The 144,179-nt window shown below is 35.1% G+C and overlaps 6 protein-coding genes and 1 non-coding gene across 20 annotated transcripts; 2 read left to right on the forward strand and 5 right to left on the reverse strand.

Moving 5' to 3' along the window:
* Positions 1–26,080: 26,080 nt before the first annotated feature.
* Positions 26,081–33,260, reverse strand: NPQ6 (YCF20-like protein (DUF565)). Of its 6 annotated transcripts, XM_020675089.2 has the most exons (4): positions 32,868–33,257; positions 30,732–31,229; positions 27,008–27,460; positions 26,081–26,600 (listed from the first exon to the last, which is right to left on the reverse strand). In XM_020675089.2, exons 2-3 carry the CDS (start codon positions 30,755–30,757, stop codon positions 27,016–27,018), a joined length of 471 nt encoding a protein of 156 aa, XP_020530748.1. In that variant the 5' UTR covers positions 30,758–31,229; positions 32,868–33,257; the 3' UTR covers positions 26,081–26,600; positions 27,008–27,015. The 6 variants fall into 6 exon arrangements, with proteins under 6 accessions (XP_020530748.1, XP_020530747.1, XP_020530746.1 ...); XM_020675088.2 differs by having other exon boundaries at positions 26,081–27,460; positions 32,906–33,260; XM_020675087.2 differs by having other exon boundaries at positions 26,081–27,460.
* Positions 33,261–40,206: 6,946 nt separating this feature from the next.
* On the forward strand, positions 40,207–52,347 carry LOC18446638 (Putative lysine decarboxylase family protein). The gene is made up of 4 exons (XM_088849590.1): positions 40,207–40,554; positions 49,804–49,936; positions 50,493–50,673; positions 51,943–52,347. Exons 1-4 carry the CDS (start codon positions 40,348–40,350, stop codon positions 52,319–52,321), a joined length of 900 nt encoding a protein of 299 aa, XP_088705716.1. The 5' UTR covers positions 40,207–40,347; the 3' UTR covers positions 52,322–52,347.
* A 594-nt stretch (positions 52,348–52,941) lies between these two features.
* On the reverse strand, positions 52,942–53,537 carry LOC148780170 (aspartyl protease family protein 2-like). Its single transcript, XM_088850561.1, has 2 exons — positions 53,294–53,537; positions 52,942–53,228 (listed from the first exon to the last, which is right to left on the reverse strand). Exons 1-2 carry the CDS (start codon positions 53,535–53,537, stop codon positions 52,942–52,944), a joined length of 531 nt encoding a protein of 176 aa, XP_088706687.1.
* A 9,250-nt stretch (positions 53,538–62,787) lies between these two features.
* On the reverse strand, positions 62,788–80,280 carry LOC18446637 (chloroplastic import inner membrane translocase subunit TIM22-2). Its single transcript, XM_006856748.3, has 5 exons — positions 80,026–80,280; positions 63,602–63,666; positions 63,390–63,462; positions 63,256–63,309; positions 62,788–63,150 (listed from the first exon to the last, which is right to left on the reverse strand). Exons 1-5 carry the CDS (start codon positions 80,198–80,200, stop codon positions 62,900–62,902), a joined length of 618 nt encoding a protein of 205 aa, XP_006856810.1. The 5' UTR covers positions 80,201–80,280; the 3' UTR covers positions 62,788–62,899.
* A 17,939-nt stretch (positions 80,281–98,219) lies between these two features.
* On the reverse strand, positions 98,220–118,543 carry LOC18446636 (kinesin-like protein KIN-12C). 4 transcript variants are annotated; one of them, XM_020675108.2, is made up of 15 exons: positions 118,011–118,543; positions 117,747–117,884; positions 116,973–117,056; positions 116,723–116,848; positions 116,585–116,641; positions 116,452–116,505; positions 116,230–116,322; positions 109,663–109,758; positions 107,415–107,563; positions 102,560–102,709; positions 102,348–102,477; positions 101,046–102,203; positions 100,659–100,730; positions 99,441–100,208; positions 98,220–98,805 (listed from the first exon to the last, which is right to left on the reverse strand). In XM_020675108.2, the coding sequence occupies exons 1-15, from the start codon at positions 118,272–118,274 to the stop codon at positions 98,476–98,478; spliced, it is 3,669 nt and encodes a 1,222-aa protein (XP_020530767.1). In that variant the 5' UTR covers positions 118,275–118,543; the 3' UTR covers positions 98,220–98,475. The 4 variants fall into 4 exon arrangements, with proteins under 4 accessions (XP_020530767.1, XP_020530768.1, XP_088705720.1 ...); XM_020675109.2 differs by having other exon boundaries at positions 101,061–102,203; positions 118,011–118,465; XM_088849594.1 differs by having other exon boundaries at positions 98,220–98,808; positions 101,061–102,203; positions 118,011–118,465.
* A 5,804-nt stretch (positions 118,544–124,347) lies between these two features.
* TRNAH-GUG (transfer RNA histidin (anticodon GUG)) lies at positions 124,348–124,419 on the forward strand. Its single transcript has one exon. It is a non-coding gene; the product is annotated as a tRNA-His (tRNA).
* A 5,882-nt stretch (positions 124,420–130,301) lies between these two features.
* On the reverse strand, positions 130,302–139,198 carry LOC18446634 (Acyl-CoA N-acyltransferases (NAT) superfamily protein). Of its 6 annotated transcripts, none has more exons than XR_016042643.1 (7): positions 139,003–139,198; positions 138,684–138,755; positions 137,122–137,209; positions 132,192–132,304; positions 131,413–131,545; positions 130,576–130,614; positions 130,302–130,502 (listed from the first exon to the last, which is right to left on the reverse strand). XR_016042643.1 is itself a non-coding variant. In XM_006856746.4 (6 exons), exons 1-6 carry the CDS (start codon positions 139,181–139,183, stop codon positions 130,422–130,424), a joined length of 594 nt encoding a protein of 197 aa, XP_006856808.2. In that variant the 5' UTR covers positions 139,184–139,198; the 3' UTR covers positions 130,302–130,421. The 6 variants fall into 6 exon arrangements, 2 of the variants coding, with proteins under 2 accessions (XP_006856808.2, XP_020530771.2); XR_016042644.1 differs by having other exon boundaries at positions 131,413–131,577; XR_016042642.1 differs by lacking the exon at positions 132,192–132,304 and having other exon boundaries at positions 131,413–131,577.
* Positions 139,199–144,179: the final 4,981 nt, after the last annotated feature.

The following is a 144,179-nucleotide window of genomic DNA, read 5'->3' on the forward strand; positions in this document are numbered from 1 at the left end:
GTTTTGGGATGCATATATAGGAATTTGGATTTCTATAAATATTTGTACAAAAAAAAAAAAAAAAGGCTAAAATTCAACTATGTAATACAATTTCGATTATCACATTGACCAGATTCAATCCGGTCTGTTGGACTTATACTATTGCATCAGCCCTTAGAGTAATAAAAATTTTTCCTATGGTACAACACATGTGAGGCAGGAGGTGTGAGTTAGTTAAAGTAGAAGGCTTAAAAAAGACAAGGGGTAGGCTCAAAAATACATAGTTGGGGGTAGTGAGAAAAAAATAGAGACTTATGGCCTCACTGAGGGTATGACCCTTAATATAGCAGAATGACAGATCAAGATTCGTGTAGTCGAGACCAATTAGTTGAGAAAAAGTTTTGACGATGAGGAATGTTGATTTTTGTATTAAAAGATAAAAGGTATGTTTATCATATCGAGATTGTCATATTTGAAATATTCACTAAAAGACAATGGCATTCATACTAATAAATGACATAAAACTTCAACCCCATAATTATCCATGTCTTTGAGTGAGAATATCAACAATGTTTTTTTAGTAACAAAAATACCATTTATGAATATTTAATAGTTAAAGGATCAGTTATGGTAATTTTAATGATTTACGCACCTTTCTAAATATTATCTATAGTATTTTATAAGGTCAATAAAAATAGGGTATGATTTGTATAGAGCCGAGGTTCTAAACAATCAAAGTAAAATGCACCTTCAAATAGTGTTGAGAAATGTAGTTTCAATATTGGAAATCTTTATGAAAGCCTTAAAATATATTTTCATCTTTAATCATAAAATTTAAAGCTTAAAAAGTAATGTAGATCGAGCAGATCTATGAAAACTTGAAAATCTTGAAAATCGACAGTCAAAAAATATGTTACAAGATGCACTATTTCCAAAACTTGAAATCCATTTTTTCTCATGTTCATGCATCTTGATATTGAGATGATCAATATAATGATATTTGGGCATCAAAACAACATCTTCTAGTGAAATTTTTGTGGTGAGCTCTAATTTGATTGTTTAGAACCTCGGCCCTATATAAACTTTTTCCATAGAAATATATATAACTAACACTGCCAAAGGGACCCCGAGAATTTTAGGTTGTGACTAGAGGCCACCAAGTCCACATGACTAGTCACGTTCTTTAGATAAGAAATGGATGCTCCAATTTCGTCCATCTAAAAAAGCTAGTAGTAAAAATAATGACACCCCTAGTGTGCTCTTTTGGGAGTATAATGTAGACTTACTCCCGTGACCGGAAGAGCTCCTTTTATTTGAAATTTTGAGATCCATCTAAGAATCAACGGATGATGATTAAAATAAGAAAAAAATTAAGTTTCTAATTCTTAAATACTAAGATTGATCATCCAAAAATCTTACCGTGGTAATATTTTTCTAAACATATATACAATGCGATTGAAATTCCTTTTATTTTGGCTTGAGGTTGGTCACGAGGTCCAAGAAATGATATCCTGGTATTCGATTTTACCACCAAAAGAGTGAATGGAGCAAATGCCCCCGCACGATCAAGATATCTTTTGAAATTTTGAGACTTTGGCTTCATCCGGCTTCCTTATTTGTTCATAAACGTTCGAGTGTTGGTGCCTCTGTAATTGTGACCAAAGACCTATGAGCCGGCAACTTTGGCCCTCGAAAAGGAAGGACACGGTTTCTAATAAGGCGGCGCTCTATGCCCGCATGGAACCTACACGGTCCAATTTAGCTTGACGGTGTAGATTGCATGCACCTTGCCCACATGTGACTGTTTACCTAAAAAGAAACATAGAATTGATTAACAAAAGGGATTGTTTATAAAAAAAAAAAAGATTATTTTTTCTTCTGTATATGGAGGTCGCAATCATTCCGACTCGTCAAATTGGATGGTTTGAGAAGATTTATGAGATCCGATAAAAATTTTGAAACTTTGTATCTATTCAATGACACACTTACAACCACCCAATATGAAATTTAAGGGGCAGAATTATTATTACCTTTTCTGTACAAAAGATAAATAGCCTATTTGTAGACGATCTTTTAATAAAACGGGTAGTGTTAATGGTGAGGTGGCAAGCAAACACCACAAATTCCCCTCTTTAATCATCTTCACGATGGATTGAGGATTGGAAACTTAGAAAAGGGGGCCAGGTCGTGGTGGTAGCATCACCACACCTAGTTACCACACCATGGTATCCATTCCTACCGCTGACACCCCCAATTAACACCTTCAAAATGTAACTCCAACTCAAAACTCAATCTATACAATTGTAAAACTATTTCTGCAGTAAAACAATGGATTTGGACTCCTATGATAGTACAAATCTCACTGATTCGGTGGGCTTTGAAATTGACGGTCTAGATCATACATGCACAGTAAAGTGCCATTCAAAATTGAGCATTTTTAAAGGTCTACATCTGTTTTTTTCCAAGATCTTCATCTCTAAGGGTCAAGAGGATGGATTTTGAGAGGTTTTAGGTCCTCATTCATCCGAAATATGAAATAGTTAGAAGACGTTCTGCCTTTTTCATAGAGGTCCCACCTCACGAATTACTTTGCCACCTGAATATCACAAGTGCCCAGAAAAGAAAAAGGGCAAAATCAGTAGGGATTTGGGCCCTATTTTTTTTGATGAGAATAGAATATGAGACTTCTCATGGGACTCGGTTGTCTTACTGCCAACGGCTCGATCCATTTTCAAAAAAGGTGATTTAGTAGGGATTTAGGCCTTTACCTTTTTAGTAAAAATGGATTATGAAACTTCATCCTAGAGCTCGGCTACACTACAGCCAAAACCACAAGCATTCTCAATAAATATGACAAGTACCCAGGGCATCCAAATAAATGAAAGGATGGGCAACAATGGAGGAAACAACACGCTAACAAGAAGACCAATGTAATGAAATGGTAGACAACTTAACTTTGATGCTTGAATGGGGCAAAAACTTTCTGTTGCGAGTTGACAATCCATTCTCCTGGTCGCTGTTTAGTTTTTCTACCTTGATTACGTTGGGTTACCTAACTCTACACTTGTTTGTTAAGGAAAGTCATTAGTGGATTGGTGTTTTATTTAATTAGTCCTATCCGATTTTTGGAGTATACCTGTTAAATCTTTGGTAGAATTTTATGTTAGGCTTAATCTGAGTAAACTAGGAAATAAAAAAAGAAAAATCCCCAACCATGCAAAAGCAAGGCCTATGACTATTTGAGTGAAGGTACATTTTGCTCTTGGATTATAAATGATTGCACATCCATTTTCGCCTAGGGTTCGTAGATGTTGAGAGCCAAAAGCAGTGCTGATCTAATGATCTTTTAAGCATTAAATTAAACGGTTAAAGAATATCATTTTTAAGGCGTTTTTTTTACATTCATGATCGTGGTGGTTTAGATGATAGAACTTTTAAAATTCTGAATCCAAAATCTATTTCGAAGACTAATTTTGGGAGGTAGATTCACTGTAACAAGTCCCCCCTCAATGTACATAAAACATAACGCCTCCAATATGAGAGTAGCGTATGAATGTTGTCTAAACCTTGCAAATATTGTCGTCTTGTTATTAGTTTGCATTATGGAACTCTGGGTATTTTCAAAAGAACCGAAGTACAATCCATTTTTTTATGGGTATATATATATTATGCTCCAACAGTCGTAAACCGTATGTGTACTATGGTCGGCATAACACCTATTTATGAGGATAAAGCCTCACGTAGTATTAGTGATGCCTCTCTCTAACATTTCAACAAGGACCCTTTCTTTGGGCATACCTCTTTGGTGTGTCAAAGATACATATAACTTTTTTTTAAAATGGAAAAAGACGAGAGACACAGTGATCTTTCTCTTAGAGAGAAAAAGAAGAGAAGTAGGGAGAGAAACACGGAAAAACAAGTGACCGTTTTTTTAAACTTTTTTTTTGTAGAGAGAGACAAGAGGGAGGAGAAAGATTGTATGTTTATGTGAGTTTATCATAGTGCCTCTCAGATAGAAAAGTCTAGGAGAGAAATCAATTCGGACAAAGATAGCCTACGAGAGAAAGAGAACCTAAGATAAGGGAAAACTTAGAGAGAGAAAATCTTTTAGAAGAAATCAGAAAGTTCAAAAAAAACTTATTTTTTTAAAAAAATTTGTAATTATTATTTTAATAGTGAATCTGCCACTTTCTCTCTTTAGGTTTTCAAGGTGCATTGAAATTGACTGTTCACATCACACATACACGTCAGTCACACAAAATTGAGCATTTTGAAGGTTCTGGATCCTTTGTTTTTTCCTTTTCAAGATCTTGATCTTCAGAGTCTAGAGGAAGGAGTCGTGAGATCTTGAGTCATCAATCATCCAAAATGAGTAAATGAGAAGGCACGGGACTTTTCCACAGGGGCCCCACCTAACAAATTACATTCCCACCGTAATGAGTGCCGGGGACACACGAGTGGTGTGCATTCGAGAAAACAATGGAGGACACAACATGCTGACAAGAAGGCCAATGTAATGAAATGACAGAACTTAATTTGGATGCTTGAATGTAGCAAACCTCTCTCCTGCTACTTGACAATCCATTCTTGTGGTCATTGTTGAGTTTATACTACCTTGATTACGTTTGATTAGCTCACTCTACACTTGTTCGCTACCCAAAAGTCCACATAGATCTTGAGTGGATTAATGGTATAGGATTTAACGAGGGAGAAGGTTTATATGAGTCAGCCGACTCATATGTCCACATGCATCCCCTTTCTAAAAATTCATCTTGAATATGAATTTTTTATTTAAATTTTGAAGAATTCATGATCTAGGCTAAGATGATAATGAATATAAAAATAAAAAAATTCCTTAAGATTTAAAATGTACCTTTTTTAGAAATGTTTTTACGCCGTCGATTTCTGGTGGACCTTGTGCAATGTCCATCTTAAAGATAGACATTTGTGGGTGAGCAGGCTCTCGCCCATTGACTCCACACTTTTCCTTTAACGAGTCCCAAGTGATAGGACTGGTATTACATGTGTGAAGACAAATCACACATATAGGTGTTTTATTTGACTTTTCTCTCTTTTATTTTGGGCTATTGGATTGCATTTAATCGAATGGTTCTGATGTTATAGTAACTTTATTCTTTTAAAGGGATTAAAAACCATTTTGTTTCGATAGAGAAAGAGTGAGAAAAAGATAGAGGGATTGAGCTGCAATTGGGTTTTCTCTTGAATGGCGTTTGATGAACTTTCACTACATAGTCTTGGGAATCATCCCTACCACTGACTTCTAACTTCCTGGATTGTGGAATCGCAGGTGAAAATTGGTAGGGTAAAAGCTGGAAACTCTTCTATTTGATAAATTGTGGTGCTGGTAATTTCACCTGTTTGGCAATGGGAAAGCTGAAAAGTGCATGTAATACTGTTTATTATGTATTTCATTGATATGCGTATGCAATGTATTTTTTTTAAAAAAAAATATAATTAAATAAGGTTCCTTCCTTTCATTCAGCTTATTACCAAAAATGTAAAAAAGTATCAATATTTACATAAATATTGAAGAATATTGTCATCAAGTCGATCCTCATATAATGCTCTCTCTCTCTACACCCCCATGTTACATGAAAACTCCAGCATCAGTGACATTTGGGCATGAGACAATTTAAACATATCCAATGTATAAAAGTCATCTGTCCATTTTTTCTTTGAATAATTTTTCAAGCCAGAAAATGAGAGAGTAAAATATATCATTTATTTGAGAAATAGATATTTAAAAGTTTGAAAGCTAACCATTCAATATTGCCACCACACCAGTACATTACAAAACAGATAAGTTTGTATTTTTTGAAATAATAATACGAAAACGATCACTTGAACAAAAAGATAATGAGAGAGATAGAGAGAAACATATATAGACATTTCACGATGCCATAATTTGCGCCCTCAATTGTACCCTAACATTATGGGCAGACCTACTCTGAGAGTTCAAATCCTCAAGTTCATCTTCTTCGGCTTCGTCTTCATCTGATTCAGCTCTATCATCTGATTGAGCGCTATCGCACAACTCGATATCTCTCCTCACCTCGCTAAGAACTTGACGTTGAAATGCTCTCTCTTGATTAGAGCTCTAGGCTGGCTTCATCCAGATATAATTGTGCAAAATAAAAATGGCATTTACAATTTTAACTTGTGTTATAAGTGGATATTGAAATTGGGACCTCAAGATGGGAAACCTTGCTTTCCATACACCAAAAGGTGCGCTCGACGACATTTCTTAATGATGAATGTCGATGATTAAATAGCTCTTATGGAGTCCTTGGAGACCTCCTTCCCTGGGTCGCAACACTGTGCACCACGATGTGGGGTAATGAATCCACATGTAGTAGGGTACATCGGATCCACAAGGTAATACTTCCCCACAACCAATATGTACAATATATTAATATTTTTGTCATACTTACCTAGAAATGTTTAATAGATTAATTTATTTTTTTACCTTGAGGCATTGTTAATAGATGCTTGTCCCGCTCAATAGCATTATGCCGAATTCTAGAGTCTGCTGCAGAACCTTCCCACCCGGTACATATCGAAGTTAATTGCAACCAAAATATTTTGCGATAGTTCCCCCTTTCAATTCCAGTATCGCTTTTGCAGTGTTGGAACCGAAGCTGGAATGTGGGTCCCATCCAATGCTCTAATGCAATTCTAAACATGAAAATTCCTAGATAAGCAATTATAATAAGATCATCATCATTTATTAAATCTAAAATATACATACTGTTCACCTTGAAAAAAGGGAAGAATCTTGGATTCCCTTTGATTTTGCCTAGTGTTTCTGATTATATAGGGATGACAAAATACGGAGCCAATTGCAATATTGCATTTAGGACTCTATTGAAGTAATAGCTAATAGTTTGCCTAGAATGTTGAAACTGAATTTGCATCACCCTATTACGCTCATTGTGTGAGATTGTATTTAGGACTATGGCTACTTGTTCTTCTACCATTATATACCGAGAATTATGAAGAAGATCACATTCCTTTAAAATTCCACACAAGCCTAGATAGGCATATGTATCCATCCACAAAAAATTCAAGCAATTGTTCTCATGAGATTGTATTAAATATAAAACAAATGCGGCACCAGCCAAAAAACATGTGTGAACATGATTCCTTGGTATCAGGTAGCTGTAGTAGTAATAAAAACTTCGACCTTGCAAATCTAAAGGGCTTTCACATCCAGAAAGAAGAAAGATAATCATGTCAATCCAAGCCTTAAGAGATAGGCTCTAAACATCTCACTGAAGTTCAAATTAAGTCCAAATAAAAACTGAAAAATATAACATAAGTTTTGAGCCTACAAATTGCACATCTAGATGGAAAACCGAGAGATCAAGACATGGTTGCAGCCATCAAGAATAAGGAATTGAAGCATAGATTAATTAATTAAAAAAAAATTTAAAAAAAGAAAAAAATATTCTCTAATCATGTTTCTAATGGACAATTCTCATGTCGCTCCAATTGCTTACCTCAAAATGGAGAGCATGCACAGAATAACCAAAAAGCCTTACCCAAGTAAATTTCCAAAAGTAAATTTTCAAAAATGGCAAATCCAAGATATGGTTTATTGGAAATATACAATAAAAAATACTTAGGGTTTTATGGTGATAATACTGTAAAACAATTTACATCTACAATGCCAAGAAAGTGAAAACTTGCTTGGTTGCAAACGAAGTGGGGCGCTCCAATTGTAGAACCACGATGGGAAAGATTGAGGGAGAGAGAGAGGAGCTGGTTGTAGAGAGAAGCTATTCACACCGACAAAACACAGGGAGAGAGTAAAATGAGAAGGGATCGAAAAAACGAGAGTGTGGAGTTTTATAGAGTGGTTGTTGTAGAGAAAGGACTTCGCGAGGTCTCTATAAGCTTCCAGAGGGCAGCACAGAGTGGCTGAGAAAGGGCTTCAAGGGTTAGGATCGCAGAGGGCAGCACAGAGTGGTTGAGAAAGGGCTTCAAGGGTTAAGGTTGTAGAGGACAGCACAGACTAGAGAGAATCTCATGGGTTCACGGGGGCTTCACGTGGCAGCGAAGGCTGTTGTGCACGCTCCCCCATGCACAACAACTTTGTAAGAAGAATAGTGAAAGTGGGAAAATGGGTATTTCGATTTTACCACTTGTATCCGTTATCAAACGGGTGAAACTTGTGACTGGGGTGAAAGTGGCTCACTTTCACCCTTTTACACAATTATCAAACGCTACCTTTAGGATTGCTGTGTGGTCTGTTTAGGAGAGAGAAAGTGAGGAAAATATTGAGCCCATTGTAGGTTTGTTGCCTACCATGTTTTAGCGAGAGAAAGTGTCAAAGATAACCCATTTTTTGATGTTCTTGGTGCCTTGATTTTGGGTTCTGTTTAGAGTGAAAAATGGCTGCTAGAAATTAATGTTTTGAGCTCGATTTCACGTTGCAATCTTCCCAATTCGGTAAGTAAAGCCTCGCTCCATTCTCTCGTGGATGTAGGTCACAGTTTGTGGCTGAACCACATTAAATCTTTGTGCTATGCAAAAGCATTCTACTGGATTTTTTATTCCATATTTTGGCTTTGATATTGTATAGTTTCTATTGCTTGAGTATATTCATATGAATACACAATAGCTGCGAATGTTATAAACCCTTGCTGATTTTTCATCGATTGAACCGAACAACTGGTATCAGAGCCTAAGGTTTGTTCTTCTCTGTGCCTACGAAGAAAGGGTTTTTTCTATTATGGTTATTTGCTATATTTTTCCTTAAAATGGAAACGGTAATGGATTTTGAAAGATTAAATCAAAGCAATTGGCCAATATAAAAAATGATGATGGAAAATTGTCTGGTCGGAAAATAATTAGATAGGTCAATTCTAAGAAAAGAGGTCATACCCAATGGAATGGTAGATCAAGAATGAGATATTCTTGATCGAAAATGTTTGGCAACTATTAGACCATGTATTTCAGATATTTGTCAATGTACAACATCTACAGAGCTTTGATAATATCTAGAGCAATCTTTTGAGCAACCCTCTGGTGCAAATAAAATGCATGCAATGAAAAAAAGGTGTTACAATTAGATCGCATGTGAGTGAATTTAATTCAATTTCTACACAATTGAGGTCTTTGAAAATGAATTTGGATAAAGAAGTTTTATGTTTGCTTTTGCTGAGTTCTTTGCATACCAGTTGTCATACTTTGGTTACCATTGTAGCTAATACAATGGGTAACAAGTTTAATTTAAAAGATGTTATGGCTTCATTGTTGAATGAAGATACTAGAAAGGCATCCACACAAATATTTGTTGAGTCAAATCAATCATTGGAAGAAGGAGATAGAGGAAAAGCCCAACATAGAGATCAACATTATGAATTTAATAAGGGTAAATCTCATAGTAGATGCAGGTCCAAGTCACACAGGGCAAGAAAGTTACGTGCTGGTATTACAAGAAACCTGCTCATATAATAAAAGATTGTTATACTCTGAAGAATAAACAAAAGCCCAAGGGCAAGGATGGTCATGCCTAAGCAAGTACAGTTTCATATGGTGTAGATATGGTCACTTTTAGTGTTACATGCTTATCATTATCTATTGCAAATACTTGAGTTTTAGACTCAAGTGCCTCATTTCATGTTTGCCTAGAAAGATCATATTTTTCATCCTACACTGACATGGATGGTGACTTGGTTTATCTTAGTGATAATCGAGCTTGCAAAATCTCGGGCATTGAAAATGTTATCAGCCAATCAGATGGAGAGAAGCACACATTGATAAATGTGACGCATGTTCCTGAGTTGAAGAAAAATCTTATTTTAGCAGGGCAATTAGATGATTATGGTTTCATAATGACCTTTGGAAATAGGTCATAGAAGATTTTAAGAGGTTGTATGACAATATTGAAAGGGCAAAAAAATGGGAAGCTCTACACTATTCATGGCACAACTCAAAGGAATGATGATATAGAGAAGATCGTTGCTACAGCAAGTAAGAAAGATGATATGTAGGTTTGACATAGTCGATTGAGTCATCTCAGTGAGCATGGTATGAAGGAATTACAAACTCAAAATCTTATTCCTATTTCTAAGCATTCCTTTCTTAATTTTTATGATTATTGTACCATGGATAAGCAGAGTAGAGTTAGTTTTAAAAGAAATGAATCTCATACAAAAACTAAAGCATTAGAATTGATATATTCTGATGTTGGTATCCTTGTTGATGTTAAATGTCTTGGTGAAGCTTCTTAATTTGTCACTTTTTTAGATGATTATTCTAGAAAGTGTTGGTTGTATCCTTTGGCATCTAAGGTTCAAGTTTTCGAAGTTTTCAAAGCTAAGGTTGAAAAAGAGATAGAGATTTATAAAATGCTTGCAAACTAATAATGATAGTGAATATTGCTCGAATGCTTTTGATGCTTTTTGTAGAGAAAATAAACGATGTCATTTTGAGGATGAATAAAACCATCCTTGAAAGAGTAAGAAGCATGATTTCACAATCTGGTCTTGATAAGCAATTTTGGGCTGAAGCTGCTGGTACATCTGTATATTTAATCAATAGATCTCCCTGTGCATCCTTGAATAATGAAATACCTGAAATTCAATGGAGAGGTAAAAATGTGTCATATGAACACTTGAGGACATTTGGGTGTGAAGCTTATATTCAAGTGTCAAGTGAAAGTAGAGACAAGCTGGATGCCAAATCAAGAAGATGTGCTTTCTTTAGATATGTTGGTGATAATAAAGGCTATAAGATTTGTGATCCTATTACAAAGAAGACTATTAGAAATCAGGATATTCTCTTTAATGAAAATGTAATGTTTGTTGAAAAGAAGCAGGAAGAACCAAAACAAGAAACACTTGTTGTGGATATACAAGAACCAAATCCCATTGTTTCACCTCGGCAAGTGTAAGAGAGTCACTCAAGCTCAAGACAGTTTAATGGACACGATACTATTTATGAGGATGACACTGAATTAATTCAAAATGAAAAATGACTTCCAGTTACACCTGAGCTAGAATTGAGAAGATCCACATGCCCTCACCAGCCCACACAAAGATATTCTCCTTCTTTATATTATATTTTGTATACTGATAGTAGTGAACCTGAGTCTTTTTTTAAAGCTATGTATTGCCCTAATGCTGAAATATGCATAAGGCAATGGAGAAGGAGATTGATGTTTTGCATAAAAATGATATGTGCGAGTTGGGGTGGAACTTCCACATGGAAAGAAAGCATTGAAGAATAGGTAGATATATGCTATTAAGTGTGAGGCAACTAGTCTTATGCAATATATGGTCAGTGAAAGGTTATGAAAAAAAGCCAGGTGTTAATTTTAATGAAATTTTTCATTCTATTGTTAAGCATAGCTCTATTAGAGTTATTTTACCTTTAGTTGCTAACTTGAATTTGGAGTTAGAAAAACTTGATATTAAAACTGCCTTCTTGCATGGTGATCTTGATGAAAAATTTTATATATGTCAGTCTAAAGGTTTAGAGAGTAAAACCAATTCTAACTTGGTTTGCAAGTTGGAAAAGAGATTGTACAGTTCAAAACAAGCATCTAGGCATTGACATAAAAAATTTAATAGTTTTATGTTAGGTGTTGGTTATTCTAGATACGAATTTGATCATTGTGTGTACTTCAATGGTTCAACATATAATTTTTTTACTGTTTTGTTGGTTTACATTTTTGATGATATGCTTGTTGATAACAATGATATGAGTGAAATCAATTATTTAAAACTTGATATGTTCATGCATTTTGCCACCATGGATCTTGGACCAGCCAATAAGATTTTGGGCATGCACATCCATATAGATAGAAAACAAGGTAAGTTTTGGTTAAGTCAATCTGAATATGTTTCTAAAGTTATTGAGCGCTTTAATATGAATGACTGTAAATCTATTTGTACCCCATTAGCTATACATTTTAAGATGTCTAAAAAGGACTATCCAATGAATGAGTCTAAGTAAAATGAAGAATGTTTTATATACTTTTGTAGTGGATAATATGACGTATGAGATGGTTTCTACTAGACCTGATGTTGCCCATGCAGTAGGATTTGTTTCCATATTTATGTCTAATCCAGGTTGTGAACATTGATAGGCAGTTAAGTGGATCCTTCGGTATTTGAAGGGGACACAAAATGTAGCTTTGTGTTTTGAAAATTCATCATTGGAATTGTTGGTTATGTAGATGCAGATTATGCAAGATGTCGTGATACTAGAAGGTTTACCACTGAATACAATTTTAATGTTGGTGGTGGTGGTGCAATCAGCTGGATGTCAAGGTTGTAAGATATTGTTGCCTTGTCATCAATTGAAACTGAGTATGTGGCATTGCAGAGGCAATAAAATAAATGATTTGGTTGAGAAGGTTACTTAGCCAGTTTGGGGTGCAATAGGATAAATACGTTATTCATTGTGATAACTAGAGTGCTATTCATTAGACTAATAATACATTTTATCACTCCACGACAAAGCATATAGAGGTCAGATATCATTTTATTTAGTTGCCCCTCGAGAGGATGAGTCCTTCAGGTGGAAAAGGTCCACACTGAAATAACCGTGCTAATATATTGACAAAGGTTGTCTCAATTGAAAAGAATGCGACGTGTAGAAGACTCTTGGGGTTAGAGGAGACGTAACCTCAACTGGATGGAGAGTGGTGCATTGATGATTATTTCAGAGGCTTTATGATTTGTCTTCAAGTGGGATATTGTTAGATATGTGAAGACAAATCACACATATGGATATTGTTAGATATGTGAAGACAAATCACACATATGGGTGTTTTATTTAACTTTTCTCTTTTGTATTTTGGATCATTGGATTGCATCTAATTCAATGGTTATAGTATTGTAGGAACTTTACTCTTTTAAAGGGATTAAAACTTTTTATTTAAAGAAAGAAATAGTAAGAAAAATATAGAGGGATTGGGGTGCAATTGGGTTTTCTCTTGAGGGATGTTGTATGCTCTGATTTAGAGAGAGAGAGTGAGCAAACGCTGTTGTACGTGGAAGATCTAAACCCAAATGGGTTGATTTTTGACAAATAAAGTACGAAAAAAAGAATTGAAAAAAACTACAACAAAAATAAAGCAGGTAATAAACAACAGAAAAAAAACACCAAGATTTATGTGGTTCGTCACAATTGTGACTACATCCACGGGCGAAGACAATCGATATTTTTTTTTACTAAATCAAAGAAAAAAATTTACAAGGCAACTTACTTGAGAACCAGAGATTCAATCTCCTACAAAGCCTTCTTCTCTACAATTTTCTCTCTCTGCAAAACCCCTAAAAGATTATTTCTATTTTTCTCTATGCACTTTTTCTCTCGTAGAGAGATGACAAATCCAAAAGTGCACCTATGTATGGCCCACTTTTCCACATATACTTTCTCTCTCTAAAAAAGCGTCTTTCTATAGAGAGAATAAAGCCCAAAAAAAAAAGTACGTCAAACCAATCTCAACTTTCATAACTTTATCAACAAGAAACTTTATCCCTATCCATGTGGACCTAAGGCTCTATCCTAATCCAAGTACGACTTATTCATAAACTTAGATCCTAAATAATAGGCTCTACCCATGAAACCTAAATTAGAGGAAACCAATCCCTTAAAATTAGGGATTCAAGAAATCAAGATAAATATTAACAAATCTCCACCTTACTAAAAGAAATTCTTATCGACAGTCTTCTCCACACGTGCCTCCACAGGGGCTTACTTGGGCAACACATTAGTCAAGTCCAAGCGTAGCTTGAACTTCTGCAATGGAACCGGCTTTGTCAACATATCTGCGACATTCTCTTTGGTGTCAATTTTCAATAACAAGATATCACCTTCAGCTATGTTCTCACGAATAAAATGGTATCTGACATCAATATGCTTTGTCATTGCATGATATACTTGGTTCTTCGCCAAATGTATTGTACTATGACTGTCACAATAAATGACAGTTTCATCATGTCGTAATCCCAAATTGCGTACAAGTCATCTAAGCCCAATGACTTCTTTTACTGCCTCAGTAACAACCATGTATTCTGCTTCAATCGTAGATAAGACAACAATGGTTTGTAAGATCGACTTCCAACTAGAAATCCACTATCACAATAAAGATTGCAGTTTTGGATTATAAGTGATAATACTTATATCTAAACATCGTAAAAGACCATCATCAATCTTCCTTTCTAAACCCGCTCTCCAGACCGAGCAACATCGTCAATTAACATCTTCTTTTCCACCACAATACTACTATGGGAAAGGTAACCTTGAGATAAACATAGATATTTTTTCTCTTTAGAAGTGGAAGTTAACTAACCCAAAACTTATGGGAATACCGCTTCTCTTTCGGAGGGTATGTCTCTCTCTCTTGGAGACCCATCTCCATATTGGAGATCTATTCTCATAACCCCCAAAGAGGTGATCTTCAAAGGATGGGTATTATATCCTCCTTCACTCTCTTATAAAGATATCACTTTCTTGTATCTCAATATAGTCAATTTTCTATTCCCAAACCCTAATCTTTAGAAGAAAATATGAGTATGGTGATTTAGCTACCCAACAAAATCTTGAGTCCATTATGGGTTTGTTATATGTTATATTTTAGTGAGAGAAAGTGTCAAAGAAAACCAATTTTTGGGTGATTTTGGTGTTTTGTTTTTAGGCTCTATTTAGAGTGAGAAAGGGCTACTAGAAATTGATGATTTGAGCTCGATTTCACCTTGTAATCTTCTCAAATCAGTAAGTACAGCTTCAGGTCATTCTCCTGTAGATGTAGGTCACATTTTGTGGTTGAACCATATTAAATCTTTGTACTCTGTGAATTCATGTTGCTAAATTTTTCATTCCATGTTCTTGTTTTGATATTGTATAATTTACATTACTTGTTTATATTGATATGAATGCACAATAGCTGTGAATGTTATAAACCATTGCTGATTTTTCATCCATCGAACCTAACAACTAGCCCTTTCTATTTTATCTGATTTTTGGAGTATAATTGTTAAATCCTTGGGAGAGTTTTATGTAGGGCTTAATTTGAGCAAATTAGGAATGAAAAAAAAATCCCCAACAACTATGCAAAAGCAAGGCCCATGAACGCACATATTGCTCATGGATTATAACACAAGAAAAGAAAGGATATGGTTTGCTCCCAGAGTCTCTTAAAACCGGAGGCTATCTGCTTCACTTAAAGGTATGCTCCAGTGCCATATATTTATTAGTGGAGCACATGTACACATGCGACTCATTTTTCTTTCTAAATTGTTATTTGAAAATGGATATCGTAAGTTTTGGAGTCAAAGAAATCCCCATAGACAAGTTTCTCCCTAGGACTGAAATTTTGGGGTTAAACGAAACCCTGTAAATACGTTTCTCCCTTTTTGAGTGAAATTTCTAGTGTAGCAGAATGAAAACATTTCCGTTTTATTATTTAGCATTTCTTGTTGTCAAAATGTTGGGACATAGGTAGAAAATGATGTTTTTGCCACATAAAATCACCAAAAATAATTCAAACAAGTTAAGATTCATTCAACTCTAGTCATGAATCACACATTGAGGAAGCAACATCTGTAGCTACTACTGAGTCTTCATTGCTTTTGATAAATATCAGCCCCAAAAAACTTTTTCGACTAAATGATAAAGATTGAACCTCACATTATTAAGATTATTATTTATTTTATGATTTATCATGAAAGTAGGACAATATGATCTAGTACGGTATATATAACTTTTAATTTTTATTTCTTATACTGACTAGAACATGTACAATGGTCCAATTACAATAAATTTATCTCAAAAGAAAAGATTAAATAAATAAATTGATTCTCACTTGCTGCATTTAATTGCAACTTTTTTTTATTGAATGATAAAAAATAACATAAAGCTATGGGAAATAGAAAGTACAAGAAATACGTGGATTGAAAAATATAAAATAAAGATGCCCAAAGATTATATCAGCCAGACTTAAAACACACCACAACGGATCTCCATCCTCCAACAGTGCATGGGATCAATGGGCTTTCTTGGATCTTCTAAATATAAAAAAGCTCTGAATAAACCACTGTACTAAATATGAGAGCAAGAAACTATATGGGTCAAGTCTAGGCTTCAATACCTTAGGCAATATTTCATGAGTGCGACGTGCCCACTTTTTTGGTCCTTTTTGGGGGTTGTGCCCCCTATCTCTCTTATTAGAGAGATGAGACCTTGGAGATAGAGAGAGAAGTATATTCCTGAAGGTGGCGTGCCACCCTAGAGAGCATAGAGAGAGAGAATTTTTCAGTAGAGAATGAGATTGTAAGGGGGCCCCTAGTTATAGACTTTTCAGGGTGAGGGTTTCTTTGAAGATAATCATTCTATAAATTGATCAAGTCCTATTGATCTTAGGAGACAAGTGGGGTGAGAGATTTGAGTCATTCATTTTTTAGATCAGCCATCATGATTCAAAGGATGATGCAGAATCATTCTTAAACCTGTATCCTATCAAATAAAAGATGAGTAAAGTATCATCTCTTTACTTAATTATAGTCCTTTTAGAAGTTGAACTCCTTAAAGCATATCTCTATTAGAAATCCTAATCTCTTTTGGACTCACATAACCTATTTTGTTTTTCACTTGACTTAGTCAACAAGTTAATAGCTTAAAACAAATATCTTCAAAACAAGGCAAAAGAGGACTTCCCTCCTTAAGTAGGGGTGTGCCACCTATGTAACCATGGGTGGGCCCCAGGCTAATCCTAAAAGAGATAATGGTAGGCCCCCATGGACCCTCCATACATGTTTGATATTTGAAAATATAAAATAAACTTTTAGAAGATGTGAAATATATTTTATTTTTTCTCTTAAATATTTAAATATTGAAAATTGAATATTTTTTAATTTTATAATTCATTTTACAAAAATAAAATATCCAAAAATATATAAAACTTTAAATAATCATTCTAAAAATCAATTAATACCAAAATAAATAAAATCAAATTATTTTGATGGGAATAAGATCCTCTATATTTAGGAATTAATAAGTCTGAAGCACGCCATTTTCTAATATGAACTATAATCCACACTTGTTTTCTCAAACTAGCCTAGTAGTTCCCATAACCCATAGACCACTGCAGAAGTTCATGTTTGGGCTACTAAGACCAGCCAATAGATAATGGGACATAATCTTCAACTATGGATTACAAGTTTTTTTTTAAAAACGAACTCATAGTCATCAAGACCGGATGCAACCACAACTCAATGGTACATAAGGGTAATCACTCGCACATGTACAGGTTGAACCTTTAATGGTGTCTTGCTTTCCCGCGATGGCTATCATATTCACATGCCACGTGATGGTTCACTGATGAGGCTTTAGCCCTTGTCTTTAAAGGCCAACCATTACATATAAGGGTCATATAGTCACTTGCTCACTCCTTTGAGCAACTCCGAATCATCAATGGATAACCTATAAACCCTAATCAGTTTTGTTCTATGCCTAGATAATAGAGGTTTTTCAACACGACTGCCCTAGCACGTCAAGCCTAGGCTGAGCATTGGTAAATAGTATTTGCCTATCGTGATTCACAAATGATCGCACTTCTACTTATTTATGTTTAATTGTATCAGATATTTGATTATAAGCTCTCATAAGGTTTTTAATGGCGTTAGAAATCCAACATTTCATGCCCTAAGCTATGGCATGCTCACATATAGAAAGGTTATTGCAATGAAGTTGTAAAGAGTAACAACCACAAAGGGGCATCTAACACCTCTTTTAATCAAGGATACTATACCATGATTCGTGTAGCCCAAGTTGCATGCATTCGCATCCATGCATTATCAAAGGATTAAGCAAAAATCCCTGTAAGAAAGAAATAAACCAAAATATATGTATCGAAATAAACAAAAATATATGTATCATACTGTTTACAATTCTAGTGTTTACAAGTCAACATACTATGATGCAAACAAAAAGAAGGAGAAAACAACATTTAAGGGTCAAAAGCCCATACAAAATCATAAGGCAGCCAAAGTATATGATTTAATAATAGATAATTCAAGTTTTAAATTTTATTTCATTCAGGTACCTCCTATAAATATTTTAAAAATGCTCAATTTGCCTTTATTTAGAGTTTGGAAACCTTGGACATACATGAATATTTTTTTAAAAGCAGGGCTGCTATTGTCATTTGATGGGGACCTCTTATGTAGGTCAATTTGTTGAAATGCCCTAACTTGTTCATGGTTTCCAACCCATGAGCAATTTGGGTACTTTGAAGATACTTTTTGAGGAAGTTTCTCATTGAAAATGAAAAGTAAAAGGTAAACTTGTAATAATTTTGTAAGGGATTTTAACCACCTTTTTTAAATAATGGTAATGTATACAATAGGATTATTTGCTTTTGGTATAAGGAGAGCAAAACCACCTTTAAACATTACTTATGAAATATGGTGGTTGTGGATATGTTATTGACTAGGCCTAAAGTCCAAAACAAAAGTTATCAAGTTTTATGATGCACTTCAATCTATCGAATTTCACATCTAATGGCTAAAAATGATTAAGACTTCCTTATACCAAAAGTAAATGATATTATATTATACAATCTAGTGTAGGAAAAATCGAATAGGAACAACTAACTAGACACGGGGCCGAAGCAGTTACTCGATACTAATTGGCAAACTAGCCTGTTCAATCGGCCTAACCGGGCTTGTCCAGGGCGGTCACAAAAATATTAAAAAAATAAAAAAATAATTTAATAAAATATGAAAAATATATTTAAAGTATTTTTCAACAAAGCAAAAGTTGAAAATTAGTTAAAAGAAGGGATTTTACAAAATGATTTGTGCCCAAGGGTATTTTGGATTTTTTTTAAAAAAAGATGGAAAATGTAGAATAAGTATTAATCGCAAAAACAATTTACAATCTTTACCAAAATAATGAAAAACATTTAAAAATACATTATAAACAAAATCCCTTATTTTTTGATATTTTATATAATTTTTTAAAAAATACCCTACGAGTTCACCAAAACGGGCCAAAACAAGAACCGAACCAATGACTAATTCCGATCTAACTTGGTAGAGAATTTGAACCGCTCGATTTTTCTTACACCGATACCTTTAGAGGGAAACAAAAGAACCAGTTCCCCCGATCTCTCTCTCTTCCCAATTTCTTCCAGCACCATCATCCCTCTTTCTCTCTCAAACCAGGAAAAATTCCAATTTCTTCCAGCACCTTTATCCCTCTTTCTCTCTCATACCAGGAAAAAGTCCAATTTCTTCCAGCATCTTCATCCTCTTTATCTCTCATGGCAGGAAAAAGTCCAATTTCTTCCAGCACCTTCATCCCTCTTGGCCTCTCATACCAGGAAAAAGTCAATAACTTCCTTCAATAATGATTCTCACTCTACAATTTCTGCCACCACCATCATCCCTCTTTCTCTCTCATACCAGAAAAAGGTCAATAACTTCAAGATTTCTCCACGACCACATATGACTCTGTTTTCATGTGGAATTTATTATCGAGCTGCTCCATCATAGAGTTTTAGAACACCCATCTACCATTGAATTTGTTTCCGTATTTAAAGAAATAAAAAAACCCAACACTACTGAAATCTGGGGGATTGGGTTTGAGTCAAATTTCACCTGCGAGTTTTAGAACATCAAAGTTGGAGCCATTGTGGATGACATCTCATTCCATTAAATTAGGGTTTTTCCTTGATGGGAGAAAAATAAATAAATGATGAGAGTCAAAAAGGGCAACTGGGCCTATGGTTCCATATTGTCCATTCCTAGGGTTTTGGGTTAGATTTAAAACAAGAGGAATGTACTATATCGGATTAGGGTTTCAAAGTTCTAGAAGCAATAGTAGTAGTAGGTTGTGTACTGCGTGCACATTTGTAAAAAGTAAGTCAATGTGTGCCTATACAATATCCATCCAACAAAAGAATATCGTGACTTGTCTATGTCACTTGTGTCCAAACGAAATTTTGGACTGAGAAATGTGGGGAAGCGTCAAAAGCGAAGGCAAGAGACGATATCAGCTACGACTCACTCTCGGCTTTCTTGATATTTTGCAGAGAGTCTAAATTATGGGGCACTTAACTTTCTTCATGATTTGGAATACTGACCTTTTTGTTTCCATCAATCAATTCTACTATTCTAAGTCCGGGCCATGGAACGGACCCGCCCCCCCCCCCCCCCCCCGCCGCTGGCCCCGCCACCCCCGCCGCCAACCCACCGCACCCCACCCTGCTCTCAGAAAATAAATAAGGGTTTTCTAGGTTAGGGCCAAGCCACCACAGCCCGATGAAAAGGCTAAATAAGGGTTTTCCAGGTTAGGGCCAAGCCACCGTGGCCCGATGAAAAGGCTAGGTTTGTGCTAGATTTGAACAAGGTAGGGGTGAAAATTGACCCGATCTATATTCGAAAATCGGATTTTAGATCCTATTCGGATCAGGGACCCAAAATTTGGATCCAAAATCCAGATCCATATTGGAATCCAACCAAGTTTTTTTAAATAGTAGTTTTTATTTTATATATATTTTTAAAATAAATATATATAATTCAGATCCATATCTGGATTCGAATCCAATGTGTACTATTCGGATCCAAATCTGGATCTGGATCCGATGTATCCTATTCTAACCTTGATCTAGATTTGAACCTCCAGATCCAATTTGAACCCGGATCTGATTTATACTATTCGGATCTAAATTCAAATCTGGTCAGATCCGATCCCAATCCGACCTGTTCTCACCCCTATTAACAAGAACGGCCCGATTTGGCCTGGCGCAGCCCTGGTAGCATCAGAGCCAAGCCCTGGCCAGGGTCTCTTCGGCCCTGTTAGGGCCGGCCCTATAAGGACTACGGTCGGGCTTAGGGCAAAGGGCAACCAAGTACAGACTCGGCCAGTTCCTACCCTTGTTGTAAAGAAGCCCAAAACTACAACGGTGGGTGAGTTGTTAACTTCTTCCATTTTCTCAAAACCAATGATTAGACCCTAGATATTCTCGGTTATTGACTAATCATGATTTGATATTGTTTTTGAAATTGAAATTGCCTTTAATAATGTCCTTTATTTCTTTGTATTCCAGCAATATGAAGCTCCCAAAAACCTACAATTATTTTGATATTCCCTTTTTGGATTTACTGGAATGCCTCTCATATTTCTCTTTTATTGCTATGATCCTCACTTCTCAATTGTATAATAGTATAATATGGAGATGTACCAAGACTATTTATTTGTGGTATAAGACGGTCACAATTATTATTAGATGTTAAATGTGAAATTGAGCAGTTAAAGATATGTCATTGAGAAGACACAAACTTCAAAATAACATTTTTTGAATGTTATAATACACATTAACCTATCATATTTCACATCCAATGGTAGGTCATTGAATCCTTGTACCAAAAAGGAATGATCTTATAGTATACATTTTCTTTTTAAGGTAATTAATAATAACAAAAAGTGTTTCATACGGGTTTGACCACATTTCTACAATATGCGGTCCAGAGCTAAACTAATGGTCCAAATGTTTTTTTTAATATAATTACTATTTATAATCTTCAAATTATGTATTCTCTAAACTTAGGATCAAATTATATTTTTAATCATATTTATTGCCAAACACGCATTTCTACACTATGTAGGCTCGCTGCGTCCTAATTATAATAAACTAATGTGAACTTTTCACGTGATCTTAATATTATGAAGCCAAAAGATTACACACTTTTACAACAGCAATAGAGTCCATTCGCTCTCTCAAGCCAAACACCATGGAAGAATTTTTCATATCAATTTTGGGTTGGAATTTTATGAACCTAACAATCAACTTCGCAGCAGCAACAACAATAACAATAATAATAATACTAGTAAGAGTAATAATCTTATAAGACCCTCCTACACTCATGTGTGTAGGATCTAAAAGGACCACTATTAAATTTGACATAGATCTCTAAAAAAATCTACTCCTACACCAATGTGATAACTTTTCTAGAGATCTGTACTAAATTTAATGGTGATCCTTTAGAGTCCTACACACATGAATGTGGGAGGGTATCATAGGATCATTACTATAATAATAATAATAATAATAATAACTTGCTAAAGTAATTTGTGGCGTAAAATGCACACATTTTACCTCTTTTCACACCTTTCTTTTCAAAATTCTAGAGAGCATAACAAAGCACTCATCTCTCTCTACTCATTTCTCTCTCTAAATAACTCAAGACTCTGATGCAAAATTTCAGAGAGCATAATAAAGCACTCATCTCTCTCTACTTGTTTTGCACGATTTCTCTCTCTAAACAACTCAAAATTTGAGAGAGCATAACACAACACTCATCTCTCTCTACTCCTTTTTCTCTATTCTCTATCTAAACAACTCACGACTTTGGTGTCTATTGTGGGTTTCAAACTCCCCTTATGTTTTCATGTATCCCTAGAATGAATTGCTTTTACGTATTGAAAGGGGTAAATATCGTCTTGAGATAACGCTCATGCATGGCAAAAATCCAAAAGGAGTCAAGCTTCAATTTTTTTATTTATATTATTTTTTTGCCCCTTTTTTCACCCAACCAACTCCCAACAAATGAGGATAAAAAAAAGAAGTTTAAGTTCTAAAAATAATACATCTTGTAACATGTTATTTGGTCTGTCTATTTTCAAGATTTTCAAGTATTTATACATCTACTCGATTACATCATTATTTGAATCTTAAATTTCATAATTAGGGTTGACTTTCAAGCCTTCCTGACACCAAAACTATAAGCAGCTAAAATATAAAGGTGCACCATATTTATATAATATAAAGTAAGCACCTAAAATATAGAGGTGCGCCTTATTTGTACAATATAAAGTGGCCACCTTATATACGGGCATGCTTTCTATGCTTCCCCTGCAGCATAGAAGTTCAATCCTCCGCCTTATCCAACTGTCCATTTTGAATGGAGGGCTAAGATTGTCTCAATCATAATGTCACGTCTCTACACTATTTTATTTTTATTTTTTTTCTATAAACTATTTTGACACCAACTTTTGGACATCTATTCCTCTATTAAACTCACACTAGCGAAAAATATAAAAAAAATATTTTCAATAAAATAAACTGACCAAAATACCTTTGAAAGCTTTAAGAGGTATTTTGGTCATTATATTTTATCGAAAAATTATTTTTAATTTTTTTTATAGGTGTGCCCCAATGAGAAGATGGCACGTACCAAATTTTATATTCATACAATATGTATAAAGAAAACTAAAAATAAAATACTTTGAAACGTCGAATCTAAGATCAAACAGTGAATGACTCTTTAGATCAAAATTGGACCGCTTGATGATAAAGGGAGGATAGAACTTCTAAGGGAAGAATAGAAACCTTTCCCCTCATGCAAACCCCATCCTTTCTAAGAATTTGTTGTCGAGGCAAAAATAGTACAAATACAACTTGGTATTTTATAGTACATGCATGTACTATCGTCAACTTCCAATGAAAGGATAATGTGCGTCTTTTCTATATTGTCAACATGATAAAGTAAGAAGCGTTTTTGTACTTCCCCTACCGCATTGAAGATATGTGCTTGCCCTTTAATTTAGATCAAGTGAGTTATGACCGTTTGATCTAGATCCATCGCCTTTGAGTAGTTTATTTTTAGTTTTTTTTCTACATATTGTGTGAATATAAAATTTGGTACGTGCCTTCATATCAATGGAATGCACCTAAAAACAAATATTAAAAAGAATTTTTCAATAAAATATAGTGATGAAAATACCACTTCAAACTTTATTATTTTATTTTTTTTACTGCTGCGAATTTAATAGAAGAGTTGAAGCCCAAAATTTGGTGTCAAAATAGTTTGTAGGAAAAAAATTAAAAATAAAATAGTATGGAGACATGACATTATGATTGGGACAATCTCAACCGTCCATCTCAAAATGGACGGTTGGATAGAGAGAAGTATATAAGTTTTATGTTGTAGGGGAACCATGAAAAGCTCGCCCGAGAAAATAACAAACGTCGGATTGCGAGATGTGGTGGATGGTCAAAAGTGCAGGCAAGAGTAAATGGGATAGTGGGCTCATTTTATCAATTAAATTGATTTTGTTCATATTTACCAAGAATGAGGTTTTTGTGTTTTGGGGGGCCTCCAATCAGGGATAGATTCAGGTATGGGTTAAAAAATGGACCCGGCAGGTCGCATTCGAGTTAAAATCTTGGACCCGAATACCATTCGGGTCCAGTTTGGATCTAGGTCAAATCGGGTCCGCATCTGATAATGTTTTTTAGGTTTTAATTTATGAAATATATTTAAATATATAGACATATTAGTTTCTTAGTCAGGTCCAATCGGGTCCGGGTCTTGATCCACATCCAGGTCCCACACTATATTTTTCAGACCCAGCCCCTACCCGTTGCCACCCCTATCTCCAATTATTTCAAAGGCCTTATTGGGTTTGTTCAGATCCCAAAGAGAGAGGAATCAAAGGAAAACTTAGATAAAGGGCATGGTCAGAGTGACGATGAGGAATTGGAAATAGTATGAATTTTTTTTTTTTTTTGATAATTTAGTGGGGATGACGAGGTCTTATTCGTTTTTAAAATTGTTAATAATTTTTGCTCTTATTCATTTTTAAAATTGTTAGTAATTTTTGAAATCGTTAGTGATTTTAGAAAGAGACAAAGAGAGCATGAAAAAAAAAAGAGTTAGAACAAGAGTTAGAGAGAGAAACAGTACAGTTAAAAAAAAAGAGATGAGTTAGAGAGAGAGAAAGCACATTTAGAGAGAAAGGCATTAGGGATAATGAATTATAGAGAAAGGGCATGGTCTTTTTTTTTTTCTTTTTTTTTTTTGACCCGGACCTAACCGGCCAGGCCACCCTTACCTACTAACTCTTTGCCCAAAAGCCCAAAACTGCGCCTCGGGGTCGATTAACACCTGCAATTGATAAATCTTCATTTGATGATCATATTTTTGTTTCGAGGTCAATCACGAATATAATTTTCATTTGTCAATTGTGTCGCAATAATAAAAGGGAAAAGTTTATGTATGGTTGCAACCTTAAAATGTAAGGATGCACCTAACAAATATATTGAAAAAGTTATTTTAATGTTGGAAAACCCTCTATTTGATCATCTTGACATCTAGATGTATAAATATGAAAATAAAAAAGTTTTGAATCTCGTAAATAATGCATCTTGCAACACATTATCTAGACTGTCCATATTCAAGATTTTTATATGTTTATAGATCTCCTTGATTTTAACTATTTTTGGAGTTTAAAATTTTCGAATTAGATATGAAAATAGATTTTAAAATAATCGTAAGATTTGTTTACAACAAAATTACATGTTATGATACAATTTGGAGGTGAACCTTAATTGGACTGTTTAAGGTTGCAACCTTGTAGAAACCGCACCCATAATAAAAATAGGTTGAGGTTTGCATAAAATGCCCACATTATACAAGCAAACGCATCCCTAACTTTTGCCATAAGATATAACTTAGTGTTGGAAACCGCATGCAAAATTCATGTTCAACTCTAATTATGAAATTTAAAATTTCAAAAAAATACGAATTGAGAAGATCTACAAACACTTGAAAACCTTGAAAATAGCTCGTCCAAACTTGTTATAAAATGTACTATTTTTAAGACTTAAAATCCTTCTTGTCTTTATATTCATAAATCTCAAAGTCGAGATGATATGATATTCCAACTTCTTAATATTCTTTTTACTGGATTTTTTATGTGCACCTTACTTCTATAGTACAAGATTGCAACCTTCTATAAATAAAAATATTGTTATAAACTTTTTGAAACTAAAGTTTATATGAAGTGCAAAGTAAGTATATATAAATCCTCTAATTACTTCATAATGATACTTTACTAATTTACTTTTAATTTTTTTTCTTGAATTCTTGATATGCATGTTCTCTTTTTTTTGGGTGAGGATTGTATAAGGCGGCCACCTTATACTATACAAGTAAGCCGACAGTGTAGTTATGATGTCGAAAACCTTATGATGACTTAAAAATCCATGTTCAACTATAATTCTGAAATTAAAAATTAAAATAAAAAGCACAAAACAAGCCTTGTCTACATAAACTTGAAAAGGAACTACCGAAAACTTAAATAAATAAAGCCCCAAATCCTGCTTGATCCTTATCATGAATGTGTTTTCGCATTTGATAACTGCAACCGGCCTACTTTTCGCCTTGTTCTGATGCCTTAAACACACACACAAAATCAATGGAAAAATAGAAGCCATACATATATAGATTTCGATATGAAGTGGGAGGTCTTTCCAAGTTGAAAGAGCTTCTAAGTTCTAACCAACTCCTCTGTAGCCGTGGAATCAATGGACTCGTTTGCTTGCCAATATATGACGAAATTGTCAATATCTCGCTACTAATGTGCATCTCTTCTTATATTCCATGAGTACGTGATAGAGCAAACAAGAGGAGGTGACACCCTTGGAATATAATGTTGCTTTTGGAGACATTCATTGAACAACACAATTTGAACTCCTTTTCTGCAAATAAATTTGACTTCTACACGAGTTCTTGCACTAATGGAAACTTGATTTCCTTGCAGCTTGAATCTTGATCTAAACTTCATGAAATTCTCTCCCAAGACACACAAAAAAAGATGTTACAAAATCGATTTGAGATCAATACAATTCATATGCAAGTTCTTGAGCATTGATTGTATAAACATCTTTTTGTCATAGCAATATTTTACTACAGTGTTTATTAAGCATTGCAATTTATGCACAACATAATGAAGCAGAATAGAAAATATTCACAGACATCTTTAGGGGATGAATAACAAATACAAAGATGAGCATTGACATAAATTACAGTTTTGATACTATAAACTTATGAAGGGAACAATAAAAAATCACGAAGGTAATCTGAAGATGACCTTGAATCAGCCAATAATAGTAAAAACAATGTCCTCAAAAGAGAAATGTTTCCTTTACCCAATAAAATGGAAAAAAATGGCATGTTTCAATATACATAAAGATACTTACTGTATACATCAACTTGCGAGCTTGAAAGCATCGATGAAAAGACCATAGGTGAAACCCATCTTGAAATTGTTCAAAAGAGCCAAAGGGAAGGTGACCTTGGGCCGGCTATAGTAGAATCTCGTTACATATTCGGTGAGGAGCACACAGATAACTGCTGCAATCACATCATTCACACCCAAAGCACCAAAAGAGAGAGAAATTGTTTGGGCCACATAAAAACCACCAAGCAATGAGATACCACCGAACAGTGCCCTCCTAGAGGGACTTCTGAAGTAATTCCTAGAAATGTCTGGAACAAGGCGTATAATATCGACCAACCGACGACGCCCCTCATTGTCTTGTACAGCACGGACCCTAAGAGATCTTGAGGTAGTCCTTAGATATGAGGTGCATCTGTGAGAAAAGTAATTTGGTGCCGGAGTTACAACACTCAGGCAATATGCCATTTGGAGGCTGAAATATTTTGCATCATATAACTGTTAGGGTATATACTAGAGAGCCACCATTCAACCATAAACAGGGGTGATTTCCATTAAAGAGATCAAATAGGTACACTCTGAAATTAGAGATAGGCAGGGCGTTTCAAATTTACGTATTGTATATAGAAATATTTATTAACCAACTAAAGGGAAACCAAAGTAAGGGTTAATAAATGATCATAGACAGAGGGCAAGCTTTACTTCGAGATATTTCAGTATGAAGAAAGGTGCTGCATCTTGAGACGATGCAGTATGCATATAAACAAACACATGACAAATGAAGGCCACTATTTTAATGGCATCTACTGGACTTCTATGAAAATAAAAGCTACATTGATAAGAAAAAGAAAACTCTAAAATTGCATGAATACCAAATATTGCAAATAACTGCAGCCCAAAGTAATTCGAAATCAGGATAGTTAATGAAACAGGAATTAATAACAAGTAAGATTAGAATGGAATCTCATATGTAAGAATCATTCGGTGATAAGCACATGATAATTGATTGACTATATGCTGGCCTTTATTCTCCTCATTGGTGTTTGATAAGAAGGTCTGAACATCATTGAACATAACTCTTCAAAGAATGCCACAAATCAGAGTAGAGTGAACTCTTTCGTTCATGTATCATAACAGAAATTCTTCTTCTATGTGGGCAAGTAGACCGAGAAAAACACATTTTGTGGACTTGTATCTATAATCAGGGAAAACACATTATCCCCTATTGGTGTAGGCGAGTATCATGGAAAACACATCGTATTGATTTTGGATCCAGTTTGCCTCACGTTAATCTCCGGTAACTTTTTCAGCGTAAAACTTTGCCACATCTTTTCATGAATCCTAAACCAATGTTAAATGTTCATGCTAGGTTTTCACTATAAGACTGAGGGAAAGTCCCCTCCTAGAGCACAAGGGTGGAGCAGGATTCGCATAGCCGATCCCAAATAGTTGGGATACAGCACAAATGATGATGATGATGATGAATCTCTGGTAACCGATCGTAAAACACCGCAAAACATGAAGATAAGAAACGGTTGGTGCTGTCCCCTTAAAAATTTTCTAAAAACTTAAAAGCGATAAATGATTGAAGTTCACCCCCAAAAAAACTCACGAAGGACTGATTATTTGAAAAGCACTCATGACAACACCTGTCTAATGAGGCCTGGGAAATTTCATACCCATTATGAGAGCTCTGATTTTGGGCTTTATCGCATCATTTTGCTTAGCAGGATGCACTATCTATTGTAACAGTGCTACTAAGAAATTGACTGTGAACTCCATTCCACTCCTTCGCATTTAACTGGGCAATAACCATATTGTTATGTCTTGAAGGTTATGGCTAGTATATTCTTTAGCCTCAAGAGACAGTCACCAAGAAAGTATACAAAAGGTGTCATAGATATCGATCCGTAAACATCAGAATATATAGTGTTGAAATTCACATGGGATTCTGCTTTTCGTGAAGGAATTCTTTGTTCAGACAACTGGTAACTCTCACAACAATTCATATAATGAGCATCAAGGAACATTAAGAATTGTAGCAGAAAGGTGTCCTGCCTTTCTACTAAAAAGAGCAGATGGCTGCTTGTGGAAGAGAAATAACCCACTGCAAAAGCAACCTCTACATCTTCCTCCCAATCTTTCACCCATGAAGCACATTATGTGAAGGAAAAAGGGTCAAGCGCCAATTTTGGGAATATGTAGTAGGGTTTCAATCATGTAAGTAGATGCTCGAGTCAATGATCCAGGAACTAGAAGATGAACTGAAATGGTGAGTGCAGGTGCAAATATTTCCCACTTCCAGAGCAACTAAACATGTGGTACTTTCAATGTTGTCCAATAGTTTAATGATCTTCTCGAGGTAAGCTTGTACCACTTCCCCAAGCATAATAGACATGAAATTTGTAACTGAGTTTTGTCTTGAAGTTGTTTGCAGCTGTGGAGAAATTGGCAATCTTCCTTCACAAATAATTCTGCTGAAATTGAGGCACCTAGGTCAGTGGAGGGAGAACTTTATGTCGTTGACCTTTGCTTCCCCTCTCTTCAGATGTACCTCCAAAATGGGAAACAGGGGGGGTATTAGGGTTTGTCGTCTACTCATTCGTCATTGCCCTAGTAGGAGAAAGCTTGAAGAAAAGCTTCCCAAGCATGGAGCTGAATGCACTCGATTAGCATCAGTTACCCCAAGTCCGGTTACGACAATCACGTCTGATTGTGACATGATCATGTACATGAAATCCCTTACAATTCACAGAAGGCCAATTAGAAACTGTGTAATTAAGTGAACAAAGAACAAAATGGAACATAATATAACCAAAACAATCATGAACACAGGTATACATATCCATCAATTCTCCTATTTAGGCACATGGAATTGTTGTGTGCTATTTTCCCTTCACAAGAAAGCACAATTTCTGTTATCTTATTCCTTCTGTTATATATGCAGCGGCTGCAGTGAACTCCTTGCACCTTCCATATTTTGGATTCCATGGTCAATTGGTTGCAATCTCATTGATGCATAAAGTGCAGTTAGATATCATGTTTGCTCATGCATTCTTCTTGCAATAGGCTGGGGGATCTGTATCTTGGGAAGATGTTCAGGATGCTGATCCATGTATGTACTCAAGCTGCAAAAGAGTCGTGGTTATGGATCACAAAATTCTGGATTCAGATGCTTTAGGCTGGCTTTTGTTACTGATTTCAATGAAATGGGATTACATACGATCATTGAGCTTTGCTGAGGAGGGAGGGGTATAACTGTAAATAGTTCTAACAGGCAACAATATATTGAACTGGTTCTACATTGCTTTTTACAGGGCAAAAAATTATGCATTTTTACAGGGCTTTTTGGATATTCTTTGTGACCCCACCTTCCAAGATCCATAAAGGCATGTTTCCATAAATTCAGTAGAAATAAGGTTTTTGAAGTAGTACACTTGATTATTCTCTTTCTTCATCAAGAACGGGATCCGTTCAGTTAGCTGTCCCAAAACAACTGCATCAGGCAGTTTTTGAGCAGCAGGGACACGGTGATCCTTAGGAATTCATGAATTAGAGATGCTGTAATATGCTCTTTCACACATAAATATAAATTGAAGGTTCAATTTGCAGTCCATATCACCAACAAATATATCTGAATTGGGGGGTTAACTCAATAGATTCAAGCCAATCACATCTAAGAGATGTACAAACAAAATAATCTTCTAGAGCACCTAATGTGACTGATTTAATTTGAGAAAACTTACAATTCATGCAGATTACCGTATCCCATCAACTTCAGCTGTTCAACTCAATGACATTTACAGTTATCACTGTCTCACAACATCTATTGAAGGGAAAAGCTCCAGATAAAAGGACCACCCACTATTGTGTGTGAGATGAGGATGAAGAAATTGCCCTTCTAGAAGAGGTATGTGGGTCTTTTTGACAACCTCACAATTGACATGAAGGTCAGGAAGAAGTCCTCAATGTTCAGGTCGGTATCCATATCTCTAAAGCAACAAGATTGACGCTGCTTTCCAACAATTACGATTTTCACCTTCAGCAATAAAAGTTCTACTTCCATGTGCAAGGTCACACATTTTCTTCCTCTAGTAAATCTGAAGATGTAACTGGTTCTCTCCCTTGCCTTAAATCTGAAAAGATGTAACTGGTTCTCTCCCATTCCTGAGATTTCTATCTTTCCTTGCTTCCATTTCAGGGCGGACCAAGTAGTAGAATCGTCATTAAGAACACCCCTAATTCTAATGACATTTTCAATTAAACACATATAAGTACCTTTCTCAACTACAAACAATGCATAAGTTGGGTTCATAAACGAAATTAAGGTATTCAAGTGCAAAGCAAGAGGAGATTTACATCGTGGCTTGTCAAAGTGAATCAATAAATAAATGTGAAGCTTCTCTCTTTTTCTTTTTCTTTTTCTATTAGATACGTTTCTGTGGTTTTGGCATCTCAACTATTACCAACCCAATGCATATATGACCTTTGATTGTATAAAAAGTCAATATTGGGCATCTCAGTTATTTGCTTCAATGGGGCAGCCAGATTTCTTCGAGGCTTCCTATTATAAGCATCAAATAAGGGCAATGAGCTCAATCCACAAATTCAAAGGGATCTCCCGCAACATTTATAAGAAAGTTGAGTCTAATTCGAGAGAATCCTTTAAAGTGAAGGCATGTCAGCCAAATTAGCAACTAGTTAGGATGACCAACATCCATGAACAGAAAGTGGGGCATCAGATTCACAATATTATTTGACAGCATTGAACACCACTGAATCACCTATGCAAGGAAAAACCTTAGTTGGCTAGGAATCAAGGAAATAACAAATTGAATCAATTTGTTTATGCAGATTGTACTCACGTTACCCCGTGGTAATTTTTCATCTCCTTTTCTTGATAATAAAAAGGTTGTATACATGATTAAAAGGAAACTAGCCCAATCATATGACCTGCTATAAAAAGTAGGTTTGTGGTCTCATCTTTGTCACTTGTTTCATTAATTGTAACAAGAATTATAAATATCAGAAATTTACATTAATTTGTACACCAATTTCTAAGTTATCTGAATCAGATATTTAATAAGCATAGGAAAAGTATACTGTAATCCAACGGAACATAATATGCGATACTCCCATCCACCCTTCATTCTTGATGATGGACAATTGGAAGCAAATATAGTAGAACCCACGAGAGAGGTACCGTTAATCCTCACAATCCCGTGGGAAACGAAACATAGCTGCCCCTGGGGTATATCATATGCCATAATCCACCACATCACTGTATTTGCCTTGAGCTCTCAAGAACAACAAAAAGAGCTAACAGAGCACATCATAGATAAGCATGGCTTAGAAATTAAAACCAAAATATATATGTTTTTCCTGGAAGCCCCATAGCCTTAACAAAATACAGTTTTTACAGAAAAATGTATTGTATATGAAGTTACAAAAATGACAATAAATAAATAAAAGAAAAAAAAAGCCAGAAGTCCGAATTCAGGCAATAACATGAAAGTACTGACTTTTACCTTGTTTCATTACCACACTTTTACAAATTAAGCATGAGCTCAGCTGATTATACTAAAACAAAAAAATTTAAACTCAAAGTTTGTTTTTCACAAGTTTCTTATAAAAATGATACTTGGTTGGGATGTAATAAGATTGCAATAGAAGTTTATTCAATTAAAAAATGAAAACAGTAAGCAATGCAGACCCCTAATTGTGAAACTGAGCAGAAAAACATAAACCCTAGAACCATTAAAAATTCTGAAGCGCAAATCCAGGAAGCCAAATATTTCAAAATAAAAGTCGGATTAAAAAAACTTCCATCTTTGGGATTTATGTATCCATGATGCAAATGAAAAATAGGAAAAAGTAAGTACGTTGGAAGTAGCTGCTGTCGCTTTTGATTTCCACTTACTTCAGTCTCCTGATTTCTTTCTTGGGAGAGAAGGCGAAGGGGTTATGTTTTTGGAGTTAGCAGAGAGAGAGGTGCATATCACGTTCAAGTTAGCGCCGAGTTGCAGCTTCATCCCCACACCCAGTGACCATTCTTATCGCTGACACCCCCAAAGTCAACCATTTTTTACTGGGAGAAGTTCATAGAGAAGATTGTTTTGAAGTTTATATTGTGGAATTAAAAATCCATCACAAACTATTGTATTAATGGGTGTAGAAAACTATATAATAGAAAACTATACCTCGAGATGCATGAACATGAAAAATAAAAGTTTTAAATCTTAAAAATATTACATTTTGTATTGTATTATTTTGACAATCTACTTTCAAGATTTGTATGTGTTTATAGATATATTTGATTTGAACTATTTTTAGAGTTTAAAATTTTATAAATAAATATATAAATAAATTTTTGGGACATATTAAGAATATTGCGCTCCAAAATACCAAAAAGTTTAGGGCTGCACCTTATTTTGATTGTTTAAGATTGCAACCTTATCCAAGCCTCACTCGTTATGTTATGAAATTAAGATGGGGACATATTAAGAATTTTGAGCTCCAAAAAACCAAAAAGTTTAGGGCTGCACCTTATTTTGATTGTTTAAGATTGCAACTTTATCCAAGCCGCACTCGTTATGTTGTGAAATTAAGAAGAGAGTTGTATATGTTATATTTTAGATAAATTACAAAAAAAAACCCAAAACTAAACTTATTATGCAACCTACCCCCAACCAATCTTCTTTTTTTACAATTTTTTCCTTAAAATAACGCTTTCTAGCAAATACCCCAACCATTCTAAAAATTAAAAAAAAAAAAAAAAAAAAGCAAAACTACTTTTACTTGACCTTTTCCCCGCGCCTTTCTTCCCATACTTTACCCTTTCTCATGCCTCTCTCTCTTAGATCTAATTTTTTATTGCAAGAAGACACACAATCCACAAACGTACTCACGGCCCGAGTTTCGTCCTTCTTTCTTATGCTCTCTCCCAGCCCGAGTTCACTCCTCCCTTTCTCTCTTGGCCCGAGTTCTCTCCATCCCTCTTTCTTTCTTGCGCTCTCTCCCAGCCTGAGTTCTCTCCATCCCTCATTCTTGTGCTCTCTCCCGACCTGAATTCCCTCCCTCTCCCTCCTTGCGCTCTCTCTCGGCCTGAGTTCTCTCCCTCTCCCTCGACCTGAGTTCTCTCCCTCTCCCTCTTTCTTGTGCTCTCTACCAATTTCTTTGGCTCTGCCCAAGCCCCAAAGCTTGAGCTCAATTTTTTGCTCGATTTAATGATGATGGCATTTGGTTTACCTCCCTAAATTGCAACTTTATTGCAAATTACTCCTTATTATTGGCTAACATGTAACACCACCCAAAAGCAAAAAAAAAAAAAAGGTCGAGGGACATGGAGAGAAAAAGATCCAACAGTAGATTGAGCTCTCCGGTACTGTGTAAGTGCGCTCCGATAGTGGAACACTCTGGAGTCACAGGGCGCCGGCACTGTGTAAGTACGCTCTAGCAGTGGAACACTCTGGAATCACAACGCTCAGGCACTTTGTAAGTGCGCTCTAACAGTGGAGCACTTTGAAATCACAACGCTTCGATACTATGTAAGTGCGCTCCAGCAATGAAACACTCTGGAATCACAGCGCTTCAGTATTGTGTAAGTGCGCTCCGACAGTGGAACACTCTGGAATCACAGCGCTCCGACACTATGTAAGTGCAGTCTAACAGTAGAACAACGCTCCGCCACTATGTAAGTGCATTCTGGAGTCACAAGGCTCCGGCACTGTGGAAGTGCAATCGGACAGTGGAACACTTTGGAATCACAATGCTTTGGCACTGTGTAAGTGCGCTCTGACAGTTGCAAAAGGCGGTCCGACAATTAAGTTTCTAGAATATTGGGTTTAACAATTCGATTGTGTGCTCCAGCAATGTGCTACTAAGGTCCAAAAGTTAACGCGAAATCTAGGCAAATTGTGTACGAGGAGGGCATTTCGTCTAAAAAATGAACTTTTTTCCTTGGGGGGATATTTGCATAGAAAGTCTGTTTCTTGGAAAAAAATGAGAAAAAAAACTAGTTTGGGGTTAAGTTGCATAGAAAGTGCAGTCTCGGGGTTTTATTATAATTTCCCCTATATTTTACACTTAGACTTTCGAGTAAATCACTCAAGTTCTAGTTTTTTAAAACCTATACTATATCTTAATTTTACTTTTTAATACATATTATATTAATCTCAAATTTGATATATATATATATATATATACACACACACACTTTTGAAAAAATTTAAAAATTAATAAATAAAAGTTACCCAAGTAATTATAAAGACATATCAAATAAAAAATATCATTTCTAGTAGTAAAATTTTATTTTTTTAACATATTAATGATCTCCATGTTAGATATTATATATACCTAAAAACTTAAATCCAAAATCCATCTAAAAATTGGATCGTGAAGAAGGGCCGCATATTTACATAGGAGTTCTAGAACTCATAAAAACCGTATCGTGTATAAAATAGTGATGTCTTCATTTGTAGTGCAGTAAAGTACATCTTATTTTTTTTGGAAGTTAAAAACAATATCAATAGTTTCATATTTTACATCAGGGTTTTTTCATTTTATTTTCGCTCTTGAAGTTCCACCCCACAGTTTTTGTTCACCTCAACAATTTATTAAGAAGTTACACTTGAAGTACCAGTAAGAGAGATGAATTGCCTTCCTCATATTTTGTTTTGATCTTTTAATTATTTATTTATTTTTTGGAGACGGCACTGAAAGAAGGTGGACCAACACTTAAGAGTGTCGGTTCGACTTCTAGAGAAAAAGTGCCAAAAGTTAGTTCGACACTTGGAGTGTCAGAGCCAATTATTATAGAGATGTCAATACATTACTTCACATGTTGATCAACTTCTAAAAACAAATCATGAAATAGAGTCCAACGCTTCAAGTTCGAGAGCAGGTGTAAAAATGAAAAATTGACAATAAAAGAACCTTGGCATAAAATATGAAAATACTGGTAATGCTTTTTAATTCCAAAAGAAAATAGGCTTTTTACATGGATTGCCCCTAATTTCTATATCATAATCATGGTTTTAAAAACGATCCAAATAAGGAATCATTGATTTAGATCGATTTCGGCAAGGGACCAATGCGGTTCCTTTATGAAATTGAGAATCTGGCTAATTTGGTGGAATCAATTGGTTCTATCAAAGAACATGGTAATTCTGTGAGAAGAATTGATGATTTTCACCCAATTTAATTTTTAATATTTATGCAAAAATCCTAGATAAATTGCAAAGTTGTAATAAAGAAAGCCCCATATTTTTGTATGCCCAAGTCCCTTTTTGCCCTCTTTTTGTATTTCCATTTTGCCCCGGTTCATCCAAATATCCAAACGAAGGTCTTCTATTATTTATTGCAAGAGTAATTTGGACATTGGATATCTGAACCACTTTTTTTATTTATTGAGTTTTTCAAATATCCACAGTCTACACCTATTTCTTCATGTTAAGACATTGGATGCTAGATCTGCTCAATCAACAGAAAAGAAAATGGTTCAAACATCAAATATTCGAAACCGATGGATACTAGTTTGGACATTGAATGCAAGGAGCAAGCTTTCTATATGAATAAAAGAACATGAATCCTCAGTTCCATTCCTAAACCATTAATGTCCCAAAAATTTTCTAATGAAGATGAGGATAGACTGATTATATATTCCAGAATTAAAAACCCAAGAAATTTCTTAAGAGGTTTGAGTTTTCATTCGAAGTATAGAGTACTTATGTTCTTATTTTTATTTACTATTTTTTTAGTTTTAATGGGTAGCAATGGAACCCGAGATGTTACGTTTTGCTAATAAAACGCAATTTCATTAACTACTACTTTACAAGATTAAATGCTTCTCAAGGTCCCGCGCCTTCTAATTCTAGACAAAGGGGTTACCTGTTCGTGTAGTACACAACCCTTGAAAGGTGGTTTATATCAAGAACATTTAAGAACCATTTTGAAGAAGTTTCCATCATACTGGCCCTTCTGCACACTTTCAACCAGACTGAATAGAGCATGATCTATGTTCCATCAAGAACCTTCAAGTGATGCCCATAAATGACAACTTTCTACTTTCTAGATGCATGGCCCTTGCACACTATAATGGTTATTTTAGTACCATTGGTAACAATATTGCTTCTTGAAATGGTAGATTGCTCTCAAAGTTTAACATACATTGGCAACTTGTTTTCGTTTTCGTGTTCTACGACTATTGGAATAGAAACCACATGAGTGCATGATTCCTTGGGTACTATAATTTTCTTTTCTATGTCATTGCAAACTCATTATCAATCGATTCACCATATATACCATTGTATTCATTGTGTTCATGAATCCAAAAAATCCCCGCCAACCATCTACTGTTTCAAAAGTTCCTTTTTTTCTTTAAAATTTTTGAGTGCTCACAGACACAGGGATGTAAGAATCATTATGATTAGCTTTGCATCCATTTTGGAGAAGAAGTATCATCATCTTGACATTGTGCATGTTTTCAGTTTTCCACCCTGAATCAGAAACATTAGGAAAATGCATTTACCTCCATCCAAATTCAACTAACGGAAAAACCATAGATTTCATGAGCAGAAAGAGTGATGTTGGGAGGGTAGCTAACCCGTCATGGGAGCATGAGTGAATATCGGATTTCTATGTTAAAAAGGGAGAAAATTTCCGAAGTTTCTTCATTTCATGCACTCACTTCCTTTTTCCTCTTTCTATCCACAAAATCTAACGTTCCCCCATCAATTAGGTTTGAATTGGGGTAGATGCATTATCTGATGTTTATGGTTCATGGTGAAAAGCAATGTAAAACTAAGGAATGAGCCAAATCGAAATTACCCCTAAAAGAAAATAATATCAATCAGCTCACTTGTCATTTTTGTTGCGAAAGACCAGTCCGAATATCTAATTTCAACCGGTCTTTCATCAAGTAGTTCAGGGTGTCTAACCCAGGATATTCCTTTAGTGAGCGGATCTACTTACAAAAAGTTTGGTTTCAAGATCCAATGTGCAAACCATTATTTTACTTATACTAAAAAATCAATTAGGACACTCGATGTCTAAACATGGGTAATTTTAGAATAAAAATATTTAAAAAATGAGACTTGAGTGTGAAATGTAAAATACTGGGGACTCTTTTTAAATATCATTTTAAGGTATTTTTACGTAAATTTCTCATTATGTTTTCTTGGCCCTAAAGAATTGGGCATCACTTAACTAGAGAACCAATGCGGGACCCAATTACGAGTTTTAAAACACCTCATAAAATCATTGTACATCATTCTTTCTTTTCAGTAGTTTAGCTATAGGGATTGAGCTTAAGATGTAACATTGCTAATGTCAATTGCTAACCAATCAAGCCCAAGCCTTATTCTTAAAAAACATTGAGTATCCTTGCTTAGAATCATGTTAAAGTTATAGCAAATTAGTAATAGATTTTTTATGTTTTATGTGCTAGCCTTCTCTTGTTGGAACTTTTTTTTTTTTTTGCCAAAAATACCTCCATACAAGACCTATTTTTTTGTAACACAACAATGGATACAACACTTCAAGTGCCAAACTCATTATTTCGAGTGAAACACGAGCTTAGTGATTGATCTATCAAACTCATACTTCACTAAAAAAAAAATTTGAAGTATTGTAAGGCTACCTCAAATGCGCAACCCATGATAATAAATTTTGTACCATTGAAATAACTTCATGCTCCTGCTAGAGCACACTATCCATGTGCTCTCTTGGGCAAACCCAACCAAGGGTTGTTTTAGGACTCAAATTTTGGGGATCTATCCTCTTCAACCTAGCAGTCAACTTCAAAATAAAAGGCAAAAAGTAAAATTCAAATTATTCTTTGAGGGTGCAGTTGGCACACAGACGCCTTCGTAGATGTAGAGGTAAGGCGCCTTTCAAATTTTATCATGGTATATAATTTTGATGTAAATGTTATTAGAATTATCTCAAAATCTATTTTTATATCTAATTATAAAATTTTAAATTTAAAAAATTGTTAAAATCTAGTAGATCTATAAACATATGAAAATCTTGAAAATCGACGGTGTAGATAATATGTTGTAAAATGCACTATTTCTGAGACTTAAAATATTTTTATTTTTCATAATCATACATCTCGATATCGAGATGATCAATCAAAGGGTTTTTCAACATTAAAACTACCTATTCCGATGGATTTTTGAGGGGCATCTGTAGTTCTACATTATAAGGTAGCATCCTTATATAGACTTTTTTCTTCTTTGAGACCAAAAATAATATTTTAAAATTGAATATAAACCGTTTAATTTTTTATCGAAGTGTTAAAGAGTTGAAGATTCAAATTATGTAAACAATAATTATCTAGTTATTTTTAAATGAATTCCAAAATTTTAAATTATTTTTACTCAAGGGAGCAAATAAACAACATGCTCTTGCGGGAGCGAGTTAAGTCTCATGCATTGGTTTGGCACTTAACCCATAGAATACATACATTTTTGGGCCGGTACTTCAAGTGGTAAATTGGATGTATTATGAGGACGTCATAATCAAAGTCTTTTTAAAACTAAATGGGTCTCGTCACCCATACTCTCCATAACACTATAAATCCTCATTTGGGGAAAGAAATTCTACAAGAAAAATAGATTTCAAATGTAAAATATAAAAGTTACAAATATGAAAAATTTATGTAGAGCCAAGGCTCTAAACCATCAAATTAAAGCCCACCTCAAAAATTTAACTAAAAGAAGTTGTTTTGATTCCCAAGTATCCTCAAATTGATCATCTTGACATCAAGAGGTATAGACATAAGAAAAAAATTGATTTCAAGTTTTGAAAATAATGCATCTTGCAACGTATTTTTGGACTGTCAATTTTCAAGTTTTCATAGATATGCTCGAACTATATTATTTTTAAAGCTGTAAATTTTATAATTAACGATAAAAATATATTTTAAGGCCATCGCAATGATTTCCATTATTGAAACCACATTTCTCAACATCTTTACTTTGATTGTTTAGAGCCTCGGCTCTATACAAACTGCACCCTATACCAAAAAAAAAAAACCTCTATGTATATAATACTTTTTTAATAAAAAAGATTTAAAAAGGTTTTAGAAAAAAGAAAAACTCACCTCAAAATTTACCAAAATTTGCAATTTTGGCGTTAGAATGAGTTTGCATCTTAGTGGCCGCCCTGACACAAGAAAGAATATACTTTTTGGACTCTTTATTCCTCCTCGTTCTTTATGTGTGGATTGAGAACAAATGACACAACAACCCGAACTAAACAAAACTAAAATTCCTAATAGCTCCCATGACAATACTTGGCTCTCTGTCCCGGTAAAGACTCGCTCTTTGCCGTCATTCGTTCAAACTCTGCACCCCAGCTATGGCGTTTTCCACACTAAAACCATTGGGTTCTCATAATCTGATCAGAAATGGTGTTTTCCAAATCGAGGTGAGTTCTGGGCCCTTGAATTTCAGACATGGAGAAAGCAGAGGTGCCATTCTTTTTGCTTCTTTGAAGCATGTCTCCAGAAGCATCGTGTGCAGAAATGAGCTTAGAGACCACGAAGAACGAAGTAGTGCAAATGAGGTTACACCCATCTCTCTCCTGAGTGGTTGGAAAATGTGATTTTCTCTTAATTCTTGGGCGTCGTATAGATCTTTGCATGTCCTTCCTATAAATCGAGCCCATGAAATTCTATTTTGAGAGAGAGGGAGAGAGAATCAGTTCATAACCATTGGTTTATCTCTTATAAGGAGATAATAATGGTATCAGGGATGCTGATGATTTAGCATACCCTTGTTTTTGTGGACCATGGTCTGAATTTCGACAAGCATGCTTGTATTTTGGAAATATAAAGTGGTGATGTTTTATCCCATTAGGACCTTGTGAATCAAACTGTGTTTGATTGGTTTCAATGTCAATTAACGCCTCCCAGTTTCCAAGCTCATTGCTGACCTACCAAAGAATTGTGAACCTTCATCTTCAATATCATGGCGGTTTCTATGGATAGAAAGGAATATCCAACAGAACTCAGAAGGCCTTCAGAACCTCCAGTTTGTTGCCATGAAAGATACCATCGAACCCAACTGAACTAGGCTTCCTAATAAATATTTTAGGTTGGGGTTGAGGTTGAGCTTGAGATTGAGTAAAAAGGTGAATCCAATGTATACTGGTCCTATGAACTATGGTACTTTAGAAAGTGGGGGCCTAATTAGTCACTCATTCTGGTGTCTACTCTTTGCCCTCCACACTCTTACAACATAGGATCGCAAGAAATAGTGGGGTATATCATGGTTCTTTCAAATGCTAAGTTTTGGAAGCTCAAATTGCCTCTAAGCACTTTGTATCCACTCCTGTCTCTCTACCAATGAACATGCTAGGATTCTAAAGAATTTGGCACCTCAGGCATAACCTTATCTACTTCAAATGTGTCTAACTCCTTATGGATCTCTCTAACTTATAGCTGGTGATCCATTGCCTTTGAGTCTTCTCTATACATCAGACGCTAATTGGGGATTTGGAATCCCCTATGCAGTGGGGAGAATCTTGTGCAGGCTTGCTACTCTCCCGTTGGAAAGTTCCAAGACTATTCTTGGCCCAATTTCTCATTCCAAACGTTAAAAGTTTCCTCTAATCAAAACTTGATCTTGGGATAAAGGAATTCTCGCAGTTGGCCATCAAGATGTAGAGGTCTCCAAGTTCCTAGTTCTAAAGCCCCACGGTACGGAGGTCAACAAACTACTCCTCCCCCTCTTTGCTCAAACTAGTCAGAAAATTTTATGCTTGAGTCTGAATTGTTCTGCAAAAGGTGAGCAGAAGATATGTCAAATGCTTGGTCTCTACAACTCTCTGATCTTAAACTTAATGCCATCTGAAACTGTATCTTAGATTAGTTATATGTCACCCCTCCCAACTCAATAGTAGCATACTACCATTAACAGGTTTCCATTAACCATTTGCAATCTCGGGAAATCCGAAAGCCACTTCCCAATATATCTTTCTGCAGTGAAATTTCTCTAAGAATACCCAATCCACCAGACATATAGTGATCGAAATCCTTCCTGCCTGGGAAAGGTTGAATTTATGAGACTCATTTCCACCCTTTTTGGTAATCTCTCTAGACACAATCACACTCCTCCTTTCCACCTTTTTGGTAGTTGGTAATCTCTCTAGACACAATCACACTTCTTCTCATACAAGTATGTTAGGTACCAAGATACTTGAGAGGGTGGACTTAATAAGCATAATCCTCTCCCTAAAATAAATGCATTGACTCCTCTTTCATATATCCAATCTCCTTTCAAAGTGTTCTATGATTTAGTTCCAAAAATGTCTTTTAAACTCACTGATGCAAGATGGAAGGCTGAGATATTTAACTTAGGGAGGACTGCATCCCAACATTCTCTCAAACACTGAGGAACTTTTCTCAATTTGATTCTCAATCCATATGCAACCTTGAACTTCTAAAAACTAGCCATAGTTTGTGAATCTGTTCAATGGATCCCTTGTAGAAGATAAAGTTGTTTCTGGTGGGCTAGAGATGGGATATCATTGGCCCTCAGGAGTTGACAAAAATAAATAAATTTCAAAACAAACGTTGGAGGCCTTGTTAATCACTCAATTGATAGCCTCCATGAGAGTTAAAAACTCAAAATAGATATAGAGTCTATGGATCTACATAATTGAGATGGCAATCAAGGATCTTCTTGCTGAAGAGCCCTAGAAATGCCAAAACAAACCATGTGATGACCCATTATTCAAAATTAAAAACTGTGAGGATGAGACACTTTTCTACATCTGTCATTTCCATTTTCCCCCCAAATGCATGCTCCCTAGCAAATAGTCTAGGAAGCTCCAGTCAAGTGGTCGTATACATTTTCTATATCCACTTTGCATATTATACACACCTTACCATCTCAAATCGGGAGTTAATACAATCATGGGCAAATTATTCATTAGCCAACTACCCCTAATTAGGGGTAGGGGATGATGTTGAAACAAAACATTCTTTTCAATAAGTTGAAAAAAGACATTCTTAAGTCTTACTGACACAGTCAACTATCTTCCAAAAAAAGTCTTATGATCATGATATTGGCCAAGATTTTTGCGCACTAATGGTCAGACAGATGGTCTAAAATCTTAAATATCACTAGTGCCCTCCACTATCAAAATTAGAGTGATGACAGAGGCATTGTACCCTTACTTATGCCACCTCTCTCTTGTGAAATCCAATAAAAAATCTACATCAAATTGTCCTTCACTATATCCTCGAAATCCTGGAGAGCAGTCAGGTTAAACTCGTCTAGGCATGGTGCACATCTCTATGTGAGAGCCCTATTGCCCCCTACTATTGTAGGAATCCATATGCAGATAAGTTTTTTTTACTGATTCACAACAGTGACTACATATTTAAAATGATTATGGAACATTTGAGAAACATACATAACTATATGTATACACTTTCTCCACAGCAATGATAGGTGGTTTATCAGAAAAGTGAAATGTGTCAAAGTACACTTAAAGTTGAACTATTTAACATGTTAATTGTGATGACGTTCTTAAAATTGCTTGTGATGTAATTTTATATGTTTTCAGAACCCATTTTGATGTGTCTTTTATGGCTATTTGAAATTTAATCAAAAGAATGATGGGCTACTTGAATTTAAAAAGAATATGGATAAGATAGTACTAATTCAAATCTTAGGTGAAGTTTGATAAATTTTCCAGAGAAAACAAACACCAGAGTGTCTTGGATGCCTGCTAACATCCCCAGATTTGTTATTAATGGATGACTTTCTCTATCAAAACATCACACGGCTTTGCGCTTGGCGTTGACTACTTGGTAGAATAGTCATGGCATATTGTTTTCAGGAGAGAATTGTTTTTAGTAGCTATAGAGCTATTTCTCCATAGAAATAATAGCTTCTATTTGTATGGTATATATTAGTTCTCATATTTTCTTCACATCTGAATAACCTTATTGATTCTTATTTAAAGTTGTCATTTTTTCCATTTTTGGGTAAGGCTTTGTTTTTTTTTAATGTATTATAATAAATAAATAAAATATTTCTTAAAGGCATCAAAACTCACTTGTGATGATGGCAGCATTTTCATAGACTATTAGCAACACTGTGTATTACTATTATATACGTTTACTTTTGAAGTGAGAGTAATCAAAGGGACTGCTTACTGGTTTAGCCTCTGATCTTTTGCCTAATGAGCCCATAATTGATTGCCCAGCTTGCCAATCAAATTCTTGGTTAAGGTAGGTGATCATCCATGTAAACTTCTTCAGTTTTCAGCATGTAGGAATGCAATTTTTCACATCAAATTGAAACATGTTCCTCTTCTTTGTAACAATATCGAATATCCATTACAATAGACTCTTGGAGGCCATTTTTATAAATGCCAAAGTATGAGGTGCATGCACATGTATGCAAAAACAAGCAGCAAACACAATAAATGTATAATTTTTTTGATAAAGTCCAATAAATGTATAATTATTTATACATAAATATGTGTAAGGCTCAAAAACGAAGATTTTGTAGTTGCTATAGATGCTACTCCTTGAATTTCTGTACTCGCCTGTAAAAGTAACCTCCTTTTTCTAGAGAGGAAGAGGGGATTACAGCGTGAGATTTTTTGATGTTGGATGAAACCCACAATGCATGGCTTCAAAATGATATAGTGATCATCAACAAAATATTGAGTTTTGTATGTTTTAAAATCCAGTCAAGCACATCATAGGATTTAAATAAATGCATTAATTTACATTCGTTTCCTTGTTCTCTTCGTCCTTTGTGTATCGCTTTAAAACATGATATGACGTATTGAACATTAACTCTTCTTTCCAAACTATTTTCCGCTTGGAAATGTTTCCAAGCATTACATGTTTGGTAGCCCTAATGTGGACCTCTTTGGCTGTTTCCCTATTAGGACCTGAACAACACTGGATTTCTTACCCAGTATGCAACTAAGGATAAATCTTTGAGGGCACGCATATATTGAGTTTGGCCTGTGCCATGCTCACTTTGACCTTCACAACCTTAATAAGCTATAAAGGCAAATGGTAGTGAGCCATTTCATATGTAAGGGAACATTGAGTTGTTGTTGTGTTAAAGTTGTGCAGAATCCTGAAGAAATTGTAGCTTTTGTGGTTCCCCATCAATCGATGTTGCATATGATTGCCCTAGTTAGTTTTTTTTCTTGGGTATTGAGAGAGGTTGCATGATCATGAATGGCTGGTTTCCCTATGTGTATGAGATTAGTGGCCCAAGGGCTGGGTATATTGAGTTAAACTTTGATGGGTTCTTGAGGGATAACCTGCCCCCCTGAGGGAATCCTGGTTATCCTAACGGATGAGCAGGGGAAGATGCTCTTTTATTTTTGGGTGGGGGGAGGGACCTTTAGATACGCTTCTATGTTACAAGATATGGGCAAGTGTTTCCATTTTGGACTTTGGATATGTACATGTTGTGTCAATCATGACTCCTCATAAAGTGGTGTTTTGGACACGACACATCCATACAGGTCTGTACAATGCTTGCATGTCTATATATGATTATATGCAGAATTAGTTTGTGACTTTTTAAAGTAAACTAACTGAAAACATACAAAGCTTGTCCAAGAAATTGGACATGCATGTTGATGTTAGGTGTGCTAAGAGTCACGTGCCTGACACAAATTCCATTAAGACATGCCCGAACGGTGTCTGATGGGGTATCTGGCATGTCAAAGATGCAGGTCATACATGTCAAAATGTACTAAACAGGTGTGTCCCGGTTCTAGGTTGGAATCAGTGTGCGGCCCTGTTATCATCATCATCAGAACCTTTTCCCATCTATTTGGGGTCGGGTACACAAATCTTGGTTAATCAGCCATACCCTCAGTGCAGACCTGTGGTGTAAAAAGTCCCCCTATTGAATTTTTTCAATTTCTTTGCCATTTCTCAAGAGTTTTTGAGAAATTTGAGGAATCTTGTTCGATTTTATTTCTCTCTTAAATTTGTATCGAAGATTTATGAAAAACTCCAAACCAATAAAATCAAAGGTTTGAATTTTGGCTATTTCTTTCCAAGCCTGATCCGCTACTTTTCTAATTCTCTCTTGTTTTTCAATAATTCTTTTATGATGTTAGATGCATTTTGTTCTTTTTTCAACCCTCTATCGATATTTGGATCTGAGTCCAATTGGAAGAAATTGGAGGTATGAATTTTGCGGTCTTTTCCCTTTTGAGATTGTTTTTAATCAATATTTAATTCATTTTTTTATTTGAAATGACTTAAATGATCAAAGAAAATATGAAGATGGGTTTATGCTTATTTTTTCTTGAATCTTTTTATTCATCCGGCCAATCGGGATCAGAATTTGTGGGTGAGCAATCCACTCTACCGATCTCTGTTTTAAAACACCGATTGGAGCAATCTGATTATCACTGAAGGCAATTTCTTCACATTGCACAGAGTTTTGGCATTTTCTCCTCTTGCTATTGTCTCCTTCCGTCATGTATCAGGGAGGCTAACTGCATGGCTGATCTACTTGCCAATAAAGGTGTTTTCCTGCAGGAATTTGTAGTGGAAGAAATGTTATCTTGGCATCTCCTTGATAAAAAGTCTCTTAATTTTGTACTTTGTTTAATTGATAAGATTCTACCATTACTTATCAAGAGAAAATATCACTTGATGAGATACCTTACAGAGACGTTTGGAGCGAAAAAGTGAAATGCAGTCAACTATATGTTTAAATTACAATGCATAAAGGCCTTTACTAGTCTACAACTGGTGAATCATCTCATCACAAGATTGCTGTAATTCATGAGTGTTTGAAACTGATCCTCCCTTCCTAATATTTATTCTTAAAACATGACCAATGTGTCCCTTGTGGAATTGGCAACTTTATTTCATTTGACAGTGTCTTTTGAAGCATAAAATCAGGGAGACATCTCATATAGTTCTTTTCTTAATTGTTTAATTCAAAGTGGAAATATCCCTGTTGGGAATGACCTTATATGTAATATATTTGCACTGCTACAAAAACACTGAATTCTGCATCTTCAAAAACAAACTGTACATATTTACATCGTCCAGGATGTGAGAAAGTTTAGGATTACCAAAATGCCCTTGGTAGTGTTTAATCAGATGCCTATAATTCTTGTGTGTGGCCATTGTATTCTTGATGTTACCTTAATGGTTGGCATGCTGCTACAGAGTGTCCTTGGTGGATATAAAGCATTTGCCTTAGGCACATTGTTGACTCGAGGCAAATATCAGGGACTCAGGGTCCCATATTCATAATCAGCATACAATGCATGTGCAGCTCATTTAAAAGTTGGAAAATGTTTACCAATTATGTTGTTCTTTTTTGGACCAAGATTGACTTTTGTATTGCTGTAACCAAGAAATTACAATTTTCAAATTGCTGTAACTGTGCAAAAACCAGCAATGCTGAAAGCAAAAAGAAAAGTACAAACAAACAACTTTACAGTGTGATAACAAAACTGTCATTTTAAGACTGTAGCCTATTGATTACAAAACCGTTTTCAGTGGCCTGCTCCTTGGCAGGGGCATCAGCCTGCACATCAACCTCTCGCTAAGCATGACTGAATGAGATCTGACTGAAGATTGCTAGATCTCTTCAAAATATCATCCACCAGTTGTTCGACGTGCCAAGGGCAAGGGCCTGCTTGGAGCTCCATCTCATGACATTGATTGAATCTCCAACCACTTCGAATGAGCAACCCTGACCAGACCCATACAGTTTTAGTCCCTCAAGTAGTGCCAAGGCATCAGCCCTGGTACAATCTGAGTACCCATTGAGGTCGGAATACGAGGGCAGGCAATGGCTGAGATGGTTCCTGAATAGGCCTCTCACTAATGAAGTTGATGGGAACTGTTAGAGAAGATGATAAGCAAAATCACCATCCCACAGAAATCCTACAAGTACGGTTAAGATTGGATAAAGAAAATAGAAGTCCAACTAAATTAGGACTCTTGGTTGTATATAGTAAGTTTGAGATGTATATCACATCTATGGGAAGTTTCTTATTCCTATTTGGTATGGGATCTAGCCTTTATATATATGGGATGAGAGGGAAAGAACATGTGTGCCCTATTTGGGGTCATCATATGAGAAAGGTTGCTTCCTCTAGAGAGAAAGTCATCATGTACATTGAGAGGCAAGGCCTTCATATAGAGACAAGTGAGCTTCCTCTAGAGAGAAACACTTGGTGCCTCTTGAAGCGTGAGAGACTGGTTTCTTGTAGAGAAGCGGCTCCCATGGAGATTTTGCGTGGTATCCTCTTTTAGTAAGAGAAACTCTCGGTCTCTCTAAAGGTTCTCTTCTTGGATAGTGGTTTAGCTGTAGAATAGAGATGTGAGATCATCAAGCCATGTCAGTTACGAGAGCTTGTCTAAAAGGGTTGCTTGACTGGGTTTTGTCAAGGATTAGAGAGCTAGCTCTGTATGATTGTATCCCAAAATTTGCGATGCAACTCTCATTAGTATAGTGGACTTTAGTTTGTCATGTCTGTGGATGTAACCTTTTTGGGGTAAACCATGCAAAATCGTTTTGTTCTTGATTTGTTTCTTGTATCAATGTTTGTACTCAATGATTTTTTCTCTAGGCAATTAAGTACACGATATTGCTGGGATCCAACTTTAGGGTTCCTTTTTCCGCATCTAAGACTGTTGTTAAATCATAACAAGAACACACCTCAAAATTGAGTCTGACAACCCCAAAAGGAGGGGGACGTCCATAAACCGCATATGATGATGACTATAGGCCTAGTTTGAATGATGTTCCCGCAATTCTGTGAAAGACAAGAGATGACCAACCACCAAAAGCTTGACATTTTTTAGCCCAGAATATAACAATGGCTCTTGTCTTTTCAAACACAGGGCCTGCACTCTGCTATTGAAAGTTCTAGTATTGCACTGAGCCACAAGGTCCATATAGAGGCTAGTATGATTGCTCACCATAAAAAGAGACCTGCTGCAGGGAATGGAAGCAAGAAATAGGTGGAGAAAAGGGCTTCAATGCTTTCAGGCCATATGACTGGCACTCAGAAAGGCCTAGGGAAGCCCAGACCTGAGCAGTCATCAGGCAGTGCAAAAACAAGTGATCTACATTTTCCTTGGCCTCCTTACATATGGAAAAGTGGTTAGGGATTGGGATACCTTTCATCCGAATTTGATCTATAGTAAAATATTTCCAGGGCATAACAAGCTAATTGAGGGCTCGAGTCTTGCGGGGCTCTGGGGTAATCTGGGCCTTGCTCACCACAGCCACAGAGAGAGTGGCAGTCAGACCAGTATCCATAGATGAGACCGAAAAGATACCTGAAGCTTCTGGGAACCAGATAAGCTCACCCATATGAGGTGGCATAGGTTCAATACGGTCGCCAAATCTGCAATTTCAGTCTCTCGAAAGTTCCTTTTAAACATCAGAATCCAGATACTTTGGCCATCCAGGGTCTCATAGATTGCTCAATAGATACATTCTGGTCCACGGTTAGGAAAAACAGCCTGGGGAAGATGCTGTCCAGGGTACAGTCCCCCAAACCATTAAGTCCCACCACAGCCTGTTACTATAACCGGTCTTTGGCAGCATACATACTCTATTTACAAAATGTCTGCCACACTTGAAATAACCCTCCAAGCACTCAGCGCACAAGCATTTAAGTTATGCTTCATGATGTTCTTGCATTGCATTGTGTATATTATCTGCAAAAATATTTGCCATGTTTATTGCAGGTATCTTGTCCTGAAACAAATTTTTTCCCCTCTTCTCCTTTTCTTTGGCAGTTGTGGTTGATTGATGACTTTTTAGTTTTTCATAGGTGAAAAAGGAGATAATGCGATGCTATGAGATCATACAGAGGCTCGAAAGGGGAGTTGTTTATTTGGGTTCTTCAAGGATGAACTCAGATCACCCATACTTCTTGCAGGCAGTGGAACTGGGAAGAGAGGCAAGTCAATCTTTTTATGAAAATTTTTGTGACATTTTGCAGTTAGGAAGTCTGTTATCACAGGTTAATTCCAAGAGAATTTGTTGGAGATCACAACTTTTCTGTACAGGCATTTTCCAGTAATATATTATATATAATATTGTATAGATGTCACTTTTTATCGGGATTGGACTTCCTAAACCTTGTGTTTGTTTGAGCAGAGGATTTCGAAAGCGGTAACCTTGGGCTCTTTTATGATTATTTTCTCTTGTATTTCATGATTTCTATGTATATTCAATCCATGAAAAGGAGCTACTTTGAAATTAATCAGAATTTAGCATGGATTGTTTGCCCATTTTTTTTTTTATCAAACAATACCAAATATGTTTTTGTTGGCAAAAACTCAAAAAAAACAGAAAAAAAAGAAAAGAGAAAAGCTGTTGACCATATGAATCGCCTTTCTATAGCCACTGCACCTTCGAACTCTACATAAGGATTAATTAAATATTTACAGTTTTCATGCAAACCAATAAATGTATGAACTTGATATTATCTTTGAAATATATCTATTATGCAGGTAGCAATTCTATTAGACTGCACAACGTGGACTGGAGCTGGCCCTGGCCTAATGGACGCAGCTGCTAAAGGAGCTATGGAAGCAGGAAAGCCAGTTGGTGGCTTCAAGATTCGGAAAGAAGCGGGCCAATGGACCTCATCAAATCTCCATCCTTATCTCCCCCCAGAAACATACTTCACATGCAGGTCTAAACATTAGGATCACTTGGTTTATTTTGTTGTTTTCTAGGAAAATATGAAATACAACCTACAGTTGAAAGGTTCAAAAAAAAAAAAAAAAAAAAAAAAAAAAGAATATATATATATATATATATATATATATATATATATATATATATATATATATATCAAATACAACCCAAATCCTTTTTTTATGTAGTATCTTCTTTACTGGTAGTGCTGAATATACTTAGATAAGTTTCCTAGGTATTTCAAAAAAAGAAAAAAGACATGTTTCCTAGGTATTTAAAAAAAAAAACACACATTCACTTCGTTTTTTCAAGAAGAACATGTTTATGCTGTTTAATATATGATACTTTTTCCCACTGGCAACATGTGAGGAAATCTCTGTATAAGCTCCCACTAGTCTTGGGAACTTCAATCTTAATGTTGTCGGAACATGTTCGGGAAAAATTCGACCAAAGATGACTAGGCAAGGTTTTAAAAGCGCTGGGAAGCACCTTAGCCGTCCTGGGGGAGGGAGGGAGTCTGGCCACGTAGGTGGGGCACCTCAGTCTTGAGGCACCGAACCATACATATATGTGCATAGTGCATACACTGTACATAATTACATTTAAAAGCATGTACTAAACTAGTAAATTATATGTTCTATGTATATCAATTGAACATTAAGAATTTGAATGGTAGGAAATATTCCATAGTTTGAGAATCACGTTCACACGTGCAACACAACACAAAAGAGTCAGATAATATAGCATAATTAGCATTCCCAATACCACATGGTTGATGGCACCATGTCCAAGATCATAAACTCCGAAAAAGAAATTTAACCCAATATGACTAACATTTGTCGCCCGATCTCTGATCCTAAGATGTTTTGGATGAATATCGAACTTTAAATCCCCCAAAATATCTTTGTCTCTTCATATTTTGCATTGAATCAAATAAAAAGAAATGGATTTCATATGATTTCCCAAAGTTCTTAGTTCTTTTATCTTAAAAAAAATAAAAACTATTGTTTTCTTTTATAATTTTATTTGTAAACAGACTGTATGTAATGTTTCTTTTTCATGATTTCACAAAAATATGGTTTCTCTGATTTTTTAAACAAAAACAACGACTCCTGGACTATGTTTTCCATAGCCCATTCGACTGCAGTATACTTCAATTAAATCCCTCTGGTTTTGGAAACGTATCAAAATATCCAGTCACAATTTCAGTTTTTTATGCAATTGGCAAGCATCTAATGGTTATGAGAATTACCATGTTAAGCAGGTTCTTCTCTGCAAGAAAGCATGGTTTAGTTGATGCAGCTGTCAGGAATAGGGAGTCAGAAAGGACTGCTGTGATTGTATTTCCAGGTGGGATTGGCACTCTCGATGAAGTATTTGAAATGCTAACTCTGATTCAACTTCAAAGACTAGGATCTGAATTTCCAGTTCCATTTGTTGTCATCAACTATGATGGTTTCTACTCCAAGCTCTTGGGCTTTCTTGAGGACTGTGAGCAATGGGGCACTGTCTCCAAAGGAGAGGTAGAATCGTTGTGGAAAGTGTGTAGCAACAATTTGGAGACATTGAACTACTTGGCAGAGTTTTATGGTGTTCCTCATGGTAAGAGGAATTATAATATCAAAGTGGAAAGGTTACATTAAGCAGTATTATTATTAACTTTCAATAACCATCTCTCTTTCTCTCACAAACACACACATACGCCAACACACAGAAAATAGACTTCAACCCCTAGAGACTGAAATATTGAGATCAGTGTTTTCAAGCTTGGGCCTTGCCCTGTAACCTGGCAGGGCCTGGTCCAGTCACCAGTCAGACTCGATTGAGTCCAATTTGGACTCGGTTGAGCCTTTAAAAGATATAACAACGGAACCTTGGGAACTGATGAAACAGAACGAGTTCCCAGGGCATTTCACTTGACAGAACGAGTTCCCAGGGCATTTCACTTGGACCTGGCATTCTGCCCGGTCAGAGTGACTTGTCCAGGTCCGAGTGACTTGTCCAATTCCGAGTCTGACTCAGCGAGTTTTAAGATACTGCTTGAGACAATCAAAACTGCCAAAAAACCAGCACTCTAAGAAGCCAATGAACATACCAAACTGCATGAGAAATGCTACGCTGTCATTTGGGAAGAAGAACTGAAAAAAAAGAAGTAAGAATTAAAAACCTGACATCCCAATTTTGTACTCCCAAATCATCTACAAGGAAGAGCAGATATACCCCACCGTGAATTTGGCACATCAAATACAAATTTCACGTTTTGCTACTGAAAATTACCCAACACTGATTTCCCTGCTTCAGCAATGCCAAAAGCCAAGCATGAGTTCCCTCCAACTGGATAAACTAGTTGCTGTGAACCAAGATGAAGATCTGCAAATCCAAAATGGAATGTAGCAGTAGGAACCCTAAATTCTTCGACCCCTGAAACCCTAAAACACAGTACGAATGGCTCTGTTGGATCCAAAACCACAAGTCCTTCACCCATCTCCTCCCTAAAGCCATCTACCAATAATCTCAAAACCTCCTTCTCAAGCCTTGATACCACAGTTCCTGAGTCCACCAGACAGTTGCAGAAACGTTAAAGTTCTCAAGCTCAACTGTAACTTCAGTCAAACCAATGGAATATAATGTTGGGCCGAAACCAGAAGATCCACCATTCTTCAATAATGGTGTGAAATTCACATCATAATCCAAAATTTCTGTTTGCCCAAAATGGATGGAACCAGAAGGAATAGTGGATGAAATCGAAGGGAAACAATAAGAGAACACCCCCCCAAATGCCAATTTTGTCTGTGAAGGAAACCCATTGAAGCCTTGGCCCAAGCCCAAAATCTCTGCTGCTCCATCGAACAAACCCATGTTGTTATGGCCACAGCCAAATGTGAAACCAGGGATTTTAATTGGGTCCTCTCCTGGTGAAATTAGAGTTACAGTTTCTGAGGAAGGTCACCTGTGGTTCTGGATTTGTCTGCGTATGTGATGTTGTAGTTGCAGGATGAGTTTAAGGAACATGGAGAGAGGTTATGGAGTTTTGCACATGGGGTGGAGTTGCAGGGTATTGGTAAGTATGAGGAGGAGAGAGAAGGTGCAAACATTGGATCAGATTGATTGTAGCTATTAGGGCATGGGGTGCACTGGATCCAGGTGATGTCACTCCTGTATCAATAGAGAGATGAAGAGAATTTACAGGTATGCCAAAACCTATTTTCACTATGTAATTGCCAGCATCACTTCCCTCTCCTGAAGAGATCCAGCTGATTAAATCAGTGCCACCAATACCAGAGTTGTTCATGAAATTGGTTACGAATGTGTGCTGAAGTTGAAGCCTCAGGCTTAATCCAGAGAGTGAGTTCTTTGTTGGTTTTGTATCTGCCACTGTTGGACTTCGGAATAAATCTTCAGGGTTTATACTCATTGATTCCTTTCTTGTTTCTCTTTGATCTGTACCTTTTTTTGTCGGTGATTGTTGAATTTACGGACATCTTGTTAGTTCTGTCAGCTTCTTGACCTTGGATGTGAGCCGTTAGCATCTCGAAAATCTTCCATTGAATCCTTTATACCCATTTTTGTTGTAGTCTTGATGAAGATACCTTCGATTTCTTTTAAACTTCCCTTCATTTTCATGCTCTCGTTTTCTATTTTCTGAATCAACATTTCTGTTGGTTTTCACCAAAGTACTATCGGTTTTGCCTGTTGGTTTTGCTATTCTTGTAGAAGTACATGGATCCTTGAGACTAGTCTCTTCTGTCCCTGACGAAATTTTGCAGGTTTTTCGTCTGGTTTTCAGATCTTGAAGCAAATGTTCACCATTTCCGGAGTCTGGACATGCAATTTCTTTGTCTTTCATATCCCCTGCCATTCCTGACCTATTGATACTTCTCACTACATTTCCTAAGCAGAAAAACCAATCCTCATAACTTCCTATCTTTGTTTGTGCCTTGTTATCCTGTGTCTTCATTTTACCTGAATTTCTATCATACCTGTTGTATTTCACAGGTTCTGTGCAGTTTTTGCATGCACTCTCTGCTATGCTTAAATGAGCATGTTTACCATGTTTTAGCAGCAAAATAGAAACATTATATCTTTTACCATTTCCATTTTGCAGAAACGAGACCTTGGCATATTGTATAACAGCTGTCCTCGTTTGAAAGGCTGTACAGGGATCTTTACATTCGTGCAATTGCTTATGAGGACTGTCAGGTTGAGCTACAATCTCAACTCTAAACATGACTTTTCACCATCGTTAACTAGTAAGACAACTTTAACTGATCCATTTTCTCCTGCGATTTGTAGCCTTAGACATTCACATTTCCTCTCTTTCTTCCACACCAACAAGGACTCTGGATATTCTTTATGAGTTTCTTTCTTAATTCTCAATGATTTACACAAGTCTCCAACTCCTTCCATTTCTTCCCATTCTTCGGCCTTTCCACCATCTTCAACAGCATTTTGAAACCCTAGATATGCATTGTGAGGTCCACACCTTGCAATTCCAATTGCATAGTTGAAGCCATTCCTGGTTTGGTTCATGAAACCGGTGAATACTTGCCATTTCCATATAGAATGGGGAAAAACTCTATGGCTTTTGTAAGTTGAAGTAGAGCCATGGGAGGAGCAGGAAGTAGGAGAGAATAAGAGACATGGAACGTGCGATGAAAGGAAGATGCTTTGTGTGGTTGTAACCTTTTCCTATAATGCATATTCATAGATGATGATGCAGGTTAGCAGTAATGGTAGTGAAGAGATGTGAGCTTTTTGCTTTTGCTGTTGATGAGATTCTAGGGTTTTCTGAAATTGAAGTATTAAAAGAAAGAAAACGTTTATATAAGGATGCAACCTTATAATGTAGAACTACGGATGCACCTCAAAAATCCATCCGAAAAGGTAATCTTAGTGTTGAAAACCCCTTTTCTCGACATCAAGATGTATGACCATGAAAAATAAAAAGATTTTAAGTCCCAAAAATAGTGCGTTTTACAACATATTATCTACACCGTCCATTTTCAATATTTTCATATATAGATCTATTTGATTTTAACTATTTTTTAAATTTAAAGTTTTATAGTTGGATATAAAAATAGATTTTGAGGTAATTTTAAGAACATTTTACATCAATATTATATACCATGATAAAATTCGAAAGTACACCTTACCTCTACAGCTACGACGGAAGGATCCGTATGCGAACTGCACCCAAAAAAGAAATGGAGTAATTTAATTTTCAAAGTCCTGCAACTCTCTTAACTGCTTTAATCGTCCTTCCTATTCTTACATAAATATGGTACGGTCATATTTATCAATGGATTGGAGATACTATTTTATCCTTAATCTTCAATCTCTCTCTCTCCCCGAGGATGGTGCAATGTCGTGAGATTCACTTTGGAGTTTTTTTCGGTTGGTGAAAAAAATGAAGCAATTCGGTGTTTCGGTAGATTCGGGAGAAAACTTCGAATTTTTTTTGAAATTTAATATAAATAAGTTAAATATTTACATATAAAATATATACAAAAAATTAAAATTATAAATTATAAAATAAATAAATAAATATACTTTTATATAGTATTTTTTTTTGTGGTTGAAGCATATCCAAATTTGACTGAAGCTGCCCGAAAGTGATAGCACCAGGTTTCGCTTCGTTTTGGTTTATACTTAAAATCCTAAAGTTTCGGCAATCATCCTCCCAAGTTGTGAAGGGCTTGTTTGTCATTCGCTAGTTTCAATTTTATAAGTTGACTAATTTTGATAATTTTAAAAAGATAAAAGGGCGGCTGCAAAAGGGGAGCATTTCAAATGTAGCGAGCTCCGAGTAAATATTCCTATTAGCTATGCTACATACATATTAATACCTATATTAATATTTGTATCTGACCCCGAGTGTTAAAAATATAAAAAAGTTAACATTTCGGAGACTATCTTTTTACAATGTTTAAAGAAAAGAGATATATAATTTTAAATGATATAAATTACTTTATAGTAAAAATCTAAGAAATTTTGATATATTTAAGTTTCTAAAGTATGAAAGACATCATTGTGGTGTCCTTAGTGTGTATCCATAGAAAGGTGTCTGTAAGGTGGTGTCCTGGGATGATACTGCGCAATTGGTCTCAGGTGAAAATAGTGTCTTTCACGTGACCAAGTTTTTAACATTTTCTGCCGGCCTTTTCACCGTTAGACCAAATATACCGCTTGGTCCCACAGGACCATCCACTTATCTCTCTCATAGGCACGGGCAAATAGTCCTTAATAGACTCTCAGACGCACTCCTTGTCTGCCAGCTCTCTCTCTCTCTCTCTCTCTGTCTCTCTTAAGCACCACCACCCCCCTCTCTCTCTCCTCTAATACACAAAATGCACCTACTTATCGAACCATACTTTTGGAAGCTTATCCTAGGAAAAAGTACAAAAGGAAAAAAATAAAATCTCACCCCAAAATTCACCAAAAATTATAATTCAATTCTCGGGAAACCTTTAAATCGATCACCTCTCATTATGGTTGTGAAAAACAAAAAAAAAAATTTTGAAGCTCTAAAAAATATAAAATTGTAATACATTATCTAGACCATTTATTTTTACATGATGGTATATCCATACAATCAGCACCATTTTTTGAGCTACAAATTTGATAATGTATGATTAAAATACATTTTAGATACCATTTTTTGACCTATAAATTTGATAATGTATGATTAAAATACATTTTTGAACCATCATAGGGATATTTTATGCCTGAAATGTTAGATCCATCGTAGGGATATTTTATGCCTAAAGTGTTTTCCAAATAAAGATTTTGAGGTGAGGCTTTACTTTTCATAAGGCCTAGGCATTATAGAAACTCGATTTTTATCAAATTATTTAGAAGAAATAATTAAACACTTTGCCCATATATTTTAATTTATTTTTAAGATACCCGTAGAAAAACACATGGTCATGAGTTGAACTAGTTGCAAATAGGCAAAAATATTAAATAGGGTATTTTGATGAATGGTGTAGTTTTGTATAAGGTCGCATACCTTAAACAATCAAAGTAACATTCACCATCAAATTTTATCATAAAATATAAATTAGTGTCAAAATTATTAGGATGGTATGAGAGTCCACTTTTCCCTCTAGTGATAAAAACGTTAGACTCCAAAAATAGTTCAAATCAAGTAAATCTATATACACATAAAAATCTTGAAAATATATAATCTAGATAATATGTTGTAAGACACTATCTTTGGGACTCAAAATCTTTTGTTTTTTTGTCGTATTCATACATCTTGACGTCGAGATGATCGATCATAGAGTTTTCCAACTTCAATACAGCTTTTTATGATGGATTTTTTTAGGTGCACTTTAATTGTACATTTTAAAGTTGGAAACTTATAAAAACTTTTTCATTTATGAACCCCCTTGTTTGTTAACAATAACACAAACTCACTTAAAATCCCCTTTCCTTTCTCTCTTAATATACAAACACGCTTATTATCCCCCCTCCCTGCTTGATAATGGTGGCTTGAAATATGGGAACCCTGCTTGATAAACTGTAGTGCTGTATTTTCACTTGTTTGGTATTTAGAAAGCTGGAAACTGCCTATCTTAACTGTTCATTATGTATTTTATTAATTTGATATATAAAAATGTATATTTTAAATACGTACTTGTTTACAATGAGACTGTTTGCTTTTGATATAAGGAGGTCACAATCATTATTGAAAATTCTCAAATGTTGTGACAACTTTCATTTATTGAAATCCAATGGCTAAAAGGGGTTGTGACTTTCTTGTATAAAAAATAAATGGTCTCATAGCATACAATCCCTTTAAATAATACTTACTTGCTACAACCCAAAAGCACTTAGTACTCCACATCCGCTCATGCTCTCTCGAACTTGGCCCCAAGTACTATGCCACACAAAAAACAATATCCGCTCATGCTCTCTCGAACTTGGCCCCAAGTACTGTGCCACACAAAGACAATATCTGTGTGCATGCTCTCTCGAACTTTAACATGGTATCAGAGCAAAAGAAAAGCTCCAAGTGTCGTGCCACGAAAAAGAAAACCTCCGGCCCCAAATGTAGTGTCGCTCAAAAGAAAAACCTCCTGCCCCAAGTGCCATATAAAACAAAAACATCCGACACACGTGCCACGCAAAAGAAAACCTTTGGCCCAAGTGTCGTGCGGCGTAAAAGAAAACCTCCCGCCCCAAGTATTGTACCACTCCACATCCGACCCACGTGTAACGCAAAAGAAAACCTCTGGCCGCAAGTGTCGTGCGGCGTAAAAGAAAACCTCCGACCCCAAGTGTTGTACCGCACACAAGAACGTCCGGCCCCAAGTGCAATTTTGCTCAAAAAAAAAATACCACCTCTTGCCCCAATGCCATGAAAAAGAAAACCTCTGCCCCAGTGCCGCGTAAAAGAAAACATCCTCCCGAGTACCGTGTAAAAGAAAAAGAAAACCTCTGTGCACGAAAAACCTCAACCCGAGTACCGCATAAACCAAAATTGGTTATTGATGATAAGCTTATATTATTTTCTTTTATCCTAAAATCCATTGTGATTGTCCTACCACATATTTGTATAATTTTTTATTAAAAAATAATAAAAATATAGCCAGTTAAAAATTTAGATCGATAAATATAAAGCTTCGACCTAAACCATATAAATTTGTTGGTGTTGTACCTTTTCTCTTGTTTTTCTATGCACATACAATGTTTATCTACATACTCTCTCACAGATAGCCACACGGTTACTATATCCCCACCTCGCTCCTACATAAATGTTCGAGTGTAGAAAGAGGGCCACGTTTATCTCTATCATAAGGCCACGCTTAGCGATTAATTTTTTTTTTTTGTCGAACATGCAATGATACACAACATTCTTGAAAACTCATGACCATCTCATCATCATCATCATCCAATAAATATATGTATATCATCTCCAATGAATGAATGAATGGGTAAGTGATGGAGAGAATGTAACCGATAAGGACGGACAAGGCGTAACTTAGATGTCCTACTCTCCCCTCCATCAACAAAATTGGAGCTCAGAGAAATTAAGGCCATAACCACACCATATTCTCTGTAGCACTGCGCATTGACACATGTCGACATGTGATCGACAACTGTTTGTATTGCCTACCATCCCAACAACATGCCGTATTAATACTTTCACAGTATGTATTGATGTTTTAGACAGGCAGCGTCCTTTTTGTTGCATAGTGGAAGTGGTGTTATGCGGACTCTGACACGATGTCGAGTCTATTATGAGTATAGCATATCTCGTTCATTGACCCAAAACCCATTACAGCTTCAACATGTCCCTAAATTTATATGCACAGACACACATGCGTAAAACATCTTTGATGCTTACAAAAGTACATCAATTAATTTCAAATTTTTGGGGTGAATAATAATTTTAAATTAGAACCTTGCAAATTCAAATTACATAGAGTAATTTATGTTTTGGATTATAAATCACATTTTATTTTTTATTTTTTTTAAATGGTTATAAATCATATTGAAATTTAATAAATTAAATCATTTATAAAAGATGGTATTTTTTCAAGTCCATATGGACCCATAAAAAATATGGCAATAAATTTATTTATAAGAATATCAATATGGTAATTATAATAATATATTCAAAGAACTCTTTACCATAAAGACTTTCACGCACTAAAGGTCGTGCATAAAGATATGCACTGGTCAATTGTTACTTCTTAATTATTGCTTTCTAGATAATAAATGCACCATTAGGCATTTCTACAATTTCACTTTAGTTAGTAGATACAATTAATCAACATATTAGAAACACATATTCTATAGTTACTTATATTTTAAAGAAAAAATTACAAAAAAAAACCCAAAACTACAATTTACCTCCAACCTAATCTTTTCTTTTACATTTTTTTTTTTTCCCAAAATACACTTTCTATGCATACCCCAACAAAAAATTTTTTTAAAAAAAAAAAAAAAAAAACCTTAACTACCTTCCCTTACTTTTACCTCGACCACACCGCCCGCTCTGGAATTGTGCAAAGTACGATCCAGTAGTAAGGCTCAGGATTGTGTAAAGTGCGGTTCGAAAATTGCACGGAGCGGTGGTCTAAGAGTTGCAAAGGACGGTCTGGCAGTAGAGTTACTGGATTCCATAGCTCCGACACTATGTAAAAGGCGGTCCAGCAGTACTCAATTTCGATCTGGTAGTTGTCTTAAGACAGCCCGACACTCCGACAATGTGATGATGCGCTTTGGTAATGGGCCACTGGGGTCCAAAAGTCAACATCAAATCTGGCTAAAATGATTTGTAGCATTTCTATCTTAAAAAAATAATCTTTTTCTTTTAGAAAATTTGTTTTGAGGGAAAAAGTGAAAAAAAGTTAAGTTGAAGGTAAAATGCATCAAAAGTGTGGTCTTGGGTTTTTTTTTTAATTTCCTTATTTTAAATAGATGGCATGTATCTCAAATAGTCCTAAGTTCAAATCCCATAAATACACTTCCGGTATACAACAAAAAGGATACAGTGTGTCTATAACATCGACACATAATGTGAAAACATATATTGATAGTGCATTTGTGGGACTTAAACCCTGACCATTTGAGGTGGCATTATAACTAATAACCACCATTTCAACCATTTAAAACATAAATAACAATGGAATATATTACTTCTATTTTTATTAATTATATCTACTAACTAAAGTCAAATCCAACAAATGCCTAATGGTGCATTTATTATCTAGAAAGCAATAATTAAAGGGTGTGGAAAGATGTCATTTCAATAATGGAAATCTTTGTAATGGCATGAAAATTTACTTTCATATCTAATTATAAAATTTAAAGTTTAAAAAATAGTTTAGATTGAGCATATCTATAAACACTTGAAATTTTTAAAAATTGACGGTCCAAAATACATTACAAGATTCACTATTTCCAAAACTTGAAATCCTGTTGTGTTCGTACATCTTGAAGTTGAGATGATCAAGTTGAGGAATTTTGGGCATTAAAGCACCTCTTCTAATGAATTTTTCAGATGCGCTTTAATTTGTTTGTTAAGAACCTCCCACTAATATAAACTTTTTCCATAATTAAAAGGAAACAATTAAGGACAGGCATACCTTTATGTGTGCCCTTTATTACATGAAAGTCTTAGTGTAAACAGTTTTTCTAATATATTATTATAATTATTATATGCATATCCTTATGAATTAATTTATTGGCATATTTTATATGGGTGCATATAAACTTTTTAAAAAATACCATCTAACATAAAAATGATTTAATTTATTAAATTAAAATGTGATTGATAATTCCAAAATGTAAATTACTCTATATGCAATTTGAATTGCAAGCTTCTAATTTTAAATTAATTATTCACCGAAAAAAATTGAAAGTAACTGTACTTATGTATCAAATATGTCATACATGTGTGTCTGCACACGTGTATATAAACATATGAACACGTACCGTACTAGATTTTAAGCCAACATACTAGGTACTCGAACTAAATACGACACCGGTGTCCATGTAACGCTGACCATAACAAGAATTTATCTTCTTTTTTGGCGGCTACGCAAACACATAACGTCCCTAATCGCTTATTCCCATTTCTTTGATGTTCAGTGGAGAAAATACACGCCCCACTTAGATGTGGGCCACTAAAATTATTCAAATGCCAATAAGAAACAACACTAGAGACCAGTGATTTTAAAAAAAAAAGATCGGCGACCCGCATGGGGCACACCAAAAATCAGCCCAAATTGGTGAATGGGCACTCCGGATTGCCGTTTAACTGTGCAGAAAAAATAAAAAATAAAGAACCGGCGAAAAACCACTTGAAAAAACACTGAACCAACCAAAAGTAGGTCCAGATCGCCATTTTAGTATAGCAAATCGCCTGCAAAATCGACAATTCCCTTCTAAACTCTCATTTTCCTATATAAACACATAACTGAAATGGAACTGATTCCCGGGTTGGACCAGGTGACTCTGTCCAACCCGACATTTTCCAAATCCCTCCTAGAAACAATTGACCCTCTCTCTCTCTCAACACTAGAATCAACTGAACCCTCTCTCTCTCTCTCTCCCTTAACCAAAACACTAATGCCGAACTCCGTTCAAAGGGGACTTCCAAAACTCTTGTCAATAAGAAAATCGCTCATGAATGTCTTCTCACACTTACAAAGAAATAATTTACAGGTACCACTCGCTCAAAAATCCAATTGTTCTTAAAACCCTCATCAATGGCGACTGCGCTTCTCAGGCTTTGACATAGATTGACAAAAGGAGGAGAAGCCCTCAACGATGTTGTTTGGTAGTGGCAGTGTAAAGGGAGGAAGAACAGGGAGAGTACGAGAGAAGGTATTAGGGATACCTCCATTCCAACCAGTGGAAGGAAGTGCCATTGCAGTTTGTTGTCTATTCAGCCCCTCGATGATACATGAGAAGGCTCCAAATGTGACACAGCTTTGGAGAAGAGCCTGTGGTGCACCTGATGTTAAAAAAAAAAAAGGAGAAGAGATCCACCTGTTAGAGAGAGAGAGAGAGAGAGAGAGAGAGAGAGAGAGAGCACATTAATTCTGGGAAATGCGTTTACCTGGGAAACTAAGAGCAAGACCTGTCATGCATCCCGCTACACCTGCATTGATCACTGTAGATAGGAGAATAAATTATTCCCAGAGCATGATACGTCTTGATGAGAGAGTTCGAAAAGGCAAAAGAGGATCCTACCATCATCCTTTCCTCGCAGCCTTTTCAAGCAGCAAACAACAAGGCTGTGAACTCCTGATAAAACGGCAAAGGTCTACGCATGTACATGCAATGGAGATTTTATTGAACAAGCAGTAAGTTCTTCATCCAATTACAAAAAGATTAATAAGGAGAGCGCCTAATAAAAAGACAACTTCGGAACCAGAAAGATTGCTACAATTTCATCAACTCACCTTGGCAGATGAACCAGCATCTGCAAAGGAGCCTTTCAATCCTTTTTTCTTTAGCAATCCTGAACCTAAAATTCAAAATATAGGAACATCTCAAGAGATCTATGTACAGAAAAGAAACCACAAAAAAGATATCTAGAAGAACCAAAAAAAACTAAATAAAACTCCAAGATAGTCATCTTATCATTTAGTATCAAGAAAAGCATCAAAAATCAAAAAGTGATTTTCCAATGGTGACAAAAACAGACAGATATTCACTTAGATAAAAGTCATACAACCAAATATAAGCATATTGTATCTGATCCAAAAAGATTGCTTATTGTGACACCTGATCAAAATATTGTGAACACAACCTGAATTTTTAGGATTAGTACCTCTGAATTGCCTATGAACCACACAACTCCAGAGTATGTGTGCAACTCTTCAAAGATAATCTCGCTTCTGTCCATCCATTGCATATAACTAGCAAGGATCGCCAGTGCTAGCAGAAAGAGCCTTTTGTCATGACACAGCCAACCAATTAGCACTTTACTGTTTGATTTTTAGCCAACTCATTACAATTAGATCCCCAAGCAATGTTCAAGTAAAAAGGAATCAACAATCTTCAATCCTGATAGTCAGAATGGCAATGATTTTGCTAAGGAAAATTGTTTCATGCGGGCTGGACCACATTTCTACAATATGCGGTCCAAAGGTATAAAGCATCCATCTTAAAGATGGATGCAAATAGGTGATCCACCTAAAAACAAGTGTAACTAATGGTCCTAATGTTTCTTTACTATAATTATTATTTCTAGTTTTCAATTTTATTGTATTTTTCATATGCGAAATGACCTTGTGCGACCCTCCCACACCCATTTGTGTAGGACCCCAAAGGATCACCACTAAATTTGGCACAGATATCAAAGTCAAGTCCCACACCTATGTGATAAATTTTTAGAAATCTATGCCAAATTTACCGGTGATCCTTTGGGGTCCTACAAACATGGGTGTGGGAGGGTCTCATAGGATCATTACTCTTTTCATATTCATGATCTCCATATTAAAGATTATATATTCCCTAAAAATTAAGATCAAATTATATATAAAAAATATATTTATTGCCAAGCCAGCATTTCTACAATATGTGAGCTGGCCGCATAGAAACCGTGTCCTTTTGCTAATATTGGTCTATTGAGTACTTTTTATCACTTCATTGCAACAGACAACATTTACCCTTAATCCACCAATTTTTTCAAAAACAGTGTTCATGCTAATCAATGTTTAAAAATTTGGATCGGCCAGGTGAATCAGCCATCTTGGAAACTGGTTCAAATTAGCAATCTAGATTGGTGGATCGTCGGGATGGGGCCGCCTCGGTCTTAAAAAAGATCAATTTTTTTTTTTAAATTTTCCATGAACATTGTTTTTTGGGTTTCCAAAAAAACAAACATGGGGGTATTGCATTATAGATTTTCATTATTTTGCAAAAATACATGAATATTGAGAGGGAATTTCCTAGTCTAAGAAGTATGAGGACTTTAAACTTTCCCTTAATCCGTCCCATGCCCAAGTGAAGGAACTGGGTTGTGTTAGGTAGGCAACCAACGTAAGACTTTGCCAAAACTCATCACGAATCCTGAACCTACTGTATGTGAGAAAAGATATGGGGACTTATGGCCTCACTGAGGGTATGACCCTTCATAGAGCAAAATGATGGAACAGGATTCGTGTAGCCACCCCAATTAGTTGGGAAAAGGCTTTGACGATGATGATTGAGAGGGCATTTCCAGTTTGAGTATTTGTTGACAATTGCATTCATTCACAATCAAAATAGAGTATACAATTGTCATAATTATGAACACATGATCCAAAATGGAGCAGGAAATTATGAAGTTAAATCCTAATAGCAAAACAAAAGATGACGCTTTCTTCCTCTTTATTACACTGATTTTGTTGATTGAATTGTTGAGACAAATCATTAAGCCAATTGATGTATTAGTCTAGGGGTTTAGACTCGTTAGCATAAGCTAATTATACCCGCTCAAGGGCTTCATCAATGAATCAAGCATGGTAAACCGCTCTACTTGCCAGAAATCCCCAAAGTAGCATCAGAATCATTTTCTCTCCAATCACATCCCCCCCCCCCCGGTTCCATCTCCTTCCCCCTCTATCCTCAACAAGTACATACCGCTTATATCTCCTATGAATCGCACAAATACTGGTGGGTCACCTCCTCCTCCCTACTCGTCCACACCTTCTTCAACATCTTCCTCAACAATTGCCTCAAGGAATGCTCTTTCACTTACCATTGGCTTCTCCTCTTCCACCAGCCACTCCTCAGCATATCTACGACAAATATTGCATATAGGTCGATTAGGTCATAGTCCTCAAATTTCCTATTTACTTGTCGCTTGCAGAGGTTCAAATTGTACTATGCAATCACTTGAATCAGCTGATTCCACTTAGGAGTATGCAATCACTAGCATGTACTCCAGTTTCGCTCACACCAAATAGCTCAACATGTCTAAAAAAGCACCTTGATTATTATCTTCCTTAATTAAGTTATGTCACAAGCATTTATTGCCAACATTCAGCTGAAATAAAACCCAAAGGGCCTGGTAAGAAAGGATCAAAAAATCTTATAATCTGAAAGTGTGAAAGAACGCATAATTAGTTAAGAGATAACCTGGATCCATTGCATTGCTAGAAGACTTAGCAAGTCTAGTTGTGAAATACCTTTCGTATCCCTAAGAAAAACAAGCTTTAGCGCTTCAAAGAAAACTCACAAATGTACTCAATATATGAAATTCCTTAACTCTTACCTCCCTCAGTGCCTCTAGTTGGCTCCTATGGCTTCTCTCCAATCTTCCAATAATGTATCTCACACCCTTATATGACCTTGTTGGGAGTAATAAGCGTCGAATATAAATATTTGGGGTGGAAATAAAAACTTAGACAACACGAAGATAGAGAGACCATTTTTCCTCACAATGATGACACATTCAAATATTTAAACTTCTAAATGTATAAATAAGTATTTACCTACACAGTGAACTGGTTTGCCTAACTGCTCATTCCACATTCTCTCAACGATCTCCACCACTTTGTTTGCAAAATTGAACTTCTCTCGAATAGCCGCCTATTTGCCCTTTCAATCCATTCATAGAGGACCTTCATGGTGGCTTTCTTGTCAGCATCCACCATCCTCAACAATGCCACAAAAGCAGTTGTAGCCTCCATGGTGTTGGCACACCTAGACTAGACCCTCTTATCAATGACCATGCCCTCTAATTTCACTCCCTCGGGGAACCTTGAGAGGCAGTCTTTCCCCCACTCTTCAAAAGTAAACAACCTCTTCAAAGCGATTTGCAACTGCAAAATAGACTCCACAGCCAAGTAGTTTGTTGCAAAGTGGGTAGGAGGTGTCTGATCCAACTATTTTAGGTCCAAATTCTGTGTAAAAAAGGCATATTGAAGCATAACACATTACGAACGCATAACACATTGTCCATCCATAGTCCATACACTCCATACTCCATACACTGTAAAAAAATGCATATTGAGGTCTATGCAGTGTATTGTGCATGATGTTCAAAAGATATGAGGGTGTAGCCCATGCGCAACAAATTCGTGGCAACAACATTAGGAGCAGCATTATCTGTGACTACCTGTATAACATGCTGCTCCCCAACCTCCTTGATGCCCTTATCAAGCATTTTAAATATGCACATAGCACCATGGCTATTATTTGAGGCATCAAAAAACCTAAAAAAACAATCCCTAAAGAACAACTCACCAACAAATTCATTAGACTTCTTCCCTTCTTGTCATTCCAAGTGTCAATCATAATAAACTCCCTATACTGAGCTCATGCATCCTGCAACTCCACAATCTCCTTCGTGACCTGCGCCTCTTTTGAAAGCTCATATGGGGTTGGGACTTCAACCCAGGCCCAAATTGGTCAATTGCCTCCATCAAGGTGTAGAAGCAGCTTACACGTACGGCAATGAAAAGAATGCCCGCCTCACAAAACTACCGAGTAATATACTAAGCAATTCTCTCTATCCTCTCTTTCTTGGTTCTATTTTCAATGCTTGTTTGCTTTTTGGTTTTCCCAATTGCAACCTCAAGGTCGGGCAGAGTAAAAAAAATATCCATAGGCTCCTAAGCCAAGGTCTCTTAAGCCCCCCCCCATCCAATAACAACTCCTTTCCTTTCCTAGACTAAGACATAACAAGCTGCTCCACCTCATCACCCCCCTCATCACCCTCATAATCATCATAAACACGAACTGCAGACCTTAGCTCTACTATACATGCATCTTTTTCCTCTTTTTTCTTTTTTACTAAATTCATATAATCTTTAATCTTCTCTGTAATCCCATAAGGATCCTTTTTACAATGAGCAACATCCCTCCGATACCAATGAGATGTTTCTTGAACCAGTTACCCATTTTTGTATCTCTTTCTGGACTTTGGGGGTTAAAAATAAACCCCATAACGTTTTTATACAACTTTGGGGATCAAAATGACCCTTTTTGCCCTTTTGGGCAGTTTAAAAACAAGAAAAAGGCCTTACGGCCCAAGGGGCCTGCCCAGGCGCTCGCCCAAGTACATCCGCACGTGAAGGGCCACTTGGGTCTAGGCGAGTGGATTTTTGGTCCAGGCCACCTAGGTGCCAGGCGGACCGTTTTTTAAAACATTGTACAACAGTAAACATTTTACGAGCCAAAGGCGTTGATTTGAGCAGGTAAGATTAGGTTGATTTGGTTCGTTCTTTGTTACTCTAGTTTCCATAAATCAGTAAAGTTATAGGTTGATTTGACTCGTTCCTGTTATTTTAGTTTACATAAAATCAGTAATTATGAAAGTTTTCAGAAATCTTGATCATGGGGTTATCACACAGTAGTAACCAATATTTATTTCATAAGGTCAATCGTTTTACTTTTTGGGTTTTTGTTATATGATATTTGCTTTTTGTGTGTGGGTATCTCTCTGTGAAATTTCTCCTGAGATTTTTGTATGATTCATTATTTGGGAATATCTCTCTTGAGTTTTTCAAGCTCTTTTTTTGAATCCTGATATGGACTCTCTCTCACTACAATTTAAGAAATTTCTTTGGAGTTTAGGTTATATCTAATATGAACAACAGTGAATTCTTTTGATACTCTCTGATATGAATTTCGGTGCAATCTTTTTATAATCAAGGTGAGCTACATGCTGCTAAAATTATTAGAGTATGATACATGATGCTGCTGAAATTAAACAGAGAAAGAGAGAGACCAAACCGCACAACTTTGTTCATCTACTTTGAATACCTTGGCATTCAAGATTCTCAGCACGCCGAAGCTATGGCCATTCTTTTGGGCATCAAGAGCTTCAACCGATCTTGGGGGCAAAACCTAATAGTGGAGGGAGACGCTAGAAATATAATATTATGGGCAAGAGGGACTTCCTCTCCTCCATGGTATCTTACTTTCATCTTTGACGAAATCGCTCATATTTGAAGGGATATAAACATCTCATGGACTCATACCTTGAGAACGTCAAATGAGCTAGCCGATCTCTTGGCAAAGGACGGGGCCAGGGCTCTGGGTGAAGCCTCTATCTTCGTTTCGGACCACAGAGGAACCACGATGTAATACTGCGTGGCCTGGTTTTTTAGCTTGCTTACGATCACAGGTGTAAAGGGGCAATATTATAAGCCCTTTTTTTGTAATCTCAATGTATATTTTGTATAGCATTGGACAGATACACACGATCATTTTGTATAGGGTCCGTAGACCTAATTTTTACAGAGAGTCCTAGCATGGAGGGACTCTCCGTTCAAACACTCCAAGTAAAATATTTATAGCAATACAGTTAGCTGTCTCAAAAAAAGAAGAAATTAAACATACTAAGATACATGCCGCTTAAATTGATTTCTATCTCTGTACTTTAATTAGATTTATCTGCTTCTCTTTATGGATTGGTTATTAAGATAAATACTTTGCACTCTCTCTATCTTTAGAATGGTGATTGTTAATACCTTTATTTCTCTCTCTCTCTCTCTCTCTCTCTCTCTCTCTCTATAATAGAGATGATGTTATTATTAGAAAATCTTTTTGGAATGGTGTGATGATGACTTTAATTCTGCATTTCAATAGAATTTTTGATAAAAAAGAAATAAATGATAGTTTATAGGCAAGTGCTTGTAAAATGTTGGTAATGCATTTCCCATATTTCTTCCAGACATAGCCAAACACTACCCAAACAGTAACAATCCATTTGCAAGCAATGTATTACGCAGTAATGTATTACACCAATAATATATTTCACAGACTATATTTCCAGGTATCCAAACGACCCCTTATAGTAGAAACCAAATAAGACATCTAGAAATAACAAAAGCAATTACGAAGTTTATTCACTAAGTTGGATTGCTCGAACTTGAATCTTCTGCCTTTAAGATATTTCCCAATCTCAAATGCTCGGTAAAAACCCTCTACTAAGCTTCAAAAATCTACAAAATCAAATCCAAAACTAAAATAATGATGTTTGGATCGATTTTTCAAAAATCTGAAATTCCCAATCAATCTTATATAAATGCCAAAAATGTGGTATTTTTCAAGTTTTTGTCACTTTAAAAGGTCACAAAAGGGGTTTAGGTCACATATGAACCTAAACCCCCACCCCCCATTCATTCCCCCACTTATTTAGGGGAGAAAAGATGAAATGCCCCTCCACAGGAGAGGCATTTTTGCCCCTAGGCAGGCGTAGTTCCTAGGCACCCTCCTAGGACTACGCGTTGGGTGCCCCCCTAGGACCTAGCACCCATACCCCCTAGCCCGCCTAGGCACTAGACAAGACGCTTTTTGAAATAATGTTTGATAATATTCAAATTTTGGTGGGGCTTTAGACAGTATTATATAGGCACTTTAAATTTTCTTTTGTGTTGTGTGTCGACACTTGTCGCCTAGACAGGTTATAGACACCTCATCCGTATGTGTCTATATATTTATATCATATGCCTTGTATCAATACTTAAATAGAGTGTGTCTGACACTCAGACGCACCGTATCCTCTTTTTATGCGGAACAACAGGGAATTTCTTCACCAAGTTTCGAACTCTTAACTTGTTGGCAGCGTGCTAAAAAGGAAATCCACCACGCCACAACTTACTCCATGTAACTCAAGGGAGATATACAATATTTACTAGATGAAAATGCAACTCTATGACATGTCCACCTACATAGTGCACTTGAAAAGTCAAAGTCCACATAATTTAAATTTTTATTAAACAAAAAACTTTTTCTAGATTTATATACTTCTCAAGGATCGAGGTACTAATAAGAATGACTCTTTTACAAGTATTTAAATATTATTTCATGACATCTCTTTCACTCTCTCTCATCTTCTCTCTCACTTTCTCCCTTATCTTCTCTTCTCTCGATTTTCATAAATGCGTAAACATATATATACCCGTTTATCATGTGTATACATATGCACTTAGGGATATCAAATTTTTGTATATATATTCCTTTTACATTATTAATAAATATGTTTACATTTTAAAATCTAAACTACATGTCATGGAATCTAAATGCGCTATAATGGGATATATTATATTATCAATGGTTCTACAAATTGCTTTCACATAAAACAGTGGAATATATTCTAGTTTTCAAACATAATAATTATTTTTTTTTATTTTAATTTTAATTTATTAAAATTAAAATTTTCTATGATTATATATATGGTAAATTCATATATAATAGTTGTATGGAAGTGTTGGGACCGCACTGGGTTTTAGACAGAAGTACTAGACGCTTAGGACGCATACTAGACACGATACTCGTGTCCGTGTCCATGCAACACTCACTTTAGGTCTACAAATCCTTAGCTATCATTCGTAATAGATATTTATATTTTCCATTTTGTATTTTGGATTTTAGAACATTACAATAAAGTATGAAATTATTGTTTGTACAATTAATATAATATTTATTCAAAATATTCACATTTCCTCAAATTCTTCACCACATATGACAACTTTTTTTTAAGCCCTCTGATATTTTCAACATGTTTCACTTTTTCACCATGTCCCGATCTAAAGAAGATCGGGCATTGCAGCATGGGGTCAGAAAGGATCCCACAAAAAGAACAAAATTATATGTAAATACTGCCATAGAGTGATCAATAGTGGGATACAAAGGTTTAAGCAACACTCGGCAAGGGTTCAGGGTAACGTTGTTGCATATGATGTTTCTCAAAATGTGAGGAAGTAGATAATTCTTCTTAACAGCCAACATAGTAACAAGGAAGCCAAACAAATGATGAATGAGGAGATCGTCATCCTCAACATGTCATAGAGTCGGAAAGGAGCAAATGAGTAATTTGACCTCGACATGGCGCTTCATGCAGATCAAAATTTGGATGCTACAATTTTTTAATTTTATTTCTGATAATTTTATTTTTGGAGGTTGAGTAGACTTTTTATTTTTTATTAGAGTTAAATTTTTTTAGAAATAAGAATACGATGGTTAGATGGTTCTCTTTAGAGAAGTTTTAAGAAAGTTATATTATGGGTTTGCACATGTAGTAAAGGACGGTCATCTTTAGCTATCTTTATGGGTTTTAAATAGGAATTATCTTTTATGGAATGGATAACTTATTAGTTGCAAGTATAATGGTAGTTGTTGGTGCGTGAGAATAAGAGATAAGGGTGAGTATTTTGGTTATAAATAGTAGGGTATTAATTGGTAGTTTCCTTTTTATAAGGAGGTTATTTCCTTAGCTCATAGGAGTAAATTAGGTTGTTAATAAAAGATAAATTTCGATTAGGAACGAAGGTTTTTTATGTGTTTTTTGGAATAGAACATGCAAGGCGTGTGTAGGAATTGAGTCAATCATATTTCGTTAGTTATCTTAATTTAGTAGTTATCTTTAGGGTGGTGAATGTAAACTCTTATAAAAGGAGCACGTGAATTATAATTGGAGAGGGGGATTTTATGAAATAAAGAAAGTGTTTTCTTGGAGAGAGAGAGAGAGGCCCTTCGTGGGTGTTGTTCTTCTCTTGAATTTGGCCCGTGTCGGAATTCTCGTGTCTGCAAGTTTTGTTCTTTCTTCTTGTGATTTCATTCATGATTTTTATTTCTCTCTCTAAAACACAGTTAATTTGCCGGGGTGGTATTTGCTGGTAAATTTTATACTGCGTCAGTGCTTGAGATGAGAGCAAGCTTGGAGGAAATGCCAGGAGAGAGAGCAAGACTAGAGGAAGTGCAATGTCGGAAGAGTAGCATGCGTATATATGGTGGGTGCAACATGGGTATGTGTGGTGGGTAGTACGGCATAAATACATATGGAGGGCCAGCGCAAGTATGTACAAAGGGCCCAGCATGGGTACGTATGGAGGAGCCGGTATGGGTCTGTATGGAGGTGTAAGGTCACCTGGTAGCAGTTCTAATGCGGCAGAGGGGTCGTCAGGGGCTTCCTCGTTCCATGCATCAAATGTCCAAGAAACTTCTCATGACTTGTCCACGTTTGCTATCGAGGAGCGCATAGTAGACTTTGAGGCGCACATAGTAGACTTACTCGGCCTATGACTTAGGGTCGCAACAACCCATTCCTCTCCAAGCCTAAGTGACAATAGACAAACATCGGAACTAGCATGAATAGAGGTGCAAGGAATGTTGTGAAGCAGGCTATTGCAAGAGGTTTTATCATCAAGGAGTTTCCTTCAATGTAACCAACAACCTGCATTACCAGCCAATGGCCATGGCCATTCAAAAGGGAGGGGGGAGGCTAAGGTGAAGCCCCCCCAACAGCATAGGAGCTCAGTGAGCCAATCTTGAATGAGGAGGAGGAGGATATGGAAAATTCATTAGGGACTTCAAGTAGCGTTGGTCAATAACAACGTCACCACCATGAGTGAGGGCTGGAGAGAGAAAATCAATCAAAAGATTATCAAAATTTTCTGATTTACTGCCCACATGGGACAGCACAGCCTTCACTTCCAACGAAGAGTTCACAGGGGTGAGGTAGGAATTGTTCTCCTAGAAGATTTAATGGACCAAATAGTCAAAGAGGTAGGAGAAAAAAAAAATACAGATTATCACAGATGATGATTACATATAAGAATGTTGGCATAGATTGTTCCTAAAAAAGAAATGTCGTGATAACTAAGCTCTCCTTTGCAAAACAGAAAAAAGGAAAGACATAACATAACACAATTCCTGGTAGTTCTCCTTTGTCAAAAATTACTTGGGGCTCAAAGGCCTATACACAGGAGAGTCCTCACATTTTTAAGCATACATGTTATTCCACCATCCATAAGGCAACCCCATAAGTGGCTCGATTTGATTGACTAACATTCAAGCGATAGAAGTCATCTAGGAGGTGGACATGACCCAATAACCTAGCCCCAAGGAAGTTAAGCATATTGACATTCTTCAATGGAATCACAACACGACTAACTTTTGCATCTTCTTCCTCCTCTCTCCTTGCCCTCTCTTGTTGCCTTTTTTGAAACTAGATACAAGTCACAATTCACAAGGTGGTAAACTTGTGAACTATTATGTACGAAATCATGGCATTCAGAAAGTCTGCAGGTCATAAAAAATTGGAGATCAACACTCCATTGTATATGAACCAAATGTGCATGTGAAACTCGCTCCCAAAGTAGAGGATACTCAATTCCAAGATTAGTAGAGTCATGGTTCTGCTTACTCATGAAACCATGATTTTTGACAAAGGGATCTGGATCCCAATAACTGGGAGCGAGTTCCTCGATTTCCAGGATCGAGTTCCCAAATATCAAAGAGTCGCTCATAATCGAGATCGCGTGTCTCAAAGTGCGAGATCGCGCTTCTAGAGCAGGATCAAACCCCCCCTTAGAAGATTTTGATAACTATAATTTCAACAGAGTGGTGGGAGATACATGTTTGTAACACGCCTCACTTAAGGAAGATAGTAATTGAGGTGCTTTCTGAGAAATATTCAATTAAAGGGTGTGAGCGAAACTAGATTACATTCCAGTGGTTGTACCATAGTTATCAGTATCTCTACCGAGGTCGCGATTCCAGTTTGGAATCCCGATTCGATAATTCCAACAAGGAATCTTCACAAAAACCATATCTTGGAACTTCGGAATCTCAATTCTGTAAGTTAGGAATCCTGTTTCATACCTTTTTAGTTATCTCGATCCCATTATTTGTGGAATCTCGGTCCCAAATTTTTCAAATCTCGATTCCAACATTTATTGAGTCTAGATTCCACGTCTGTTTATTCCTAATTCCGCATGTAATAAATCTAGATTCATTGTGGTGTTGAATCTAGAATCTACAAGATAAAATACCTTGGTTTGTAGGAGCAAGGAATTATGATTCAATCAACATGGAATTTTGCTTCGATGTCCATAAGATACTTGTTTGATGTCAAAATCTCTCTACCCATGTGTTATTTTTTAATTCATGCAATAATGTATCCATGTGTGCGTTATGTTTAGATTGAATTCTCCCCTACCACACTAGCATAATGTGAATGCAAGCAAAATAAATAAATAAAATAAAATAAAATAAATTCAAAGTACATAACGTCCAATTTCGTGAATGGTTACCACTTTTTAAAGGTAATTGGAGTAGAGATGTTCATTCGATTCGAATGCTTCTAATAGTGCTAGGATTGGCTCGAATCACATTTCTAATAGTGCTAGGATGCACTGCCTTTTCTTTAAAGTATAATTGATAAGTACAACACATACAATTTAGAAATACATGGGATAACATTTGTATCTTTTGTTGATAACTTCCCTAGTGGACTACTTGACCTAAGTTCAATAATCAATACATTGACTTCAAATCTGAGGAACTTTTCAGTCTAATAAGAGACATTTGATATCAATTGCTTAAATAGCTTCTAAGTCGATAAAGCGCGCGATGTCATTGATATAGGAAACTTGTTCCTATGGGGCTTCGTACTTGACTCCATAGAGTTACGAATCTCTATTGCCAATTGGGATACACAATTCTAAACTAATATGATTACAGATCCCAAACTGGTATGAATCAAAAACTGGATTCTAAATATGTCGGAATCTCGATTCTAAACTAGTGCGATTTCGGCTCCACATACGCTAGAAACTCGATTCCTAAGATTTCAAAACCTCGATTCCTAAGATTTCAGAGTCTCGATTCCTTGGAGGTCGATTCCAAGGAGGTAGGAATCTTAATTCCAAGGAGATCAAAATCTTGATTCTATATGTGGTGGAATCTCGATTCTATATGTGGTGGAATCTCGATTCCATATTGGTCAATTCTCGATTCTCAAAAAATAGGAATCTCGCTTCCTGCAATTCCCATTGTACAAGCGTCGATTTTGAAAACACGAATCCATTAGCGGGCCGTGATTTTGCGATTCCGATTCTTAATGTGATTTGGGTTCCTAGGCATTTCCAATAACTATGGGCTGTACACTTATAAAGAAATTGGTGACTTCAGAGGGGCTTTCAAAGCTCGTAAGTGCTCGTTACAATTTGAATCTTTGATAGCGACAAATAATAAGGAAATTTGAAGACTACAATCCAATCGACCAAGATGCAATATCTATCGTAGATATAGCCAAGAAGTGGGTAGTGGAAGATGAGCCAGTGCCATATAAGAGAGAACGCTTTGAGGGAATTGTACATGAAGATAACGAAGAAAGTGCGGCAAATAGGAAGGAGGTGACTGTCACTATTTGAGCAATTCGTAGGAGATATAACGGTCATGTACTTATTGAGGGAGAGGGGGAAGGATATGGGGGAGAGATGGTAGAAAAGATGATTATGAGGCCTCCCAGTCCCAGCTAAGATATACCCAACCTAAGCCCCAGTAGCAGGATCATGGAGGCATGCACGAGGGGTGGACCAGCCTTGGGGATTTAGTGTATGGATAGCGGTTTACCATGCCCGCTTCATTCATGAACTACTAAGACGCGTAGAGTCCGCCAAAACACTAACGAGTCTGAACCTTTAAACTCACAAATCAATCAGCTCAATGATTTGTCTCAACAATTCAACTAGTGGAATCAGCATGGTGAAAAGGAAGAACAACGTTGTCTTTCGTTTAGGCATTAGGTTGTAACTTCGTAATTGTATGCTCCATTTAGGACCTGTATTCTCCATTTAGGACCTGTATTCATATTCATCATAATTGTATGCTCCATTTTTACTATAAAATGAATACAATGGTCAACAAACACTCAAACAGGAAACGGCCTCTCAATATTCATGTATTTTTTTAAAAAAATGAAAATCTATAATGCAATACCGCCATTTTTTGGAAACCCAAAAGAAAAACATTTATTACAAGGAGTCAGGGACGTTCTTTGCGGGAATTCCAGGAACCATTGCATTATAAATTTTCATACAAAAGTCAGGGCAAGTGAGAGAAAGAACGTCCCTGGAATTCCCACAATACAAAAGTCAACATTTCTCAAAAAAAAAACATTTGTTACAAATTTTAAAATAAAATTGAAATTTTTTTAAGGCCAGATCAGCCTGACCTAGCCGATCCACAAATTTGGGTCGTCGATCCACTGATCTAGACAGCTTTCACAGATGACTGATCCATTTGGCCGAATGCTAGTTTTTAAACAATGCAAATTTTCAAGGCCCATGAAGGTTTTGTTTGGAAGAAAATGGAAAGGGGGTTGGATTTTTTATCCCCTGTAAATTTCTGTTCTATTTGTTAGACTCAATGAGTCTCGTCAGACTTAGCCTAGCTTGGGGGCATGCCCATGTCCAACAAGAAATTTCCAGGGTCTGAACACGGACCCTGGCAGTTCATGATACAGTAGGGACCCCTTCTAGTTTAGGGCCCCATAGAACTTGCAAGTTGCCACAGTTCAAGTTGGACTTAACAAGTTCTAAAATATAGGTTTAAACTGCAGATTTTTAGTGCATGTTCTGGTGGATCTATACGTCTGCTACTCTTGCTATTTTACTTGAGGCATGGTAAATGGGGTTTCAGTCAGCTACTACAAACTTGGAGTTTGGCCCTTTGTTTGCCCTATTTCAAAAGCACCATTATACTTTAGGTAACTTTCAAATTTCAAAAATTTCTATTTCCTTATATTAGTTAACTTCGCCAAATCTGTTGGACTTGCCTAGTGTTTGTAAAGTCATTAGTGCTTGCAGACATGCACAAAGGCCACATTTTCTTTTTTCTTTTTTCTTTTTTCTTTTAAATTGGTTTAGGCAACTTTAACATACATAGGCATTATAAATAATAAATTAGACAACTTTAACATAGGATTAATAATAATAAATAAAAACAGCAGTAGTAGAAGTAGTAATAATAATATTAACAATAACAACCACAACAACAACAACAACCATCACCACCTCTAAGATGAGGCCCAGAACACCCCAAGAAGGTGTTCACTAAATTATAGCAGAAAGGGAAGAGTTGTTCAAGCAGAAATCCTAAACATGCACAAGGTGAATTGCATGATCCTAAAATATGTTACATTGCAACCAATAAACAGAACCTAGACCCATCACAGTCCAGGCCGCATAGGACTCATGGGTCTTTAACCATGACAATGCTCTAACTCACACCTATAGAATCTACTTTATGCAGCATTAACTTGCCGGAACTTAGACCTCTACAAACTAACTCATAAGGACCTTTAACACTTAGAGCTCAGCGCACAAGGGACACAATTTAGACCACAAGGATTTTTTTTCTTTTTACCTCTAGCCTAAAAGCAGCTTCGCCCAGTGTAGCCTATGCGAAGCAAGCCTGCTCTAATCCGGAAGCAGGGAACTTTGCTGCTATTTCCAATTCTGATTGAAATCTTGAAATCAATAGCTCGAATCCTAACGTAACTGCTTAAGCCACAAACCCGTGCCAAAGCTAATGCTGCATTCCATTAGTCAACTTGCAAACGGGTGCAAGAAATACTATGCAGGTTACTTGTTAGGGAGGCCTAATAACTGAAGCTCAAATCTAATGTACATTATTAGAGATATCCTAGACTACAGTATTGGTTATCATAACTCTTATGTAAACCAAAGTAGCCTAGCTACTAGCGTCAGCTGATAGGTTGAGTTACTGACCCAATTGATCAAAATGATCAGCTTGCATCACCGGCATCCAATTGATTGTATTGGGGTGAGCTCACCAAGAATGGTACTTGATGGAGCCTAGAAGGCTACTCACCATTGGAGGTAGGATCGAAAGCAAGCAAGCATAGCTGGTCTGGACCATTAATCTTTACAGTCATCATTATCTTTATACCCATACAAATAGGCATACAAACTGTTGATGAGCACCAATTGTGTACACATGGAAACTATGCAAACTCAAATTTGACTCACACACATCTGCAAGAATCCAGGATTTCCTACAATGGCCACCACCTAGCAAGATACACTTTTTTCAGCTTTAAAAGTCTTCATTGCTTAGCATTCACTAAAAAGTAGGAAAAAGACAAAAGAAAAGCCTTCATGGCTTAAACTGCTACTTTGACCATGCTCCCAACCCAATACCAAAACCAGTCCCGATCCCAATCCTGGAAACTATGTATTTGGGCAATGGGATCTATGATCTCCAGACCTCGTCAACAACAAGGCATTTTAATCCTAGAGTTGCTCAAGAAGGTGCAAACTCTGCATTCTAATTCTAATAATAAGTAGGAATCGGGCTAGTGTTTAGTGGTTGACTTTAGAAATTCTACAACTCAAGTTCGACTCCTACCATTGAAATATCCAAAAAATAATAACTCTAATAATTAATGACCAAGCTATCAATTGATCATCATGTACGAAATTATTGCTCAACCAGGACAAAGTTTACAGATAATTGAACAATGGTGATGACTTCAACAAAAAATGACATCATTCTCATACTTAACTGCCTATCAATTGGTCATGTGGAGTAACTATGCAAATCTTTTTAAATTTTAATTCAGAGTGGAACTGGTATGTTTAAATTTCTACCATTCTATGCACAATATGACTACAAATGCCTGTATTTTTCTTAGTTTTGTTTCTGATAGTTTGCTAAAAATGCTTTTATAACAGTGCAAAAACTGAACTCAGATCACACATAGGGATGTGGGTCACTTATGCGGCAACCTGGTAACAAAATAAAAAGTGTACCAACATTGTCCAATCAACAAAACTAATAAACCGTTTACAGAGAGGACGACTAGAGTGAGAGGGCCTAGCATCTTGACGTAGAACTAGTCAATCAAAACAAGGGATAGGCCTAGTTTTCTCCCAGACTAAGACAAGCATCTCAACCAAACCAAGATAAATCCACAAAAACCTAGAAAAATTCATTAGATACTTCAGAAGAAAGCAAACGGAAGCTATGCAATGGAGAATGCTTTGACATATAAACAACGAGAACTAGAAGAAAATGATGGAGAAAATATTCAGGAAAAATGGAAGAAGAGAGAGGGAGATATGAAACAACGGACCATAGCCGAAGATGGAACCCATCAGCGCGCCTCCAGCCGAGTCCCCAGCAAATCTGACGAGGCAAACAAAGGGGCCAACTCCATTGCCGCCCTCTACTGAGAAATTAGGGTTAGGGTTTACATCTCTCTCGCTTTCGGTACCAGTCTCAGGGTTTGGAGACGAGACCACTGCCATTACAATTATTACTTCTCTTTCTCTCTCTCTCTGTTATCCCCCGCTCTCTCCGTACCCTCTTGCTGCTACAGAGTATCCATGCATTAGGACTATCGAAAGACATCTTTGATCAGGTAGGTTTCGTAGAATTTCGGCGAAACTTTGATGCTCATGAATCTGCCTTTGATTTCGGCGAAATTTTAAGTTGGAAACGCGCCGGGCCGGGGCGTCTCCTGAGTGGCCAAAAATTAATAAAGAGAAATAAAAGCAAAACAAGAACTACGAGGGTCGGGACGGCGCTAGATCTAGCCGAGCCCATAGAGCCATAGTTTGTGGCCCGGAACTTACTTTTTTTTAGGGACGGGCTAACTAGGACGGGCTCGGCAGCCCGGCCCTTGAAGCATACCACTCGTAGCCAAATATTCCAATTTACTCTTTTTTGGTTTTCGAAAAGTATATAACATTGTCATTAAAAAACTAGACCGGTCCGTTGAACTGAGTTTCCCACCAGAATTGAGCTAGTTCAAAATTGTTGGACTGGTGGGTCAAACCAATCGCCCTATTGAACTACTGATTAGCTTATGTGAAATTGTTTGAGTTGGTTTTTGAAATTCCTCATGTTTTGAACTAGGCAGTGAGAGGAAAAACAAGAGTAGGAGAACCTAACCAGTCGGCACCTTGGCAATTTTTAAAATAGAAATTTATGCTAATACGCACCAAAGTTAGTGTTATTAAAGAAAGGAAAAAGATTATGCAAAGTTGCAACTTTAAAATGTAGAACTACCTATGCACCTCAAAAATCCATCGGAAACAGTTATTTTAATGTTGAAAAACGTTGTGATTGATCATCTTGACTTGAGATGTATGGCTATAAAAAATAAAAAGATTTTAAGTCTCGGAAATAGTGCATCTTACAAGATTTTCATATGTTTATCTACACTGTCCATTTTCAAGATTTTCATATGTTTATAGATCTACTTGATTTTAATCATTTTTTAAATTTAAAATTTTATAATTAGATATAAAAATAGATTTTGAGATAATTCTAAGAACATTTTACATCAAAATTATATATTATAATAAAATTTAAAAGTGCACATTAGTTGGATTGTTTAAGGTTGCAACCTCATGGAAACCACACCTTTAAAGAAATTCTTTTAAAACAAAGATTTTTGCAAATACAAAACAAAGTTAGCATTTGTGTTCTGTGTACCTATTATAACACTTGTTAGTGAGAAAAAATATAGGGACTTATTGCATCACTGAGTATGACCCTTAACAGAGCATAATGGTTTATCAGGATTCGTATAGCCAACCCCAATTAATTGAGAAAAAGCATTGATGATGATGATTACATATGTACCCATCTTTTATTTTTTTATTTGTTTTTTCATATTGCCACAATCTTCAATATATGACAACCATTTTATAACTTTATATCTTGAAAATCAGAACTCATGCCTCAATATATAAAGCCAAATGTGACTTAGGATCTTCAATAAATATGAAGTCACATTTGACTTTATTTGATCTTCCATTTTGACAACTTAATTTATTCCCTTTCGAGGTTCTCTCGGGTTTAGTTCTCCTCTAAAATTACCATTTACTATTAATACTTCAATTTATTTCCTTTCCACTGTCGTCTTAGGTTGAGCTCTCCCTATCGGACACTACAATTTATTCCTTTTTTTGGGCGTAATAGGTTTTTGTGTTGAATGAAAAGGGATTTCAGGTTTCACCCGATCAGGAACAAGAATCAGCAGAAACTAATCATTTTCCCATGTGGTATCCGGTATCATGAATTGGCCAATTCCTATAATGGATCACTGATTCTGTTGACAGAACTGGCGATCCATCTAACAGAACGACTTCCCCTGAATTTTTCTATTTTCTTTTGCTTTTTTAAAGCTTTTCTTTTGGCCTCTTTTTTAGAATTTTACAGATTTTACAACGCAAAGGTTGTAGAATCTAATAGATTTCGACTAATAAGTGATCTAAAACAACTTATAAATCCTATCCCAACCATATATTGAATCAATCCCACAAAAGAGTTCGGATTTTTAGGCAAAAACATAAAATATTTTAGTGCTTCCCCAAAATCCACCAAAATTATTATGTTTGGCTTAATTTCTTAGATATTTGTTTTGTTTAAAGGGTATTCAATCCGTCCTATTTCTCATCAATTTGAATTGGATCAAAAAAACTAGTTCCGTTAAATATTAGGCCCGAAAATTTCAGGTCCTTTGCAGTTTATGTTTCTTGATTTGAAGGGTCATAGTTTTGATTATGTTATACTTCAAATGTATGGGGTTTAGGGTCTACAAATCTTTAGAAATCATCTTTAAAAAATATAAATATTTTTCATTTTGTATTTTTTTATTTTGATTTATTTTTCACTTATTTCACATTTCAGTTGGAATTTTTCAGCAAAATCCACCATATCGATCCGTTCTTCTTTGTTTTTCGACCAAATCTATTCATAGTTGTGGTTCAAAGTGATCCCCAACATCGTTATTCAATATCAATTATTCAATTTAATGCATGACGCTTTAGTGCGTACATCTAGTGTCAAAAAAATGGGGATTTTTTTGCTCGTTCAGGGTTCATGAAATTCTTGGTTTTTTGAGAACAAATGTTTTCTACAATTACATTGGGGGTTTTGATTGATGCAAAAGTATGCTGCTCATTTATATCTTGTTCCTTTTGATATAATTGGATTCATTTTTCATTGGTAATTTTTTTTTTTCGTAGAATATATCTCCCTTTTTTAAGAAACATTTCTATATTTTAATAGTGTTGTGAATCATTTTTAGGATTTTAAAATACAGGGCCTCACATTGACTTATTCTATATCAATATTGGGTTTGTTATTCTTGGAAATTTCTATTTTTCATAAAAATTTCCTTTGGAAAAAAAATAGTCATTTGGAAAGATTTAAATTTTGAAGAAAATTGTGTTTACTCATTATTTCTATGTAGAAATATATTTTTTTATTTTTATTTCTATGATTTTATTTTATTTTTTGAGAAATACCAACAAGTTTAGTGCTTGTAAAATCATACAGAAATTATACTTGTTTTTATAAAATAATAGCTATGTATAATTTTATTATGAGCCAGACTGATTTTTTTGTAAGAATAAACTAAATTATTTCTACTTCGCAATTACGAAGAAATAAACATTCTAAAAAGGGAAAATATTTGTTATAATTTCTATAAGAAACAAAAATCAGCATAGTTTTATGATTATTAATAAATGGTGTTTATTAAAACCTAATAATAGCTTTTTGTTATTTATGACAAATTTAAAATAAAAGGTATACAATTTTTTAGACAAATATTATCATGTAATTTTATGTTATTTGAAATAGAATGTATAGTAAAGTGTATCAAATTATTTATTGTATTTATTAAATTAGAATGCGTAGAATTTAAATTCCGAACTTCTTTTTCGTAATTGTTATATATTTTTGTTTTCGAGGTAATTTCGTGGGGAAGACATACCCTTACCCATTTTTTCAAATAGTTTAGGAGTTAGTATTTTGAAAATGTTAGTGGGGTGGTGTCCATGGATTAGAAACCATAATATGGTGGCCAGGGTGAGGGGTGCTACCACCACGACCCCTAGTTATGTTATTTAAAAGGTGTGGCTTCTATAAGGTTGCAACCTTAAAAAATCCAATTAAGGCGCACCTCCAAACTTTGTCATAAGATATAATTTTGGTGTAAAAAATCCTTAAGATTATCTCCCAATCTATTTTTATATATAATTATAAAATTTTAAACTTTAAAAATGGTTAAAATCAAGTAGATCTATAAACATATGTAAATCTTAAAAATTGAGGGTCCAGATAATGAATTGCAAGATACACTATTTCTGGTACTCAAAATCATTTTGTTATTTCATATTCATGTAACTTGATGTCGAGATGATCATTTAGAAAGTTTTTCGACATAAAAACAACTTATTCCGATGGATTTTTTAGGTACATATTTAATTCTACATTTTAGGGTTGCAATCTTATATAAACTTTTTCCTATTTAAAATAGAATGTATAAAGTAGAGAGTATCAATTTATTTATTGTATCTACTAAAATAGAATAAATAGATTATATTAAAATTTTTATTATATTTATTAAATTAGAATGAATTTGAGTATTAAAATGAATTTGATTGCAGTAATATGCTTATTATATCTATTCAGATAAAATGTTCAAAATTTTAAATGAATTTGTAGATATTTAAATTACATAAAATTAGAATTAGAATGTCATTGTAATATAAAAATAACTACATAAATAAAAAATTAGAATTTTATGAATAAAGTGTATTAATTTCATTCATCAGTTGGCTCAATAATTCTTCTCAAGAAATCAATTAGTTGAATCACCAGTAGAAAAGAGAAAGAATAACAGGGTCTTTCGTTCAGGTAATAGGTTGTATCTTTATTATTGTATGCACCACTTTAGACCATGTATTTTTTTATTTTATAACAATGTAATAGTCAACAACTCAAACAGAAAATGATCTCTCAATATTTAATAATGAAATTACATAATGCAGTATCCCTTTTTTGGTAAACTTAAGAAACAAATTTATAATGAATTTTATTTTTTTCCAAATTTTTTGACGCCCAATCAACCTAAACCGACCGATCCACTGACCCAATCACCGATCCATGGAAGAAGGTCACCCACAAGTTTTTCATTAAATTAAACATGATGCAAATTTATAATGTGGAGACCAATATTACGTAGACACAAACGTGTGTTTATTTACGACACGAATACGAGTGTCAGAAACGTAAATCCTAAAAAATGACATCTAGTTACAATATGTTCATACAATATACAAGTATCTACATAAATAGGTATATCTATATATACATATCTTAAAATCTATGTGCAGTTCACATCTGCATTTATACATAAAATAATTAATATCATACAACAATGGTAAAGCATCAAAAAAATTTAAAAGTATTAAATTAATAATAATAATAATAAGTTACTTTATGAATCTGAATTTTTTTCATTAAAATTTCTTACAGACCAATCCAAGTTTGCATCATAACAATATGAGAAAAGACCTACAAAGTATTAACTAATTAACTCAAACTATAGCACCCTTATTATGTGACCATTGAAAAGAGTCTTAATGCATTTGTCCAAACTACAAGCTTTCAAAACTAGTGAAGTCAATTGCTAAGACAAGGCAAGACATAATAAAAAGCATGTTATTAATGGCAAAAAAATTAGACCAACAAGGATCTTACATGGCACAATGCATAATAAGAATGAAAGAGAGAAAAGTTGAAAAATAGAGATGAATATCCAGTGGTCCACAACTTAAAAAGAGAAAAATTGTGGTCAACAGGCTTAGCGAGGGAGAAACTAGTGACGACAACATTTCCAATGCCCAAGACTTTGCAAGCTCGATCATCATCACGATAAACCAAGCCACTATCCACATCCTTCGTCCATTTTCAAGTTTTCATAGATCTGCGCGATCTACATTATTTTTTAAGCCTAAAATTTTATAATTAGAGTTGAAAATATATTTTAAAGCTATCACAAAAATTTTATATATTGAAACCACATTTTTTGATATTATTTGAAGGTGAGCTTTAATTTAATTTTTTAGATCCTCGGCTCTGTACAAACTGCACCATATATATATATATATATATATATATATATATATATATATATATATATATATATATGGAATGGTTTATATAGAGACGAGGTTCAAAACAATCAAATTTTAGGCTACCTCAAAAATTTCACTAGAAGAGGTTATTTTGATGCCCGAATATCTTCAAATTAATCATATCGACATCAAGATGCATGAACATGAGAAAAAAATGGATTGCAAGTTTTGGAAATAGTGTATTTTGTAACGCATCTTTTGACTGTCAATTTTCAAGATTTTCAAGTTTTCATAGATATGTCAATCTACACTATTTTTTGAGCTTTAAACTTTATAAATAAATATGAAAATATATTTTAAGGCTATCACAAAGATGTTCAATAGTGAAACCACATTTCTCGATACTATTTGAAGGTAGGCTCTAATTTGATTGTTTAGAGCCTAGGCTCTATACAAACCGCACCCATATATATATATATATATATATATATATATATATATATGGGTTGCGGTTTCTGTAAGGTTGCAACCTTAAACAATCCAATTAAGGTTGACCTCCAAATTTTATCATAACATGTAATTTTGTTGTAAACAAATCTTAGGATTATCTTAAAATCTATTTTCATATCTAATTAGAAAATTTCAAACTCCATAAATGGTTAAAATCAAGGAGATCTATAAACATATGAAAATCTTAAATATGAACTGTCTAGATAATGTGTTGCAAGATGCACTATTTCTGAGGCTCAAAAACTTTTTTTTTTTTTATATTCATACATCTCGATATCAAGATGATCAAATAGATGGTTTTCCTACATTAAAACAACCTTTGCAATAGATTTTTAAGGTACATATCTAATTCTACATTTTAAGATTGAATTTGGGCCGATCCAATAGTTACGACTGTATTTTGTATTTTAATTTTAATTTTTTTATACAAATTCAAATCACTTTATATGTGTTTTTTTTTACCATTATTACAATACCATCTAAATTTTTCACTAATTGCACTCAATTTTTTTATATTACATGCATACCCGTTCTTAGGTGCCCAAAAATGTTTTATGAAATTGTCATTATTATGGATCTTCACAATCCTAAAATTGTAGCTTTTGGATTTTACAATTTTCGGAGATTGAAAATTCCAAAATTCCAGTTTTTGGATTCTACAATTTTCAAATCTTCAAAACTCCAAAATTTTATTTTCAAACAAATTTTTTATTTTCAAAATCCGAAAATATTGGGGGACTGTAAAATGAACTATTTTGGATGTTGAACATCCGAAAGTTTTAAAATGGATTTTGAAAATCTATAAATATTAAGTTTTTTTATATTGAAAAATAAAAAAGTTCACTTTATTTCAGTTGGCAAATATTTTATATTATATTATAGTAAATATTATATCATATATTATATACTACAAATATACATTACTAAAATAAATATAAAATATATTATGTTATATATTATATTATGTTTGATTATTTTATATTATATGATCCATTTCCTTATCCATCTTCTGCACATGAAACTTGGTGTTTATGTTGTAGATTGCCTATTACTATCAAAGCATTAGATTTGTTTCCTAGTTTCTAGGACTTGCGCCGCCATTTAAAGAATTTATTTTTGTGAAAGGAAAGTATATATTGTCAGCCAGTTTAATATGGAACGTGTATATTGTAATCAGTATATATGGGCATTGTAGGTACAATTTCTTATATTTTTATAGGTAAGTTTGGGTATAATATAGGTGTCTATGATTTATTTCTATTATTGTCATATGTATTTGCCTATATAAGACAAGTTTGTAAATTCATATTAATTAATGGACACTGAGTCTCTTCTGAAAAACCTGATACTTTTCACATGATATCAAAGCCAAATTCATCTTCGTTGAGCCCATTCTTGTAAAATTGAATATGTTACTCCATCATGCTGTTTTTTTTATGATCGAATCGGTTGTTTTGTTAGTCGGTCATGTGTGTCTATCTATGAGCTGCAGAAATCACTGATATATATCAAGTTATGTTGGTTCTTCCAAATGTCATTTTGTTTTCTCGGCTGACTCGACTATTTTTCTATCTCTAGAAAAGATTTGAAGTTTTTATCTATTGCTCAAGTATACTCTATTCAATCCTTCTATTTTTTAGGATTGTTGATTTGTTGTTGCTGGAGCCTGCCCTGTTATGTTGTTCATTTGTGCTTGTTGATCAAGAAATCTGAGCAGGGCAAACACGCTTCTACTAGTCACACTATGCACCTAAATATTCAACTACTCGTTTCTGCAGCTCAATATTCCATCTCTAACTACTCTCTCTCATGACATCTTGAGTTTGAGGGGGAATATAAAAGGAAAGTATATATTGTCAACTAGGTTATGGAAGATATATATTGTAATCAGTATATATGAGAAGGGTAGGTACAATATCTTATATTTTTATGATAAATTTGAGTATAATATGGGTGTCTATGATTTATTTCTATTATTGTCATCTATATTTGTCTATATAAAACAAGTTTCTATATCCATATTAATTAATGGACATTGAGTCTCTTCTAATAAACTTGAGACTCTTTATAATTTTGATCTTTGCAACAAGGTGTCAAATCAATTGGTTCTCATAAAATTCAATAGAATCTTCAGCTATAATAACTTTGTTTCTTCAGTTTGTTACGCGTTATTATGGATCGCTTGGTGTTGGTTTGTCAAAGGTGAATGGTACCGCAAGGCCGCCCTGTGAGACCAAAATGCAAAACTTTGGTTGTGATTTGGAGACCTGTCACAGGACGAGTGCTAAGCCTAATTAGGAATGCTTGTACTACTTTGATCTGAATTTTGCTGAGTTCGACTTCAACCTCTAGTAACTAATGTTATTTGAATTGTACCCTGTTTTATCCATCCATTGAAGTTTTGATGTAGGGTGACTTGTTAGCTTGCATATGTTTACAAATTTTTTAATAATAAATATGTTTATTTCTAAGTAATATTATGTATATATATATATATATATATATATATATATATATATATATATATAATAAGTAGTTTTATGATTATAAAATAACATATAATATGTATATTTAATATAATAATAATAATATATAATATATTTATAAAATAAGAAAAAGTCTTAAAAACGTTTATAGGTGAATTGCTATAGTGTTTCACCTCAGTACGGACATGCTGTGTCTATGGCCGTCTATTGAATGGAGCCACAATAGACGGCGTGTGGTCTGTGGCGGTTGTGCGTATTTTTTACCACTACGAACTTATTATGTCTGTGACAGTTTGACCGCCGCGGACATGCTAGGTCTGTCGCGGTCTTTAATCCTTGCCACCAAAAAAAACGGACTATATCGAGCCCATGGGTGAAAATACTATTCATTTTTTTGCCTACAAGCATTGCGTAGTAGCATTATGATTCACCTTTTTCATTTAGGGAAAGCTTTCTATGTTCCACCTACAATATAGAAGTTCTATCCTCCCCCTTATCTAGCCGTCCATTTTTGAATGGAGGGTTAAGATTGCCCCAATCACAATGTCACGTTTCTACACTTTTTTATTTTTAACTTTTTTTTATAAATTATTTTGACACTAAATTTTGGATGTCCATTCCTCTATTAAACTCGCACTAACGGAAAATAAAAATAAAAAATATTTTCAATAAAATAAAATGATCAAAATACCCCTGAAAATTTTAAAAGGTATTTTGGTCATTATATTTTATCAAAAAATTATTGTTGATATTTTTTATAGGTACACCCCAATGAGAAGATGGCACGTACCAAATTTTCCATATTTAAAAAATTTATATTCAAAAAGCTAAAAATAAAATACTTTGAGACGTCAGATCTAAGAGCAAACGGTGAGTGACTCTCTTGATAAAAAATGAATAGCTGGATGGTAGGGGGAGAATAGAACTTCTATGTTGTAGGATGAACATAGAGAACTTTCCCTTTTATATAATTCATACGTTTTTCTGGCATAAAGTTGTTTTTAGGTATTATAAATCCGTTGTTGGACCGAAGTGTCTTTAAAATATGTCCATTTTTTGGATCATGGCATCTTCAAGCATTATTTATTTTTTCTCTGAGAAATTTTTTTCTATAAGAGTAATAAGATTTCATTAGTAATCAGCAAAAATGATGTGAGTATCCTTGAAGTTCTAAGTACCAAAGTATTGGGATAACCTTTTAGTAAATTTGAGAGATCGGATTTGGTCGATTTTAAAAATACCGATAAAATGTTGTAATAGCATATGGAAAGAGTTTATATAAGGTTGCAACATTAAAATGTAGAATTACATATGCACTTTAAAACTCCATCGAAAAATACTATTTTAATGTTGAAAAAAACCTCTAATTGATCATTTCAACATCGAAATGTATGAATATGAAAAAAAAAAAAAAGATTTTCAGTCCTAAAAATAGTACATCTTGCAATACATTATCTAAATCGGCTATTTTCAAGATTTTCATATGTTTATACTTCTGTTTGATTTTAACCATTTTTGGAGTTTAAAATTTTATAATTAGATATGAAAATAGATTTTGAGATAATCCTAAAAAAAATTTAACCAAAATTACATGATAAAATTTGGAGGTGCGCCATAATTGGATCATTTAAGTGCAACCTCATAAAAACCATACCCATAACATATACACGGCACAATGGTAATAACAGAAAATTTTAAATGATATTGTAATATCGTTAAAAATAATAAATATATATGAAATTTCTGTAAAGGTAATTATGACTCTAGGGATAATCTAAAACTCGTTAAATCTGTTCTTCCTTATTCACGTTCAAATTAAATGTCGTACGATCACTAAAGATAACAAGATAATAACAACCATTATAAAATTATAGAAAAAACCAATGGTTTAAAAAACGGATCGGTGACCCTGATCGGGCTTCCAAAAAACCGATCCGGATCGGCGAATCGGTGATCCGGATCGGAAATCAGGTGAATCGGTCAAAATAATGCTTAAAAAAAATCCGAAAAAATTATTAAAATTCATTATAAATATTGTTTTTTAGGAATTCAATAAGAAATGAGGGTACTCCATTAAGAATTTTCATGTTTTTGAATGAATATGCGAATATTGATATGTTCTTTCCCTGCATGAACCGCCATTCAGCATTTAATTTACATCACACAAAAGGATAAACATATAATTATCATGGAATAAGTATGTCAACATACATGGATTACAATAAAGCATAAAATTAGTAACATATGATCTAAAAATAAAATGATAGACGACGTTATTGTTCTTCTTGGTCACGCTGGTGCCATTGATTGAATTCGTTTAACAATTCATTGATTCGATCTAAAAACGAATCATCGATATTAACAGGCGTCTGACTATTCCCAAATCCCTGAGTGTTAGTGTTTTGTTGTGTTCCCAATCTAAAATCCCCAAAGATTGTTCATCATTCATGCTCACTTGCACTGTCGTGCTCATCCCTACACTGTTGCTGTTGGGACTCGATATGCGAATAATATGGCTGGGATAGGGTGGCCTCAGAATCATCATCTCTCTCATTTTGTCTTTGAATAATATGGATTAAAAAAAAAAAAAAACAAATTTTCAAAAAAATCGATCATGGATTAAAAAAAAAAATCACAAATTTTCAAAAAATTCTATCATGGATTACAAAAAAAAATTCGATCATGGATTAAAAAAAAAAAAGATCACAAATTTTCCAAAAATTCTATCATGGATTACAAAAAAAAAAACCACAAATTTTCAAAAAATTCAATCATGGATTACAAAAAATTCGATCATGGATTACATAAAATTCGATCATGGATTACATAAAATTCGATCATGGATTACAAAAAAACAAAAAACAAAAAATTCAATCGTGGATTACAAAAAAAGAAAAAAACAATTCGATCATGGATTACAAAAAATTCAATCATGGATTACAAAAAACTCTATCATGGGTTACAAAAAAAGCAAAAAACAAAAAATTCAATCATGGATTACAAAAAAAAAAACAAACATTTCGATCATGGATTACAAAAAAAAAACAAACATTTCAATCATGTATTATAAAACATTCGATCATGGATTACAAAAAATTCTATCATGGGTTACAAAAAAAAAAAAAAAAAAAAAAAATTCGATCATGGATTACAAGAAAAAAAAACAAACATTTCGATCATGGATTACAAAAAATTCGATCATGGATTACAAAAAATTCATGGGTTACAAAAAAACAAAAAATTCGATCATGGATTACAAAAAAACAAAAACAATTCGATCATGGATTACAAAAAAATCGATCAAGTATTACAAAAAAATCTATCATGGATTACCAAAAAAAAAAAATTCCGTACGGGACTCGCCGATTCACTGTTCGGACTCGCCGATTCCGTACAGTGAATCGGCGATTCACTGTTCGGACTCGCCGATTCCGTACAGTGAATCGGCGATTCACTGTACAGAATCGTCCGGTTCTCTCTAGAACCGGACGATTTCCGATTTGTTAACCAATACGATCCACTTTTTGCGATTTCCAAGTCGAACCGGGCGAGTCCGGTTCGACTCGGCGTTTTTTAAAACACTGGAAAAAACAATAACAGATAAACTAAAATTAAATTTTCAAAAATAATATTTTTTACAAAAAAAAAAATCGGCTTTTTAAAAATCAAAATAAAAAAAAAAAATCAGTTTTAAAAAAATTGAAAATTAAAAAAATTTAAGTTTTTCAAAACCAAAAATGGTAAGTTTCGTCTTTTTTTAAAAAAAAAGTGTTAAGTAGTTGAAAAAACAGATATCTGTATAATAACAAAAAGTTTCAAGTATTTTCATAATAATGAGAAATATTATGGATATTTATATAAATTTTTCTTAATTTTATGACTACAATTTTGAAAATGATGAACATAACAAACATTTTTATTGTAGAACAAACAATTTATGTTGAGAAACTCTGAAAATCGACCCAGTTATTAGAGAAACCAGAATTGTGCTGCCCCCTTTTGCTTTTGGAATTGCTGAAGTCAAAATAATTATTTGAAAAACTTGAAATTACATTATTAATTAAATTGTATGTTCCACTGTGCAACCTATGAGTAGACATTCACGATCCTCCTGACCATATATTTCAGTGATCATTTTATACTTTACCCAGGTGCAATGGCTTCGGTGGACTTATTAGAAATAGTAGGGGCACCATCATTTAGTCATACTCAATCCCTTTGTGGAATGACTATAGCAAATGAGGCTGAAGCTCGTAGTTTACTGCAACGAATGAAATTGATCTCATGGTTGGAGGGTGATATGGTTATTGAAGGTGACTAAGCAAATGTTATAGCTTGGAGCAAAAGAGAAGCCAATATTCTATAAAAGTTAAGGTCTAAAAATTTGATGGTATTAACTACTGAAATTCAAATCATTGTTACCTAGGAGAATAATGAAGAGGCATCTGGGGGAGTGACTTGCTCTTCCTTGGTGGTGATTTGCTTCCAGTAATTCTTCTTTTTTTTTTTGTACATCTTGTATCTTCTCTTGAGATTAATGAAAATTCTATGTTAATGTTCTTTCTTCTTGTTTTGAACATTTATGTTAATGCTCAGAGAAGGAAGAAAAAAAAGAGAAGGAAGAAAAAAAAGAAGAAAAAGATTAGCATGATTTATATGCCAATAGAAACTCTATGGTCCTAGTATTATCTTGTCCAATAAATTGGTGTCTGGTGACAATAGAAAGATCCAAGTGATGGGTCGCCACTCTCAACTGATCGGGCCTGATTTCTTGTCAACCCGGTGGGTCCGATATGGGTGACTCGGTTGGAGGAACCCTCTCTCGAACAACGGCAGGGCCCACGCACATGTGTGTGCATGTGCGTGTGCGTGACGTGCAGAGAAAAATCAACAAATAGAGATATTATAATCGGCAACGAAGAATTCGGCTCCCTCGCTTTACTGCACAGCACTCGGATCCACACACTAAAAATAGCCTTCAGGGTATACCTTTTGGTATCTCCTCATATTGGTAGTTATATGGTAGATTGGGGGTCTAGTCTTAAGAGTTAGAGGGGTTGAGAGTGGATAGAGAAGAAGAAATAGAGAAGAAAAAGGAGGAAACCGACCCAGAATTGGGCAGCCTTCCGGTGTCACCTCGAGCAAAATGTATTATTGGAGACAAGAGAGATACTGGGCTTGGAGACCACAGGTATTCAAGAGAGTGTGGTCCGTAGTTCTAGTTTATCGAGAGCTCACTTCCAAAAAGGGAGATTGCGGTCTGTTGATCTAGACTATCACGAGCTCACTTCCGTATAGGCCCCTAATAAGTAACTAAGAAGAAGATGAACAGAGAAATAAGATATGCTATGAGAAAAGAGTGAGAATATAAGAAAAAGAATGCCTCTGAAAACTCTGATATCTTTCTAGCATCCCCTCTCTAAGGAGGTAATTGGAAACGTCGAAAAGGTCCCTAGACTTCAAGACTAAAATCAAGAGCACTCCGGAGGATTCTAGAGAGTGAGGTTTGTAGTTCTAGACTGTCGAGAAATCACTTCCGAAATTGGAGAGTGAAGTTTGCAGTTTTAGACTATTGCGAAACCACTTCCAAAGAGCATCGTGAACCGAGTTTAGAAAGATAGATAGAGTATGAGAGAAGTGGATTTATAAGAGATGAGAGAGAGAAATGGAATGCGAGAAATGAAATTAGAGAATTAAGAGAGAAGGAAGAAGAAGACAAGAAGAGAGTGAGGGAGTAAATGAGAAAGAATGATAGAGATCCCTCACGACCTAAACACTATGTAAACCAGTGGCTAGAGCAGTTTAAGGGTTAAAACTCTAAGAAAGTTGTCTCAGGATGACCCTAGCCCAAGTGATCGAGCGCAAGAGAATCTGTGTATCTTACAACTCAACAACACTATATGAATTGATGGTTAGAGCAACAATTTGAGAGTTAGAATCCTAAAGCACTATCTCAAGAAGACCCCTGCTCGAGTGTGAGAGAAGAAGTGAATGAAGGGAGAGAATGAAGAAATGATAAAATAAAAGATCAATGGAAGAGAGAGAATGATAAAACAAAAAAATGAAATAGAATAAAGATAGGAGAATAAGAAGTGAGGGTGTGAGTTAAGGAGAGAGAGTGAGAGCAGTTAAAGAGATGAAGTTAAGGAGAGAGGCCGAGAGGAATTAAAGAGATGAAGAGAGATTGGACCCGCTTGTGACACGGGTTCGTGCACCTTGGTGGATAGGTAGAGGTGAGAAAGGGTAGGATAGAAATAGGTAAATGGGACCCAACTATGGTGCAGGTCTGTGCGTCTAAGGGGTGAGAAAGAGTGAGAGAGTGAGTAAGATAGGGAGAAAGTATGAGGGATGGACCCGCCTATGGTACGGGTCTGTGACCTAGTCTGTGAGAGAGAGAGAACGAGAGAGTAAAAGAGAGGGGGAGATGACAGACCCGCCTAGGATATAGTTCCGTGATTCAGTGAGGGGGAGAGGGGGTACGAGGGAGAGAGATAGAGAGAGGGGGTAGACGGACCTGCCTAGGGCATGGGTCTGGGACTAGGCAAGAGAGAGAGTTAATAAGAAAAAGAGACGAAGAGAAGCCGAATCTGCCCTAGGTGCGGGTCCAAAACTTTTTAAGCAAGAGAGAGAGTGATAGTGAGCAAAGAGAGAAAGCAAAGAGAGAGAGAGAGAGAGAAAGAGGGCACAGACGCGCCCTGGGTCCGAGTGGAAGAGAGAGAGAAAGTGAGAGAACAGAGAGAGAAAATGAGAGAAGAGAGAGAAAAGAAGATTAAGAAGTGGGAAGAAAGAAGAGAGAGAGGAAGAAGAGATCTGGGATTGGGTAGCCTTCCGACGTAACCTCTCCTAAGAAGTATTACCAAAGACCAAAGAAGGTACTAAGCTTGAAGCCTTAATACCCGGAGGGTTCGGGAAGCGAAGTCGTGGGCTTAGCCCATCGGAAAGTTACTAACCCAAAGAGCCCATTTTTAAGTAAACTAGAGAGAGAAGAGAAGAAAGAATGAAGAGAGAGAAATAGAAGAAAGAGAAAAAAGGGAGAGGGGAAGAAAAACTAGGGATTTGGATGGCCTTTCGGTGTAACCTCTCCTAAGAGGTCTTACCGGAGACAAAAAAATGTACTAGGCTCGAAGCCTTGATACTCGGAAGATTTGAGAAGCGAAGTCGTGGGATTAGCCCATCGAGAAGTCACTAACCCAAAGAGCCACATTTTTAAGTAAACAAGAGATAGAAGACAAGAAAGAATGAAGAGAGAGAAATAGAAGTGAGAGAGAAGAAAGAGAAAGAAGAGAGAAAGTGGACCTAGGCCGGCTTGGATTTATACGGGCCTTTGAAGGTCCCTTTTGAGTGCTCCTTAGAGAGATGTCTTGACCTTCGGGGTTATGGTTGGGATATAGGTCTAAGATGAATGGACCTAAGTGAGTTAGGGTAGTGTATGAGATAAGTTATATGATGATCTAAGTTGAAGTCTATGGTGCAGGGTCAGAAGTTGGGAAGGCTAGGTAGTAAGAAGTTTGAGGTTCTTGGTATTAGGGAGTTTGAGGTTATAGAGAGTTGGGAGTTGGGAGTTGGGAGTTGGAAGTGGTGTGTTTGAAAGTTGGGAATTGGAAGTAGGAGGTTTGGAAGTTGGGAGTTGGAAGTGGAAGGTTTGGAAGTTGGGAGTTGGAAGTGATGGGTTTGGAAGATGGGAGTTGAAAGTGGAGGGTTTAGAAGTTGGAAGTTAGAAGTGGAGGGTACAATGGCAATTATCCAAAGTGTGAAAGTTCTCCCTCTCTTCTCTCTCTTGAAGTTACTTGAAGGAGCAAAAACCCAATTTTTAATTATGCTTCAAACTTAGGTTTACAAACGACTAAAGTTTTTTATATAAAGCAACCCCAAACCAAGAGTGGATTACTAAAAAACAACCAAAATTGTCAAAAAAGTACACATTTAACAAATTAAAATATTAATCTCATTTTTTGTCCAAATGACCAAAATACCCTTCAACACTTTTCAATAAATGACAAAACCATCTCTCTATGAGGGGCCTCTAACTATTGCTAGGCATCAGGAGCTTTTTTAGACGTTTATGGTGGCAATTCGAGCGATCAAAAGTCTTAGAATCGATGCTTGAATTATTACGCACGTTTTGATACCTTTTGATCATCTTGAAACAGATTTTTAAGAAAGAATCCAAAATCTGGTCAAGTTCCATATACTTGTGATTCTTCGATCAACAATCCGGCATAATCTATGACGTTCCAAGCCTTCATTTTAATCACAAATTGAAGAGGATATTATCATGATCATTTTGTGATAATTTCGTCTATTTTGGTCTCCGTTTAAGCACATTCCAATTTTGGGAAGTCGTCGGAAAATGAGATTTCGACGATAAAAAAATATGCCATATTCGACCTCAAAATTTGGTGTCATCCAACCTCTGATCGTGCACAAAAATTATATCAAAATTATAATCGTTGTCATCCAGCTCTTCGAAGCACGTTCGCAACGAACCCATACTTACGACGATTGGACATCAAGTTTTTGAGCTATGACATATCAAAGAATTGAATGTTCTTCTTTTTAAAATCTGAATTTTCATGTTTCGAGCCCATCTTCTCTCTAAAAATTTTCTCGTTTCTAGTCATGTATGCCATATGTCAAATGGAGTGGATTGTCGAGATCTAACTCGTGTTTGAGTTTGACCTTATTTTCCCCTAAAACGAGCAAGTTATGAGTATTTGAAAATCATCACAAAATTAAAAAATACAATTTTCATAAACAGAACCTAGTTCTTGAGGCTGCACCACAATAGTGTAAAACCTACCATTTTATGGTAAGTTACACCCATAATGGTCCTGCAGGGTCCGATTTAGCTGATATTTGGTACCTGGGGTTTTTTAGACATTCCGTATTCAATGACAATAGTCTGATACTGTTTTGAGACCCAAATAATAAGGCTATAGTTATAGAATCCATTTTCAACATGATAAGAATTGGATTTACAAACTGAATTTCGTCTTGATTATATCAAAACTTGTCAAAATGCAACGAAACTTTATAGGTGTCCTTAGGGTATCCAAAACTACCCCCTCATGTAATTTGAGATCATTCTGACACTTCTTCAAAGATCGCCTAATTTTAGGCTTATTGTTATATTGTTCCCTTGGTCTGGCGGCGTCCTAAGCACCGGTTGCACCAGGTTACAAGCGGCTCTCTCTTTATTTGGCCCGGGAATACAAGTAAAAAATGACGTATAACATCAACCTTCTGCCCCTTAATTAGAAGGTGATGAAACTCACGACCATCGATCTTCTATGATTAGTCATAAGGGAAGAACACTACCATTATGGCTTCATACAATTTCCAAGCACCCCCTCATGGTTCAATGTCAACAACAAATGGTTAGAGAAGTCAAGTGCTAGGAAAGAAATCCGAATGATAGCATGGTATATCTATGAGTGTAACAATTTATAATCTGGATGAAAAACATGCTTTCATCCGCCATCAAGTCTCCATCTTCATACATTATCATTATTAATACACTGAGAAGAAAAGAAATTTACTGCAAAAAATTGTGTACCTCAGCCCAACAAACCGAGCTTAAAGCCACGCGAAACCATACAAATACAACAGAAATACATCATGATTATAACATGTAAAGGATGGAGCAACTCAAGGTTGGCTCCACTTCTCCCAAATCCCATTATTTATCTTGCTTTGGGCCCCTGAATGTGGCGGATCAGTGAATACAGGTCCTTTGGACCAGTCATTACTTTGTTGATAGAAAGGCTCAAACTCAGATCTCCACTCTTGGTTTTCTTCTTGAAGCTCCCTGTACGCATTCTCTGAATCACGCAGTAATGGTTTCAGAGCTGATTTAGGCAGCCGGGTTTCAGCGAGAAACTGCTTAAATCTAGCAATCTCCTCCGCATGTCTTTTCTTCATTTTCTCCATTTCTTTCTTCACTTTCTGCGTCTCTTGTTTGGCTTTCACATGACCCTCCTGCTAAACAGATATTCAAGCATTAATAAAAATTATTAAAGAAATTGCTCGGCAGATTTTTTTGGTGAGGTTGTTTCTCAGGAGAGTTAAAAATATATATGGGTTTGCTAAGGAAAGTAGCAGTGGAAAAATAAAAACAAGCAAAGAAAATGATGTAACAACTTAAAAGAAATGGAAAAAAGAGTAAAAACAAATTTCTCAACCTTTCTAAATTCAAATTTTAATATGTATCTATCTACTACTTTGTGTTTTCTACTTCTGCTTCTCTTAAAATTTACACCTTATTTTTTCATGCAAACTTTACAATCACATTTTATACAATATTATTTTCAAATGAGTTTGAGTATGGTTAATACTTTGGAAAATTTTATGAGATTAAGAATAATACAGTATTTTGGAATATCTAGCTATTTTTTCACAAAAGTTTTGAAAAAGATATATTTTTCTGTACATGGTAATGTCATCTTATGATATTAAGAATAATAAAGTATTTTGGAATATTTAGCTATTTTTTCACAAAAGTTTTGAAAAAGAGATATTTCTCTGTACATGGTAAAGTCATCATGCTCCAAGAGAGTGTCACTTCATTAGAAGAATCAGAAGGAAGATGGAGTTCTATGTTTTAGTTAACTCACCTCTGCAATCGCTGCGGTCTCCTCAGCTTCTTTCAGTCTCACAAGGAGCTCTCCAGCTGTGTGCACAGCTTCTGCAGTGTCTCTCAATTGGGTTCTAAGTCCTGTGTTCTCTTTCTTGAGATACTCCCTCTCTCTCTCTCTCTCTACCCTCAAAGCTGAAAGCTCAGCTGCAAGGGAATCAAGGAACTTGGAACCACGACCCTTGGCTCCTGCTCTGGCAGCTGCTCTCTTAACATCTGCAATGCCTTCTTGGATCTTACGGTGACGCAAAAGCAAAGAGTTATACTTTTCTTGAAGCTCTGAGTAGTGTTCAATGATTCTAGCATGACCATGGATGGCCCTCTGCAATGCATCATCCAACTCCTCCGAACACTTCTTCTCTGCATTTAGTTCTTGCTCTTTTTTCTCTGCAAGTCTACGATTTGAATCAAGATCAAGTGTCAATTCTTCTGTTAAAGAAATCCAGCGGCTTTCCATCTCAGTCCATCTTTGCCTTTCAAGCTCAAATTCTTCATTATTACTTCTTTCAGTTGGGCATTGGCTTTGTTTCAATGAAATGATACTATTTGGTGTCTCATGTGAATTAGCAGGTGAGTCTTTATATGCCTGTAACTGATTTCTCAAGTCCTGAATCTCCTTGAGGAGAAATTCTCTCTCTTCTGGATTGAAAGAACTCTTGTGTTCATGCTGCAGCTCAATTTGCAGCTCTTTTGTTCCATTATCAGCATCTAACGTCCCTGTGTGGTTCTCCTGCTTGTCTCCCTCATGCTGCATTTACATTTTGAATATATTTCTTCATAACATGGTGTTTGAAAATTGAACACAACGATAAGAAACCAATTTATGAGAGTTTGCTATGAGCAAATTATCAAGTGTAGTACATGCAACAATCAGCAGAGGAAGTGTGAGATAATCCAATGGACTACAGAAAAGATTGTCCAATGGGATCATCAAATCCAATGCAGTAATTAATAGTGATGGAAAGAAAGTGAGACCCATCAGAGCAGGATATGACCCCAGCGGTGAGGCGCACTCTCCCTCCATCACTTGTCATAACTGTAAATACATAGTGATGAAATGACCCTTATAGAAAATGGTTTTCCATAATCCATTTAATCATATAATTGTCTTTCCCCTTGACAACGAAACAAACTTAAATCATGGTCATTTGACATCTCAGAAGGATGCTAAAGAGAGAATCCAGGTGAAAAAAGTTACCATCCTATTCACAAGATTAATGTCAGATGTTATCTCCCTTTTGATAGAACTTGCCAAAATGTCTCGAACTTCCTGATCCACCAAAAAGAAACCATTCTTATCACGTTTCAAGACAAAACCTAAATCATCAGAATTAAGAAGGGAAAGCATACCAAAGGCCACTATATTAAGGTATAGAGTACTCCATGCTACATCTACCACCTATTCCCAGTGACGAATAGTAAGAGATTAACTTTAGCTTGATGAATGTCCCGTGGGCTCCATATAAACTAAAACCATACATTAATGCGAACCAGCAGTGGATGCAACCCTGGAATAACGTATACAATAATCCATTGCACTATGATCTACATTCCCTATAAACATAGCAACTGGAGTCCATCATACCTTACTTACACGAACCTTAGATCCTTCTAGAGTCTCTGAGCCGTTTGAAAGTACCAACGACCAATGCGAGTAATCATGGTCATCTGTTCCATTAACCAAAGAGTTTCTGTCCATGTCCAACTTCTTGCAAGATGAACACAGATATAAAACAGGAACACCACTAAAGGGGGCTCCATCCTCTGATATTGTCTGCATGCTGGCATCCACTTTATCAACTGCTTGAGATGGTCTCCACCCCAAAGTTTGAAATGAAAACTCTACTGAGGATTGCATAGAAGCTGATCCCCTCTCATGATTTTCGATAATTTCAAGACCCCTATGAAGACTGGCAGCCAAAGACTCAGCCGGGCTTTTAATATTTTTGTTGAACGAGGCATATAATACATTGCTACTCTTTCTTACAGACTCTGCAAGTGAAGATCTCAAATTTTTTTGGGTGGAATTATTAGGAGTCTCGGATGATTGATCATGGCATGTAGAGAGATTCGATAGGTTTATGATGTTTTTCTTTCTGTTAGTTTCAAATCTTGGAGACTCACATGAGGTTGGATCCTTGAGATTGAGTGCAGGTTGGCAATCTTTAGTGGTAACTGAATCATCAGATATCCTCAAAGAATCCCTAAGTGACCCATCCTTCGTAATTTCTGCCAAATCTCCAACTGGTTTTGCAGGTCCTTGACCAATTGAAAGGTTCATGGTAGCATCATGAACATTTCTTGAAAGATCCATCTCTTCCGAGTTATTGCCTTGTAAACCCTGTCTTGAGCCATTTTCAGGGTTGGAAAAGCCATCATCGATTGAACATGTCTGGATTTCACTGGTTTGCATTTGAGAATCTTTTAATAAATCTGAATTATTTATACACCCATTTGTGGAAGCAGACAGCATGCCTGGTTCACAAGAGGGGGATTTGGCCCAGTCTTCCTCCACATTCTCTTCACAGGAAGCATGCAATTCGTCCAGTTGAATACATAGTTCCTTTACATCTGCTTCATCAATATTCATTTCTTCCTCAATAACATCATCGAGTTTAGGCAGTAACAAGGAACGATTCAGACTCGACCTAAGAATGTTCAAGCTTTTACGTGCATCAGATCCTGTAAAATACCCTCTGTTAGTATAAGACTTTCCATCTGTCTTCACTCTCACAAGCTCTTCCTGCAGCAACAAGCACATTCTCGTTAGCAGTTATTTATCAAAACAATAACATAGATAATGATTTAGAGAATATAAGAGAATAAAATAAGGTATATTAAGATTGTATGCCATTTTAAGTTTTAGATGGAAATGAGATTTATTTACCTTCAACAGCCGGATCTGATCACTTAAATCATTCATATCATCCTCTGTTATTTCATTCACAACTGCGTTGTTCTGTACAACTTTTGCTCTGAGTCCAAACCGTAAAGTGCTCAATGTCTCACACTTGCATCTGCAAAACAGCAACAATATTTCATCAATAAATGGGTAAAGGAAAAGATTCAATTTGACTATTCAATGATTCAAATGGCTACCTTTCTTCTGGAGAAATGGAGCATACAATTGCAAGCTTTGCATTGCCACCAATGCAATCCTGCAACAAGTATGTCAGACTGGACTGTTTATATGGAACACTTCTTGGTTTTCCAGACAGATTTACATCAGAAAGAGTATAGATCAAGTTCCTGTCAATTTCGAACAATAAGGTCAAAATATAGTCAAGCTTAATCCTTTTCTTAAAAAACATAACTGAAGTCGCAGAAAATCCAGCAGTCAACATGAAACAATGAAGCGTGACTGTGATATGAAAATGATGGAACATTTTTTCTTCTTTGAAACTGCGACAACCCATATTCACGGTGTCAGACAAGCATGGATACAATGGAAATCACTTTTCGCAGCATAATTAGATATGATTAAAGAAAATGAGAACGGGAATACTTTATGCATGGAAGCTAGTGCCAAAAAGATCTTAAATCTAGCAATAAAAATGCTAAATTTAATTCAGAAATTTTATCATGAACCTTATCTGAATGATGCATTATTTATTCAATGGACTGTACATTGACCAGTCAAACAGCATGCACAGGACCTGTGCATTGACTAAATATCTCCAACTATTGTACTTTGATAATAGAAATTGATGGTATTCAATTATATCTGTTTGTGTATGGAAGCCATGGAAAGCATGTTTTCGAAGGATTTTTAAACAAGACTCCACAAAACTGGAGAAACATGCAATCAGCCGACAAATTCACAATAAAGTTTCATATTTTTGGTTTGGGGAAGAGTTCCTGGTGTTCTCATGCAGCCCATTTCAATTACATTCAACTGTTCGAAGAACAAGAGGAAAACCCTTGATTGGCTTTCCAAAAATACAGTAAAACAAATGAAAATTATAGCAAGATAGGAAGAACTAGATGCAATCCAACATGGATATGCATATACCTCGTTTAGATGATACGAGGGGAGAATATCTAGACCAACACCTAACGTGTATACCGCGCTTATATCTTCCGAGGGGGAATGTGCCTTCACTGCAATCCTCATCTCCTTTAATGCACCTCGAAAAGGAGCTTGTCTTTCACTACTCTTGTCATTGAAAGTTAATCTCCCAGTGATCCCAAAGAATTACTCTAAGAAATCTATAAGGGGTTTCTCTCTTTACTTTGAGGCAATTAGTAGGTCGCTCAAGCTCTGAAGCACGCAAGTATTTGGCTCTCAATCTGATCATGTGTTGTCTCAGAAAATCCTCTTCATTGCCCGAGGCAAAAGGGGTTTTCGTACGCCATCAAGGGCCAGATTAGGGTTTTCCCCATTCAGGAAGATTGGGGTGGAGTTTGGGCAAGAGAATATACGAATTTTGTCCTCAAAATATCTTAGGCCAGACCACAATTCAGACCAGTGGCAATCTGGCAGTTAGCCCTCAAAAGCATCCCATTTTGCTGATCAAATTGATCTCAGTTTTTGAGGGCTTTATGGCAGGATTGAATTAGGAATCTTTTGCCTCAAATCCGAAGCAAGAACTCCTCAAAATCATGAGGTTTAAAATCAATTGGAGTCCACCTCTCATATCCAATGGGCTCCTCTGCACCGAGATTTGCATCTCAAATTCCTCATTGATCTTGATCAACAAAGTCCCAATCTTCGTTATAGTTTGTAGAGCAATGCAATAAGATTGATCTTCTTGCTAAAGTTCAGATCAAAACATACCAACGATAAAGGAGAAATCAAAGAAAGGATGGTCATGTCGACTACTCTAGAGAGCAAATCTTTACCTTTTGTTAGCTTCCCAATCTTGAAATAATCCCGCCCAATATTTATTTGGGTTTTTATGGCAATGAACGAGGATCATTCTCGCCAAATTTCACCTCAAAGTACCCAAAGGCATGGGAAAAATCAAAGAAAGAAGGTCCTGTCAAATGACTAGCTCTGGCTTAAAAAATGAACAGCGGTCTACCTTCAAAAGATGGTATATGGGATTTGGACCTTCAACTTTGGCTCTTTTAAAAGTGGTCAGATGGCTTATAATGCCTTAGATTAAAAACCCACAAGCTTCCATCAGGATTTATGATCATTTGAAGGGGATTCTTCATCGGTCAGTGACTTGGGCTTTTAAGGCTCTTCCAGACCATCACTCCATTAAAAGTGGACCAAACAATGTCAGAATGACTCAAAATATGCCAGTGGACTTATCACACCTAAATTTGATATTCTCGAGAGTTTTCTCTCATTTGGGAATGTTCGGATAGGTTCTCAAATGATCAATGGTCCCACTTCATAGGCAAAAATGCTACCCAGGTATCAAAACTTCATGAAATTATAAGGCAAAAGCAAGTATACTGCAAAATCAAATTTGACAAAATGTGGTGGGGAGACTTCTCCCACCTTGATTAGAATAGTCCCCAAGCTTCACTTCTTTTGGTGCTGATTTGATGCGGCCTGGAATGACAGGTGAACCGGTTTATATAGCATTTTTGCCGACTGTTCGGAAGTTCAGCTGCCAATGCAGAACCTGGCCATATGTGGCATGTGGGTGGCGGAAGAGCGAACTAGTTCACCCCAGGCTGTGCGCCATGCTTGGGGGCATAAACATCTTCACCCTCAGAGCTTCATACTATATTTGAAGATGGATTCTCTGCCACATGTCTCAATTCCTATGCTTCATGCCATGTTTGGGCTTGACATATCTTTGTCCTTTGGCCATGTTAGGCTGTTTTGATGCAAAGTTCACCCAAACAGGCCCATTCTAAGATATGTCAGTGGGAAGACTATGATATGCCCGTGAAGGAGTCAGCCTTGAATATCACTCTCTTTTGCTTAGTTCAAATCCTGAACTTTTGTCAGCTCACTGTATTTACCATGGGTCAGTAGCATTGCGCAAGCAAGAAAACTCAAGTTGATGATGGACCTAGGTATATATTATATTCAATCAAGTAACATGCACGATTAATGGATCCCCAATCCATCACCTTGCAGTGTCATATTCAGGAGAAATCATCATACATCCAATGTATACTTTGCCATTGTACACCAAGACAAGTAATCCTATCCAGCATAATTAACCGACCCAGAATATGGGTAACATAACTAACCAACTCAAAATATGATCCACTGGAGTATCTAGATCATAGGAGCCTCCCCTTTCAATTTAGTAGTGGCCAATCATGATTCCGAAAACCTACACTTTAGGTGTAGGAATGTGTTGCTGTAAAATAGCAAGCCATGCCAAAGAGGAATTAGTAATATTGATGATTGTTTTCTTTAACAAGGACATGAAGAGGCCATGCCTTTATTTCAAGAATCAGAGCTCAGGACTTCCTATTTGAGGGGGAGAATGGAGTATATTTGGGGGAACCTCAGACTAGATTGTCCCCATGGTGGCTCCATCATCACCTCGTTTACCAAGCCCTACTATGATGCTAGTTCTTTTAGCATCCCCATCTGAGGAGGTTGTAGTGTTAAATGAATGCACAAGACATATATTACAGTGGTTATTCTTTCCACATATGTAAACAATCAGTGACCTTTTGAAGATGATATATAGTATCTTTATCTATATTCTATAAATCTGATGATCCAAAATATACACGTCCCCCGTTGTGGAAGAGATCTATCAATTATCTCTCTTGCATTCTTTATGTATAATTATTTTCACAAGTATATATACATATAGGGTGCAGTTTGTATAGAGCCGAGGCTCTAAACAATCAAATTAGAGCCCACCTTCAAATAGTGTCGAGAAATGTGATTTCAATACTGAAAATCTTTGACTAGCCTTAAAATATATTTTCATCTTTAATTATATAATTTAAAGCTTCAAAAATAGCATAGATCGAGCAAATCTATGAAAATACGAATAACTTAAAAACTGACGGTCCAAGAATGTGTTACAAGATGCACTATTTCCAAAACTTGAAATCCATTTCTTTCTCAAGCCCGCGCATCTTGATGTCGAGATGATCAATTTGAGAATATTTGGGCATCAAACAACCTCTTCTAGTGAAAATTTTGAGGTAGGCTCTATTTGATTGTTTAGAGCCTAGGCTCTATATAAACTTTTACCACATATAAAAGGCAGATATGTCAAATCAACCATATCAATTGTACATAAGCAGCAAACGATTTGGCAATCACAAGCACAAACTACTATTTCTCATCAGTTGCAAGTTTAAAATGGTATCCGGGTATTAAACAACAAAAAACTGAAGTCCATCATATTCAAAGGTTACCTAAAAATCTGAAACTCTAATCTTTCAAATTCAATATCAAACTCTTTTTTTTTTTTTTTTTTTCATTTCTATTTGACATGTGTTGTAATGAATTAGCAATAATAATAGAAATAGGATCAAGGTATAGGTGGTCAGAGTGGTGCGCTTCACAACATGACATCTTGGGTTTCATTCCTACCATGGGGTATGGGACTCTTTCCTCACTAAACTACCATAATACAAAAAAAAAAAAAAAAAAAGTGCAATAATAGCCTCAATGTTTTTTTATACGCTACCAATATCAAAGTCTTTAATTCTCCATTCTAGTCCCCAAAACCATAAAATGTTTGCCAAGCTAAGATTGCCATGTGATATGTGTTGCATTGAACTATCAATAATAGCCTTGGCATTTTTACGTGAATTATCTCATATTTACCTCTTCAAAATTGGTATTCTAATAAGCCACTTTCGTGATACATGCAAAGTAATTCTAAATTCTTGAAAACACTTTTATGTATCATCCAGATTAAGTATTCCATCCTTAATATTCCCAAACTACCACGACTCGATCTCACAAGATCAGTTTAAGCCACATTGGCGGAGGGAACAAAAACAAACTACAAACAAGAAATTAAGCACTCAAAATATATATTAAAAAAAGAAGAAGATAGAATTATACCCAAGCTGTGAAAGAGATTGATTCACATTCCTGGCTTCCTTTTTGCGCTCGTTATCTCCATTGCCGAGCTTTTGTCTCTCTAATCCAGCAAGATCAACAAGATTGATTCTGCTAGTCTTCGTACTATTAAATGAACTTGATGAAGATTCCTATAAAATATGCATTCTACAAGTTAGATTCAATAACAAACTTCAAACAAAATAAAGATATTTATGCAAATAAAGGCAAGGAAAGATCTTTGTGAAGGATAAAATCTAAAAAATGCCACAAGTAATGCAAGCCAACATTGTAACATTATGTATATGTGAATGTTTGTGTATATCATGTTTATATGTATTTCATGAAGGAAAATATGTTGTTTTTCATGTTTTATGCATGTTTATATCTAACACCAAATGTTTGCAAGTCCATTGCATCTTTTTATTCCATTAGTTCTGTTCATTATCCAAACTAATAACTTCAGAATGTGCATTTCTGGCATCTTAAACCCAGAAAATTTCGCACAGGCCCCTCAAAAAAAATTTATTTTCATTATGGTCCCTATCTCATTTTTCCTATCGCGCAGCATTAATTTTTAAAAGTATGTATCTTCCACCCCCTCCTCACTTCATTTATCTTTCCCCCCATAACTGTTCCAAATAACTTATGCATTTTTTCTAATCCTCTCTCTCTGTTCTTCCTCAGAAAAAGCAAGACATGAGGAAGGGGAGTTATCGACATAAAAATAATTCTTTGGCGTAGCTAGTGAGTTTAAAAAATAAGGAAGAGGAGAGGTATGAGGAGGGGGTGGGATGATTCACATATAAAAATTAATGCCGCATGATAAGAAAAACAGGGGAGGGTTATTATAAAATTAAATAATTTTTCAGGGATGCATATGCAATTTTCTGCTTTGAAAAGTACATTAATAATCAGTCAAAAATTTTAAGTCGATTATTGGTGCAAAATTGGGAATGAGAGAGCTAACAAATACGCTTTCCTTCCATAGCTCAAGGAACTAAAGGGTTGTCCTAAATAAAGTGATATTTTGGTAAATGCACAATTAGGGTGCATTTGACATGTGGAGTTTTTGAGAGTGGAAGGGTTTTTCCCACAAATTATGGAAGACTGCTCTTCCATCATTTTTGATGAAAGAGAGGTCTTCCAAAAATGAACTCATTTTAACACTAAGAAAAAGCTGTGTAGAACGCCGTCCTTCCACTTTACAGCTTCCACATGGTGATATCAAATATGGAAGTGGGACATTTAACTCTCACTTCCAGAAACTCTCACTTATAAAACATGCCCTTAGGAAACAAATGATAGCCTCTACAATGAATGATGGTTCCTTTATAGGAAGTTTAAAGTCGAAGGTCAAAGCCCTTTTCAATGTGAAACGACATGTGATCCTTATAAGATCATAGACAATCAAGTATAAGACTCCTGATTCAAAAAATCTCATAAGGGTGTGTTTGAAAAGAGGAAGAGGGGGCTGCCACAGCACCCTCTTCCAGAAAAAGTGGAAGACACATCTTCCGAAACATGGCATTTTTAATGGGGGCTTGGAAGACCACATTTCCACGTTGTAGCTTCCACACATCCCTCATAAATGTGGAAGCTTGATTTGGTGGAACTTGAGTTTTCCACTCCCAAAAAGGTCCACTAATCAAACTATGCCCGACGGGTTTCATCTTTTGCCTTCAGAGCTGCGCACATATATATTTCAAGAATGGGGAAAACAAGGTCAAGATTTAGGTTATATAATAGATCAATGAAGGAGAACATGCAACATGGAAGGTGAAAGAACATTAAATAAAATTACTTACATGTAGTTACTTCTTGAAATCACATTATGCAGACAAATCAAACAAAATGATCCATGTCAGCAAGTAAGAAAATTGCATTGCACAATAAACAACATCCCACTTTTTTTCTTTTTTTTATCTTTTCTTTGCTTTTCTATATTTGGAAATTAACATCCCACTTACCCTTCTCATCGAGGGATTGATCCAGTTACGTAAGAAAAATGAACAAGGAAAATATAAAGAATTGGGCATAACAATTTTATAGTGGAGTGCAGGAAGAAATATTTCAAAATAAAACAATATAGCACAAGATACGTATAGATGATTAATGGAGATCAGAACCTAAATGCTACTTAAGCACTCAGAAACCTAAATGCTACTTAAGCACTGAGAAACTCTTCAAGAGAACGGCTAAACAATGAAAGTAAAATTTACTTAAAAGTAAAACAAAGATTGATAATTACCTTGCACCAAGATTCAATGATGCAAGTGAAAACAATATGAGATCGAGAACTTTTAGAATTCATACTAGTCCCTCCCATCTTTCTATTTGAAAGTCCCTGTAATATAAGAAATAGATAAAGGTGAGTAGAGTTACTTCTAATTGAAGTTATATGTATCATGAAATCCAATAATCATACAAAAGCCCACACAAGGCAATACCAAATAAATAAAAGGATCATATACTTTGAAAGACATGGCTGGGTCAGGTTACATGCTCACACATAAAACTGTAATTATTAATAGAACGACACAAAATAAGAGTTCCAAAGAGAGCTTTACAGAATGCCTAATCCAATCATACCTTAGGCACATTGTATACTGGATGCACCAATATCATTTTCTCTTCGTTGTCACAGCACATTCTACAACAATGCCAGGTATTATTTTTTATAAGAGTATTGTGAATGAATTGCTTTACTGATTCAAATGATCATGGGTGAGCCCAATTGTCCCATCTTTCTTTTTCAATTGATGGTCAACGCGTTCATAGGCACCGACACCGTGTTTTAAAGTCATCAAGCCAACATGGGACTCACTGGAATCAACTCAACTTGGCAACCTGACAAGCCTTGTGATTTATCATGAGACTCACCTAAGTCTTGCCCATGTTCAAAATTGTGGATATGGCAGCCTACGCAGACGCCTCATGACAGGGAGATTGTTTTTTTTTTGTTTTTTGGAGGCGGGTTGTTTGAGGTTTGGTTTAATGTATGGTATAATATACATATAAGGAGATGTGGTGGTGTACATATACATATTATATATTATCGTCATCATCATCAAAACCTTATCCCAACTAATTGGGGTTGGTTGCATGAATATTGTTTCTTCATTCTGCTCTATCAAAGGCACACCTTCAATAAGACCATAAGTCCTCATATCTTTTCTTACTACTTCTATCTATATCGTTTGGGCCTTCTTCTTGCTCTTTTAGAGCCTTCCACTAGAAAAAAATCGCACCTCCTAACTGACATTGTATTGGGTTTGCGTTGCACATGGCCACCCACCTAAGTCTACTTTCTCTCATCTTATCACCTATTGGTGCCTAAATTCTCTTGAATGTATTCATTATGAATTTTATTCCTTCTTGTCTTGCCACTCATCCCTCTCAACTACACTCATTCGATGTGTATGTTATTTCTTGACTGTCCAATATTCTACCCCATAAAGTAAAGTTGGTCTCATAGATGTCCTATAGAACTTTTCTTTTAGTTTCATTGGCATGCAGCAATGACATAAAACTCCGGTTGTACATCTCAATTTCACCCACCCAGCTCTAATTTATATTTGACATCTTCCTCAATCTCTTCATTTTTTTGGATTATCGACCCAAGGTATCAAAAGTGCTTTCTTTTAGGTATATCTTAGTCAACAATCTTAACCACTTTCTCATTTCTACTCCTATTATTACTAAACGTGTATTACATGTTCTATCTTAGTCCTACCGACTTTAAAACCTTTAGATTTTCAAAGCATCCCTCCAAAGTTTTAACTTTGCGTTGACACTGCTTCTAGTCTTATTGATCAAAACTATGTCATCCGCGAATAACATTCACTATGGTAGCTTTCACCAAGGTATCGAAAGTTTTTTCTTTTAGGTATATCTTAGTCAACAATCTTAACCACTTTCTCATTTCTACTCCGAGTATTACTAAACATGTATTACATGTTCTATCTTAGTCCTACCGACTTTAAAACCTTTAGATTTTCAAAGCATCCCTCTAAAGTTTTAACTTTGCGTTGACGCTGCTTCTAGTCTTATTGATCAAAACTATGTCATCCGTGAATAACATTCACCAAGGTAGCTCATCTTGTAAGCGCCTAGTTAACTCATCTATAACAAAAACAAAGAGATATGGGCTCAACACTGACCCCTGATGTAGGGTTATTGCCATTAAAAAATCAATTCTCTCCATTAGTTGTCCGCATACTAGTTAGTGCTCCCTCTTACATGTCTCTCACCATGTTAATGCAGCATCTAAAGACTCTTTTCTTTTGTAACACCCACCAAATTAAATCTCTAGGTACTCTATTATAGGCTTTTTTTAAATCAATAAAGACCATATGGAGGTCTTTTCCCTTCTCCCTGAACTTCTCAATCAGTTGTCTAAGTAGGAAAATGGCTTCAATTGTTGATCACCCTAGCATAGAGCCAAATTGATTTTTTAATACGCTTGTTTTATGCCTTAGTCGTTGCTCAATCATTCTCTCCCACAGCTCCATAGTGTGACTCATAAGTTTGATCCTAGATGATTCGCACAATCCTATATGTTCCCTTTGTTTTGAAAATAGGTACTATAATAATACTTTTCCTCCATTTGTTTGGCATTTTCTTTGTTCTCAACACTTTGTTGAATAACTTGATCAGCTAGCATATTCCAATCTCTCCCATGTACTTCCAAACCTCTATTGGATACCATCTACTCCTAAAGTCCTTTCTACCTTCTACTTCATCAAAGCTACTTTCATTTCAGATATCTTAATCTTACGAATGTATCTATCACCTCCACCATCATTTATGCCAAATTTACATACAATATTACTTAAAAAAGTGGAAAGTTAGAGAGAGAAAAGGAGGGTAGAGACCTATCATCTACCTTCACTCTCTCTATATATAATATTTAATATTATGTAATATATCAATGTAATAATAATGTAGCACTATACTATTAATTTAGTACTATAGTATTATATAATATACTATAAAATACATATTATATTGTACTAATAATATAAAGTAATAAATTACTAGTATAGTAATTTACTATAGTACATATAGTACTATAATATATAAATATTTTTATGGAACTATAGTACTACACTGGTCAATAGATAGTAATAATGGCAAGTATTATATAGTATTATACAATATATAATACTAATTTAATATAGTACTTTATATTACTATAGATTAAGAGTGCAGTTTGTATAGAGCCGAAGCTCTAAACAATCAAAGTAGAGCCCACTTTCAAAATAGTGTCCAGAAATATGGTTTCAATACTAAAAATCTTTGTGATAGCCTTAAAATATATTTTCATTTTTAATTAAAAAATTTAAAGCTTCAAAAATAGTGTAGGTCGAGTAGATCTATGAAAACTTGAAAATCTTGAAAATTAACGGTCCAAAAATGCATTACAAAATGCATTATTTCCAAAACTTGAAATCCATTTTTTTCTCATGCCCATGCATCATGATGTTGAGATGATCAATTTGAGGATATTTGAACATCAGAACAACCTCTTCTAGTGAAATTTATGAGGTGGGCTCTAATTTGATTGTTTAGACCCTTAGTCGATATAAAATTTTTCCATAGATTAAATGCTACCATGAACATATATTATACTACATAATATAAACATATATAATTTATAATATAAGAAAGAAGGGAGAGGGAAAGATGAGAGTCTTGGCCATGGTACCAGGTGGTACGCCTAGAGGCACCTCCACCTAGGGTGCCCACCTAGGGCATGCCTAAATGTTTTCAGATGTCCAGGCGACCAAATTTTCAAACACTAGTCTTGCCATTATATATGTGTAAGGAGACTAGCCAAGTAGACTCCATATGTCTCAAGACCATGCTTTGTCCCATAATGGTTGGGCGCTGAGCAAGTTTCAAATTCTTTATCCTACCCCATGGGAGCTAATGCTTTTGACTATAGGACAAAAAAAAAACAAAGAATCATTTGCATAACTCCACTTGAGTAGGCACTGAAGGGAAAGAAATCAAATCATTATTGGATATTATAAATGTAGGTTATTACAGGTACTTTAACATGGAGAAGTTAACCACACATGAAGAGGCAAATGGGATATGACAAAACGCTTCAGAGCATGGAACAAGAATGATCATTAGTGTGTCCATGTTCTAAACTAGAACCATCCACCAACATTAGTTTCTTTGGTACCAAGATACTAAAATTTTGTCCAGAAACATAAAAAAGGTTTTCAATAGAGTATCAAAGCATACGGTTCTCTAAGAGCTCAAGGTCCACATCTCAAAGACTCTTTTCTAGTTTGAAGATGCAATTCCTTGCAATGTTCAAAAATTCGGCCGCCCAGTCCCTAACCGCCTAGGCGGGACCTAAGCGACTACCCAAGACATCCTTGTCCCTAGGTGGTCGCCTAAAGGCGAGCGCCTAGACAGCGCCTTGGAACAAGGTCGATTAATGGGCAATATCCCTCGAGCTTCAAATTCTAAGAGTAATGTTCATAGTAAAAGAGCCAAACTCCAAGTGAACAATGTTCAATCTTATACGTGTTGGGACAAGGGAACTATGAATAAATGTGTTGTCAAAAATATTACTAAACAAATGAATACCTACACGTGTGCTCTCAAGAATACTATGATTTAGACGTATTGGGCAAGGGAACTATCAATAAACAAACAAATACCTCAATGTGTGGTTGATTATAAAAATATTTAGATAGTACTGTATCCTCTAAAGATACAGCCTCATGTAGAAATTTGTTTCTACACATGCAAATTGTTGGACATAAAAACTATTAATAAACAAATAGGTTAAAAGTGGGTTGCCAAAATTTATACACGTGTAAGTTGTTGGACATGGATGGACATATAAGGAAGTTGTTTATAAAAATATTAATAAACATCGACACTTGTCCACCTAAGGCACTTGTTTATAAAAGTATTAATAAACATATTAATACTTTTGAAACAAGTGCCTTAGATAGACAAGTGCCTATGTTTATTAATATTTTTATAAACAACTTCCTTATATGCCCATCCATGTCCAACAACTTACACATAGGTTAAAAGTGTGTAGCCAAAAGTTATACACGTGTAAGTTGTCGGACATGGATGGACATATAAGGAAGTTGTTTATAAAAATATTAATAAACATAGACACTTGTCCATCTAAGGCACTTGTTTATAAAAGTATTAATAAACATATATACACTTACAAGTGTGCTCTCAAAATTTATACACGTGTAAGTTGTTGGACATAGATTTACAAAAATATTAATAAACATGTAGAAAATATTAATAAATACATAGACACTTACAAGTGTGCTGTCAAAATTTCTATACATGTAAGTTGCTGGACATAGATAGACATATATCAAACATATACTTACACATGTTGTTGTTTACAACAATACTATGACATGTTTTTAAGGCAGTTGTTTAGAAAAAACTTATAATAAGTATTTACATATGTGTTGTCAAAAATACTATGGCTTAACCTGTTGCGCCCCTCTACCCTTCTCCTTGTTCGTGGGCAGGAGTCTCCGCATGTTTTTAACCTTGGTCCTTATTTCTTCCTTAAAAAAAGCATGCGAAATACATATAATATATTGTTTTCTTGGAGTTCTAGTAACTGCAAGAAAACAGATACCTAAAGGAGTTAGACCTTGTTTTCATTAATTATGGAGAGTACGTTCAAGGGCACCCAATACCCTAAGAGCATTGTTAGGGTAGGGCTTTCAAAGACATCGATCCGAATAATATGGGAGCCTTGGGTAATCATACTCAATATATGGAGTCCAGAACTCAAGATTATAAATAATATGAAACTTTAAATCTTTTCTCACTTAAAACTTCTGACATGGTCCTAAGTGGATTGGTGAGTGATTCCTAAAAGGTAGGAATCTCAATCCCAAATTGATGGACCAATGATTCCAACGACATAGGAATCACGATTCCTATTTATTATATCGCTATTATGGATGGCATTTATAGGAGTGGATTTATGTGTGATTTTGGAAAAGCAAGAAACTCAATTCCAAATTGATGGGATGGCAATTCCCACAAGATAGGACACACAATTCCTATGTTATTGGATCACGATTCTGATATAGAGGGAATCATGCAACAGTTGATTTGCATTGTACAGACGACGATTCCAACTATATGAATCGTCTAAAACCCACGATTTGGATATTCTGGTTCTTGAAATAATTTAAAATCACAGGCATTTCCATCAACTATAGTCATGACAGAGAGGGTTATTCCTGAATATTGATGAAATAGACATTGGATTTAAACGAAGCATCAGGCAGCCTGGCTTGAATGAAGTACTTGAAGCCTGGCTTTGAAGGAGGGACATAGCCTTCAATTAATTAGTTTTTGACTTGCGCAGTTAAAACCAGTGATAGAAACTCACCATGTTGAGACAACTCGGCCTCCAAGTAAGCTGTGTCAGAGTCTTAGACTAGATCGATTCTCATAGATTTATGTCAACTTTGTTTTGTTTTTTTTCAAGGTCACACAATTCTTGTAATACTCCACCAAATCTTATTGGTTAAATCAATGAAGTTTAATCCCAATTGCCATTCTACTAAATTCCCCTGAGTTCATAAATTTATAAGCAAGAACACTTACATATGTATTGCGTCCAAAGTCTTCCAAGCATAAAATGAATAATAAATGACTTCCACCATAGAACAATCATATAAAAGCTTGTAATCAAGAAAAGATTCTATCGAATTCAAGATATCGAGGTGAATCCCCCAACTTAACAAGCCATACTAAGAATAACAATCCAAAAGACAATAATGGTGAATACCTTGATTAAAAGATGGGTTATATCTTCCACTGCAGACACATATTCCTCTGTCAAATTCTCAACATACACACTATTCTTCACATCTTCTTTAATCTGATGAACACAAAGGAAACGCCAATGGACCAAACGATAAGGTATACAAAAATACATACCATAATTGGATTTTAAAGCAAAAAACTATAAATAAGAGATAAAAAATTCAGTAAATTCTCAATTATCTACTTGGAGATTCCGTTGGGTTGGATCCAGCAAATCTGAGATTTTGTCATTGTAAATCTGTGACAGCAAGAGCCAAGTAATTAGTAAGAATTTGGTGAAAACCCGAAATATGCAATATTGATAACCTAAAACTTACCTCTAGAAAGGAACATCGGCATTGGTAATTGACCAACTTATCACTGATTTCTTGTTCCTGAAAGAACCAAAATAAGTTATTAACTCCCAGTCTATCACTCCCTTACATCGCAGCACAAAGAAAAGGCCCTGTACCCACTTTTTGTATCTCCAAGAATAGCTGCTTAAATATACGGGGAGCAAGGCCATGTTGGCTGTTGCAAGAGATTTCTTCAACCATAGAATTTTGGGGGCCCCACATTGTGTATGTCTTTCCACCGCCAGTCTAAATGAAAATAAGAAATTTACTTTGATTTCCAGGAATATCCAATACAAAATGAAATGGATTTGTGAATAGAAATTGAAAAAGAAAAAAACTACGCAAATTATCACGGGGTTGATTTAATTACCTGGCCATAACACAAAATCGAACAATTAAACCCAGCTAAGCAGTTCTCCACTAGTGGGATGCCAACCAGCTTAAACATATCTTCCTGGGACATGCGAACAATCCATTTTACCCTAATTCATAATAATTCATAATAATTCATAATAAATGCACTTATATTTCACAAATGTTAATGTCTCCTTTCAAACCAGTGTGGTACTACCATGCATGTACAGGCAGTCTCATCCAATTTCATCATAGAAGAGAGAGAGGAAAAAGATCAGAAACCCGCATAACATTTACTCCCCAAAAATCTATAAAATGAGCAGGTTTGATCCCTGGGCATAGAAATGCAGAACAGAAGTACTGAACAAAATGCATATGCTTCAACTACAACTAAAATCCGCATAATACCTAATTACCTATGTTTACTCCCCAAAAATCTATAAAATGAGCAGGTTTGATCCCAGGGCATAGAAATGCAAAACAGAAGTACTGAACAAAATGCATAAGCTTCATCTACAACTAATTTATGGAATCCATGCCTGCTTCCTATAAATTCCTAATAACTTCCTTTCTCAATACCCCTAAGCCAAATTACTCGTAACTGAGGGAAATTATACATTTTCTTCCAGCGAAAGAACCCCCAAAAGAAATAATGTGTGCTCTAATTCATCAAATACGAATCTGCAAATTAAGCATGAAACCACGGCTACTCAAAATTTTCAAAATTTAATGTAGTAGCTCTATACCAAATAAGCAATTATTTGTACTAAAAATGCAACTAATTGAGTACCTGAGTGGATTTTGAATCGAGAACAGAGTCAAATCCAAATATTTGGTCACCAACAGCCAAAGAATCAGAAGACACATTTCGCACAATTTGTGATCCTTCACTTTCGAGATTACTTTGTGGCCTAATCCTTGCAAAAACCTTCACAAAAAAAATTATATATATAAATATTTATACATATATATTTTCGTATGTCAATTTCAAATCCAGTGAACACCAGTTAAAACAATAAAATCTAACCTGAATTTCAGTGAAAAACATGAGTACCTTAACATCAGAACCAGAAGAAGCAGATGGAGATTTACATTCTTCATTGCTTTTAGGATTGCGACCCTTTTCAACAGATGGTTTTTGAAAAGAAGGGAGAGAGTCGATCTTCTGAACGTTGGGATCGACTCCTGGATTGTTCTCCTGTCCCCATTTGAACTTTCTCTGATCTCCATTAGGAACCTGCTGCATTGAATTGAAGCTTGGAGATGAAATCCCCTTTAATGGTCCACCTTTTCTTTGAGAACCACTTGATTTCTTCATCTTGGATTTCAAATGAGAAATAGCCAAAGAGAGACAGAGAGAGTGGTACAGGAACGCGAATGTGAGAGCGAAAGAGAAACTGGTATAAAATTTCAGGAGAGAGAGAAATAGGGTTAAAATCTCACTCTTTAAGTACAGTTAACAAGACCGAAGGAGCGCAATCAAGGACAACGTTTGAAGTGGCTGAAATTTTGATGAATTGCCCTTCAATTTGTTAAATAATTTCAACTACCCTTCTGAGGGTGAAGGTTAAGTTACTCTTACTGGGTAACTTTTCTTTTGGCTGAAGGACTTTTTATGAGCCCATGTAGAAATGAGTCGCCTCTTAAAAGTCTACTTTTTTAGATGAATTTTGAGAATTAATTTTTAATGACACCTAATTTCTAACATGGAGATCATGAAAGTTAAAAATAAATATATTTTAAAAATTAAAAATAATAATTATATTAAAAAACAGTTGGATTGTTAGTTTCAATTGTTTTTAAATAAACCTCTATTTACATCTGTTTGTAATATGGATGTTTTATACCTCTAGGAATCACAAATATGAAAATGTAATTCCTGCCACATGAAACAATTTTCTTTTTGTTAATTTTTCTGAAATTTAAATTCAATGGTATAGAATTTAGACCAAGATATTTGTATATATTTGAGAATTTACATGTCATAGTAACCAGTAAATATTTTTGGATAGTCCATATTTATTTCTGTAATAAAAGTCATAGGAGGATGCTTTTGTTATATTGGATAGGTTTAGGGGGGATTTTTGCGTTAGTCTAAAAGGGTCGAGTTTATCGAGCGGAATTCTAGAATGGGGATTTAAATTTTGGTGGGGTCCATTTGGACAGCTGCTTTCCTGTGGATTTTTCAAAAGCACATCGAGATAGCCGTTGCTTTAAATTTAAAGGCAAAATTACAAAAAACACCTTAAGATGGGCTATCTGTGTAACTTACTCGATCCCAATCTTTTCTCTCACTTTTTTTTCTAAACAATTTTTTTTGTAAATAACCCTCGTCAACCCAAAAGTACCATGAAATAAGACTAAACTGCCTTTGTTTGTTTTCACATACCATTCTCTCTCCTATTTTCATACGCACTCCGGTAGTACAAACATGCGCTCCGACATTCTGAATGTGCGCTCCGGCAATACAGGTGTGAGTCGCAATGCTCTGGCATTATAAGAATTCGCTCCGGTAGTGCAAAGATGCGCTCCGGTAGTGCAAAGATGCGCTCCGGCATTTCGCTCTGGCAATGAAGTCTTTAGAGCCACAGCGCTCCGGCAATGGAGGACCGTGTTCCCGTAGTATAAACAAGCGCTTTGATATTCTGAATGTGCGCTCCGACAATGCAAGTTGGAGCCACAGTGCTCCGGCATTATGAGAACGCGCTCCGACAGTACAAGCAGTGCGCGACTTGGGACCCGCAAATTGATTTGATTTGTACGAGAAGGGCATTTCCTTCCAAAAAATAAAACTTCATATCAAAATTATTGGGGTAAATAATAAAGAATTGTATACCATGAGACCATGCACTTTTGGTACAAGGAGGTCACAATGATCCTTAGCCATTGGATGTGAAATTTAGCCGCTCAAAGTGTGTCACCTAGTTTGAGAATTTTTTTTTTACCTTGTCTGTGCACATATTGTCATGGAAAAGTATATAAAGGAATTATTTACTTTTGATACAAAGAGGTTACAATCACTTTTTGCTCATCAGATTTCAAATTGGGTGGTTGTAAAAGTATCATTGAGACACAAAGTTCAAAAAAAAATAAAAAAATAAAATTCTCGAACTTCGTGATGCAACTTAAGCAATAAAATTTGATATGCAATGACTGAAAGAAAGACTAATGTGATATTGCCAGAGAATTTTTTTTTTTATTTTTCTTCTTTTCACCCTTTTTCTTTTCTTTTGGCAAAGATCACTTACAAGTAGTCTCATTACAACAATTTTTGCTTTAAAGAAAATAAAACTAACAAATCCAATATCTTAAAAACATTGATGTCCTTAAACCAATTTTCTTTAAACAAATAAAATATCCATAATTCTTATGTTTGGGATTATAAAACCAATATAATTAAATACAACAAGAAAAAAAAAAAGATAGTGTCAGATATTACCTCAATTGGGCTTATTACACCCCATACTGAGTCACCAATATCCGATGGCGCGCGATCAACAGTTTAGCTTCAATGTCGAACCGGGAAAGCAAATTTCGGCAAAACTGAGCATTCAGCCTTAAATCTCTACAAACTCTAACCCCGAAAATTTTATTGGCTTACTCGTAATTTCCCAATCCTTAGTATTTTTAGAGCATGAGAGAGAAAGTGGAAGACCTAAGGTTGGGGCGTGCGCCTCTAGATGCTTAGGAGAGAGAAGGTCAAAGAGAGAAAGTTGGAGAGAGAGAGAGCCAGAATAGAGAGAAAAGTGTAGAGACTAGGGAGAGGGTACACCCCTATTTATAGAGAAAAATTATGTTTAGGGTTTTTTAGGGTTTCTCATAATTTGCCTCTTTCTTGATATTGAATATGGACCGTTGATCAATGTGACTTGTGGAGTGAGAGATCGGAGTCATCCATTCCATAAATGTGCTATCAACATTACGGAAGGTGCTTGGACCATTATCTCACTTTCTTTAAACTATTTCCAATCAATATAGTTAAATAAATTGAATCTTATTTATCTTATTTATATATTATTCATTTCATAAAATAACATATTCTTTCCCATACTATTCAAAGATATGTCAAGTTAAGATATGCTTTCAATATTTAGGATAAGATGATCGATCTTTTCCATATCTAATATTAGATCACATGCCATAAGGTACATTTCCTAAATTTAAATAACTTGACAATAACGCAAACAACCAAAAGGTGGGGTGTGCCATCCATGTGTGGCACATGTGAGCCCCACCCACATGGTACATGGTAGGCCCATGTGCACTATGGGCCCCCATGATATTTAACAAATTAATTTCTAAAATATTATTTGAATTTTATACTTTTGTAAAATCAAAAGCTTTATTTTTATAAGTCCAAAAAGTATAAATAAAATATCAAAAAAATCATAAAAATTCAAATAATAATTCTAAAATAATTTCTATCATAAAGCAAACATAATTAAATTAATATGATGGGAAATTGATCCATATGGTTTAGGAATTGAATTAACAATCATAAGGCACTCTACCTTTATCAGACCGACCAAGTGTTTCTCATGACCCACAATCCAAGCATAGGCGCATTAGCGGGTGGGTCACCAAAGTCCGGCCGATGAGTCAAGGGGTCACAATCCCAGTATGTAGATTTCAGGTCCTTCTCTAGAAATGACTCAAGGTCATCAAGACCTTATGCGACCACAACTCTATGATGCATATGAGTATCTCTCGCACATGCATACGTTTCACCCTAGAAGGTGGATATCTGACTTTCTTGAACAATCTATCGATATGCATGTCGTGTGATAGATCATGAATGAGGTTTCGACCTCTGTCTCCGTAGGCCCACCATCACACACAAGGGTCGCACAGTTCCTTGGCTCATTCATCCAGATATAAACTCCGACCTCTTCAAAGGATAACCTAAAACCCTTCTCGATTTGTTCTCTATGCCCAAATACCTTGGGTTTTCCAACCGACTGGTCTAGATCGTCAAGCACAGCCCGGTATCAGCAAACATCGTTTGCTTAGTATGGTTCACGATGGACCACACTCCCATTGAGTTCATGTTCCACTATATTTTTTTTTTTTGGGATTGCACTTTATTTATTATTTAGTACAAAATACATAATCCTACCGAGTGATTTAAAATTCAATTAGAAACTTAAGTTAAATTTTATCAACCCAAAAAAATGAAACTTTCCATAGAAAAGCATTAAATGAATTTGTAGAAAACTTTTTTTTTTTTTTCAAAAAATAGAGAACCAAGCAAAAGGCATAAAATTAAATATAATATTTAAAAGAATTCAAATTTCTTAAAAAAATGGGATGAATATTTTCAGAAAACTAGAGAACCAACAAAAAAAATTCAATTTCATTAGAAATTATAGAAAATAACAACAAAACATTTTCGAAATCCATCTAAAACAATTTAAAACAACAAGCACTCATAAGGCCTTTAAACCCAACAATGACTAGGAATAATAGTGACCTTCTTATAACAAAGATAAATGGTCTTATAGTACAAAACCCATATCCAACAGTATCTGTCCCTAGCTTAGATGTGAAGGATTATAAGATCAAATACTAGTCTAAGAAATTGCCTATTGGCAACCATGGCTAAAATTTTGGATGGTAGGAGAAAGCTTGTACAATTTAAATATTAATAATGGAATAAATTGTGCTTCTTCTTCTTGCTTTAATAGCAATGAATGTAGATGGAAATAGTGCATACATGGCATATGAGATTATGGCATATTAACAAAGATAAGTGCAAAATTAGTGAAAATTGGGTAATACCTAATCTTAAAGAAATTAACTTTCAAGTTTGTGGGCCCACTAAGATAAAATTTGGCTAGAAAGTCATAAAAATTTCTTACCTAATTCTGACATTAAAAGTACTAAAAATTTTGCAGATCGAAAATATCTATAAACACTTGAAAATTTTTAAAACATACGGTACAACGACGTCATTTTTAATGCTCATTGTTTCCATATCCGCACACCTTGAAGTCGACATAATGAACTAAAGGATTCTCAAGAGGAATAATCTTAGACAATGGATTTTTGAAGTAAGGATTGTATATAATGAGGCCTTTTATCTTTGGTACAAAGATGTCACAATTATTTACAACCATCCGATGTGAAATCTAATAGCTTGCGTGTATCACAAGGTCCAATAAATTTTTTTTGAACTTTATATTTGGTCAATCAAATAAATGCAGCCACCCAACTTCACATCCAATGCTCAAGATTGATTATAACCATTTTGAACCAAACAAAAATAATCTCATTCTCCAAATTTTGTGCATAACTACTTCACAAAAACAAAACTTTGATACGCGGGGCAATTTATTTCAAATACAAAAATTCGACGCAAAGGCCCCAATGAGAATTGGCTTGTACCAACATTGTCACCACCAAATCGTTTTGTCATTACCAAATCATGTCATGTTGACATCATACTGCACATCTCATTGCTACAAATACATCACGTGTAGGGATCCTAACTGGATATGTGTAGAAATCATGACAAGTGCTTGATCAGTGTTTTAAAACCTTGCGATCGCCCATTTGGATTGTCGACTCGAATTGCTGATGGATGGAGAATAGGTTACCGAATTGGTTTTAAGATGACATGCGTCTTGGTTTGGTTCCTCTAAAACTTTTTCGTTTTTTTTTATCTTCTTTTAAGTTTGGGTGTGGTTTCCATCAACCTTAAACAATCCATTTAAGGTCCACGTTCAAATTTTATCATAATATATATTTTTGATGTAAAATATTCTTAAGATTATCTCAAAATCTATTTTTATATCTAATAATAAAATTTTAAGTTCCAAAAATAATTAAAATTAAGTAGATATATAAATATATGAAAATCTTGAAAATCGACAGTCTAGATAATGTGTTGTAAAATACATCATTTATAGGATTCAAAATCCTTTTTGTTTTTCATAGTCATTCATCTTGATCTCGAGATGATCAATTAAAGGGTTTTTCAATATTAAAAAAACTTTTTTCGATGGATTTTTGAGGTGCATCCGTAATTCTACATTTTAAAGTTGCAACCTTATATAAACTTTTTCTTTTAATTTTATCTAATATTTTTTCAAGTCTTTATAAATCCCCACTTCATAAATTCTTTTTTTTTTAATATTTTTTAAATTATCGATTTAAATTGTCAATACACCGAACTAATATAGGTATCTAAAAACGGTCCACCCCACCGATCCAAGAAATAGTGTCGCAACGGTGGGTCACCGCCGTTATAGAATCATATTGAAAGGTAATGGTTGGGGAGTGGGTCCCACCCAAATATGTCAATAAAGAGTAAACCACTGTCGCATCACCGTAATTCAATTAGTGGGGGAACGATATTTATTACATTTGAGGAGAATTTGAAGCATCAGCTAGTGGCTGTAGTTTAGTGGTTAGAAGTCCACGTTGTGGCCGTGGAGACCTGGGCTCGAATCCCAGCAGCCACAGTTTGAATTTTATTTATGGCCCAAATTTTATATGTTAGACATGGGCGCCCAATTTTATTTATGGGGTCGCTTTTTCTGCCCAAATTTTATATATTAGACATGGGCGCCCAATGGGGTCGCTTTTTCTGCCCAAATTTTATATATTAGACATGGGCGGCCACATCTTTTATTTATGGGGTCGCTTTTTTGACTGTGGAACTTTTATGAGGTTTTGTCAATGCTTTTTAACTTGGAAACAGTTTATATAGAGCCTAGGCTCTAAACAATCAAATTAGGACCTACCTCAAAAATTTAATTAAAAGAAGTTATTTTGATATCCTCAAATTGATCATCTCGACATTAAGATACATAGATTTGAGAAACAAAAATGGATTTCAAATTTTGAAAATAGTGCATCTTGTAATGCATTTTTTGGATCGTTAATTTTTAAGTTTTCATAGATTTGCTCGATCTAAACTATTTTTTAAGCTTTAAATTTATAATTAAAGATAAAAATATATTATAAGGCAATCACAAAGATTTTCAATATTAAAACCATATTTCTTAATACCATTTAAAGGTAAGCTCTACTGTGATTGGTTAGAGCCTCAGCTCTATAAAAACCGGACCCTTTTAACTTTCCGGAAAATTTATACAAGGGTGGCACCTTATATAGTAGAATAGAAAAATGTTTTGATAGGCACGCAGCCATATGAAAGTAAGTCCACCTAAAAGCTTACTAAAAATTGTAGTTCAAATGTCGAAAAACTTTAAAATCGATTAGCTCAGCCTCGACTATTATGGTTGTAAAAAACAACGAGATTTCAAACCCAAAAAATAGTCTATATTATAATATATTATCTCAACTATCTATTTCATCATAAAAATAAATAAGTATCTATGGATTAGCAAGATGTGTACCACGTCTTGAGCTTCAAATTTTATAGCTGGCATTGAAAATTGATTTTAAACCTATCATAAAAATTTTGATGCCCAAAGTGTTTTGTTTTAATAAAGCCTAGGCTTTATAGAAATTGTATCCTTATAGATTTAAGCTACTTTTCAAAAATCTATTGAAGATGTTGTTTTGCCATTGAAAAACCATCTAATTGATCATCTTGATATCGAGATGTATGGATATGAGAAAGAACAGATTTTTAAGTCACAAATCTTGCAACACATTATCTAAATCGTCCACATTCAAGATTTCCAAACATTTATAGATCTGTTTGATTTGAACCTTTATTGGAGTTTAAAATTTTATAGTTAGAGATGAAAGTATATTCTTAGGCCATCTTGAGAATTCTCAATACCAAAAGGGTGCGGTTTGAATAGAGCCTAGGCTCTAAACTATCAAATGGAGCTTACTTTCAAATAGTGTCGAGAAATGTGGTTTCAATAGTGGAAATCTTTGTGATAGCCTTAAAACATATTTTCATCTTTATTTATAAAGTTTAAAGCTTCAAGAATAATGTAGATCGAGCATATCTACAAAAACTTGAAAATCTTGAAAGTTCACAATCCAAAAATGCATTACAAAATACATAATTTCCAAAACTTGGAATCTATTTTTTTCTTATGTCCATGCATATTGATGTCAAGATGATCAATTTGATGATATTTGGGTATCAAAACAACCTTTTGTAGTAAAGTTTTTGAGGTAGGCTCTAAATATTTGATTTTTTAGAGCCTCGCCTCTATATAAACTATTCCCATACCAAAATTACATCTATGACAAAGTTTGGAGGTTCTGCCTACTTTGATTGTTTAAAGTTGTAACCTTATGCAAACCCACTTTTGAACTTTTCCATCCAAAGTGATAAATAAAAAAAATAAGGATGAAAAGTTGTAACCTTATGCAAACCCACTTTTGAACTTTTCTATCCAAAGTGACAAATAAAAAAAATAAGGATGAGTATTTTTATAAGGTCTCCTCCATAGACCATACACGTAGGGCACATTATTTAATTTTGCTGGAAGATGTAGCTATGATATAAGATGCTTTACCATGACTTGAAAATTCATGTGTTCAACGTTGATTATGAAATTTAAAACAAATTTTGTTAGAAGATGTGCTTTCCATATCAAAAATCTTAGGATAGCTTGAAAATCTATATTCAACGCTGATTATGAAATTGAAATTTCAAATATGGTGCATACAAACAGATATATAAACACTTAAAATTATATAGACTAGATAATTTGTTACAAGATGCATTATTTTTATGACTTGACGTTCTTTTTTTTTTCTTTTTTATATTCATAGAACTTGAGATCGAGATAATCAACTGGAAGATTTTTCAATTTCAAAATACTCTTTTCTACTTTGAGGTGCACCTTACTTCGCCAACCTTATTTCAGCCTTTGCATTTATAAAATAATCTCTTATGTTTTGGAATCATTTTCTCTATTATTAGTTAGACGGCAAGCCTAAAAGGTGCTTCGCATTTTTTGGATACCTTTGACAATAACGAACTTGTATGAGAAAGGGAAGTGCGCCAAGAGGTACTTAAATTTTAAACTAGGGTTTTGTTGGGGTACTCCAATGTATATATATTTTTATTTATTTGTATAATCAAGAATAAAGTAAAAAGTTTTGACATAAAGAAAAATATTTATTATTTATAGTGGATAATAATATCATCTATATGAAATATGACATTACTCATACAGAGCATTAATTATTTTTAAAATATTATTAGAATGCCACTAATTTTTTATAAAAATATTTATTTTACTTGTGTTAATTACAAAAAATACCTTAACTCGAAAAATGTTATTTTAAAAGCCAAAGGTAAGAGTGTAAAAAAGTTGAGATGAAAGTAACCTAACAAAAACCTTCAAACTGTTGTGTTTTTCGATTTTAATGAGGTTAATGGTTCTTAGTTTGCCCAAAAATGAAATGAACTAAAAGCATAGATGGTGACGGTGGTGGATAGTACAACATGACGTCTTAAGTTTCATTTCTCATTTCTATAATTGATAGGAGAAATCCTCCCGACTGATTTACCAAAAAACGAAGCCTATTTTTATTTAAATAAGTTTATACGATGTGTTATACTATAAAAGTAAGGTGCATATAAAAGCCAGTCGCATTAAAAGTTGTTACAACAATTGGAGAAACCTCTAATCGATCAACTCAACCTCGAGAGACATGTCATAATAATAATAATAATAATAATAATAATAATAATAATAATAATAATAATAATAATAATAATAATAATAATAATAATAATAATAATAATAATAATAATAATAATAATAATAATAATAATAATAGTAATAATAATAATAGTAATAATAATAATAGTAATAATAATAATAGTAATAATAGTAATAATAGTAATAATAGTAATAATAATAATAGTAATAATAATAATAGTAATAATAATAATAATAATAATAATAACAAAAACAAAAACAACAACAACAATAAAGATTTTGAGTACTAAAAATGATGCATCCTGTAACACATTATTGTGATCCTCAAATTTCAAGTGCTTATAAATATTTCCGATGTATGCCATTATCTGAGCTTTAAATTTTATAATTAAGAGTGAAAATAGTTTCTTAGCCATTGTAGGTATGTCTAACAAGGTTTACAAATGTACCTTTCTTTGTCTGTTTAAGGTTGGCACCTTATTATATAAGCCATATCTATGTAGAAAAAAAGTTTATACAAGGTTGACACCTTAAAATGTAGAATTATGGTCAACCTCTAAAATCCTTCCAAAAAGATTGTTTTGAAAAAATATCTAATTGATCATCTCGCATCGAGATGTATACATATGGAGAAAAAAAAAAAGAAAAAAAAAGATTTCAAGTCCTTAAAAGAATAAATCTTACACATTATCTGAAGCAACTATTTGCAAGATTTTCATGTGCTTATAAGTCTACTGGAGGTACAAATAGTTTAAGGTTGCCACCTTATGCAAATCACATCCTTTTCTGAATCCAAATTTTTAAGAAAAAAGAAAAAGAAAAAAAGTCAATCTTATGATATAGCAAGTATGACACCAAAAAACACATTAGAAAAGGTTTTTCTGACGTTGGAATGCCCTACAAATGATTATCTCAACCTCAAGATATTTGGATATGAAAAAAAAAAGTATTTCACATTCTATAAATAGTGCATCTTGTATCACATTTTCTGGATTGTTCATTTTCTAGATTTTCAAGTGTTTATAGATTTGCTCGATCAACATTATTTTTAGAATTTCTGATTTCATATTTCATCATTATCATCATTTGAATCTTATTCTAACTATTTAGAGTTGGCTACTAGAATCATGTTCGGCCATTCCACTCTATCAAGAGCAATATCTTCAGACAAACCACAAGTCATCATATCTCTTTTCACTATTTTCACCTATATCATTCCGAACCTTCCTCTTGCTTTTTTAAAGCTATCTACTTGAACCATATTGTCCCTCCTCACCCGGTGTGTTTTAGGTCGAAGTTGCATATAATAGACCACCTAAATCTTCTCCATCTTTTTAATTTCATAATTAAAGGTGGAAAACAGATTTTTAAACTCTACTACGAATTTCCACCAAATCTACATCTTCCGACCGTTTAAATCCATATCTTTTTTATTTAAGTTTGACACCTTATTCAAACCGCACCCAATTTCTAATGGTACCATTTATACAAAGTATCAAACTTAAACAAAAAGGCGCCAGTTACAAAGCAGCTGAAAGGTAACAATTAAACAAATAGGCGCGAGTTACAAACCAGCTGAAAGGTAACAATTCCCATGCCAAAAATATGTACAATGGTTTAAAACTCTATTTCCACCCAAATTTAAAGGTCATGGTGTAAATCGAATATATCTATAGTACTTAAATATCATAAGAATGAACACATCCATATAATCCATTACTAGATGTAATCATTTATAGGAGTTTGAAATCTTTGTAATCATTTATAGGAGTTTGAAATCTTTTCTTTTAAGGGAAAGCTTTCTATGTTTCCTCTAGAAGTTCTATCCTCCCCTTATCCCACCGTCTATTTTTTAATAGAGGGCTAAGATTTGCCCCAATCACAATGTCATGTCTCTACACTATTTTATTTTAATTTTTTTTTTCTATAAACTGTTTTGGCACCAAATTTTAGAACCCCATTCCTCTATTATATTCACATAAACGAAAAATATAAAAAAAACTATTTCAATAAAATAAAATGACCAAAATACCCCTAAAAGTTTCAAAGGGTATTTTGATCATTATTTTTTATCGAAAAAATATTTTTAATATTTTTTATGTGTGCCCCAATGAGAAGATAACACATACCAAATTTCATATTCAGAAAATTTGTATTAAAAAAACTTAAAACAAAATACTTTTGAGACGTCGGATCTAAAGATCGAACGGTGAGTGGCTCTCTTCATAAAAAATAGACGGCTGGATGGTACGTGCGGAATAGAACTTCTATGCTGTAGGAGGAACATAGAAAGCTTTTTCTTATCTCGAGGTCCATGATCAATTGGAGAATTTTTCAGCAGAAAAGAAAACTTCACCATTGAGTTTCATACTCTAGGATTGAAACCTTATATAAACTTTTCAGATTTTTAAGCATACATGTGACATTTTGGTCACTGCTACACATTTGGGAGCACCCCTTTTGCCCCCTTTCACAGTAGCAAGGAAATGCAAACATAGTGAAAGTACCTAATTTTGGGAAGTTATGCCAACTCGGTGCTAACCCATGGCATACACGATAGTTTTCAATTTCTTTAGTGGTCTCAAAGTTATCCAAAAGCCTTGAGATTTCAATCTTAATTAAGATATGGAAGCACTTTAGAATAGATGAAAATCAGTAAAACTTTGCACACAGAAAGAGGAAGAGAGAGAGAGAGAGAGAGAGAGAGAGAGAGAGAGAGCACTTGAATAACACCTTCAAGCACACCCAACTGTGAAAAAATGTCATTCATGTTCTTGGTTTTAATTTCCATACAGTAAATATTTAGCAAAAATGGGCCAGTTCACGGCTTCAAGAATGGGATATGCAATGAGACGTGGCTAAGCATGTACCATAGAATTTCTGAGTAAACTCTGCAGTGTGTCAGTCAATGTCTCATTAACCTCTAACTTGAGCGTCACCTGCCATCCATCAAATACATGGGTACATTCCATAATGGAAACATAAATAGACAAAGTTCAAAATTGAACTAACCTCTTTAAAAATTTCACTGGAGCCAGCACTCTCAAATCCCTGCACGACAGACATGATTCATGTCACAAACTTGCTTGCTCGGATGCACATCAATTCCCACCAGGCATATAAACATTTACATGTGTGTGAATGAGTTCATCTAGATGCATAAATATGTACATACAAAGTTCAAAAAAATGGAATTGATCCCTGAATCACTGGGGACCAGTTCCAATTCACCCTCTCTGACTTGGGCGATTCCCAAGTTGGTGTGTATGGATAAAACAGAAAAATGAAAACAAAATAACTGGGGAAATTGGACAATTCCGGGGTTCCCTAAAATTGGATCACCCACCCTATTGTTTCGAGCCGACTAGGGCGATTCTGAGTTAGCTTGGCATTTTTTGAACACTGCATACATCGCACATCACATATATGGTATGATATTATCTTGCATTTGATATTATATATCCATAATAACATGTGTTAAGCATAGGCATATATGTATCTGCTGATTTAGGTAAGCAGATTTATGAGATAAGAATTGAACCCTCAGCGTTAGATAAAACCACCATTTTGCATAAAGATCAATGGCAAGAGTCTACCGATGATTCAAGTTTTAGTGTATAATGCAATACGATGCTATATAGAGGGCCAAGAACAGGAGACAGCAGGACAATGCCAAAGAATTACATATCTGCATGGATGTTGCATCATGGCAACATAGACACTTTCACTAAGAACTCTGACAAATATTGTTATGTACTTGGATGTTAATACCTTGTGTCTCTTTGTGTGTGTGTGTGTGTGAGAGAGAGAGAGAGAGAGAGAGAGAGAGAGAGAGAGAGAGAGACTAACCAACTTCTTGAAGAGATCAATAGAGGCTGTATTAGATTCTCCAATATTAGCACAAAAAGCCTGGATCCCCAGATTCTCAACTGCAAAGGCCATCATCAGCAATACAGATTCCTTCCCCAGACCTTTTCTGCGGCTGCATCAAGGAGGTGCTTGTCACAGGAATACCTTAGAAAATTCAGAAATAAAACAAAAGCATGCAATCAAATATATGTTATTATGGATAAGCACTTCATAGTAACAAATGTACTCAGAAGATGGGCGAGAGGCTTTGGAGTTTATGAACACTTCAATTAAAAGTTTAAAACCTATAGTTTGCCAGGCTTCACCTCGACTTAATGAGGAGGTCAGATCACTAGAACTTGAGACTAAGCCAATTCATGCAGAGGTATCAATCAAAAAATATAAAAGTTTCCACTTTCCATTAACATTAAACAAACAAAAATAAAAAAGAGAAAAGTAAGAAAACGACTATGAATTGCAAAAATAGATAAATAAAAAATTCCAAAGTGAGAGCGAGTGGATGGAGATTGCAGAGAGAGAGAGAGAGACCATAGAGGCAATAAAAAGAGGCAGTATTGGGAACATATTCATCCAGCACTCATCCAGCACCTGTATGCTGAAATATGGATTCATAACATAACTCCTCACTATGGTTTTAACTAGTATGTTACTTTCATCGATGAACATTCCCAACATTCTGTGATCCATATCATACAACAAAATTTCATGCATTTTTTCACCCTACCCAATAAAAAAGTTAGGGCTCTGTTCAGACTCACAAAAGCAATAGTTATCTCATTGATTTCTTCTTAAGCCTGTACGAAATCTCATGCCATGTAACACCAAAGGTTTTAGCTGGTGTTAAAGAACTCAACTTGGTCGCTGACTCTCACTGCCAAAAAAATGTAAGCTTATCAATCAGACTGTTAACTTGGGGAAACTTGTTGAGTTTTTCAAATTTTGTATGAAGAGTTCAAAAAGGAGGGTTGCCTCTGATGGGAACAGGACCCAGCTTGTCACCTAAATCATAGCAAAGTGCTACCACATTGGAAGACATCATGCTTTTGCCCCATGTTGTCAAATTTGCTTTGCTTAGAGTTAAGCACCCGAAGTCTTCGGGTTTTCCCTCCCCACCAAAACGAAGCAAATACCGGAAAGAGTGAACTTTAAAGAACAACACACCAAAAGTAACAAATAGCTTGTTAGTACTAAATACTTTCTAGAAGTAACAAATAGCAAGTAAAATATCTAAAGTCAAAGGACAACACACCACGTTAGGAGAGAAGCACAAGAAGAAAAGACCACTTGTTTACTTTGACAAGACTAAAAAAGTTAAAAGTAAAAAGTGTTTATATATTTTAGATTTAAATCCATAAAAAGTACTACCAAAAAGTACTTACCATTATGATGCTCCTAACTCAAGGGAATTAAAAAATTGAATTTAAAATTGGTAGCATTAAAATAATATTTCATCCATTTTTTTTATTATTAGGTGAAGTAATAAATTTATTTATTATTAAATTTTTAGTTTTTTTATAAAATTATATATTTTAAAAAAGAACTGAAGTCTTACCTTGAATCAGCTGAATCACCGAATTGCCTCATTTTTCAGAGCAAACCAAAGCAGGCTCCAAAGCGAATTTGAGACAATTTGCTTTCGCAAACTCATAATGAAAATTATATGAAAAGGAAAACTTGAACACTTGAGTTTTTCATTTAAACTCGGATGCTAGAGATTTTCATTTATAAAATTCGTCCACTTAACAAGCTGACAAGAGTGAGTTTTCTGAATCAAAACGAGTTTTAATTCACTAGTTTTATTCATACACTACATGGATTTTAGGCTCGAAAGAGGAAAACATTGAGGAGTACTTTGGACAACATTCCCATTATTCACCCATGAATGTTCCTAGATGTTTTAGGGAGAAGCCCTTACCACTATTATATATAAGATCAGTACAACGGATTTTTCAAATACGAATGACAATAACCGAATTAAGATTTTTACAATAAAATATCCAGATTATTCAGCCCAATCATTTATCAGGATATCTTCATTCAAAGTCACAAATGAAACACAATTCTTCACATTGTGTTTTTTTATCTATGATGCTTGCATAATGCATGGCCTTTGACCAATGTTTAGGGGTGGCAATTGGGCGAGTATGGGTCGGGTCCAGCTGGACCTGAAGTAGCCTATACACACCCGGACCCAGACCCAAACCCGTACCTGACGAGTCCAATTTAAATGTCCCCTACTTGACGGCTAATGTTCGACCCGGGACCCGGACCCGTACCCAAGAAGCAGCCAATGATGATGTGCAAAGTTTCCCTTTGCCTCCCTTTTATAAACCGTGACCCCTTAGCACTTGAAGCAGACGCCTGATGTCGGACTAAATGTCTCTCTGACAAAAAGGAATGGAAGCACTCTCTATCTATTTTGAGAAACGAATGACCTCTTTCTCTCTCTCTCTTTATTTCTTGAGCAATAGAGAAGTGGTAAATTAAGAACCACTCAAATAATTTTTGGGCTTTCACATCGTTAGATTTCAAGGAGAACATCAGAGAAAAATCCAATGCTTCCAGTCCTTTACATCCAAGAAGAAATGAAAACATCCAAACTCCAAATCTTTTTCCCCTGTCACTATGGTGCCCTTTTGAGACTTCAACTCAACTCCAATGCTTGAAGAACAGAGCGTAACCTCGCCTTCGCTACCCACAATGTCCATGAACATTCTCTGCAACTCCTCAAAGCTCTCATTCTTCCGAAAGCTCACACTGTCCATCATGGACATCAATTCTCACATAACATCCGAAAATCTCTGATCTTTTTCTTCTAATGGATCATTTACCCCTGCATCATACATTGCCCTCTTGACTTCATCAAATAAAACTGTATAGGCCTCTTGGATTTCTCAGAACCTCCTATTAGCTTCTCCAACATGAGGACTCTTTGCCCAATTATCCGGATGCCACGTCATTGCCAATTTCCAGTAAGCTTTAACTTATTTTTCTCCCCACTTCTTTTTTTTTATTTTTTTCTCCCTCTCTCTCTTTTGTTGTTTTGTGGGTTGAGAAAATCTTTTAAGCCCACATTGAAAAGATTTAGAGTGGTAATGTGGGGGGGTTTGCTATAAAATGAAGGGTAGGTAGAGTGAGAAAGTATACTAACCTAAGTGGGGTCAATTAGTGTTTGGGTCCCGGTTCGGGTATGGGGCGGATCCACCAATACCCATACCCATACCCATACCCGAAATTTTTCGCGTATACATTGTGAGACCCAGACCCTACCCGCGGGGCCAAATTTGGACCCATAACTAGGCCCAGTTCAGGTATACCCGCTAATATTGTCAGATTTGCTTCAGAGCTTGTTTCCGTTTGGTCTGAAAAAATGACGCAATTCAATGCTTCAGCTGATTCAGGCAAAGACTTCAATTCTTTTAAAAATATATACATATACAATTTTACTGTTTTATAAAAAAATTTAAAATTTAATAATAAATAAATTTATTACTACACTTAATGATAAATAAAATGGATGAAATATTATTTTAATACTACCAATTTTAAATTCAAATGTTTAATACCCTTGAGTCAGGAGCATCATAATGAGAAGTACTTTTTAATAATACTTTTTATGGATTTAACTTTTAAAAACATAAACACTTTTTACTTTAAACTTTTTGAGTCTTGTCAAAGTAAGCAAATGGTCTTTCCTTTTTATGCTTCTCTACTAACATGGTGTGTTGTCTTTTAACTTTAGACATTTTGCTTGCTATTTGTTACTTTTAGAAAGTATTTAATACTGGCAAGCTATTTGCTTGCTATTTGTTACTTTTGGCATGTCGTCCTTTAAGTTCACTCTTCGGTATTCAACTTGTTTCAGTGGGGAGGGAGAACCCGAAGACTTCGAGTGATTCGCCCAAAGTGAAGCAAATTTGACAACATGGCCTTTGACTCCTCATCAAGGGATCTTTTCGTTCCATGAAATGTTACATTTCTTGAGGACCTCTTGTTTTTTTTGAGCAACTTTGTACTATGGGCTGGGGTCATCTCATTGCTAGATAAATTTCTTGTAGATCAGTAAGTTGACTGGTTCAAAAAAGCAATAATCTAACATTGATATTTAGCAATCAAACTCTCCCTACTTTGACATAGGTATTAGAGTGCATTACCTTTACCTACTTTATATTGTTTGACTTGAGAGGGATGTTTTGCTCATTTTATGTTACTTTAGAGTGTAAGGGTACTTAGGGAATTTAATCAATTATACTTTACATACATATGAAAATTAATTCTTCCTTTCCAAAATTGGTTATACATTGTCTCTTAATCCATCCGAGATTTGACATATACATTGTAGAAGGGCCAGTGGTCTAATAAGGGTGGGGACCTTAAACTTTCCCTTAACCCGTCCCAAGCTTGGGTAAAGAAGGCGGGTTGTGCTAGGTAGGCAGCCAGTGTAAAATTGTACCACATCTTATCATGAATCCTGAACTTATGAATCAAGGAATAGGGTTCATCTAGCTGACCCCAAACAATTAGGATAAGGTTTGGATCATGATGATGATGATGATTGTAGAATGAGCACGCTCAACTCAAGATTTATTTTGATAAGCTTGACTTATCAGAACTACTGAAGTTACATTTCAAAATCGGAAGCAATATTTAGGTAAACAAAAGGACACTATTGTGCCATTAACTCTTCAGGATATGAAAAATACACAACCCAAAATTCTCAAAGTGGGACGAGGTACACTTAATTTCTTAAAACAAAAATGCATTTACAGAAAGGCCAAATTTCTAAACGCAAGAACCCCCATATAAAGTAAGCAATTTTACGTCATCATCATCTTCGTCATCTGAGCCTTATCCCAACTATTTAGCATCCGCTACACGAATCTTATTCCACCATCCAGCTCTATCAAGGGCCATACCCACAGTTAGACCATAAGTCATCATATCTCTTCTCACTACTTCCATCCATGTCCTTTGGGGACTTCCCCTTACCTTTTTATAGCCCTCTACTTGAACCAAATAGCCCCACACCGGTGTTGTTCTAGCTCGATGCCACACAAGATCAGACCACCTGAGTCTACTTTCCGTCATCTTATCCTATTCAATTCACTCCTAAGTTCTTTCAGATGTATGCATTCCGAATTTAGTAAGTAATTTCGTGAACAATGACAATAATACCACAAACATTTTGATTATCATTTTTTTAATTTGATTTCAATTTGTGAAGACTATTTAAAGAGGCCAAGAGGCAGGAGAATCAGCAGGAGCTACAGCAATTTCTGATAATAAAAATATGCTTTGTTTCAAGAAGACCTGAGACAAAATGAAGGAAGCACTGTTAGGTTTACAAAGGGATGCAGGTTCTCTGTGTATAATAAGACCTCTGAAATTCAGTTGTTATTAGAAACCATAATAAAAAAATCAATTGTAACAAGAATTTGGAAAACAATGAAACATCCAAGACAAGACGAATTTCAACAGCAACAAAGTGTATATCCTATTTCTCTTTTTATCATAACAGTAACTTGAGTTTTGTTCACATGGCATTCATCTAGCATGTATCAGAAAGGTGAGATAAGAAGATACCCAACACTAGTAGCTTGAAAAAAAAGCCAGTGAAACACATAAAAATTGTAAATAATTCAGTTACATAAAAATAAAAATATGTTTATTAAGGCATCAAAAGAATACCTTTTGGGCTCTGCAATCATAATTGATATTTCCACAGTTCTTACATCATCACAATCATTCATGAAGATATTCACATCACCGGCCATTGCTGAAACATGGAAGAGACATATTGTCATTCATAAGGATAGATATTAAAAAAAAATCACAAATTCAAAAAAAAATTTGTTTTTTTAAATACAATTCCAAAAAGAATTATGAGAAGAGGAAGTACACCATAGTACATTGTATTAAAGCATACTTACACAAATCAAAATAATAACCTTAAAGTTTAATGGCCAACAACAAAATAAGCACCTAAAACAAAATCAGTAGGAAAAAATTACTTAAAAAACTATTCGCAAAATAGCAAAGAACATTATGACCTTTCACACCATCATTGGGAGAGCAGGGAAAATAACCAACAGAAGAAAACCATTAGTACATATACTATGGATGTCAACAATCTGGATTCAGATCTCATATGCCAACCTTAGATGAAGCAATCTTCATGATATGTATCTGCACATTGATAAAGATGATCACATAGCAACTTCCTACAAATGAAACTCCATGATGACCATCCCACAAACAAATCCCCAGAGAAGTGTGATAAATACTTTAATTACATAGAAGGGTTGCAAACTTCAACTTCAGACCTCCAGTTTCCAACAAAAACAACAACAAAGCAAGGAAAAATAAAATAAAATTCAGACTTCAAATGGGCTCAAGACTGGTTCTAATAAGCAAATGGTTTCCAGTAATAAACAAATTAATAAAATAATAAAATCATTCTACTGGGTCACCACCCATCAAAACACAATATGCATTTATCCTGGCAATTTAGAAGATCATATCAATTGCACCATGAGTTCTTGAAAAATATCAACACAAAATGAAGTCATGTGGCTCAAAGAGTTCAGTAAGGGCAATCAAACCCAAAAGAGTGATAATTTTGGCCATGTAGCAGCATGTTGCAAACAACGATGGTTTTGGGAAACAATCTGATTACTCAATTCATCAATAACAGTCAAATAGAAATTATCTCCTCTTTCAATGAAGAAAAATTACACTAGCGGGAAAATGATAGTGTGTTCTTATGAATCAGAGAAACAGATTGCATCCTTCAGGGATGAATTCTCTCTCCAAAGTCCTAATTGGTTAACCAATTCTCTCATAAAAGACAGATAAAAAAAAACCAAGATTGACATATCTCGATTACTAAGTGGCCTGAAGAATATATTAATAAGAGAGTATTACTTACAACTCTACTCAATGAATTATAGATTTCTATTCAAAAATCAAGAATCCAACATAAGAATTATTATAAAAGGTGAAGATCAAAGGAAAGAAAGCAAAACACAAACCAAAATTGAAAACTAAAGGTCCTGCGCTTTTGTATGGAGACACTTAAAACATAAAAATGAAATCTTCAATGGCTCAAAGTTACATGATGGTACAACAAGAAGAATATCTGAAACCCCAATTGCTTAGTTTCATTCACAAATAATTAAATCGAATTCTATAAATTCGCAAAGAGAAGCAATAGCAATGAAGCAAGCAGTGTCCAGCCAAAGTGGGGCTACCTTCAACATGAGGCTCTCCATGTGCAAAAGTTCCAAGGATCATCTGCTTATCCAAAACGATGAAAGTCTGCTCTGCATTGATCATCAAATACAATAGTTGAACAGGGAGGGTTTGGAGGACAAGCAGAGAGAGAGAGGATTTGTACTGGAAAATATGAATATTGAAATAAGAAGGCCATTACTCTAGGAAAAAGAGAAATGGGGAAGCTTTAGAGAGAGAAAACACGAATGTTAGTAGAGAAAGAAAGAATGAAATTTAGGGGAAGCTTAAGAGAGAGAAAACATGAATGTCAGTAGAGAAAGAAAGAATGGAATTTACTGTTGGGGTCTTGGGTCCAAGAGAGCTGCATATCATACTCTTGTTGCAGAGAGAGGGGCTCAGAAGCAGTGGCCTCTAACAGTGATGGGTCTTCCATCCATTGATGGTATTTGGGCACATGATCCCTCATGTAAGGAACCAACAATACCTTTTCTCCTTCTATGCTCACCTCTCTTCCCATCTCTCCTCCCTCCTCTCTCTCTCTCTCTCAAATTTCTCTTTTCAGTGGACTGGTTCCTAGGTATAACGCTAGAAGGGGATGTACACTGTGATACATGTACGACAACCAAAGTACGCAAATTTATTGGCATTGTTGAACATTGCTTTTTTCGGAAAATGGTTTGAATAGGGCTGCAGCCCTATCAAAATGAGTAGAGCTTCACCTTATAATGCATCAAAAATTGCAATTCAAGTATTGGAAAACCTCTATATTGATCATCTCACCTTCAACACCATAGTTGTGAAAAAAAAAAAAAAAAGATTTTATGCTCTAAAATAGTGAATATTGTACCAAATTATCTAGACGATCCATTTTACCTTAAAAATAAGTGTTCAAAGATCGACAAGATCTATATATTTTTTGAGTTTAACATTTTAATATCGGTGTTAGAAATTGATTTTAGAGCCATTATAGAGATTTCCAATACTAAAAGTGCTTTTGTAATGAGCATTTAAGATGAGGCTTTATTTTGTTTTCATGAAGCCTAGGCATTATAAAAACTCCATCCTTTTTTTTTTTTTTACTTTGGTGGCAATTGGCCAGGTTTGGTCCCAGTGGCCCCAGACGCAACCCAAAAATATACTAGTAGGACTCGGACTCTTGACTCAGACCCAGACATGACTGGGTCCAGATCCCAAACCTAGACCCAAACTTGAATTGTTTGTAAGGGACCTAAACGTGACTCGAAAATAAAAAACAAAGAGAGGAGAGAGAGATGGAAACCCTAAAAAATAGATTAACCTTGGTTAGGAGAGGATTAATCCCCACCATTCATCTTATAAAAGAATAACGGTGGGGATTAAACACATATTTCATAAATATGTTAAGGAAAAAAGTTTAGATAAAGTCGAGGCTCTAAACAATCAAATTAGAGCCCACCTCAAAATTTTCACTAGAAGAGGATGTTTTGATGTCTAAATATCCTCAAATTGATCATCTCGACATCAAAATGCATGGACATAAGAAAGAAATGGATTTCAAGTTTTAGAAATAGTGCATCTTATAATGCATTTTTTGACCGTCAATTTTTAAGGTTTACAAGTTTCATAGATCTGCTCGATCTATACTATTTTCTAAGCTTTAAATTTTATAATAAACATGGCAATATATTTTAAGGCTATCACAAAGATTTCCAATATTGAAACAACATTTCTCGACATACTATTTGAAGTTGCACTTTACTTTGATTGTTTAGAGCCTGGGCTCTATACAAACCGCACCCTAAGTTAAATACATATACATTATTTAAATGGTGTGGTTTCTATAAGGTTGCAACTTTAAACAATCCAATTAAGGTGCACCTCCAAATTTTATCATAAGATGTAATTTTGATGTAAAAAATTTATAGGATTATCTAAAAATATATTTTCATATCTAATTATATAACTTTATACTTAAAAAAATGGTTAAAATCAAGTAGATCCACAAACATATGAAAATCTTGAAAATGGACGGTCTAGATAATGTGTTGCAAGATGCACTATTTTTTAAACTCAATTTTTTTTTTTTTTTCATATTCATACATCTTGATGTCGATATGATGAGTTAGAGGGGTTTCAACAGTAAAATAACCTTTTCCAATAGAGTTTTGAGGTGTTTCTATAATTCTACATTTTAAGGTTGCAACCTTATATAAACTTTTTCTATATTTATATATAGGAAAATTATTTCATGCGGGCTGGACTGCATTTCTACATTATGCGGTCCAGAGGTATAAAGCATCCATCTTAAAGATAGATGCATATAGGTGGTTCATCTAAAAACAAGTGTAACTAACAATCCAAATGTTTTTTTAATATAATTATTATTTCTATCTTTCAGATTTTTTTTTTTTTCATATTCATGATCTCTATTTTAAAGATTATATATTCTCCAAAAATTAGGATCAATTTATATTTAAAAAATATATTTATTAACGAGCCCGCATTTCTACAATATGCGAGTTAGCCGTATAGAAACCATATCTTTTTATATATCTACAAAATGCCTATTGATGAAGTTCTACCGTTCTACACTTGTAGCTGAAACTGTATCTTTCTATATATCTACGAAACGCCTACCGAATGTTCATCGGCATCCCCGACTGTGCTTTGCTAGGTGTAGATGGCTTATGCAAAGCATTGATATTTTGAGCTTGTCCTACTAATCCCTTCTAGTATAAAGAGTATATAAATAGAAAAGAACAAAAACATCAATAAAATGGTCAAACCACCTAAAAAATAAAATAAGGTGGTTAGGTCAACTAATATATGAATAAACTTGTCATTGTTTTTACCCCAAAAAAAAAAACTTGTTATTGTTTAAAAAATGGGAAAGTTTTCTATGCTCCCCATACTGCATAGAAGTTCTATCCTCCCCTACCATCCAGTCGTCCATTTTTTATCAATAGAGCCGCTCACCGTTTGATCTTAGATCCGATGTTTCAAAGTATTTTATTTTTAATTTTTTTAATATAAAATTTATGTATGTGAAATTTGGTACGTGCCATCTTCTCATTGGGACGCACCTATAAAAAATATTAATAATAATTTTTCGATAAAAGATAATGACCAAAATACCCCTTGAAATTTTCAAGGGGTATTTTGGTTATTTTATATTATTAAAAATATTTTTATTTTTTATTTTTTGTTGGTGTGAGTTTAATAGAAGAATAGACATCCAAAATTTGGTATCAAAATACTTTATTGACAAAAATAAAAAATAAAATAGTGTAGAGACGTGACATTGTGATTGGGGTAATCCTAACCCTCCATTAAAAAATGGACGGTTGAATAAAAGAAAAGATAGAATTTCTATACTGTAGGGTAAGCTTAGAAAGCTTTTCTTCAAAAAATATGTTCACCTAAGTATGTTCTCAACTATTTTGTCAAAAATGGCCAAATTGCCACTAGTCATGGTTTGGAACTCTAAATAAGTGAGGATATTTTGGTGATTTGCCCCATTTAAGTTACATGTGCTTAATGACTTAAATACACTTTATTTTGGGCTTCAAGCTCATAATTAAAAGGGTGTGGAGAGAGAGAGAAAGAGATAGAGAAAACAACACAAATAGATATTGAAAAGAGTGACATAGAAGGTATGGAAAAAGGGAGAGAAAGAAAGCAGTTGGAGAGAGAAAGAACACAATGAAAGAGAGGGAGATAGAGAGGGCATAATTAGAGACAATAATGAGTTAGAGGGAAAAAAGGGAGAGAGAGAGGATTTAGAGAGTGGATAATTAAAGGCAGTAATGAGTTAGAGGGGAAAAGGGGAGAGGGAGAGAGGTAGATTAAAGAGCAAGAGAAAGGAAAGAGAGAGAGCGAAAGATTAAAGAGTAAGAGAAAGGAAGGCATGGTTAGAGAGTGCAATTAGAAAGTAAGAAAAATATTAGAGAAAGAGGAGTAAGAGAGAAAGATACCACGATTAGAGAGAGAAGGAGGAGGAGAGAAAAATAACACGGTTAGAGAGACAGAATTTAGATAGAAAAGCATATGACATGGACAAAGAGAGTTAGAGAGGCTTTCAAATGCTCAATACGTTAAATTGAAATGAATTTTCAATTGCTAAAATTAGGTTTTCTTGTAGAAAAATCAAGATAATAAAAGGTGATCTTAAAATAATAATAAGGAAAAAAAAAAGTTATAAAGGAAATAGATCTTCAAAGGGAAGTAAAACAAAATTCATGCTATAATACTATAAATAATTAGATAAAAGTAAGGGACGTCTACATGATTATCCTTTATATTTTGTGGAATTTTAAAATTATTCTCAATATTTCATATTTTACATTTGTGAAAAAAATAGAAGTTATAAAGTAAATAGATCTTCAAAAAGAAGTAAAACAAAATTCATGCTATAATACTATATATAATTAGATAAAAGTAAGGGAATTTACATGAATATCTTTAGATTTTATGAAATTTTAAAATTTTTCTCAATATTTCATATTTTACATTTGTGACGTACTTTTAAAAAAAAACATGTACCATATTTTAATTTTTCTACTATACATCAAATTGAGCTAAAATTTTGAGCGATCATAGTTATCACTATTACACACATGTACAAAGTACAAAACAAATAATTTTAATAAAAATAACCAAAATGCCCATAAAATTTGTATAGATATTGTGGCGATTTTTTATATTAATTATTTTTTATATTTGTATAATTATTTATATTGAGAAGTTGGACACTTAATATTGTTGAATGGCGATAGAAAAATCACCTATTGGATGTTTTTATCTTTTATCATTTTGTTGGAAGTCCTTTTTGTTACTATAATTAAGTGGCTTGCATAAAAACTAAAGAAATCGGTTTTTTTAGACATGATTCTTCTTTGGGTTTACTCTTCCATCTTTCTCTAGAAAAGAAGCTAGGGCTTCAATGTTATGTTGAGAAAAGGAATGAGGTAAAGAAGGATTTCATGTCCAATCTTTGGGAGCAATTGTATGAGCTTGCTCATGTTCTCTGATCATTCGAAGTGAAGCTGAGTAAATCGTGGTTTTTTGGGTGATCACAAAAAGGTATTTTTGGTGATGTTTTTCACCAATTTTCTCTTTTGAGGTAACATTGTATCTTATTATAAATTTCTTTTTTGATAGTGGAATCCTTACCTGCTTGCTTGTGGACGTAGCCCTATGGGGTGAACCACGCTAAATTCATGTTGTGGTTTCTCTCTCTAATTTCCTCTCATGATTATGTTTTTCATCTCTAATTTATTTTTTAAATTATTACACACGTTCTTTGAACTTATTATTGGAACATCGACTTTATATATTCAGTAGATATTTTGTGATTATTTAAATTGGGGTTTCGGGTATTCGACTATTCAATAAGTAGTATCAGAGCATTAGGTTTTGCACAATGTATCTGGGAGAATGGCGAGTAATTGATTTGAGGTGGACAAATTTCATAGACAAAATGATTTTGAGATATTGAAAATTCAAGTTCATGATCTTTTGGTACAATAAGGATT

The sequence above is a fragment of the Amborella trichopoda genome, chromosome 10 (assembly GCF_054954075.1).
Source record: "Amborella trichopoda isolate Santa Cruz 75 chromosome 10, AtrichopodaSantaCruz75HAP2 v2.0, whole genome shotgun sequence".
In the NCBI taxonomy this organism is placed as follows: domain Eukaryota; kingdom Viridiplantae; phylum Streptophyta; class Magnoliopsida; order Amborellales; family Amborellaceae; genus Amborella; species Amborella trichopoda.

Excerpts from the sequence above, each read along its gene's own strand:
- LOC18446634 (XM_006856746.4), bottom strand. The coding sequence starts at position 139,183 with ATGGGAAGAGAGGTGAGCATAGAAGGAGAAAAGGTATTGTTGGTTCCT. Across the intron at positions 131,546-137,121 it reads ATGATTGCAGAGCCCAAAAG|CCGCAGAAAAGGTCTGGGGA; the intron begins GTATTCTTTTGA and ends TCCTTGATGCAG. Across the intron at positions 130,503-130,575 it reads CCAGTGAAATTTTTAAAGAG|GTGACGCTCAAGTTAGAGGT; the intron begins GTTAGTTCAATT and ends GATGGATGGCAG.
- LOC18446638 (XM_088849590.1), top strand. The coding sequence starts at position 40,348 with ATGGCGTTTTCCACACTAAAACCATTGGGTTCTCATAATCTGATCAGA. Across the intron at positions 40,555-49,803 it reads AACGAAGTAGTGCAAATGAG|GTGAAAAAGGAGATAATGCG; the intron begins GTTACACCCATC and ends AGTTTTTCATAG. Across the intron at positions 49,937-50,492 it reads GGAACTGGGAAGAGAGGCAA|CAATTCTATTAGACTGCACA; the intron begins GTCAATCTTTTT and ends TTATGCAGGTAG.
- LOC18446637 (XM_006856748.3), bottom strand. The coding sequence starts at position 80,200 with ATGGCAGTGGTCTCGTCTCCAAACCCTGAGACTGGTACCGAAAGCGAG. Across the intron at positions 63,463-63,601 it reads ATGCTGGTTCATCTGCCAAG|ACCTTTGCCGTTTTATCAGG; the intron begins GTGAGTTGATGA and ends GTACATGCGTAG. Across the intron at positions 63,151-63,255 it reads TCTTGCTCTTAGTTTCCCAG|GTGCACCACAGGCTCTTCTC; the intron begins GTAAACGCATTT and ends TTTTAACATCAG.
- LOC18446636 (XM_088849593.1), bottom strand. The coding sequence starts at position 118,274 with ATGAAGAAATCAAGTGGTTCTCAAAGAAAAGGTGGACCATTAAAGGGG. Across the intron at positions 116,642-116,722 it reads TATTCTTGGAGATACAAAAA|GAACAAGAAATCAGTGATAA; the intron begins GTGGGTACAGGG and ends TGGTTCTTTCAG. Across the intron at positions 109,759-116,229 it reads TAACCCATCTTTTAATCAAG|GGACTTTCAAATAGAAAGAT; the intron begins GTATTCACCATT and ends CTTATATTACAG.
- LOC148780170 (XM_088850561.1), bottom strand. The coding sequence starts at position 53,537 with ATGGGTTTGTTCGATGGAGCAGCAGAGATTTTGGGCTTGGGCCAAGGC. Across the intron at positions 53,229-53,293 it reads CCCAACATTATATTCCATTG|GAACTGTGGTATCAAGGCTT; the intron begins GTTTGACTGAAG and ends TGGTGGACTCAG.
- NPQ6 (XM_020675088.2), bottom strand. The coding sequence starts at position 30,757 with ATGGGATACGGTAATCTGCATGAATT. Across the intron at positions 27,461-30,731 it reads TACGGTAATCTGCATGAATT|CCTCCAAATGGCATATTGCC; the intron begins GTAAGTTTTCTC and ends AAAATATTTCAG.